The following is a 144,179-nucleotide window of genomic DNA, read 5'->3' as shown; positions in this document are numbered from 1 at the left end:
CTAGGTTTTTTAAGTGATTTTAGGATAGTTTCAAATTGACTAGTCTTTTAGGGTTATAGCACAAATGTGGCTAGTGTTTCTCCGGATGTGATTGACTGTGACCTTTTCTTCCACCTGTTGTTATGGGTGGAGCAAATCCCATTCAGTACAAAGACCATGGTATAAATCAAATTTATCTGTAAGTAGTGCACGCAATTCTCCGATGCCCCCATCGTGCACGCAATTCTCCGATGCCCCCATCTTGAACATGTTCATCAATAATCTTGATTTGATTTGCACACAGTATCAACCTCAAATGTCAACACATGCAATTGCCTTGCAAGTAATAGCCAAGCTGAAATTATCACATGCACAAAAATAACAGATGAGGATGTAAATGCCAAAAGTTCAACTTACAATTCAATTTCAATATCACCGTCAACTTCAGATAGTTCCAGTAACTGTTTGACAGGATCTTGATCATATAAAAACCTCAAAAATATTACAAGAAGTTCACTGCCAAAATCATAAATAAATAAAATGACCCCCAAAAAATGTGTCAATAACCTTAGGAAATCAGAAGGAAACCAGAGAGGTGTACCTATCATACGGTAGAAGCTGATCACTGGGTTCCGACATTAGTAGCTTTATACATTTTAAAAGCCAGTTGAAGAAATTTGAAAACTGAAAGAAAGAAAAAAGAACAAAGACATCAGAAATACATATTCACAAATCCTAGATGTTATCCTCTCATTTGTTTTGGCCAGTTTTTAGGACTTAATAATTAATGTACACGCTTTTTAGTCAGGTACAAGAAATCAGAAAACAACTACTATTTTAATTTTATAATTTCATATTACAATGTCGGTTAAAAAACGTTGATAATAAGAACAATGATTTCAAATAGAATATTGACACAAGCATTGAGAAAGAGAGAGCCAGATTGCTCATTGAAAAACAAAAACTGAAGGCTTCACTTATGTTAGTAATTTATTACTTTGGTAATATGATAATGAAGATAGAAGGGGGAAAAGGCTACACTACAGGCTGAAACCAATTCTATCACTACAAATTCATCTTATAATAGAATCTCTCCTCCATGCCCTCAAAGAAGAGACGATGAACAGCTATTTTTTACTCAACTAAAATTAATGCACTTAACCAATACTCATCAATAGCAGCATATTCTGTCAAAGATTTTGACAACAATTTTGTAAGAGATACATAAATGGGAACTTCAGAATAAAGAAAAGAGTGTTTCAATGTCAATAGTAGTAAGATACCTACAACACAATCATGCAGTTACACTTCCAAAAATACTTCTGTCCAAAGAAATTAAGTGTAAAAGTTAAAAAAAAAAAAAAGAAAAAAAAAAAAAGATCCTCAAACAACCATACCTGCTGCACCACAGATGAAAGCACTCTGATAAACCGTTCGACTTGTACAAGTAACATACCCGCTTTTTCTGTTGCATCATTGATGAGTGTCTCATCCAAACCAACACCCTTATAGCGTGCACGCCACCTTGAAAGGCCCCTCAACTCTCCCATCCTGAATCCAATTATTTCGGCAGCAGGCTGGGGAGTGGATATTTATCATTTAGCTTCTAATCAAGCTCATTGGTATAAGAACATGATAAACAAAACTATCACAGACACATACAACTCCACCAAATAGCAAGCAGCAACAAATATATAAAGAAGAAAAATGGCCAAACTTTGGTGAGATATAGCATCTATACATCCGAAGTATAGAGAAAGATATAAGAAATGCAAATTAACTACTTTACAAGCCTTGCTTAAGAAGATTGTAATGCAGTCAGCTTCAGCTCTTAGATATCAAGCATTACTTTGCAGTAATGCATTTGCATGTCAGCTTTTGATAATGGTGGACAGTCAAAGAGATTTATCCTGGTTTATGATGGTTATATTTCCATTAGCCAAGTATTATTTTCACGAGAAACTAGCTTTTACCTAGAACAGAATTTATTTCTTAAATGAAAATATGCTACACCCTTTATGGCCTGGTACTTTTGGCTTTTGAGATCCTAGTGTTGAAACTTTTGATTTTAATAGACTTTGTAATGACCCAATGAAGGCTCAAGCCACATTTGAGCTTATAATCAAGGACTAAGCAAGATTTTTTTTATAGGTAAAAGTAAAGGACTAATCAAGATCACAATTAGAGTCCCTTGAAATTCATTACAAAGGGCAAGAAACCTCACTTTCCCAAGCAATGTGGGATTTAATTCACCACCTTCCTTTCCCATACACAGTCTGGGGTATTAAAATCTTCCCCCCTTAAATCCCTTAAGTCCTCATTAGGCCATCATAGCAAGTAGCACAACTCAAGTCTCACACTTCTGGTTAGGATTGGTTCTACATGGCTTATAATGGGGGATTCCCATAGTGGCCTAGTGCAAGGGCTAGAACCAAGTGGGAAGACACCCAACCTGCTGCAAACTGATTTTTTTCCCGTTAAAAAATTTTAAAAGGCAATTAAAATTAAAGGTGATAAGAATGGAGTCTCAAATGCTCATTCTTTAAGAGTGTGGTCTCAAAAGCCAAAAGTGATGAATCATGGGATGCTGGACATATTTTCTCAGGAAAAAAAAATCAGATTGCATACCCATAAAGGTGATCGTAAATAGAAAGTACCAAGTCATTAACTGTCCAAAATAAGTAAATAATGCACCTGTAGATGATCAAGGACAATGAGCTGAAGTTCTTTTCCAGCACCACAAACAACCTTCGACACACGCTTGACACCCTATTAAATGATTAACTTGCTGTATCAAATGTAAAATCAGAATCTCCTTCACAAAGTTGACACAAGGTTGAGCATACCACTTCACCAAGAGAATTAACTAGAAATTGATGAACTGCTGGACTAGTCCGTGCACCACCTAAAAGGCTAAGAAACTCCTCTTGGGGAGATGAGTCAAGTCCTATATACAAAGGGTATAAATGATTAAACAAAAAAATAGCTATGAATTACATTAATGGACTGTACCTTTGTGTTACTAGTAGCAGTTACCATGGTCTATAATCAGTGTAGACAAAGAATCAAACTTCTCATGAAAATGGTGCATGGCATCAGACCACTGCTTACACATTACTGATAGTGATGCACGGATAACCTCAGTCAAATCCTCAATATTAGATGCTTGTTGAGCCACCTGATGAAGCTCATTTTTCCTGTAATGAGGGACAGAGAGAGTGAGGGATAGGGAGATGGGGATAGTTTGATACAGGGAGGACAAATATATATCATTATTAGATCAACTTCATGCCAGATAATCTTAAAGCCCAAAACTCTAAAGCACATTAGCAAGAAAGAAATTGAAAATGTGACCAAAAAACAAAAGAGAGAACCATAAACAAAATGAAAAAAGAAAACAATTCTAGGACCACACAATTTTGAAGAAATCCCATTTTCTACTGCAAAGTTACCTCTTCCAAAATATAGAAGTATCAAGGACGAAGCAATGCAAGCCATTCGTACCATGTCCAACCAATTTTCCATTTCGTGATTCATTGGTATCTTCAAAAAGTTCTCCAGAGCACATGACTATCAAATGACAAAGATCTTTTGATAAAGCAACCTAATAAAAAAATAGTGTAACAAGATCAGATTTTTGTGCACTATTAGGAGTTCACCTGCGAGCAACTTTAAAATAAGGAAGTATAAAAGGGTTTCTCTACAACATGTTCATGAAACTAAAAATTCTGTATGAATACTAATCAATAGAATATGGAAAAGGGGCCATAGGTGGACTTTCCAACTAAGGAGACTGATGATCCCTTTACCCGTGCTCATGAAGAAAAAACCGATCCAACTCATTTGATCACTTATTTCCCTTTTTTCTTGTTGCATAATCTTTTCATCTATTCAAGAGAACTGTGGCCAATCATAAAAGAGGTGAGGTGACAAATGAAAGAGAAACTCAAATAGCAATCAACTTGGATAGATTTCTTGGTATATGTTTATCGTTAATGTTGCTCGTGTGAAAACAATCTGGTCAAGAAAATTAATTAAACCATTCCATATGGATGTATAGAATGGTCGTGTAAACATCTTATTATCAAATGCACAGCGTAAAAATGTCAAGACCATCCACATGAAGTATAACATACCTTGTAAATGGAAGCATTAACAAGTCGGTAAGTAGCTTGAATATCCACAAGAGTAGGAAAACTGAACTTGTGTATGTTCTGAACATGAATGAGGCATAAACAATTAATATAAGATAAAACAGGTAATTAAGTGACAAGTCAAAACATTAAACTGAAAATATATTGGACTAACTTATTAGCAAAAATATGAAAATAAGAATAAAGAACCTGGAACAAGTTAGGTTAAAACCAAAGTACTGACTAAATTATAGGACTGTTCAAAAAAACAGTAAAACCGAACCGACCAACCGGTTTTGCACAGTTCAGTCCCCTTTTTGGCCTAGCACAATTGGTTTCGGTTTACATTTGACTTTGTTTTTTTGTTTTAGTTTTCAGTTTGGTCCTTGGGCATGCATTTTTCACCATGGACAAGACCGGACCTATTAGAATCCATGTATAATTAGTTATTTTTTAATATTTTTATATACTATAAATATTATACAATTGATGTTCCACTAAAAATAATATTTGGCTCAAGTGGTAAAGGCTTTGAGCTTGGGGGTATGTTCCCCTAGGTCTAAGGTTCAAATCTCCTCAGGTACAAACAATCTATAGGGGCCATCGGACTAGGGGATTTTCCTCTTGAATAAGCCGAGGTGCACTTGCGGGAAACTTCTTGCCAAGGGCCTGTGCACCCTTAGGATTAGTCAAGACGCTGTTCCCAGACACCCGGTGCCAATCAAAAAATAATAATAACATTTGGCCTCTACAATTGATATTTGGGCTAAACACTTGTACATTTGGGCCATAATACCAACCAAACCAAACCAAATCATCCTGGTAAACTGAACCGAAAACTAACTATAGACCAAACCAGTTGGTTTCAGGGTCCATAAATATAGAACGATCGGTTCAGTTTGGTCTAGAAAACTACTCAAAGACCAACCGAACCAAACCGATTTCATACTTACTGAATTTTTTATTTACACATATAATAAAACTTTATTAAAGCAAGTAACAAGGCATAGACCAAGTACACAAGGAGTATACAACTGAGAACACCAAGTTACAAATTAGGAGCTAGATGTGGAAACAAGAAAATCATAAAAACTAATCCCAAAGAAAACAATAGCAAAGGCTCAAAGAAATAAGGTATATAAAAGAAACATCTAAGTTCATCCACAGAAGCGCCATAGCCAATTCCCAAGAAGCACCTTCTTAAAAATCCCCAACCCTCCACAAGGAATCAGCAAGCAAACCTTATCCCATCTCACCAAATGAAGCTTGGCTTCCTCGCCAATTCCTCCCCACAAGAAAGCATGGAATCTCTTCTCAATCTAATTAGCCACACCAGTAGGCAAGGAAAATAATGATAGAAAATATGTAGGAAGTTTAGCAAGGGTGCTCCTGATTAGAGCACTCACATTGGATTAGCTAAAAGCTAAATTCAATGAGTATTTATCTATTAGAGAGCAAAATATGCTCACATTGGATTAGTTAAATTCCAAATATTTGGAATTTGGCTACAGTGACTTTCAAAAGTTTTTCCAAATTTGAAGGTTACTGTACATACATCAAATACATATTTTATTAATTATTTCTCTCTCCCTTTCTTTCTATCACATATTTTATCACAATTGATATATTAATTTGAGTTAGTGATATATTAATTTAATAAGAATATGATTATTAATTAATATATAATAGGTAGAATAATAAAATATGATAAAATAAAATAAATTAATAATTAAAAAAATTAAATATTTTTAAAATTATTAGTTATTCATTACTATATAATGAATAAATGTATAATCTAATGTAGAGATTTGATGTGAATAACTAAAACCAAATTCATCTTATATTATTTTATTATTATATAATGAAAAAATAGTTATTCCAATGTGGAGATTTATGTAAATGGAATAGCTAAAAGTCAAATTTCTCTTACATTCATAAAAAATGTCCTTTAACTTTGGCTAATCCAATGAGAGTGCTCTTAGAGTGAGTCTTCCCCTGTTTGACAAATCTATTCTTTTCCAGCTTGTAGCCTCCTCTCAAAATTTTCAATGACACCATCCCATCGCCTTTGACTTATAAGCAGCACCCAGGAGAAGACCAAGGTATTTCATACGAAGAGAAGATGCCTTGCATCCCATAATACAAGCCAATTCTATTTTATTATGCACATAACCCGCTGAGACCATCACTAATTTCATAAAATTCACCTTTAGACTAGAGACAACTTCAAAGCAAAGCATAAAGGCCCTCAACGATTGAATGTGGCATTGAGCCGGTTCACAAAACAATAATGTATCATATACAAAAAGAAGATCGGAGATATTGACAAAAGCAAGTCGAGTTCGAGCAAGTCGTGGGTAATCAAGCGATATTCATTTAATTTTTATTTGAATATGGATTAAGCTTGAGCTTATCATCGATGTATATTTTATGTTCACGTCACCAATGGTTTATTTATTTTCTGAACAAGTTCTTTACTTAGATGTGAAAAAATATATTATTTATATTATATCTTATAATTTTATTTATAAATTTTGACAAATCAACTTTTTTTGGATACCTTTATATACCCTTTCTATAGATTTATAGAAAGTTTTGAACCATCTTGCTCAATCGGTAGCATGTAATTACGGGGATGAACACAACTACAAGCAGTTTAGGTATTACCAAGTACTGAAACAGGTATCGATTTCCCAACATGTGGATGAACTGAAAAGGTCATCGGAGACTGGCTCTCCTCCGGATGGTGTAGCAACCAAGGCTCTGCTCAAGGATAGCATTATTTAGTTGATTGATGAAGATGTTCTGCATGGAAAGAGTGTTGGATTAATTGAGATGGATGAAAATCCATTTAGACATAGTAGGTTAGTGCCAAGAGGGCATCGAAAGAGCCAATGGATATAGATACAAGCTCTTCTAAGGTTGAGAGCTCCATAAGCCAAGCAATAATATTGTTATTGATTCTCCTTTCGATCTCTGTAATATGGAAAATCATGAGGTTTTACTAGAGACAGACCATAGGAGGGGTTGACAAGGTGAGTGAGTGGACTTTGACGCTAAAAAGGGGAAAGAATGTGTCACTGGGGTTGGTTCCACTACCTATGTTCAATATGAAGAGGGGGAGGTTGTTTATATATATGTTTTTGTTTTATAAGTAGGAGGTTGTTTATATATATGTTTTTTTTTTATAAGTAGGAGGTTGTTTATATATGTGCAAGAGAGTGAAATAATAATGGGGAATGGATTGAGGTGGGCAGTAGTAGTACAAGCAATGAGACCACATCTATTAAAAAAAAAAGCAGTGAGACCATCATGTCCACTTTGGACCTAGAAGCTTACACAAAGGTGGAGCCAGTCAAATGAGATCATGTCATCAGTTGATTATAAAATTAATGATGTGACCAATTCTTCAAATTGGGTGATACAAATTGAGAGGCATATGATCCTATTAACTGGGAGTTCCTTTTACATTTGTTTGAGGAGATGTGGTTTTGGGGAATATGGCAATCTTGGGTAGCTTATTGCATTACCACTATTTGTTTCTCTATTCTTTGTTATAGTCATGGAAGTACTAAGCAAAATGCTAACAAAGTTGGTCAAGGGTGTTTTATTTCAGGTTTCTCTATGGGGGCTGGAAACATTGTTGTAATTAATCTATCCCATCTTCTGTATATAAATGATACTTTGCCATTTTTTGAGGCTGACCCAAATCACCTTCAGTGTTAGCAAGCTTTACCCTAATGCTTTGAATCAGTCTTCGGATTAAAGATTAATTTGCTGAATCGAAATTGGGTCCAATGGGTCATTTTTCTGATGTGGACAGTTTGGCGAGTAATCCGGAATGTAACATGTCCTCGTTGCCAATGAAGTGTCCCTACCTTCCATAAGGGGCCACTTTTAAGGCAAAGACGATTTGGGATGAGATTATTGAGAAGATAGAGTGTTGATTGGCCGGTTGAAAGATGGTGTATTTGTCTAAAGATGGTAGGATCGATTTGATCAAGAGCAGCACTCTTTCTAACATTACCCACATATTTCAAGTCTATTTTCACCTCCTTTCGGGCGGTTTAGGGGAAGATGTAAAATTTTACTTGGCAAGTTGGGCCAACATTTACTCTCTGATCCTAAAGGTTGGTTGGGGGGTTCACAAGCTGCTCCTATTTAACTGTGCACTATTGGTTTAGTGGCTGTGGTGTGAATAAAATGATAAGAGATGCTCAATGGAGAGTAATAGTATATTTCAGGATGCTTGTGGGGTGGATGGAGTACAAATGAGGTCCAAGGGTAGCATGGGGTAGGTCTGTGGAAGAATATCAGGAAAGGTTGGGGTGCAGTTTTCTAACCATATCTAATTTGTTGAAGAAGCCAAATCCGAGATAAAATTTGGCAAGATTTGTGGTGTGGAGAGAGGGCCCTCAAGGAAGTTTCTTTGAATGTGTAGTGTTTGCTCATGACAAGATTGCTTCTGTGGCAAATAATTTGGAGATTTATGCTCCTGATTGGAGTGAGGTGCAAGATTGAGAGATGGATGTCATCAGTTAATCTATTAAATTCCACCAAAAGGAGAAGAGGTGAAGACGTTTGTTAGATCCCATCCAAGAGAGTACTGTTGAACGAATGTTCTTTCTACAACATACGCTATCCTCATATTAACAGCCTATTTCCATGGAAGAGCATGAAGCAAACAAAGATCACATTGAGAGTTGTGTTTTTTGCTTAGACAGCCTCTCTTGGGAAGATTCTGACATGGATAATTTAAAAGAGACCCAAGAACACACAAAACAAAGATATGAACTAGGTAAATAGAAATCAATATCCATGATCAATTGGTATTGCATGTGTAAGAAGGGTGAGGAGTCCGTCGATACTCTTCTACTCCATTGCGAGATTGCAAGTGCACTATAGAATGACCTATTCGGTCAAGTTCGATTGGCTTGCGTTATGCCCAGAAGAATTGTCAATCTTTTTATTGCTGGAGAAGACTAAGTGATGGCCCCGCTAATCACAGTAGTGTTGTAAATGGACACTCTTTGACTCATTTAGTGTAATTGGAAGGAAAGAAATTATAGAGCCTTCAAGGATCACAAATTATCAAAAAAGAATAGCTCAAGAATTTCTTTATTAATACTCTTTTCATTTTGACTACATCCATAGACTTGAATAGACTTAGGGCTTGTTTGGGAAGTGAGATGATCTCATCTCATCTCAAAATTTCTCATAATTTCCTTTCCAAACATCACTCAAACAAACATTTTTCAATTTCAAACCTTCAACTTTTTCATTTAATCATTACCTAATCATTCCAACTTTCCAAACTTCCAAACAAAACACACAAAAAAAAAAAAAAAAATTCAAATTTCAAAAAAAAAAATTATATTTAAACATTATATTCTTCTTTTTAAAAGTATTAAGAGATTAAAAAAAATTATATTCTAACAGTATTTTAACTTTATAATATTTTTATTCAATTTTTTCTCTCCTTTCCCAAAACCCAATAAAACATCTTAACTCAAACCCTATTCATAGAATTCTCTTCTCATCTCATTACCCAAGCATCCCCTAAGCATGCATGATTTTTTTATATCATTTTCTCCTTCTAGATGGGTGCCCTTGAATACTTCCTGTCTACTCAGGTTGCACCTTTTGCCATTAATAATAATAATAAGAAAAAAAAAAAGATTTCTTGCTTATCAAAACATAATAACAAATAAGAAGTTATATGAGCTTATGTGAGTCGAATCTAATTTATCAAGCGTTATAACATTAAAATCAATCATCATTTTACATCAACAGCAATTTACAAAACAAACCTAGCTGGATTCAAGTTTGGTTGAGTCAATCCTGAGCGGCCTATCAAATAGTCTTGTTTGTCTACATCTTCAAAGATAACACGAGGCTGTGACAAGAATAGGGACAGGTAGAATACATACTTGAATGGCCCAATAACTAAATAGTAAAGATATTTGTTCCCTTTCCTCTCTAGGCCTAATTCATAAATTACATCTTCCAAAAGTTGTCTTGTGTATCCTGCCACTTGGTAACAGGAATCTAAGTTCAAGCAAGTTTTGCACGAGAGAATCACAGCCCTTTCACAAGTAACAAGACACTCTTTTAGCAATTTGGATGACCAAATTTGGCATATAAATAGGATCCTGTATAAAAATGAAATATGCATTAACAAAGCAACTAATTATAGCAAAGCATAACGCACTTGTGGATTGTACAGCTAATTTATAGATTTCATGATACACACCTTGAAACAACAAGACATGGCTATTTAAGAGAGCCATTGACAATCAGAGTCACCAAGCCCATCACTTACGCACTATCATAAAGAAGTATTCAGAAGAAAATAGTAACTTACAATTTTGCCGATTGGAAAAATGCCAAATATGCTAAAGCAAATGATTCCATCCTTGTCTCCACTACACAAGATGTTAAAGCGTTGTTGTGAAGAATTTGAAAATTCTCGAAATGAATCTTCATTGTCATCCACGAAGCTAGCATCTCCAGATACCACTCCAGGCATTCGAGGAACCGTTGGAGCAGGAGGAAAGAAACATGAAGTACGATCTTCATATGCAGATAAGTTACCATTGCCATCCTATAACCCAATTCGAAAAATGAGATGGAAGTGAAAATATCAGCTGCAATCAAAAAACCCCTTCCACACACCCCACCCCTTCCCAAACACCAGAGAAAAAAAATGGTTCGACCAAAAAAGAGGACAAATGAAAGAGTTAGCAAATGTTTCAAATAAAATAATGGTGATGGTAAGGGCTTTGGTCTTGGGATATACTCCCCCAAGTCTAAGATTTGAACCCTTGGATGTAAACAATTTATAAGGGTCACTACCCATCAATGAAAAGCTGATGATTTATTTGATCCGTGTGATGTGGACCCATTACACAGATCAGAAGTTTAATAGGGTAAAAAGATATGGTTTGCACGGTCTACAAGATTCCTTGTCATAAAAGTTTAAAAAAATATGTGTACTTGGGCTATACCTATTTACTTGTCTGAATAAAATTTTCTTACCTATAAAAAAATTAAAAAAAAAAAGGATTTTAAAAAATTTCAAGAACACCCAAGATTAACTTTAATTTCAAACTTAATGGAGTTTATTCAAAACTTCTTAGTTCAAAACATATATTCAACTGAAGTAGAAAACAATACCAGCTTAGTAAGAATCCCAACAAAAGTTTCCGAAAAATCCCAGTCATAATTCTCACAAATGATGCTTTTTTAAAAGTAATAATTCCCATAAATGATACTTATTTCTTTTTTATCCATAAATCCATCAAGCTCAAAATGGTACATGGAATGCACATATACAGATTAAAAAGGAAAGGCATACTTTAATAAGATGATTATCCTCCTCCCAGTTAAGACACAAAACAGCAGCAGTATGGGACTTTAAACTTCTCAACAACCTTCCATTCTGCTTGACAAAAAGAATATCAATGATTAGAGAAGGCATAAACAATGAAAAGTTCATATTTTTATAACATGGATGCTCACCAAGGCAGATCCCTTTGGACTCAACCCTAAGAGTAAACCCCAGATACACAATCCCAACCATTCATAATAATGTATTAGCTAATTCCAAGTAACTCCTAGGGCAAATTGAATTTAGGATGTCCGAGTCTGCAGCTCACCCCAAGTCTTCCCATTGAGCATTAGGTTGCACCTTGACGGGTAACAAAAAATATAATTTGAAGTATACAACTCACAGTTTTCCACAATCAAACACATTTACAACGACAAGATGACATCACCAACAAGCAAGCAATATGCACTAGATTTTGATCAGCAATATGCACTAAATTAAGAGCTTCTACATTCGTCACGTTATCCAAATACACTTCAGATTTCTACATGTTGGTAAAAGGAATAGCCATGTTTATGTGATAAAAAATGAAATGAAAAATATTCAAATGAATGAGAAGATGTATTATTACCAAATTTTTATGCTAAGTTAAAAGATATGTAAGAGATGAAAAAAAATTATTACAAAACTGAAGCAACACAAACACCCAGCAAAAGAATCCAAATTAGGCAAACTTAAATCCTTATTTATAAAATCGCACCTTTAATCAAATGACTAGTCAAACGTAAAGAATATGATTTAGGAAAAAAGAAAGTAAATCTTCATCCTATCACAGTTGCCAACATAAACACAAAATTTGACATGGTGTAACAATGCAATAAATAGTCTCCAGAAACACTACCAGAGAAAACTTAAAATCATAATCTTGTATTTGATTTCAAAGCCACAGATATTTTAAAGACAAAACTCAGTAATATCAAAGCCCATATAATCGCTTTCTAGTCCGTATAAAGTATGACTGGTACAATGGCTAATTTATTTACGGGTCATCTTAGCGATTAATATGAACCCCTTTTATGTTTTTTATTGACAGTTGATAACCATGTTATGACCCATAATAAAAAGTTGACAACCACGTTATGTGTTTGGCTAAGTAATTCTTGAGCTAGGTCTATGTTACTCATAATGCAGTGACGACCAACCCAAGCTCAGTTCACACGCACCATAACAGACTTTCAAGATGATATGAAACTGGAAAAAGGGCCATAAGCTGCATTTCCGCAGACATTATATGCAACCAACATTAGTTCGATTATTATGTTGCTCGCGAAACTAAAGAAAAAAGAAATATTCATGAAAATGATATATTGTCTTCAGCATGGAGAATATGGGTCTCAAATATAGGTGTATAGCCAAAGTATAAATAGCAAATAAGAAAAATAAAGTAAGGCCATCAACTTCAACATCATGCAGTGTGACTGCTCCATCTTCAAGCCCAACAGCTATTGCCTTGCCGTCTGGTCTCCAACATAAGGATGTTATGCACCTTCCTGGACAAATTTTAGAAAATTAACCAAAACCAAAGAAATGGCGGGAAGGACGAGAAGATGAGAAAGATATTCACCAGGAGAAATCGTCCACAATCTCTGCCAATTGAAACGATGCAGCAAAATCTTTGAGTCCTCCGTGACCATGGCCAGCAAATCCTTCTCCGGATTCCACTCCGCAATTTTTATCTATAATTGTAAGAAAGAAATTAGAAAACGCACATGGACACATACAGATACCTTCGAAACCCGTCGATCACAAAGCCATGAAAGAAAAAAGAACCTGAGAAGCGACCGGCTTATCGAATTGAAGCTGGAAAGGAAGCACGCGCGGGGACTCGTCGGTTTCCATGGATAAAGCTTGGAAAAGCTGCCCGAAAAACGGTGAGTAGCTAAATCAGGGACACTAACTGCAAAGAAGGTAGAAAACCCTAGGCGACCGAGCCACGCTACAATGCCAGTCCGATTTGTGCGTTCTGTTGGCGGGAAATAATTAGGGCAAAATGATAAATGAACAGAAATGATACTTGTAGCGATAGATTATGTAAATGCGGTATATTATTTTAAAAAAAATGAGTAAATATGAGATTTATGTAAAAATAATAATTTTTTAATAATATACTTAACTCTTTTTCAAAATAAGTATGTGATGTTTGTACAATTCATAACTGTATTTAACATTATTTATAAATTTACAAAAGTGGAAAAATAGAGAGTATATGCAATGACTGCACACTCTAAGATTACAAATATCAATTTTCAATTTAAAATAATTATTCTATTGAAATTTCTCATAAATCCAATAGAGTAATGTTTTTATGTCTATTAATAAGAGTGTAACCGATCCGATTCGATCCTGTTTTAAAGAAATTCTGGAACCAAACCGATATATATTGGTTTTGAAAATTTAAAAACTAATACGGACCGATTTATCACCAAAATTAGAACTTTCGACTTTTTCGATTTCGGTCTGATCCGGTCCGATTTACCATTTACACGTGTGACACTATATATGTTTAATATTATAATTTTTTTTATACTAAACTTAATTGTGAGAATTTATTATTTATTATTAAAAATTACTGATTCTTTAATATTCAATTATAATAGTATAATATAAGTAGTGTCTAACTTATTAGTGAGATTAATAAACTTAAATAAGTTTATCAAAAATAAAAAATAAACATGATTAATAAAATTAAAATAGTATAATTAGTGTCTAATTATACTAGTATATTAATTTTATATTATAAGATTAATAGACTTGAGTAATAAAATTAGTTATATTAATTAGAAATGTACCATATAATATATATAATAATAATATATAAATTATATATAATTAAAAAATATATGTACCGGTCCGGTTCGGCTTGAAACTGTTTTCAAAATATAAAAACCAATACCGTACCGGTTTAGGACCGGTTTTCTTTTTAAGAATCGGTACCACACCAAACCGGTTACAAACCGAATCAACCCCCCAGTCTGGTTCGGTTCAACCGATTTTTCAATTTTTTCTTACACATCTGCCCCTTAATTTATACCATCCCCATAATAGTGGTGTCATGTTTTTTATTAAAAAAATTAAAAATTAAAAAATATATATATATATATTCAAGACAAAATGGCATAAAAAAAAAAAAAAGATTTAAACACAATATTCGATTGAGTAGTGCTATACGTACATTACAATTTTACACACAATATTATACATATTGAGTACTAGTCTCATTTTATCGATGTTTTCTTTTTTAATTTGAGTTTCAAATTTTAAATCTTAAAATTTTATTATTTTCATCAAGTCACGTATCAACACATGATTATGTAAATTATACGTATAAAAGCATTTTCAATAGAAAAACTCTTATAACCAAAGCATTGGTATTGGACTAGCCAAATGCCAATGCATCTTCATACTTTGGCCTTGAGTAAAATCTTCTACATTAGACTAGCCAAACCACTAAAACTCAACATATGAGCTACATTAAATTAAGCTCTCTAGTCATCTTTGACTAGACATTAATCACTCATTAAAGTAATATTTTAATCATTTCCAACAACTATTATATTTTAATCTTATATCAGGTGTAAGGGTTTTGAAGTTTTTGACTCATCATACATTATATGCATAAATGTTACTTTCAATGTCCTTTTATTTTGTAATATCTTACATCTATTTCAAAAATCTATAGGTTATTTTAATATTTATATTATCTAATTATTTTAAAGTCTATATTATTCATTTCAATTTTGATAAATAGTTCGTTATTTTCTACCTAGAATGTATGTAATATATTTTGTCTAGGTTTTGTGGCATCTGGTGGTTGAATCCAATTTGAAGAAATATATGAAGTGTATTTATAAAATATAAAAAAAATGTAAAATATTATTAAAATATATAAAATTATATTACTATTTTGACTTTAATGACTAGTCTAATATGGATTCATCTAGCCAAAAATTTTGACTACAGCCAAAATTTAGACGTGTCATTCATATTTGGGTCAATGAAGTCCGAGCATAAATTAATAAATTATGGTCTTTTTTGTCAAAGAATTAGGATTAATTATAAATTTAATATTTGAATTCTCATATTTTTACGAACCAAAACTTAAGTTTTCCAACTTTTATGAAATTGGCACGTGAATTTTAAAAAATTTACAATTATATACGTTGATCTCTTGTCAGAAAAACAATACACCAAGTGTCAATTTTTTATGAATTAATACATGAAATCAATATGACAGGTTAGACAATCAAAGATTGACACATTGCACACTAACTTCACGTAGCAATCTCTTGTTAGTTTTCTAACAAAGGATTTACAGAGATACCTAATTACAAAGGCTGATTGGGTGAAGAGGTGTGCAAAGCAATCCTGATTTTTCGGAGAGGGGGAGATATGAACCAATCTCTAAATCACACATTTATAGTGCTGATCCCAAAGGTGAAAGACCCTATGCTAGTCACTGATTATAGGCCAATCAATCTTTGTAATGTATTGTATAAAGTCATTGCTAAGACTTTGACTAATAGGCTGAAATTAATCATTGATGATATCATATCCAACGCTCAGAGTGCTTTCATCCCAAGAAGACTTACATTAGATAATATCTTAGTAGCATACGAAGCACTTCACTCCATAAAAAAGAGGAGGCATGGGAAGGTGGGTAGCATAGCTATAAAACTAGATATGTCTAAGGCATATGACAAGGTAGAATGTAAATATTTGGAGGGAGTGATGAAGAGGCTGGGGTTTGATGATAGATGGACTGTCCTAATAATGAAATGTGTCACCACTGTCTCTTATGAAGTTCTGATTAATGGTCAACCAGGTGGGATGATTAGGCCATCTAAGGGCTAAGACAGGGTGACCCCTTGTCTTTTTTTGTTGTGTGCTGAAAGTTTGAGCAATTTATTTAACTCTTATGAGTAGAAGGGAGCTATAAGGGGTGGTGCCATTGGTAAGGGGGAACTAGGCTTACACACATTTTATTTGCTAATGATTGTATCATTATTTGCAGGGCTAATATGGAAGAATGGGAGAAAATCGAGGGCTTACTTGATTTGTATAAGCATGCCTCGAGCCAATGTCTAAATAAGCAAAAAACTATTGTTTTCTTTAGCCAGAATACTAAGGCACAGGAGAGGAGATTGATCCAAGAGGATTTGGGAGCCAGTGTCAGTGGTAGCTATGAGAAGTATCTTGACTCCTAGCTATGATTGGTAGATCCAAATAGAACACCTTCTGAGATATTAAAGACAAAGTGTGGCAACGAATCAACAACTGGAAGAATCCATTTCTCTCCCCCTCAGGTAAGGAAATTCTTCTCAAAGCAATGATTCAAGCCATACCAAACTACCACATGAGTGTATTTAGACTGCCTGTGAAGTTGTGTAGAGAAATTTCTGAAATGATGGCAAGATTTTAGTGGGGTTTCAAGTAAAATGATAGGAAAATTCAATGGTGTAGCTCGGGTAAAATGGGGAAATCTAAAGCTGAAGGAGGGCTTGGGTTCAGAAGTCTAGAAAATTTTAACAAAGCTTTACTTGCCAAGTAGTGTTGGAGACTCTTGATTAATCCTACTTCTTTGGCAGCAAGGATCTTAAAGGAGAAGTATTTTAGAAATAGTGATTTGTTGCAAGCTAAGTTGGGCTCGGGGCCTTCTTTGATTTGGAGGATTTATGGGGAGCAATTGACTTACTCAAAGAGCGGCTTATGTGGAGGGTAGGCAATGACAGAGACATTAAGATATGAGGTGATAGGTGGATCCCAAAGCCATCTACTTTCTATCTACAATCTCCAGTGAAGAACTTTGAGAGCAATTCCAGAATTGAGGAGTACATAGATTTTGAAAGGGGTTGTTGGAAGGTTGAGGTGATCAAAGAGACCTTAGGGGAAGAGGAAGCTGAGATAGTGTGCAACATTCTAATTAGTTTGTCTGGTTAAAGGGATAAGTTGATCTGGGGGCACAAAAAAATGGGCTTTTTAATGTTAAAAGTGCTTATCACTTGGAGATGGGAAGGAGAGGAAGGGGGTTGGGAGAATCATTAGTTGGCTCAGTGAAGGATTATTGCAGGAAAGCAGTGTGGAATTCAAATTCACCAGCTGTGGTAAAGACTTTCTTATGGAAGGCTTTAAATGACTACTTACCCACAAGAGTGAACCTGACAAAGAAAAGAGTCATTGAGAATCCTTTGTGCCCTATATGTGAAAGGCAAGAGGAAACTATATGCCATACCCCATGGAGTTGCTCTGCTGCAACAGATGTGTGGGCTGAGCCTGCGAGTCCTGTTCATAAATGGCCTAGCTCAAAGAAAGATCTTGTGAAGGTATGTGAGATGATGTCTTAGAGTTTACAGCAAGAGGGGTTGAAAATGGTGGCATCGATTATGAGAGGGAAATGGAATAGGAGGAACAAGTTTATTTTTGAAAGATCTTTCTCTAGTCCTAAAGTGGTGGTGAAGCAAGCAAGGGACTGCCATGAGGAGTTTCATCTGGCTCAGAGCAGTTCAATGGGGGAAAATCTGAGGGAGGCACAACAAATAGGGTGGTAAGGTGGCAGCGACCAATGGGTAGTGGAGTTAAGGTAAATTGGGATGCGTACTTAAAGACAAACAAGATGGGAGCTGGGGTTATAATGAGGGATGCTCAATGACAGGTCTTGGTATCTTTGTGCATGAGTAGGGAGGGTGTTGCACACCCAGTGATAGCAGATTTGGAGAGCTATGCAGCTTTGTGTTGAATTGAATATCCCCTTGGTTGTGTTTGAAGGAGATACTTTACAACTTAATAAGGTGGAAGACTGTCGGAGCTAGTATGGGCAATTGGTTGAGGATGTAAAGCAGGCTATGCAGTGTAGACAAGGCTGGTCGATTCAATTTACAAAGAGATAGGAGAACAAGGTAGCTCATTGTTTGGCAAAACTAGGTCTGTCTAGTGAGGTAGAACAAGTGTGGATGGAGGAAGGTCCAAAGGGAGTGTATAGCACAATTATACATGATTTAGCTTGTATAGATAAACTTTGATATTGAATGAAATTTCAGATACTTTAAAAAAAAGTTTGTTAAAGTTAAAACCTAAGGTGTGGTTTGGATAGTGAGATAAGATGAGATGGTTTTAGATTAAAGTTGAATAAAATATTGTTAGAATATTATTTTTTAATATTATTATTGTTTTGGGATTTGAAAAAGTTGAATTATTTATTATATTTTGTGTAAGAATTTAGGAAAGTTGTAATGATGAGACGAAATCATATGAGATGAAACACTTTCACTATCCAAACGGGGCCGTCTTAAGTTTAACAATATGAAACTCTAAATACTAATTTTGTAATTAGCCGAAAAAAATATAACCCACCCTAAATAATTAAATAAATCAGTTGAGTTCATGTGATTCCAATACATGTATAGTTAATTAGGTCCATATCAAGTGATTCCAATACATGTATAGTTAATTAGTTCCATATTCTAAATACAGTTTTCAATGAATCTATTTATCTATACATTGATTTTGTCATAGTTGAAATTGATAAATTAAAGCGAATGCCTCGTGTTTTGCCAAACTTTTGTTGGGCTTTTAGAGCTTTAATTGGTTTGTTTTTTAGGCGTTCCATTCATTATTTCTGGCATCGTAAGTAATCGAAAAGATCGAGCTAGAGAGCCAGAGGAAGAAGAGGCAGAAAGTTAATGAGTATCAATAGAGAAATCAACATTCCATAACCAGAAAGCTTATGGTGATACATATGAGTATGGACTTATGAGATTTACACGTACGGGACAATGCATCTTTAATGCACAATGCATAATAAATTCATTTTTCCACGTAAATTTCTTGAGTCCGTACCTATGTGTATCACAATTCATTAATAGTGCATAAAAAAATACGTTGCCTGGCCACTCTAAATCTCATTAATTCATATTCATGTGCATTTTTTGCACTGCTATTTTAAATCTTGTATTGTCTTAATATTTTGCCATTTGGCTGAAACTCATGCACCCTACATGATCTTTTCATGTCATTTGTAGTTTGTTATTGGTTAAGAAAAATTACACATTTTGACTAAATAAAGATGAAATGCATTAATCACCCATGAGGAGATACCAAATATGAAAAAATGCTCATATGAAGAAATGCATTATATATGTTGAAAGTATATTTATAGTCATTTTATACATATGCAAATACACACATATATATGCATTTATTGTTTAACAAGAAACGCATTTGGTTGTTGGACATATGAGATTCGTATTCATTTTGTACATATAAGCAAGTAGCTGTGGGACAAATCTCATCATGATCAGATAATTTGTTGAAAGCATATTCATAATCATTTTATTCATATACAAATATATATATAAGTGTGTGTAAATCAATTTCTTATTTAAACACTAAATCTATTTGGTTGTTGGAAATATGAAGTTTGTCTTTATTTTGTGCACATAAGCAATTAGTTGTTGGATAATTTCATCAAGATAAAATAAATTTTTGATAATATATTCATAATCATTTTATATATATGCAAATATAAATATACACACACAATATATATATGTATAAAATGCATTTGGTCGGTGGACATATGAAGTTTGTCTCATTTTGTATATATGAGCAATCGTTTATTAGACAAATCTCCTTGTTAACGTCGTGTTTTGTACACTTTTGAACCAAATTCCAACAACTCGAGTCTTCAAAATTGGGCTTGCGAAAACGAAGAAGAAAGAAGCTGGGAGAGGGCTGCCTTGGGGTCGGGGAGTCTTCGATGCTCAAATCAGTAGACTATTTTGGAAGTTTGTAAATAATGAAAGAGTCTAGTGCTTTTTCATACCTGAAAATTGCTATTTATACCAGGAGACTGGGGGAGAAATCGTGTCTGCCCCTGTGGAGCCCATGTCATTTTATTTAATAGAGTTCTTTAAATGCGACGTACCTCTACGACAGAGCCATTAATGCGCCATGACTTCCTGATCGCTTTATTCTGTAGGCCCTGTTAGCTGTCCGTCAATGTTCCCTTGTCAGAAGATCAAAAGTTCTCCGTATTTCTCGTTCTGCCCTGTACAAGTCCCCATGAGCGGGATGCTGTCGAGCAGCTTCAGGCCTGTCCGATGAGAATTCTTCATTTCCTTCCTTGATTAATTAATTTTTGTAACTGCGGCTTCATGTTGTCAATAACATTATCTTTTTGCTTTATGTCTATCTTCTGTGGTCATTCGCTTTCGGGGTCTCTTTTTTTTTTTTAACGGTCGGCCTTGGGGTTCTGACGTAGGGAATTATGGGGTCCGTGTCAAGCGAGGGGATTGCCGTCATCCAGAACTTTACGGTTCACCTCGCCAGCGCTGAACCCATCCCCGACGACCCCACCGACCGACGGTGCCCCGCTTATATTGTCCTCATTTGCATTCGTTAGTAAGTTATCCTCTTGGTGCATTTAGCGATATCGTTGATGAGGTCAATGTCTCTCCACTTTTTCTTTGAGTCAATTTCCTTCATTTTTGTCGTCAATCTCTCGAATGCGCTTTACCTCGCCCAGTCCTTTAGTTCTTCAATTTTGTTTTGTCATGCTTTATTTTGATATGCAACTAGGCCATTTGGCCTATGACGCGATGTGCTTGCCTCTTTTTACCATGTTGCTGATGTCCGCGTTCCTTGGTGCATTATTCGAGCAGTCGAAAAACACAATCCGCACTCAATCGGGGAAGGGTCGGAATGCCTCAAGCCAAACCGTCCCTTTGTCCCCCGATGAGGTAATTCGAACAACGATGTGGCTAGTTTGCTCATTCTCTGTGATTGGGGTCGGGGCAAGTTTTTGAGCAACCTCGGGGCTGGACCCGCTTTCCGTTACAAGAGGGACAAGGTGGCCTCTAGCTCAACCCATCTCTTTGTTTCCCGCGGAGGTAGGTTGTTCGGGCAGTCTGCTATTGGACCCGCTCCCACCCTTTGACACTGTAGGGAAGGGTAAGTTTTGGATTAGACTGGCGTTGAACCCACTCTTCATAGTAGTTGAGGTTGGGATAAGTTATTCGGGTAGCCGTGGGGCTGGTCCCGCTTTCCACCATGGGGAGACAAGGCGGCCTCTGGATCGACATGTCTCCTTGGTCCGTGGGGAGGTAGGTTGTTTGGACAGTTTACTATTGGACCCGCTTCTGCCTATTAACGCTTACGAGGAAGGTAAGTTTTTGCCTTTGGGTAGTTGAGGACTGACCCGCACTCCGCCGCAGGAGGGATAAGACAACATTTTGGCCTACCTTTCCCTCTGGTATCATGCGGGAGAGGTAATTTGAACAGCGATGTGGCTAATCTGCTCCTTCACAGCGATGGGGGTCTAAGTAAGTTTTTCGGGCCACTGAGGGGGTGGTCCCACTCTCCCGGACAAGGAGGTTGAGCCTCCTACTCACCTATCATCCTTCGTGGGGAGGTAGGTTGTTCTAGCAGTTTGGGACAGGACCCGCTTCCCCCCATTGACATCGCATAAAATGGTAAGTTTGAGTCAGGCTGGCGTTGATCCAACACTTCGTCGTGGCGGATTTCGAGGTAAGTTTTTCGAGTAGCCTCAAGGCTGGACCCACTCTCCGTCATGGGAAGAACAAGGTGGCCTTTGGCTTAACCCGCCCTTTTGGCCCCGCTGGAGGTATGTTATTTGGGTAGTCTATAAGTGGACCCACTCCTATCTGTTGACACTCATGAGGAAGCTAATTTTTTTATCTTAGGGTGCCGATGGCTTACCCGCGCTCCTTTGTAAGAGGGATAGAGTAGTCTCTGGCATGACTCGTCCCTTTAGTGTCTGGCAGGAAGATAAACATTCGATGAAGACTTTGTTGATGGAGACTACGTTGATGGAAATTCTGTTGATAGAGATTATGTTGAGGAGATTCTGTTACGTTCTTGTAACTCGACATTGAAACACAACACCTCTTCCATTAGGATGTGTAGTGTATGCATGAAAACATAAATTTATAATAAATAAGCTAGCTTTAGCAATAAAATTTTTGTAAGTGTTTGGCATTCCAGGGGTGCAGCAGCACATTTCCTTGGGAGTCTGTAGGATCCCGAGCGATTGGTGGCGGTGACCACATAGGGACCTTCCCATCAGGGGCCCAGTTTTCCCTCGTCTAGCATTTTTTTTCTTGTTTCTTTGAGTACAATGCTATCGAACGCACTCGTTTGTTAAAACATCGCTCGGCCCTCCTTTTGTTGGCGGCGATTCTTACCTCTGCCTCTAGTCTGACTTCTTCCAGCAAATCAAGCTGTTCTTCTAGCCGCCTATCATTGGAGCCTTGCTTGAAATGTTGAACTCTATAGGTGGGGATCTCAATTTCCACTAGCGCCATCACCTCATGGTCGTAAGTGAGGGTGAAATAAGTTTTTCCTGTTGGTGTCATTACTGTGACCTAGTAGGCCCACAGTTAGGGTTGTAAATAAACCAATATGTTTGATAGCCCACTTGGTACTCGCTCAGTTAAACTTGAATCGAACTCGACTCGTGAAAGTAGATACCCACTTGATTTCTAAATGACACATACTCAACAAAACTCGACTCTACTCGGCTAAGGCTTGTTAAGTCCTGCTCGTTTATGCTCGAGTTAACTCGTTAACTCGACTAGATTAAAACTCATTCATATATTGATAAATATATACATACACTTATGTACATATAAATATATATACATATATATGTATAAGTTAATAATATAAGCATGCTACTTTTATAATTTAATATATAATATGTAATCTAATTACTTATGTATATATAATGAATAGACTTCATATGTATATTTTATAATTTGTATAATAATTAGTCAATAAAATTTAATAATTTCGTATACTAGTATGTGAGAACCATATATGAAATAGATATATGATATCATATTAAGTGTATGTATTAATAATATATAAGCATCTAATAAATTTTTATTTTGGATAAATATCAACTAGTTAGATATTAATTATTTATAAATTTTTTAAAATTTTATAATTCAATAGAAGTTCTACTTGTTAGTTGTATAAATTCAATATTAGATCTTTTTTATTTAATTTATTAATTATTAAATCTTATTCAAAAAATAAACAATTCGAGCTCGAGCTCGAGCTTGGCTCGACTCGAACTCGTTTGTGGGACGAGCTCGAGCTCGAGTATTTTGAGTCGAGCCGAATTCGGCAAGCCAAAGACCAACTCAGCTCGATTATAGTTTTACCCACAAGACACCGAGAAGTTCCTCTGCCCACGCGCCCTTCCTGTCTTCAAGTTGTTTCTTGAGTATTCTCATCAACGTCTTGTTGGTCGCTTCCACTTGCCCGTTAGACTGGGGGTGGCTTGGAGACTAGTACCGAAACTCAATCCCCACCTCTCGGCACCAGTGACGGTAGTGATTGGAATCAACCAATCTCCCATTGTCCAATATGATAGTGTTCGGGATGCCAAACCTGCTAACCACCGTCTTCTACAAGAGCCGTGTGATGTTGTTCGTCGTGATGGTTGCTAGGGCCTCAACCCCAACCCACTTGGTGAAGTAATCCACAGCTACTACCACGAATTTTACGCCTCTCTTGCCAGAAGGGAGTGGGCTGGCCAGGTCAATTCCCCACTAGGCGAAGGGCCAAGGTGAGGTGATCGACGTCAATTCTTCCGGCGGGCAGTGGGGCACTTTGGCGTACTCTTGGCACTTTCGGCATTTCCGCGCGTACTCCTTAGCATCTCGCAAGGCACAGGGCCAGTAATACCCTGCCCTGATCACTTTTCTGGCTAGCGCCTTTCCTCTTGAGTGACTGCCGCAAATCCTTTCATGTATTTTTGCCAACACATACTGGGCTTCTTCAGGAGAGATGCACCACAAGAGAGGCGTCGAGTGGCCCATTCGGTACAGAATTTCCTCGATTAGAGTTTAGTGTGCCGATTGGTTCCTAATCTTTCTGGCTTATTGCTTGTCATCAGACACCTCATTGGCGTCCAAGTACTTGAAGATGTCCCTCACCCAATTTGAGGCTCCAGGCATGTCCTTGTAGCTCCAAGCGAATACGTCCTGTGTTCGGCGAGGAGTTGCTGCATGGCGCTCCACACCTCAAGTGTCATCTTGCTACCGATCCTTGTATTGGTTTCTGGTCGATCTGAGTTTAAGGGAACAAACTCCAAGGGCTCGTTTGGTTCCACCTTTCTGAGTCTCTACTCATCTCGGATTTCACCTTCTATTGGGGCACAAACGGACGATGGTGGTAAGGTGCAGTCATCCACTGTAGGGTTGAGCCCCTTGCACACCCACCCAACATCTCAACAAAAAACAAAACATGTCACAAAATAGGTTATAAGGCACAACAATGTAAAAAGTTTTGCAGAGTTCTCAGTCAGTGTGATTTCATATCAAAATGGTCATTCCGGCCGGAATGACCTAAAACAACCGAAACGACTAAGATTGAATCCAGTATGAAATATTAAGCTAGACTATTCCGAAATGGCAAATTCCAGTTGAAATGGAACAACACTTACCAGTAGCAAGTAGGACGTGAAAAAAGAAGATACATAGAAGTAAGGAACCAAAATGAGGAAAGGGAATGTACAGTGACTCCCCAAATATGGGGATCCACTATAGCATCCCCAAATCCAAACCCTATTTTGGGAAGCTGGATGGAGAGTGCATTTGAGGTTTTTTCCAAATGTGAACCCTAATTTTTGGAGAAATGAGAGGAATAGAGAGCCCAATGTAGATGCTCTAATAAATAATTGTGGGTTTTTACACCTGGCCATTTCAAATTCCATTTCCATTTGCTTTTTTTACAATAGTTTGTTGAGTTTAAAAGAGTGTTACAACTTAGTATTGTAGTGTTCCATTTGTTAAAAGAGTGTTACAAATTTCTTTCTTTACAAGAAGTTGCGCCTCGGGCTTACATCCAGATGTAGGAAGCTATTTCTACTTTGCAGAAGTATTCAAAGGACTCCATTGTTGAGTTGACCAAGAAAATCAGGTCAATAACAAATGTTCGAGATCATCAAGCAACTCTTGGCAAGTTTTAATTTGAGGCTGAATCAAAGTGAGTCTTCAAGAAGAGTTGCCCATCTTACACCTAAAAAAGAAGCTTATAGTCAGGAAGGAGTAAGGGAAGAAAATGTTAGAACAATATTTTGACGTATTGAGTTGATGATCGAAGAACACAGAAGTATCTTTCCAAGAATTGTAAAGTTCGACTTCACAAACAAAAGTCAGCAATGAACCTTTTGACCTTCCACGAGGTTAGACATTATCCAATTCAATTGTTAATGGGGTCTTTTTCTTAAATTTAAAAGTTTTAAATTGTTCTTATTCCCTACTGCGTTTATATTTTTTTTATTAATATAAACTAAGAGCAACAATCTAGATCTCGATTATGTGTGGCCGACAATCAAATAAATTCAATAACTAAAGGTTGTTATGTTATTTGATTATTGGGAAGGAAGATGTTATGAAATATAATATGAGAGTGTCAAACAGGCTTTGGAGTGTAGAAAGAATGTCAATACTGGAGATGGTGAATGGTAAGAAGCCAAACCAAGAAGCAGACAACTAAGATTGACGAGATAAAATCAATAGGAGGGACGTTGTCCAAGTCTAAAACAAATGCAAAGCAAATATACAAGTTATTCATCGTTGTCCTCGAATAGAGTGAAGGAAAAGAGAGAATTCAAACCATATAATGATATAAGTAATGATATAAGCATATAATGAAAAATATGTTTCATTTATGAGAGACTACCACTTCTAGTTTTTTTTTTTTTTTTTTTTTATAATAATGGATCACATTTCATTTATTAATAGAGGACATTACAAAGTTGACTTAAAAACAAGCCAGTTACAATCGTTAATAGCTTCCCAGCACACTTCGATGACTGACATGGTCTAGTACAGATCTCTAAAGACATAAGTTTAAGAGATAGCACAACTCTGTCCATGACAGAGTTAACAGTAACCGGGCGACAAAATCCCATACCCCGACTAAGCAGAGTAGGGTGCACCAAACCTCACCATAAGCACCGCCTAAATGGTGGGGGAGACCACTCAATTCAGACTAAGGTCCGAATGCACTATTTTTTAAATTTTTATTTTTCTAAGAAAATAAAGACATGACACAAAATAAAATACATTGGAAAAACACTGCGAAAACTAGAAAAACAATGCCCAAAGAGGTTGTTGTGGCCCGTGCAGTACACACGCCACTCAGGGAGGAAAACTGACGGTCAATCTTGGAAGTCCCGAACTCACAGGCCCCAGAAACATCACGTGTGGTGTCGGCAGAGAGCTTCCTGGTGGTGCGTGAGAGCCACGCGCTAAACGTCTCCTAGAACTTCAACTCGCGCGTGCGGGCTACTCGCCACTCCTTTTGGCACCGCATTCGGTGGTATTGAAGATCGGCGACTGGACAACACCATAGAGGGGCGCATGTTGGAGTCTGTTTGCCAGAAGGTTCCATATCTGCAATTCTCCCTTATTTGGCCTCAAAAAACACAAATGTACACAACGAAACACTACACAGAGGAGGGGGGAGGGGGGGTGGGAACCGAACCTAGCTGGATCTGTGAAGAAAGTTTAGAGAGAATGGAGAGAGTTTTGGTCTAGAGAGAAGGGAGAGGTCGCTCGACTACCACATCCAGTTAGACTATAAGAACCTTGCTCACTATATGTGATTTAGATTAATTGAGCACTCTCCTCAACTAAAATAAAATAGATCAATTTATATTCTTAAATGAGCAAAGGTATATTGACTCGTCAATTAATAAAGATAATAAAGAACTTTTTTTTTTTTTCAGAAACCTGTGTAGAGCACATTGCATACTGATGATGTGGCATGATTTAAATTGTAGAAAAAAATTATAAATTTAAATTTTCCAAATCAAATCGTAGTACATCAATGGTGTGGATGATGTGTTATCCATACCAATCTGTAAATATAATGACTCATAATAAAATTGTATTACAATCTTATACTTGATGATATTGAAAAATTAAAAATGGTCAATTCTGATTAATTAGTAAAAGAAGCTCATCTAAAATATTGTTAGGTTTATTCCAAAACTGCAATCAATTGGGACAAAACCGGTCACAATTATAACTAAAGAAAAATATTATTTTTATGCAAAGGTCTAGCTCGAAATTTATACATTCAACCTACATTTACTTTGCATTCCAACCTCAAGCCTAATCTCTTTATTATATACTGTAATATCCACTTCCGTAGGTTAGGAATGTCACATTTTTTGTACATAAAAGTTAGGCAAGAGATTTATATAATTAATAAAATCTATTTATTCCATAAAAATTATTAAATGGGTCATGTCTAAAAAAAACATATTCAAAATTTTCAAATGAAAGAATTTGAAATAACTAATAGAAATAAAACTAAAATGAGTCGAAGACTCAATAAACAACCCACCATACTATAAACATAATAAAACCCAAGATTTTTTTTATTCTAAAAATGTTTGATTTAAATGAAAATCAGATTTCATTTACGTTCATGCTCATGACATGCATGACATATAAATTCTAATTTATATTATCTTATCTTAACTGGCCAACACACCTTGACTCTATGTGCATGGCTTTACATCGGTTCCACCGCCAGTGGCCACAAGGAGAATCGCTAATCGTATTACAACATAATATGGTGGACCACGCTTAGGTTCGTGGCTTGCATGTCCACCCATATTGCATTGGTACCATGCATCTCTATAGCCATCTTATAACTTATTAATCTTAAACTTTATCTTATACTTATCATATGAAGGCTTACTATGACACCCTCAACTCATGCTTGGGATTTGATAGTGATCGAAGCGTCGACATGTTACTAGCAATATGAATAGATCGCAACGAAAAAATAAGGGTTAATTACAATTTGCCGTAATGAACTTTCACTCAATTCACAATATGCCTCCGAAACTACTAATTGCATTAAAGTGGAACCTCGAGCTTTCAAAACTTCCTAATCCCCCATTTCGTCTACTAGCAGTGTTAAATCTAACGAAAATTCACTGCAAATATGTAATTTTTATCTAATTTATTATCATTGACCATATAAAATATAAAATAATATATGTTATCAATTAATAATAAATCAATAATCATTAACCATATATAAAATTATATCATACCTAAGTTGCAAGTAAGTATAAATAATCTATGTACACAATAAAATTATTTGATATTCATTAACCATATATAAATTAATAAAAAAAATTTAATGATTAATGATTTATTATTAATTGATAGCATATATTATTTTATATTTTATATGATCAATGATAATAAATTAGATGAAAATTACATCTTTGTAGTGAATGTTATGCATATGAGCAGCACGTGCAGTAAATTTCCATTAGATTTAACGCTGCTGGTAGACAGAAGGGGGATTGAGAAGTTTTGAAAGTTCGAGAGTCCACTTTGATGCAATTAGTAGTTTCAGAGGCACATTATGAATTTAGTGAAAATTTGAATGAGTAAAATGTAATTAACCCAAAAAATAGCAAGGGCTTGAGCAATACACCATAGTACCAAAACACAATCTTTTAATCCCAAATATATCATAGCTTAAACATCCTCACAAAAGTAGGGTCCCAAAACGTTGATCCTTCAGAACCATCAAAATATAATCTTGTGCTATATAGTAAAAAACATTATCATTTTTTTTTTTGTCTAAAATCTCTTGGATATATGTTATCAACTTCAAAATTGTCTCTATAAACTTATCAATCACCTCGAGGCGATTTTCCAACGTACAACTTTCTTCAAATCCTGGCAGCCGACAAGATTTATGTTTTCTCATCTTACTCATAGTCGTCTAAACCTGTCACAACTTCTACTATTCCGGGGAGAATGGTAGTAAAAACCACTATAGTGATATTTCCAAAAATCTTAACAAGTTACACCAAAAGCGTACACAAAGATAACATAAATATGCATAAGGTAAACATGAACAACATGGATGCATGAGCATGAATGTGCAATTTCATAAACTGTATTTTTCACACATTCAAACTTCATTTTCGAAAAATACTTGAACTTGTAACAATGTAACCTTTTGCACAAACTTACTATTTCTTATATCACATATATTCGTATTCAATATAAACAATTAAGGATACCTCACGGTTACCCCTATGAACCATGTGCACCTACTAATTATCAAATCATATTATAGGCCTTTCTACCATATGTGAATATGTCATAGAAGAGGTACCCAGACAGATTGACACATCTTCACCATGAGTCATCTTAAACTCTTGGAAGATCGACACGCATTCTTAAAAAACCCTTAGTCAATACGGTAATTTGTAATGCCTTTATCGTACTTACTATATTTTGCACCTACTAGTATTAGGCACTACAACTTCGCTCCGAAAAAGCTTGTGGTACCGTTTGAAGCCCTTTGGTTGTACTTCATCAACCTTGGAGATACCACTCTATCTTTAGTCACTCTAAAGTGAACAGAGAAGTTCTACTAGGATATTCCCACATTCTAGTATTGAGGTAATGTCAAAACGTATGATAATGCACAATCTGATAAACATGCATGCAATGAGATAATAACTTGTAATCATAGCATGGCATGTGGATTGCATGTAGCACGACAACATAATGATGATAACATATTATGCGATTATGGACTTTACATTGGGACGTACTATATGGGCACAACTTATAATGATAAAATATCACTTAAGCATGATTTGCAACAATCAAAACATGTTACATGAGCAAGATTCTAAGTATTCACAAAATTCGAACATAGCATAATAAAAATAATAAACTGAGCACACACTTGATTCAATCATGGCAGAAACCGAGCATGTGATATATCATAACAAGAATTAAACATTTATAGATAAACACAAATAGTACATATGTAGCATTTACATGAAAACATGAGCACATTGTCCAAGAATAAGTTAGAGACTAACTTACACACTTCTAATTTATTAACAATGCCGACGAACAAGCAAGCTGAAAAATATATGTTCTAAACATTAAAACTTGGATTCGAAAAGAAAGCCTTACACTATCATGCTAACCCATGTACTTACTTAGTGGATCTAGAAATCCATTTGCTAAAAGTTCCTAAATCCACTCTGCCTTGTGGCCATTAAACCCTTTCAACCCCAACCTTTAATCATATACTTGGCTTACTCATACATACACATGGGCAAGAACCCCAGTGAGACCGTATGACAATAGGTTTGTCACAAAACTTTACTTAATTTTTTTTTTGGGGGGGGGGGCGGAATTTCAATAGGTTTGTCACATTCTTCATCTAAATCCTTCATTGAAAGTCATTAAAACAAGAGATTACATAAAGAATCAAACCAAACAAATTTGCATGTCCTAACCACGACCTACATAGCACAGGTGTCTTCCTTCGCCATCTTTCTCGACTTCAAAACCAACAACTCAACACACTTAGAACTCTCTTTTATCGCCATTTGAAAACCTTTGATTAAAAGATTCGCACCCCACGAAAATGGAAAATAACATAGAAGAATGAAAGTTTCCTTACCAAGCTATAGTTCTTCACGATGCTTGACTTCTAAACTCCAAATTTCAAGCAACTTGGATGTGAATGAAGCACTTAGGGTTTTCTTAGAGTTGGGCGTGAGAAGGGGAGGATAAAGTGCAAGAAATAATCTTATGGAGACAAAGAGACCTTTCAGTTTCTTTTCTAGAGGTGTATCTGCATGGCATAAATGTCTCCCTTTAAATACACTCTCACCCACCGGTTCTCCCTCTTTCTCTATCTTCATGATTATTTGCCTTGAAAATACTAAGAGTCAACTAAACCTCAATGCATGTTTGTCACGTGTCTCCCCCCCCCCCCTTTCATCCTTCTTTTTGTCTGAAAATTTTGAAAAGGCTAAGAGACACCATTAGATAACGGTTCCCAAGTGTCATTTCCCTATCCTTCATCATTTCCGTCTCTTGAAATTCAAAGGAGTCAATGCATGGGTGCCAAGTGGCGAAGTCTGGCCAAAACTGAGCACTTCTCTCTTCCTTCCTCATGATTGCTCTCTTAAAACTCTAAGAAATACATTACATGGGTTCCAAGTGGTGAAATCTGACCAAAACCGAGCACTACTCTTCCCCTTTCTTCATGATTTCTCTCTTGGAATCCTAAGAGACACATTGCATGGATGCCAAGTGACATGACCAAACTCTCATCTTTTCTCTTCCTTATAATTATCTATCTTGGAACTCTGAAGATCCTCTACATGCATAAATGCCAAGATCTCCCTCTCTTCCTCATGATTACTTCTATTGAAACCCAAATGATTTCTTACACACAAGAATGCCAAGTGGCAATTGTTGAGCTCTGTCTCTCTTTGCTTCCTCATTCTTGCTTTTGATCCTAGCAAGTTAATAAAGATACCACACATTTGCTTAGCTAAAAGATGATTCCCCATTATGAGAACTCAAAACTGTAAACCATACAACCCTAAATAGCTTGGGCGGCTACTCATTCTAAGTTTTGATGAACACACCTTAAAAAATAAATAAAATCCTTACCAAGAATTCAATACCCTAATTTAGAACAATCACTTTCCATGGCCAAAGTTAAGAAACACTAACGGGTTGGACTAAAGATTTTTCTTTAAGTCTGAATGGTTTGAGAAGTGCGTTCTAAGTTGCCATGGGCCTAAAGTCCACTAATTCTATAATTACTCAGTCCCAAAATTGAAAGATGAGACTTCAAAACCCTAGCTTTTTACTCGGAGCATCACACTTACATATCTTATGCGACGTGAGATTTATGATATACATAATAATATGACTTGTAATAAAATATAAATATAAACATGATCATATGATATGATGAATGGCATGCTTACATGTCTACTCTACATGTCTTATATATTTCATATTATGTGAAGTACATAAAAACTAGCTTCCAAGGAAATGACTTTAATCATTAGATTAACTAATTAGCTAATATACGGTATTCCTAAATCAGTTCTTCTTACATGGAAGCCGGTGTGGAAAGTACATCATTCATTTAATTGACATGGAAATACTTGATTTGCTAAGGAAATTTAAAATTAAAATCTCTTACAAATCAAGTCCCACCATTTCAATTAACTAGAGGGTGTGCTTTGCATGCCGACGTCTAAATAGAATCTTTCTTCCTAAATGTATGCTTAACCTAGTTACTTCATAGCGTTAATGCATAAATTTCTCACATAATTCATCACCTATACAAGTAATGTGTTGTCACTAAATTTTCTAGTAAAGCGTGTATTAACATCCTATCTAATTAATTTATACTATCTTTAAGAAAATAATTTAATTTTATTATGATTAAAAATAATTATTTAATCTTGACAAAGAAATCAAATAAGTACTAATATTAAATATGTAAATGTAAAAGTGGTGGCTATGATTAGATGACTAGGACGATAGAAATTTATTTAAGTTGGGAGATTGTTGAGATTGGATGAATGTAAATATTTTATCTTTATTTAAGAACATCTAATTTGGATTAAACAATTATTAGATAATACCTTAGATAAGTCATAAGAGTGTGTATCCGAAATTCAAGGAGTCTTGTATTATCCAATTGAATGGAAACTATATCTAATGAGAAGACTTAGCGCTAGGGGTTAACAGACACGTCAGTAGACTAGTTCCCAGCAGAGTCATTCCGTTAGCAGATTCCTACTACAACTGAAATTCCTAACAGACTCAGTCCGTTATCAGAATCTTACTGTAGATCAAATATTGGGCATATTATTTAATTGAGGAATTCGGCTGAGGGTTGTGTCTTTTGATCAGTTAATTTTGAGAGAGCTTGGAGATCTAAGAGAGATCCAAGAGCTTGAGTGTGAGAAAATTCTTCACAAGAATTTTCAAGTATTTTTCTCTCTCTCTCTTTGAGTGCGTGCATACTCTGTGTCGGAGTTGAAGTGATCGAGTTCAGCCATTGGAGTTCCAGGAAGGAAGTCAATAGTTTCAAAATCGCTAGAGGTTTTGGCTGCTACTGCGGTAGAAGAAAAATGAGTCATTTTTCTGGTCAAGTAAGATAGTCAAGTTACAAAGGTTTTGTAATTGAGATTTACTTGTAATTGGTTTGCAAATAATAAAATTGATTTTCCTCGGTTTGGCTGTCCCGTAGGGTTTTACTTTTGATGAGTTCTTCAAAGGGTTTCCCTTTGTAACCAAAATTGGTGTTACGCACATTATTCATTCTATGTATTTGATTATTTATCAAATTATCATATAACGTACGACTAACCAAATTGTTGAGTGAATTTATATATATTTCCGCTGCGTTACAATACAGAGACATTTGGATAATTTTAATTGGTATCAGAGCATGGTTTTCTCATTCGATTGTGATCTGTATCTTCCTGTAGATAAAGTCGTCATCGTTATATGTCCCGCCACACTTTGATGGGAAAAACTATGCTTATTGGAAAGTTCGTATGATGGCTTTTCTCAAATCATTGGATGAGCATGCTTGGCATGCAGTTGAGCAAGGATGGACTAAGCCTGAGACTGCTATTGATGCATGGACAAGAGATGAGATTTACAACTGTAATTAGAATAGCAAAGACTTAATGTTATATTTATGGCAGTTTCTCTTGAAGAATTTAAAAGAATTTCCATGTATGAGGTGGTCAAAGAAACTTGGGATATCTTGGAGGTCACACATGGGGGAACTAAAATCGTAAAAAATTCTAAATTGCAATTACTAACCTAAAAGTTTGAGGAAATTATAATGCTGGAAGATGGAAATTTTAATGATTTTTATGCAAAACTTAACGATATTGTGAATTTCAGGTTCAATCTAGGCGAGAAGGTGGAAGATTCATGAGTTGTGAGGAAGATCCTAATATCTCTACCTGAAAGATTTCCCCCAAAGGTGACTGCTATAGAGGAAAGTAAGGACTTGGATGTAATCAAGGTTGAAGAATTAGTAGGTTCACGACATACCTATGGGTCATCTCTTCCTCAAATAAGAAAAGGTAAGTCCATTACTTTCAAAATTGTGGAAGAAAATCGAGATTATTTTTTTGATAAAGAAAATATGAACGATGAGGATATAGATCTCATTGGAAGAAAATTCTTGTTTAACAAGAGAACAAATGGAAAGAAAAAGAGAGGTAATGAATTTTCTGATAAAAAGAGTGATTCTAAAAAATGGAATAAAGATAAATCTGAGCAAAAGGATAAAGTTAAGTGCTATGAATGCTCTGGATATGGTCACATAAGAATAGAGTGTCCAAACATTAAAAGAAACTAAGGAAAAGCTCTTAACATCACACTTATTGACTGTTCTGATTCTGAAAATTTCAGTTCATCATTTGAGGATAAAACTTCATTTATAGCTTTTTCTGCTGTTGTTAGGGAATTTTCTAATGTTGATCTAACCAAATTTGAAAGTGACAAGGATGATAGTGATTCGGAGGTTGTTATAGTTGTGGCTGATCATGAGCTAAGTTTACAAGAAGTCTACAATGATCCATGTGAAGAGGTGGTGAAGTTGAAGAAATTAAATAAGAAGCTGTATAACAAGCTCACAGCTGTGGAAAATGAGAAGAGTAACCTGTCTGAAGCACTAAATATATCTGAAATTGAAGTATCAAAGTTACATGCTCAACGAGGAGTACTTGAGAATGAGTTGAAAAAGATTTAAGAATGCAGAGAAAAGAAATGCAACTCAGAAACTTGACGAGATGTTGGGTTGTCAAAAATCTAGTTGTGATCGTATGGGTTTGGGGTACATAACTTCCCAATGTATGGAACTTAAAGGCTCATCATCCGATGTCACTTCATCAAAAGGTATCATTTTTGTTAAAGAAAGTCAAGATGAGGAAGCTCCAAAGAAGGTCGTGCCTAAAACTCATGTTTCAAAAGGTTTACACAGTAAATCAATGATAAAAAAGCCCAACCAAGGTAAATCTGATGGTAAGTTTACTCCTACTTGTTATTTTTGTGGTATGTTTGGTCATTTAAGACCACACTATTTTAACTTAAGAAAAGTGCAAGAAAAAGAAGGAAAAAGAAAAGTTACAAGGAAGGTAAAGAATTTAGAAAATAATGTTGTAGAGTTGAGTCATCAAATAACCTTCATAAGCCTTAGACTTGGTGAACTAGCAGAATTTTATCTTCTCAACAAAAGAAAAAAAATGTGCAAAGTGATATGGATAAGTCAAAACTTAAAGCAAAATGGGTGGTTAAAAAAGATAGTGAATGGACCATGCCAAGAAATAAAGCTATTGATGTGTGTGATATCAAGTGAGAGACACCTTATGTTATTGCATTAGTCTAGGACATGCATTTTGGTTTATTTTGTTTTATGTTTATATTTTTTAGTTTAAAATACATTATTATTATTTTCTATTTTGTTTTAAGTTTAGTTTTTAAGGAAAGTGCATACTTAGTGTGTCAAGGTTTGAGCACTTGAGCTTTTACATAGTAAATTATTAACCTTAAGAATCTCTTTATTTTGTGCAGACAACTTTGAGCTTACTAGCCCTATGAGTCATCTTGACAAAGTTCATTTTCAAGCACTGTGAGGAACTTATAGTTATGTTTATTATAATTATGTTTCGTATTTATTATTAAGATGCTCACCATAAAAAGAGTTCATACTTTAAATTAACTAATACTAGTTGAGCTTAGTACTAAAAGTAAGAGATCTCCCCTTGCCGAATATAAATGATTGATTCATATAGAAAGAGTCGATGTTTAATTATTGTGGAAAAAGACAAATACCCTACACGGATCTGTCCCTTAAGTCCTTATAGAAAAAGTCATTGCTCTAATAATTGTGAAAAAAGATGAATAATAAAAATGGACATATCAAAGGGTTGTGCAAACATATGTTTGGAGGAGATACTTTTTCAAGTATTTAGGCCATAGCATAAAGTTTGACTTTTGAGGTGAGAAACAATCTCTTAGGAGTATCAATGGAAAGAGAGAGAGAGAGAGAGAGAGAGAGAGAGAGATGAAATATACATATATATATATATAGATGATTCCTTTAAGTAAGTATTATCACTCACACACTCACATGAACTTTGATATTGATGATCTTATGAGATTTGAATAACCATTGTGATCGTTACAAATATGATAGTGTATTTTATCTTTCTGTGCGAGTGGCACTATGCTTGAACTGAGATGCATTTAAGTATGTTCATTACCTATTTTTTTTAAAAAGGGAAAATATAAAATATATTTTATATTCTTTTTATGGTTTTATTTTTTATTTGTTGGTCTTACTCAGTTTTGAGTAGTTTAGTGTCGAGTGTATGAGTTTGGGAGTAATTGGTTCTATCTAACTCCTAGTGGGACTCTGTGACTTAATGGGTGAGTCGGTTAAGTCCCAATAAGGACTTGGCATGAAAAAGGGAGACTCGTGCTTAACATGTTGGTCACTTAAGTGACTTAAGTCACTATCTCTCCCCGATACTTTCTAGTACCCACTCACTCACGACATTGTTTCCTTGAGTCTTAGTTGCATCTCACCTCACTTCATATCATATTCGATTTTCTTGTGATTAAGAACCAGTTCAAACCATCCTGATCTACGATTCTCTATCACAGTAACTACTTTCTATCATCCATCATTCCATCTTAATCTATTTTTTAGTTCTAGGGTTCAGCACAGATGAAAATTGGAGATTGAGATTTTGGTTGTTGATTTGTGTTGTTGGGGTTTCAAATTGGATTTTGTTTATAGCTACATTGTCTATATTTGATCTAGTAGTGGGTATATCTTGATTTCCATGTATTGGGGATGGTTTTTGTGTGGGTTACAACATTGTTCATCTTGATTTTCAAGTAGTGCCCACCAAGTGTTTGGTTTTATGTCTCAACCAGGTTACCTCAATTATTTGCTCACTTTTTGACATGCATTCATACTTATACATTAGGTTTATCAAAATGCATGGTTGAGTTAAGATCAGAAAGAGTTTTAGTAGTGTCAAATCAAGATCTTTTTTAGTGTTCTCATCTCGGTACACATAGGCTTAGTATTTATTATTTTGATTCTGATAAGGAAGAGCTTTAAGTCTTGACATATTTGTGACAAAAAATGAGAGATTTAAGTGTGTTGTTGAGGGGGAGTTAAAAAATTTATTAGTTAAAAAGTCTTTTGTAAAGAGTGAGCAAAAAGTGAGGGGGAGTAGCAGTAGCAAGCAGGAGTTGAAGCTTACATTTGATATTTTAGTTCAGAAATTGTTTTGTTTATTTTGGAATGTAATTTAGTTAAACGATGTCTTTATTTCTTTCTTACTGAACACGGTTATTAATGATGACTAGAACAGAATTTTAATAGGATTAGATTACGTTTAACCTTTGGTTTGGTTGAGACTAATTTCAATTAATGTTCAATGTCATTTATTCTCATTACTGTATTAAAATTTTCTTCTTGAGATCTTGGTCTACTAGTTGATTTTGTTTTAGGTACACACTACATTCATCAACTGAGTATTTTGTCACCAATCCGCCAAAAGGAGAGATTGTAAATATAAAAGCGGTTGGCTAGGATTAAATGACTAGGACGATAGAGATTTATTTAAGTTGAGAGATTGTTGAATTGGATGAATGTAAATATTTTATCTTTATCTAAGAACATTTAATCTGGATTAAACGTTATCCAGATTAAATGTTCTTAGATATTATCTTAGATAAGTCATGAGAGTGTGTATTTGAAGTTCAATGAGTCTGAAATTATCCACTTGAATGGAAACTTTATCTGATGAGAAGACTCAGCGCCATATGTCAACAGACGCATCAGCAGACTCGTTCTCAGCAGAGTCCTCTCGTCAACAGATTTCTACTGCACCTGAAATTCCTAACAAACTTAGTTTGTCAGTAGAATCCCACTACAGATCAAATACTGGATAGATTATTCAATTGAAGAATTCGACTGAGGGTAATATCTTTTGATTACTTAATTTTGGAGATCTACGAGAAATCCAAGAGCTTGAGTGTGAAAAAAATTCTTGTGAAGAATTTTCTAGTATTTTTCTCGTTCTCTCTATGAGTGCGTTCTTATTCCCTATCGGAGTTGAAGTGATCGAGTTCAGTCACTGGAGTTCCATGAGGGAAGTTAATAGTTTGAAAATCGCTAGAGGTTCTGACTGTTACTGCGGTAGAAGACAAATGTGTCATTTGTCTGGTCAAATAAGAGAGTTAAGTTACAAAGATTTTATAATTGAGATTTACTTATAATTGATTTCAAATAATAAAATTGACTTTCTTGGATTTGGCTGCCCCAGTAGGGTTTTTTACCTTTGAGAAATTCTTCAAAGAATTTCCATTCGTAACCAAATATGGTGTTACGCACTTTATTCATTCTATGTATTTGATTATTTATCAAATTATCACATAACGTACGACTAATCAATTTGTTGAGTAAATTGATAAATATTTCTGCTACATTACAATACAGGGACATTTGGGTAATTTCAAAATAAGTACCCAAAACATATGTCTTCATTTTCAAATTATAACTATAACAGAATTTTAGGTTTTATCAAAATCTATCAGTGGAATTCGATACTTTTTTTTTTTAAGCAATGGAATTCGATACTTGATCATATTTAAAATGTTACTTCGGTACGTTAAATTCACTACAACTATTTTAGACGCAAGGGTACCTGAGTAACGAGTCTTTTGAATTGAGAAATACTCTCAATCTATCTCATTTCATTGTATCATTACACTTTTTTTAAATTTTCATATAAAATATAATAAACAATTTAACTTTTTTAAATCTCAAAATAATAATAATATTATAAAATAATATTATAAAAATATTTTATTCAATTTTAAACTTTTATCTAGAATCTATCTCATCTCACTATCTAAACATATCCTAATTTAACTCTATACAAAAACAAGGACCTCATTGTTGATACTTTACGGAGCAGACGTCATCATATCATGCAGACTTAAGGGTGTAATTTTGGATCGAAAAACCAGTCCGAACTGGACCGGATAGGATTAGTTGGGCCGGTTTCCTAGTTTTCTGATTCGGAACTGATTCTTTATAGAAAAATAATATTATACAAAAAATTATATATATATATATATATAATATAAAAAGAAAAAAAATAATAATACTTTAAAAAAAATATTATTTGCACACTTTTCGTGTTATTGAAAATGCTAGCATTTTTTGTTTCTGAGAAAAGATACCATATGAATCTTCGGCCATGGAAAACAGAAAATCACTCAAAAGAGAAAAGATGCGATGGATTGGAGTAGGTCGGGGCGACGACAGCAGATGATTTCCTACCCTTTTAGGTACCGTTAGGCAGAGGGCTGAAGAAGTAGAAAAGACACACGGCGTAGATACTTATTGTGGTGGGAGAGTTTCAATCGGCAGTTTTTGGGGTTCTCTTGGTGATTTCCGACTCCCTCTTTGGTGATCGACGACTGGATTGGCAGGTTTTTCTAATTGACTCATTAGAACTATTAGCATCGATTTGTACTTTTGGATAAGACCATGTTGAGTCCAGTTATGTGAGATCCTGGTCAAGAAAACACGGTTAAAGAAAGTCGAAATTTGCATCCCAGTATGAAATTTTGGTATTGGGTTCTGATTTCCTGCCGATGTATTGAGTTAGTGGTTTTTGTGTTACTTCCATATGGATTGCAGAAGTGAGAGCATATCTCTAACTGGGAAGTTTATCGATAAAATGTCGCTTGAAAAGCCGTTAAAGAAGTTAGCATCCTGTGTTATCCTTGATTTGGATGGAACCCTTCTTAACACAGGTCAGTATAATCTTAACGTCGTTTGTAATTTTATTTCATTTTTTAATTATTGTTATTTATCATCATGCTTATTGCTGTTATTTTTTTAAATGTGTATGGATTGCGAGGACGGGTAGGCAGAGTAAGATATTTGTTGCATGCTAACCCCTAGGAGTTGGCTCAAAGATATTTTTAGGGGTCATGTCTCATTGGTGAAAAGCGTATGATTTACCTGATTGTTGTCATGTGGGCACATTACACAGGTCCGGAGCTTAACCGTGTAAAAGACATGTTGTGATTGGATAGTGTCTGGGTTCCTTTTCATCAAAATAATATTTGTTGCATGCCCGAGCTTTGTCTGCCTCCGTAAAAGACTTATTGCTAGGCACTTTCAAATATGGGCTTCCTTAACAGAGGGTTGCTATCTCTTTGCGAATTTGATCCTCGTATTCATACTATAGACTGTTCCTGATTCTCACTCCCATGCTGATGCAACCATGGATTAAGAAAATAGCTGAATGCTTTTTGTTGATTCTAATGCCTGTTTTCTTCTTGGTCAATATATATGCTTTTTACGTAATTGACAGATGCGCTTGTAAGTGAGATTTTGAAAGGCTTTTTGGGAAAGTATGGAAAGCAATGGGACGGGAGAGAAGTTCATAAAATGGCAGGAACAACGCCATTTCAGGCTGCAGCTGCTGTTGTGGAAGATTATGAGCTTCCTTGCACTCCAAGTCAATTTCTTTCAGAAATTAACCCATTTTTCTCTGATAAGTAATTTCTATTACACTTTTAGCAAATGCTTAGATGCATAGTCATAAAAAGAAATCTGGTTAAGAAGCGCTTGAAAATCAAGTGCATGATAACTTAAGCCTATATGGTTGCGGATTCTAAGGACAAACATCCCTTATGGTGGATAGATATGCCCTTAGAAATGGTGGAAGCCTCTGAATTTCAGGCACAAATATTTAATTCAAATTCAATCTTTTTTTTCTTTATTTTTTTATAATAAATTTGTAAGTTGCAAAAGTACAGAGTTTTGAATCTACACCACACGTACACCCAGCTCTTATGGTATGGTATGAGATGCCTTCTATAGTATCAATTGCCCTTTTTGACTTTTTAAAGTAGTCTTCAACTGCAAAAGTACAGAATCACTAATTGGGATAATTGGGGGATTCCACTTGAAATAACTAGCTAAGAACCAGAATACTCCACACAGTTACTTTTCCAGTTTTCATCTTAAATATAAATACTTTTTCTATACAATCTGAAAAGAGTGTTGCTGTAGAGTTTGCATCATATCTTGTTTTTGTTTAAAATTGTCGATGGGAACTTATAGATGTGAGAAAAATCCACCAAACGTGAATTCTTGTCTCTTAAATAGTTATTTAAAGTGGTTTTCTTCTCAAAATTGGCAGTTTATTCATACAGAATAATGTCAAGTTTTTTGTTCATGCCTCTGGGCTCTTCTCTGTCGGCATTATGGCAGTTTTCATCCTGTAAATGATGACTTCTTGTTTCTTTTGTTTCTATTTTTTTGTAATCACTGGACTATTCTTGCCATGTGTAGTCTTAGTTCCTCGAGTGGAGCCTGACATTGAAGTCAGAGAAGAAGGCTCAAGCAAGTCTTAGCATTTTTTTTTTCAATAGGATTTGGTCAAAAGTGGGTGTTATAGATGTTATGATATAATGTCAAATCCATTTCACTCATATTTTTCCTATTTAGTGTATATTATTTTCCATGATTTTATACTGATAAAAAAAAATTATTTTCCATGATTTTGGAAATACTAGGAATCTTGACTTGTCTGGATTATTTTTTGGCTACTCATAATTTACATTGTGCCATTAATTTTTCTTATTATTTTTTATGTTTGGAATGTGTAATTTTGTTTTCACTAGGTTTCCTGATGATAAAAACCATAGCTACTAATTTTCTCACTGTTATGTGCACAAGCATTTAATCTTTCATGGAAAACTTTTAAGTGTCTTCTGCAACTGTCACTTTAGGTGGTCCAACATCAAAGCACTCCCTGGTGCCAATCGTTTAATTAAACATTTCAGCAGTCATGGGGTCCCATTGGCGTTAGCTTCAAACTCTACAAGGTCAAACATAGAAAGCAAAATATCTTCTCATCAAGGTATCTTTTTTTAGAAACACCTAAAAAACTTCATGCAACCTGATTGTGAACTTGCTTGCAACATGTATTAAGGGAATCTTGTTTTGTGTTTGTTAATTTTGAGCTTGTTTATCATAATTTTCCGAATATAGGGTGGAAGGAATCCTTCTCTGTCATCATTGGTGGTGACGAAGTGGCATCTGGGAAGCCATCTCCTGAAATGTGAGATGCAACTACTATTTTTTTTCTTTTTATCTTGACTTCTTTATTTAGTAGGATATTCTAACTTCATGGTTTCGCTCTCTAAGATTCCTTGAAGCAGCTAAAAGGCTAAATGTTGATCCTTCCAGCTGTCTAGTCATTGAAGATTCTATGTAAGTGGCCTGACTTATTATTTTAGAAGTTCTGAATTTGTCCTTTCATTGTATTATCCTGGCCTTAGCTGTTTGTTTCCTTTTAGTGATTTGCCCTTGGTTTACACGCAGTTTAAATCACCATATAGATTTATTCGTTGGATAGAAAAATTAAGTTGACACTGGGGTGCCCGACACAAAACCTTGAATGCTGCCTTTTTTATGCGATTGAATGTCAAACTTCCCTTTCATTTTTCCTTTTGCTAATATGGAAGGAAAGATATATTCACGAATAGTGTCTTCTCATGTCTTAATACTTGTATTTTTTTCTATTACTTAGATTGGTTATTTCAGCTTTTGACGTACAACACTAATTTGTACTTGTAAAAAAAAGTTCAACATTAATTTGTTACAAGTCACAGCCATTTTGGTTCTCAAAAGACTGCATCAGTTCATAATGTGAGAGATTTTCTCTTAAGCTTTTGATTTTTCCAAGGGGTTGTTTGGATGTTGAGATGGTTTCTCATCTCATCTCAACATCCAAACATCACTCAAAACATATACTTTTCAATTTCAAATGTTCAAATTTTTCATCTAATCATTACAACTTTTCCAAACTTCCAAACAAAACACAAAAAACAATTTAACTTTTTTTAATCCCAAAACAAAAATAATATTAAAAAAATTATATTCTAACAATATTTTAACTTTATAATATTTTTATTCAACATTTTCTCTCATTTCTGAAAACCCTGTAAAACATCACAACTCAAACATTTTCACTACTATTCACAGATTTATCATCTCATCTCATCTCATCTCATTTCCCAAGCATCCCCTAAGACGTAGGTTGCACACACTCAGCATGCATAGAAAAGCATTAATTTTACATGTACTTATGATCTCTCAAGATGTTGGCTTAGTTTATAATGTTTTTTTTTTATAAAGTAATAAGAATATTTTATTGACAAGTAAATAAGCATAGTCCAAGTACACAGGAAGTATACAAGAGAAAACACTTAAATACAAGTTAGGAACTAGAATAGGCTAAAAGCAAATCATGAAGATGTGATACCCCATATGATAAGAATAAGGGTAAATGGTATATGAGATTTCACATTGTTTGGGAAAGAGACTTTCTTGCTCTTTATAATGTTCCAATGGAGTTCCAATTGTATCATTGACTAGTCCTTTTGGAGTATAGGCCGTGTGGTTTAGGTTTTCCATTGGAGCGTTACAGAAGATTATCTCCATTCAATACAAGAGCCTTTGCCCAAATACTCAAAGTACTTAAGAAAACTTAGTTCATAATCTTAATAGTAAACCAATTTTAAGAGCACACCGGGGTGTTCCTTGATCTCTGTGGTAATTCCTTAACAATTCCTGGGCAAGCAGAATGTTTACCCCAGTTCTTCTTGTTAATTCATTTGATATCTTATAAAAAAAGTTTGTATCTATTCCACCAGTATTATTGTCTATTAAAAGTTTTCTCAGTGTATCCTATTTAACATCTTAGTGTTTGACATGCTTAGATTTGTGTACCTGCAATAAAAATCAGTACAATTGGTTGTCATAAGATTATCTCATCAAATGATTTCTAGGAAATCACTATTTAACTTCTTAGTGTTTGACATGTTTAGATCTGTGTACCTGCAACAAAAATCAGTACAATTGGTTGTCGTAAGATTATCTCATGATACGATTTCTAGGAAATCTTGCACTAGGAATAAAAAATGGTCAGCCCTCCAAAAAGTGAACAAAAGTTTGTTTCACATGTGTTGTATATTTTTCTTCTATATTTTCTTTTTTAATTCTTGTATATTTTGACCATCAGACCAGGCATTACGGCAGGTAAGGCTGCTGGAATGGAAGTGGTTGCTGTGCCGTCCATTCCTAAACAATCCCATCTTTACACGTTGGCAGATGTGGTGATCAATTCTCTGCTTGATTTGCAACCTGAAAATTGGGGCCTGCCTCCATTTCAAGACTGTATATACCTCTCTACCTCTGTTTCAACCAAGTTTAGTTAGTCCTATCTGTATCAACCATTCTTAACAGAAGTATTGATTTGCTGTTGCAGGGATAGAGGGTACCTTACCAATAGAACCTTGGTACATTGGTGGCCCTGTAATAAAGGGATATGGCCGTGGCTCAAAGGTACTAGGAATTCCTACAGGTGTGTAAGAACCCCAAAGATTACTTTCCTTCCGTCTCATTTAGCTAATATAATTATAAAAATTTTATTTGACTGACTGAATATTTTGTGCTTTGAACTCGGTATTAATTTTGGCCAATCAAGAAAAAAAAAAGCTATTAATTTTACTTTAGTTAACCTGAGGCCTTTTTTTGTTCTTCCTTCCAATGAATCCTTCTGATTGAGCTTGAGAGCATAGAGATTTTTTTTTTATCATGTCAATATATTCTATGTTCTCCTTTTACTTGATAATTTTGCTGATATTGTAAGTTCTTTATATTTTCAGCAAATCTATCCACTGAAGGTTATTCAGCCCTCCTTTCAGAACACCCCTCTGGGGTATACTTTGGTTGGGCTGGACTATCAACCAGAGGTGTTTTTAAAATGGTTATGAGTATCGGTTGGAACCCATACTTTGACAACACGGAAAAGACTATAGTGAGTGTAACTAGAATGGTAGCCTCTTAAATTCCCCCTGCTTTTTTTCTTTTGCCTGGTTAAATCTAGTTTATGATGCAGGAGCCATGGTTGCTGCATGATTTTGCTGAAGATTTCTACGGTGAGGAATTACATCTCGTCGTCATTGGTTACATACGACCTGAGGTACTATTGCATCTGATTACATTTTGTAATTCATTCCCTTCCCCCACCCCTTTCAAGTCCTGCTGTTCCTCCATTCTCATGCCAACAGTTGGTGCGTGGAATGTAATAGGCCAATTTTCCATCCCTCGAGGGCCTGATAGCTAAGATTCACGAGGACAGGAGGGTTGCAGAGGCAGCTCTTGATCTTCCACCGTATTCAGCTTATCGGGAGGATCCATATTTGAAAATATCAGTCAAGAAAGACAGTCATTTATAAATTTCATATCACCAACTTCAGTCATTGGCCAGGTTGGTAATGAAGTTGTTGTTTACCCTTTCATTTTAAGGAAATGCTTGTAACCGTGATATTCTTGCTTTCCGATGAGCTTGTAAGCAAGCTCACCAACACAAATGGGTCTGAGCCGTCAGATATAGTGCGGCGGGAAGACACAAACGTCCCAATATATTGTTTATTTCAACTCAAGCATGAGAAGCAATAAGGGAAAATAATCATTTAATATGAAGGCTAAGCATTGTCATTTTCTTTTTCGTTCTTTTAAACTAGTTAGTGTTCAAAGCTTTAACAATAAACGATTTTTTCCTCAATTCTTTAATTAATTTGCCACAAGCTTCGCTACCAAAGTTTGTAACACTCACTCTTGTACTTTCTTCCCCTGAGCCAATGCATAATACTCGTTACAAAAAAAATATATGAAAGAGGAAGGTGAGAGTATAAAATCCCAAAAATCCCACTTTCCCAAACAGACGCCAATTCGGAGCTTGACAAAATCATATGGATACCAAGCATCTCCAGGAAACTTATCGATTAAATCAGCCCACAAGCATTTACCGTGACTGACGGCCCCCCAACATGCAGGAATCACAAAGGTATGGAAAGTAGCCAATAATACCCTCCCCACCAAAAAAGAGAAAAAAAACGAGGCAACACATTCCTCAAGAAGAGCTGATATGCACCATATGTAGGAAGGAGAAAGATATCACTAGTGTAGTGAACCTCTTTCCTCAAGTGCCCACTCACAAGAATCCCCTGGAGACAATCAATGTGGCCGCTCGACTCTTTGGCAGCACAACCAATCCCTAGCTGGATACTAACCATCATTGACCCCAAACCCATTCATTCTGATACTGACAAGCAAGATATCACTGATCCTTCGAAATTTGTCAAGCTTGTCAACGTCATTTTCAGGGAGCATGAATCCTTATGGGCAGAAAAGAAAGGAGAACAAAAAGAACAAGAAGACTGAATCTCATAAGATGTGGTGGTGCGAGAAAAAGAGAGCACCTGTGCTGCCATTGAAGAAACCACAAAGGGGCCTTAATCTTTGCAAAAACAAGTACTGTCAATACATTTCACCCGAGCCAATGAGAAGCCTTTGCCGCCCTTTTAGCCATAAAAGCCATAAAAGAAGCACCCGAGTAATGCTACGTACAATTCTCAAAGAGTCGTTCTATATACAGTCCTCTTAAGAGGACTGTATTGCAGTCCTAGTGCCGAATTTACAATTTTATCCCCATTTTAATCCGTGAATTGACTAAATTACCCTTTTCTCTACAACCTAAATCTGAACCAAAAACCAAATTCAAATCACACGCCTCCACCTTGCTCCCACGTTTTTCCCTCTTCTGGGTTTTCTCCGTGCATGCCCGAACGAATCGCAGCCTCCACCATCGAGAAGAGCACCTTCAACCCACCATCGACGGACGCCAAGGCCTTCTCCACCATCGACTGCCGACGATTTCCTTGGTATCTTCTGAATTTTCTGCACTTTATTATTTACATAGTTTTAGCTAGTTTGTATTATAACAAATACAATACACACAAAATTAGAAATAAAAAGGCGGAAGAATCAAAACTTTGATCAGGTCTATGTTTCTCGACCGTGCATTTTGTTTGCTACATCGTTTTCAAGTTCCAATCGTGCAATAAATGGCTTCGTCTTGGAATCTGAATTATGAGTATTGATTCGATTTAAGCATTTTTCGTGTACTTAAGAAAGTATGTAATTGGTGAACTTAAGAAAGTATGGATTGTTTTACCGAGACTACAACTTTTTCTAGTATGTACAATTTGTATAAATATAGGGGTATAGTTACTGTGAGATTTTAGCTCAGTTGAGGTTCCTGCATATTTATTTATGCACTTGTTTATTTTAGCTCAATTGAGATTTTAGCTCAGTATAGGCTCGCATGCTTGTATAGTCTGGGGAAAGTACCAGACATCCCATTGTAGGCTGAGTCTACACTTTGTTTTATAGAAAAGCAAAAGAAAGACCATGGTTTGTGCATGTAAAAAAGGCTAAACAATGGGATGGTTTTACGGGTTGGGCTGGGCAAGGATAATTGATCAAAGAAAAATGGGAATAGACTACATGCCACAATTATCTACTCTCAATTTTTGTCAACTATATACATGCCACAATTATAAAAACAGACTATCTAATCCCCATTACTTCCACTATCTACATGCCATTTTTTGTCAACTATCTTGTTTATCTACTCTCATTCATAAATAGAGCCCAGTCCGAATGGGGGGTTGGATAATTGTGGCATGTAGATAGTGGAAGTAATGGGGGGTTGGATATGGGAGTGTTAATGATTTTACCTATTTCATTTGCTTCTACTAGATTTTAGTGGAAGTAAATGAGAGTAGATAAACAAGATTTAACTAGATTATTTCTAGAAACAGTATAAATGATTTTACCTATTTCATTTGCTTCTACTAACATATGGGAGTGTTAATTTGTTGTGCTTTAAATATATATATATATATATTTTTTTTTTACTCTCATGTTGTGCTTCAAAAATATATGAAGATTGTTCTTGATGGAGAAAGGGGAAGAATGCACATTTACTAGGCGACCACTGTTTTTTTTCAGAAAGCAGTAATTATATGGATACCCCAAATGTGAGAGATGATGAGGTAGTGATTGATAATCATGTTGTATTGATGGGAAATGATGATGATGATGTGGTTTTAGAGCCAACGCCGGGAAATGATGATAATGGGGTGCCGGGAAATGATGATGATGGGGTTTCAGATCCAACGTCGGGAAATGATGATGATGGGGTTTCAGAACCAACACCAGGAAATGATGCTGATGGGGTTTCAGAACCAACTCCTGGGATGTTTTTTAAAACTGAGAAAGAACTCATTTACTACTACAAGCAATATGGGAGATAGGCTGGATTCGACATAATGACCCAAAGAAGTAAAAGGGAAGATGATGAGAGTGTTAGATATGTAACACTTGGGTGTGCTCGTGGCGGTAAGGCAAGGAAACGTATTACCAACATTTCTAAACCACGCCCGACAACGAAGACTGATTGTAAGGCGAGAATTAATGCAATTTTGGCTGATGGTGTCTTACGTATAACTACTATCTGCAATGCACATAACCATGGGTTAAGTCCACAAAAGGCAAGATTTTTTAGATGTAATCGAGCAATTGATGATTCTGTGAAGAGGCAGTTAGATATTAACGACAAGGCAGACATAGGTATGGCCAAAAGTTTTAACGCATTGGTTGTCGAGGCTGGTGGTTTTGAGAAACTTCCATTTATTGAAAAAGATGCAAGGAATTATATAGATAAGGCTCGACACCTTAGACTTGGCAAAGGAGGTGCTGATGCACTTCGTGGTTATTTTGAGAGGATGCAGTATAAGAATGATGGGTTTTACTCATCAATGGATTTGGATGATGAGGGTCGATTAAAAAATATATTTTGGGCTGATGCACGCAGTAGAGCAGCATATGATTATTTTGGGGATATTGTGACATTTGATACAACATACCTAACAAATAGATATGGCATGCCATTTGCTCCGTTTGTTGGTGTTAACCACCATGGACAGTCAATACTGCTGGGAGCAGGTTTGATATCAAGTGAAAATACTGAAACATTTGTTTGGTTATTTGACACTTGGTTGAAATGTATGGATGAGAGGGCGCCAAAAGCTATTATCATTGATCAAGACAGGGCCATGAAAAATGCTATTGCAATAGTCTTTCCAAATACCCGGCATAGATACTGTTTGTGGCACATAATGAGAAAACTACCAGAGAAGTTGGGCTCACCTGCTGAATTTAAGTGTGGGTTGAAAAGTGCATTGCAGAGATGTGTTTATGATTCTCAAACTTCTGACGAGTTTGAGAAGTCTTGGGAGGTGTTTATTAATACTTACAATTTGAAGGAAAATGCATGGCTTCAAAGTCTCTATAGTGAGCGAATGTATTGGGTTCCCGTATACCTGAAAAATACATTTTGGGCTGGGATGAGCACAACTCAGAGGAGTGAGAGCATAAATGCCTTTTTTGATGGATATGTACATTCAGGGACTACGTTGAAAGAATTCGTTGATCAATTCGACAATGCATTGAGGAAGAAAGTAGAGAATGAGATGGCAGCGGATTTCCACTCATTCAATTGCACAGTCCCTTGTATATCTCATTTACCCGTGGAGAAAAAATTTCAAGCTGTGTACACGAATTCTAAATTTAAAGAAGTGTAGTCAGAAGTAATGGGGATTATCTACTCTCATTGTGTTGTCATAAAAACAGAAGGGGCAATTACCACGTATCAAGTTAATGACCAAAGGGTAGTTGAAGACGACATCAAGAAGTCAACTTTGCAGGCGTACTTCAATGAAGATGAGTGTAAGGCCAAGTGCATGTGTGGACTATTTGAGATGAGAGGGATTATATGTAGGCACATTCTTTCAATTTTTGCAGCAAGGGATGTCCAAGTGTTGCCGGAAAAGTACATTATGGAGAGGTGGAGGAAGGACATTTAACGTAGATATGGTCTCATTCGAAGCAGTTACGATGACTTGAGTGGTAAACCAGCTGCTAGTCGATACTCTGGTTTGATAAAATTATGTTACCAAGTAGCTACAAATGCATGTGAAAACGAAGATAATTCTCTGGACATGACACAGAAGTTGAAGGCAATGAATGACATTTACACTAAATCGAAGCCCCAGGCCACAGTTGCAAGCACTCATGCTTCCATTGATGCCGAAACTGGAAGTTCGAAGAAAGTGTTGAGCCCTCGTGTTGTTAGAGGCAAGGGCAGGCCCCCATCAAAGAGGAGACAACCTACAATAGAGAAGTTACAAACCAAAAATAAAAAAGCTGGTGGCAAGCGACAAAGAAAGAATGTACGGAATATTTAAATAATGTGATTTTGATATAGTTTTAACAAATTTATACATAAGTTATGTCATTTGTTTATGTATTCAAATGTAGCCCCAATCACGGATGGAAGACGTATTAAACCCCACAGAATCGGTAGTACTGCACGACACACCAGAAGCTGTTGTTTCGCAGTTGCCTGGTACACAACAAAGCGTTATTTCTCAGGTAAATGGTAAATAATATTCATTTTTGTCTATATTTTGAACAAATAATGTTGAGTATTGCATAATGTTTTACAAAATATTTCAAACTACTTGCAGGTGAACTTCGCATGCCCTGGCCCTCTCGATGATTTATGAAAGACATCGTAGACTGCTGCCCCCATCAAAGTATTTGAGAATTGAAAACGCTGTAGACTGTTATGTTGAGAAAAGATCATAACTTCATCTGTATAACTCTACTTTGTATTCTTGTAAACTTGGTGTATTTTTGTAACATTGGATATTTATACCATTTCACTTGGTTGAAATGTTATGGGTATGAGATATGTTATTATTGTTCGGAATGAGGATTGATCAAAGTGTTGAATGCTTATATTAAAGTGTTAGTTCAAAGTAATAATCTCATTGGTTTTATTCAATGTAGAACAAAATACATGAAATATAGTGCAAGGAAAATACTTCTCATAACCATTCATAATGTTCACAAGGCTGATGGGTTTGAATAATACAATATTGATAAAGGTTGTAAACCTATCTATTACAACCTACTTAACAACATTACACAGTTTGATATACACTTATACTAATTTTACACTGTTCTTGATCCTATCCAACAACAAAATATTAGAATTGCAAGTCCCCAATACACGCAGGGTCGCATGCTTGTATGGTTAATATCTTTCATTACACCCTGAAGCTCATCCCGATCATTTCGGATGTCATCTTCCGATTTATGCATTTGTACCCTTGCACGTTGAAGCTCTTTCTCCCTCGCTTGGAGTTCTTCCTCCCATTTTTTGAGTTATTCCTCTCTTTTTTGGAGTCGACATTCTCTTTCGCACACAACTTTTCCTTCATTTTCTACTTCAATATCTGCCCATAAAAAGTACTTGCAGTATGGCATTCCCTGCAACAAACATCTAATTAGTGTGATAAATTATAAATAATACAACAATATATGAAATCACAAATTATTTTAATGTTACCTCTCTATTGTAATTTGGACAAGAATAAAAAGGTCGGCTTGGATTTTTTGTTGTTCTCGATAATTTTAAACGTGCCATCTCTCCGCATAGACATTTTGGAGTATGATTCGAAGAAGATGAAGAATGCGATGAAGACATTGCGTATCAAATATATTAGATGCGCAAAAGTCTAGATTCTAAACATCAGATAAAAAATTAGATATATTAAAACACATGATATATAGAATAATGAAGAGTGCTTGAATAATGACCCATGGTTGAATGAAAAGAGTGAATCTTTATGCACACCAGCACTGAGTGCTTTGACAAAAAGGGAAAAAAAACCATAGTCTGGGCATTTTGTATATAGTTGTAGCAGACTAGCAGTGATATAAACTAAGTGTGGAAGAGAAAAAAAATGTAGCCACAAAGGAAAGTTAAATATGAATCAATTTGGGGTTCAAGTTAAATACAACTAACCATTTCTTCCTCTCTATTCCTTAGTTCTCTTTCTTTTTGACCTTTTTTGACATTTCTTCCTCCCATTTTTTGAGTTCTTCCTCTCTTTTTTAGAGTCGACATTTTCTTTCGCACACAACTTTTCCTTCATTTTCTACTTCAATATCTGCCCATAAAAAGTACTTGCAGTATGACCTTCCCTGCAACAAACATCTAATTAGTGTGATAAATTATAAATAATACAACAATATATGAAATCACAAATTATTTTAATGTTACCTCTCTATTGTAATTTGGACAAGAATAAAAAGGTCGGCTTGGATTTTTTGTTGTTCTCGATAATTTTAAACGTGCCATCTCTCCGCATAGACATTTTGGAGTATGATTCGAAGAAGATGAAGAATGCGATGAAGACATTGCGTATCAAATATATTAGATGCGCAAAAGTCTAGATTCTAAACATCAGATAAAAAATTAGATATATTAAAACACATGATATATAGAAGAATGAAGAGTGCTTGAATAATGACCCATGGTTGAATGAAAAGAGTGTGAATCTTTATGCACACCAGCACTGAGTGTTTTGACAAAAAGAGAAAAAAAAACCATAGTCTGGGCATTTTGTATATAGTTGTAGCAGACTAGCAGTGATATAAACTAAGTGTGGAAGAGAAAAAAAATGTAGCCACAAAGGAAAGTTAAATATGAATCAATTTGGGGTTCAAGTTAAATACAACTAACCATTTCTTCCTCTCTATTCCTTAGTTCTCTTTCTTTTTGACCTTTTTTTTTTTTTAATTCCATGAGGAAGTTAGAAAGGCATATATAGGGAAAATAATCTGACCATGATGATGTTTTACTTATCTGAGCTTTGATTGTTAATTAGAGTGAAATGCAACTAAAGTTGATACAATTCATCTAAAAGTTTATTTCTTTAATTGTTCCTGAAATGGCTTTTCACCAGTATAGCAGATGCTTAATATTGAGGTACGAGTGCATGGATGGCTGGGCTGGAATCAGGAAACTGATCCTCAACACGTTTTCACGTTTTGGAATCAGGAAACTGATCCTTAACACGTTTTCAAGAAACTGATCCTTAGCACCACTGGAAATAAGCCTTCATAATCCAATAGTTTTATATACACTTACACTTCAACAAGTCTGAAAGTGAAAAACACATACACTTCAAGCATAAATTATCATATGGAACCCGTTCACAAATTTTAACAAACACGTAGAGTGCATTTCTAGAAGTAGAAATATTTTATACAACCAAGTAAAGATCTTAACACAAATTTATAAACAAGCTATATCAATTCAAGATTCACGCTCAAGCGAATCACAAACCAAAAAATAGCTTAAATCACAGAGAAAATCGATCACTATTTTACCGCTGAAATTGAGAGATAGAAATCCCTCACCAAGATGGAGATGCTCGCGGCAGATGGAGATGACCACGGCGACGGCACTCGGCGATGGCGATGGCGATGGCGTCGCGATGGGCTTGGGCACGGCGACGACGCTCTTTACGATGGGCTTGGTGTGCTCGATCAGTCCTAGTGCGATGAAGGGACTCTAACCAGCAGGGGTGAAGGGGCGATGGGTCTGGGGCGACGCAGCGTTTCATTTCGTCTGGAACAGACGCAGCGCCTCAAATTCGTATGGGTTTGAGGATTGTATGAAACGCAGTGTTTCATTTCCTTTAATGAAACGCTGCGTTTCATTAAAGGACTGTATTGCAGTCCCCCATTCGGGGACTGCAATAAGAATTTCTCATTCTCAAATAGACAAATTTTATGTCTTTTATAAAAAAAAATAGGTCCCACGATTTTTTTACACTTTTTAATATGGAATAATTCACTTTTTAACATAGAAATTGTGTGTAACTTGTTTGGAGCTTGTACAAATTAATTTCCCTCGTAGTGATCATATCCATTTACAAAATTCAAGAATATCTAAAGAGTTGTGCATCATCCAAGATATCTCAACCATCCTTGGAACTTTCAAAAACTGGAAAGCCCTAAAAATCAATCAGCTCCAAGACCGTCTGGCGTTGGGCAGCTACCAAACTCAAATTTGGTAAAATACCCCTTAATGAACTACCCCTTGCTTCTTCTCATTTCATAGTAGAACAGATCTACCTCCATGATTTTATTATCAAAGACATGTGATAATGATGCTTCTAACTTTTTTCTTCTTACTATTAATGTTAATGCTCTTGATTAGAAAAAAAAAATGTGCTTTTTTAATCCGATTTCAATTTGATTGTTTGAGGTCGGGTTGAAAGAATCGAAATTGTGATTGAGTTGGACTTCTTTGAAATATTCAATATATATTGCTGCATTATAACTAATATACTATATACATATGATACTTTATTGTTGCATTATATCTAATATATATGGACTTCGAGTTTTATACTAGTTATGTTCTTAATAGTTAATAGTCAATCATAATTTCCCATTTACAAATTGCTCACCTAAAAAATAACCAAGTGAGAGTAGAATTTAATCGAGTCGAACTTGAGTTGCTCGTGGAATTAAATTGTTAAGGTTACACCCTTAAATCCCCCAAAAGAAGGTAATTACTAAGACTAGAATTGCGATTTTTATATCTCTAAATAACGTATTTTGTATTAGGAACATGATTGACTCTTATCTTTTTAAAGGAAAATACTAAATGTACTTAAGAAAAACTTATTTCTACACATGTCAATTTTTAATATGCTGAAAAGTATGAAATTTGAAATTCAAAATCTGAATTTCGAAAGAAAACTAATAAAATGAGTCTTGTAAGTAAAACTGTAAGTAGATGTAGCACTACTCATTTTTAAATATTTAAAATGATTCTATTGTGAAATTAAAAATTATCATAAAAATTCTATAAAAAATTATAATAAAAATAATCAATGTGAAGTTATACAAATTATACAAGTTTGAATCATTTGATAAACAAGCTTGAAACGTTGTTCATGCTTGGTTTGTTTATTTAATGAATCAAACTAGAGACAATCTGTTTACAACCCTAATAATTCTCAAAGTATTGTATGTTGCAATGGGCTAGGGAAGATATCCACCCATTGAATATCACCACAGTACCACCGGCCTTAGTACGGGCGGATGGGTATCCAATTTAACTTTAATTGGGCCTCCGAGAACTAGAGAAAAAATTGTGAAATTTAAATTAAATTAAAGAGGGGAAAAAACTAGAGAGAGAGAGAGAGAGAGAGAGAGTATATTGAGTTTTATGATAAAAGGGAAAACGAACCTCTAAATCTAGAGAAAATGTGGTAAGAAGCACTATCGCATGTGGCTACTAAAAGTAAAGTCTAGAACCATCAAAAGGAAATGTCACAAACATCATGGCAATATTTTTTTAACAGTGGTGGGTGGTTCGAACCTTTTTTTTTTTTTTTTAAAACAGAAAAATTTCCTTTCTGTATTACCTCATAACTGGAACGTTGTAGAGTTTGTCTTGCAAAACAAAGGAATTAATTCCTGAAGGACCCCCTTCCATCCAAACAACCTCTTCCGACACATCAAGACCCAGCTTAGCTAAAGTATTCAGCTCCTCACAAAGCTTTACAGCTCTCCATAAAGCTTGTAACTCTGCAACTGCTGGTGTACATATACCTGCAATAGAACGACAAAGTGACAACAAAACCTCTCCTTCTTCATCCCTCACCACAATCCCTACCCCTCTTTTATTCTTTTTAGTATCCAAACTAGCATCCCAATTCACCTTCACAAAACCCCTAACTGGTTTCTTCCATTCGTCTACAACTTTCTGCATTTCCCCTCCTCTCCTAACCCCAACCAATTCCCTTTTAACCTCAACAAAAACCTTTTGACTCTCTTCAGCTTGTCGAAACAACTCCCCCGGTCCTTTGAATTTATTTTCGAAAACAAAGGCAGTTCTCCTCCACCACAAGTTCCTCATCATAGTTGCTAATAAATCAAGTTTTTGCCGTGGAAGTTTCTTTATCAGCAGCAACCATACATCTATAAATACCCCATCCATTCGATGCCATTTTTGCACTGGGCTCTTATTGTCAGCCCACACATCACCCGTAGCTATGCAACTCCACAGCACATGTCCCACTGATTCATTCTCTCTTCCACACACAGGACATAGAGGATTTTCCACTACTTTCCTTCTAAACAGATACTGTTCACAACAGATTTCCATATAAACACTTTTATCACTTCAGGTGTATTCAGCTGCCAAATACTATTCCGTACCTTTTTATCACATTTAGCCACTGAAGAACACCCTTTATCTTTGCCTTTCCTGGATCTCTCCAAGTGGTAACCACTTTTGACACTATATAAACCATCCTTAGAAAAAACCCAAATCCTCTTATCGGGGGTGCATTAGAATTACTAACTGGTATGCCACGAATAAGGTCAGTCTCCTCTTTTAAGAAAGTATCATAAACCAGCCTATGATTCCATCCACCATTAAGTATGAGTTCTTTCACTTTTGCCTCTTCACACATGTTCCTTCGAGGGGATTGAATGCTAAATTGGATGGGTTTTGGGATTCACTTGTCCTCCCAAATCTTCACCTGTTCACCATTCCCCACCCTCCAAACCAATCATTCCTTTAACAAACCAATAGAACCCCACAAACTCCTCCATATTTTTGAAGGCCCACATCCCAATTTAGCTTTCAGCAGGTCAGAGTGTTTAAAAATACTTATCTTTCAGAACCCTTGCAGTAACAGATTGTGGCATGGTCATGATCCTCCAACATTGCTTTGCCAAAAGTGCAGAGTTGAAACTTTGAAGCTCTCTGAAACCCATAACCCCTTCTGTTTTAGTAGTCCCCATTTTTGTCCAACTCTTCCATTGGATTCTATTTTCATTTTGCTGGGAACCCCACTAGAATTTAGCCATTAATGTAGAAATTTCCTTACAAAGCTTCACAGAGAGTTTAAAAACATTCATGTGATAAGTTGGGACAGCTTGTACCACTGCCTTCAACAATACTTCTTTGCCCGAGGGTGAGAGGAACTGGTTTTTCCATTTACTAATTTTATTCCACACCCTGTCTTTTATCCCTCTAAATGTATTATATTGAGATTTCCCCACCATCACAGGTAACCCCAAGTATTTTTCACAACTATTTTGGATCCCAGCCCCCACATCCACTCTAATCCTCTCCCTAACATCTGCCTTAATGTTTGAGCTAAAGAACAAAGCTGTTTTCTGCCTAGTTAAACATTGACCTGAAGCTTCCTCATATATCTACAACAATTCTTTTATCTTAAACCATTCTTGCCAAGAAGCTTACCCAAACACCAAACAGTCATTTGCAAAAAGCAGATGTGTAACTCGAATCCCACCTCTAGCCACTGAAACTCCACTCAAAACCCCATTCCTTTCAGCTTGGTTTATGAGAGTACTCAACCCTTCTGCACATAGGAGAAAAAGGTAGGGAGATAATGGGTCTCCTTGCCTGAGACCCCGACATGGTGCAAAAGAATTTCCAGGTTTTCCATTCACTACTATGGCATAGGAAACTGTTTGAACACACTGCATTATGAGACTCACCCATTTTTCACCAAAACCTAGTTTTACCATTACTGCCCTTAGAAAACTCCACTCTACTCTATCATACGCTTTTGAAATGTCAAGCTTTAAAGCCATACTCCCCTTATTTCCTCTCTTCTTATTCTTCATGGAATGGAGAATTTCATAGGCTGCAATTATTTTATCAGTAATAAGTCTCCCCGGTATAAAGGCACTTTGATTCAATGATATCACATTGTTAAGCACTTTCTTAAGTCTATTGGCCAGAGTCTTTGCAATGATTTTATAAAAAACATTGTAAAGACTAATTGGTCTAAAATCTCCAATATTTTTTGGTTCCTTTATCTTAGGGATCAGAACCACATGTGTATGATTTCAACAATTTGAGCTGCCCTTCCCCCTAAGAAAGCTTAACACTGCCTCTGTCACCTCATCCCCCACCATCTCCCAATAGTTTTGATAGAAAGACGCACCAAAACCATCTGGGCCTGGTGATTTCAAAGGCCCAATTTGTTGCATAGCTGCTACCACCTCTTCTCTGCTGTACTCACTTTGCAAATCATCATTCATCTCAGTAGTTATGCATTTCTCCATTGCACAAAGACAAGAATCAATAGCCTCCTTAGATGGGGAAGTCGATTGGTAAACTTGTCTATAGTGGGAATAAAATGCCTCTTCAATATCCTCTTGCTCCTCCCAAAGCCTACCACTAGGATCTACTAACCTGTTTAATCTGGTTTCATTTTCCTTCTTTGAGAGGCACATGCATGAAAAAACTTGGTATTTCTATCACCAAGTTTATACCAGTTTTTCTTCGCTCTTTGCTTCCATTTTAAATCCTCTTGTTCCAATAAAATCTCCACCTATTTTTGGAGCTCTTTAATAGCCTCTATGTTGTCTGGCCTCTCATTATCTTGCAGCTGTTTTATTTCCTTAGAAAGCCTATTAATTTCCTTCTCACGATTCCTTTCCTTACCCCTAGCCCATTCTTTTAAATTCCCACAGCATACTTTTAACAGCCCTTGGACTTTGCTAATAGGTTTTTCAATCTGATTCTGACCTTTCCATCCCACTCTCACCACCTCCTTACAATCTTCCTCTTTCACCCATGAGGCTTCAAAAAAGAATCTTCTCTCTCTTCTTCCAGCTACAAAGGATGTATCCTTTGCTTCAAGCAAGATGGGTATGTGATCAGAACATATTGCTACTAAATTAGTCACCTTCACCCTTTTAAACATCTCCCTCCATTCATGATTTGCCACAAATCTATCTAGTCTTTCCTTGGTGAAAGTGTGATCCTCATGCTTATTACTCCAAGTAAAAAGGCTGCCTACATACCCCAAATCAGTGAGATTTTTTCTGTTAACACCTCCCTGAATTGTCCCATCCCTTTTTCATCTCTCAATTTACCCCTTCTTTTCTCCTCTTGCACTAGTATTTCATTAAAGTCCCCTCCAATACACCAGGCCTCCCCTTTTTTTGGTTCCAAGGAAGCTAATAATTTCCAAGACAACTTCCTCTTCGAGGCCTCAGGATGCCCATAAAAGTCAGTGAAATTCCAGCCTTTCTTACTTCCCTCTCCCCTAATAAAATTGCTTATATGCCTTTGAGAATAGTGAAGAATCTCAAGATTTATGTCTTTTCCCAAAAATAATGCTAACCCACCTTTTTTCCCCACTGGTTCCACCACTAAACAACCCCCATCTCCAATCTATTTTTTAAAGCTTCTACCCTTCCTCCCTTGATCATAACTTCCATAAGAAATAAAATATTGGGTTTATTCACCTTTACTAAACTGCGAAGGGTCTGAACTGTCCGAGGGTTGCCCAACCCGCAGCAGTTCTAGCTTAAGCAATTCCTAATAATTGGCGGGGCTGGGGCTGTGTAATAGCCTATGCCATAATTTCAATGTCAATCAATTCCAAGCTCTCTCCCCTTTTTAATTTTTTAATGCTACCCTCCACAGTATTCTTGTCCTCCCTTCCTTCATTCAATCTTTTAGAAATGATTGTTTTACTGACTCCCCTTACCCCCTCCCCTCTAGCTCTCCTCTTCCATCCCCTCCCCTTTCCTTTCCCCCTTTACCCCTGCCCTCTCCCAAGCTCCATTGTATCCCTTACCACTAGAATTTCATCATCAACCCCCTCATAACTAAGTGTATTGTCTGCAACTATGAAGGTGTTAACCAAATCCTGTGTCTCAAGTCCCTCATTAACCAAAAAACTTCCCCCCTCCCCCACGCCATGACCCTTACCTTTTCCCTCTTTTACCACCCCTTCCACCTCATTCTGAATTCTCTCTAGCCCTTCAATATTGACTCTCTCGCTCTCTTCACTATTCTCAGGGGTCGCATTCTTCTCCTCCTCTTCCTCCACCACTTCTCTAACTTTCTCAATTCGACCCTGTCCCCACATTTTAGCTCTCAACCATGGACCATATTGGTCTGACCCCCCATTTTCACTTAAACATCCCTTTGACCCATGTATTATGCACCCGCACTTAAGGCAAATCCGTGGCAACTTCTCGTATTGGAAAGGGATCCACAACTTCTTCCCTTCCATATTTATTGTTCTCTCTATGCCTAGACTTCTTCTAATATCCAGAATAACCTTTACCCTCAAACACTTCCCCCACGCTACAACCCCATCTTGGATTTCTACCTCTAATACTTTACCCATGGATTCCCCCAATTTCTCTCCCATACTTCGGTTCATACAATCCAGAGGTAGGTTAAACATCTGTACCCAGAAACTCTGTTTAAAAAAATCCATCGAGTGGATTTGGGCCTTCCCCTCGTATGGTATTAACACAAACAAGTGGTTGTCAAACAACCATGGGCATCCACTCATCACCTTCTCCTTATCGAACCGATTTGCAAAGGAAATAGTAAAACAATTATTACCAAGTTCTCGGAAGGTCGGGAGTGAACGTACCTTCCAGATCTTCTCCATGGTGTTCCTAATAACCTCCTTCCTGATCCTACGGTTAGCGAATACCTTCCCCAGCAAGCTCCTTTCCCTCAAAATCTTCAGTTCATCGCTATCACTGGATGAAATTTCAATGGGTTCGCTCTCCTCCTCTCCTAAATTTAGCTTTTCTCAAATATCCTCTAACCCTTCCATGGCACTTCCCTCTGTTTACCTCAGTAAACATAGACTCTCGCAGTACCCCCACCAGAGTGAGGAATGCACTGACCACCTCCAGTGGGTGGTTCGAACCTAATTCTCCAGTTTGGAGACCAAACTTTATGCCATCTAGTTCAAAAGACTTTGGCCAATCATGATAGTGTTGAATGGCATAAAGTGTTCAGAAAGAACAACGATCTAAAATAAAAGATTTATATTAGACGTGCATGGATAAAAGTTTTGGTCTAGTGACTATCTAAATCCAAAATTCAAATCTTGAGTTTAAATAAATTCTATGAGTTATCAAATTGGCAAAATTCTATTTTCTTAAATTTGTAAGGGCTTGTTTAGCCCCTTTTAAAATTGAATGAAAATCACAAGAAAAAGAAAAGCTTCACATGGGCATCTATGATTTTTTTTGGGGAAATAAAAACCAACTTTCATTAATAGGCCTTTATGATATTTATGTCTAGTAAATGGTCCCCCTTGAGCAATATCAAATATACAATAGGAGAATTGCCATATTGTCGTTGTAATTATACAGTTCATTTTGTCTCATTAACGATATTTCATATAGTTTATAAAAAATATTAAAAATATAAACATATAAGAAATAGAGGAAAGTTAAAATTTCAATTTCCTTTTCTTTATATTTTTTAACACAATATTTATTTTAAATATCTACTTGATTATAATATAAAAATTCTATTCATAAGCCTCATACATCACACGTCACATTTTTTGTTATTTTTTAAATTTTTTCTCTTATCAAATGTATGGTATATGGATGATGAGTAGAAGAATTCAATTGTTTTAAGAAAAATAAAACCAAATAATAAAAAAAATAATAAACATTTAAAAAAATAAAAAATAAAAAATAAAAAAATTGTGATATGTATTGTGTGAGGCTTATGAATAGCAATGCTCTAATAATAAGTGGCTATCTAACTGTGAATAATATTTTTTGTTATTTTTCCGTTAATTTTCTTATTTTTCCGTTAAGTTCGTTAAATACTGTTTTACCAAAAAAACCATTAAAACTCTTAACCATTTGACGTGTAGCTCTCTTGTAGAATTTAATAAAGGATTCTATTTTACCAAAAGTTCCTTAATTTTTTGTCTTTTTTTAATATTATATTTTCTTTTTTCAGACAAATAATCTACTGACTTTTTCATTTTTTTTTATTTAAATCATTATGTCAAGTGTACCTCGAAACTAACGCACCCAGAGCCATTTTCTAATATGTGTGTGTGTGTGTATATATATATATATATATATATATTAATAAATCAAGTCAATGTAATGATAACAAAATAATAGTATAACTGAAGTGGATAAATATATGAGTGATACATAGTGCGGGACGGGGCGGACCCTTCCTTACACCCCGCCCCGCATCATGCGGAGTATGGGTTTTCAACCCCGCCTCCTGCCCCAGTATTGAGGGGTGGGATCGAAACTGTACCCCGTTCAAGCCACACGATCTATTGGATCTAAAAATTATTTTTTGGTCTAAAAAATTTTTTTTGTCCCAAATTATAATATAATTTAAATTAAAAATATAAAAAAATTTAAACTCATTAAAGTTATATTTTGTATTGCATTGACTTCTTAGACTAACCTTTATATAAGAAATTAAGATAATACAATAGTCATACTTAAATAATATGAGATTTAATATAAATATTTATATAAATATTTAAATTTAATTTTTTATATATGGAAAGGATGGAGCGAGAGCAATAGCGAGACTTCGTTGGAATCAGCCCGCCCCCGCATGAGATAGCCCGCCCGCTCAAGCGGGAATGCCCCGCTGTCCAGTCCTCAGGAAATATTTGAAGATATAAAAAAAATACATAAAAGTAAAAATAAAAAACGACTCATTCACCCATTAAACGTCAGTCAGTGTCGACCGCAGGCGCAGCTCCGACTTCCATTTTACCGCCCAATACCAAAAATCTCAGACGGAGACGAAGGCTCGAAGTCCGAGGCCAAAGAGACGCTGCGTTTTGGTCGACAATGTCTGTAACGGAAGCAGTGGGAGAAGAAGCGGAGAATCACCCGTCCGATTCCCCATCGGGAGTCGCAGAAATGACTCAACCTACACAGGAAGAGTACTCGTGGCCTGTGATTCGGTTCGATGTTCCGCCACATAGAACCTACCATTTCTACCACCAGTACAGAACTGCTACAAACCCTAACAATTTTCTTAAAGGCGTAAAATGGTACATATAATAATCTCCCTAGTGCACTCCGACCAATTTTTTTCTTTTTTAAATTTATTTTAATTTTTTTTTTAGCATTTTGGACTTTTGAGTTTATTTATGAGGTTGAAGGTCACCAGATGGGTCGCGTTTCCTTACAAGCTCTGAGGACAATACACTTCGCACGTTCACATTGTGAGTTTTTTATACTGTTTATTTGCCCTTTTCCTTTCCTTCTTCTTTTTATGATTTACAGAGATTCCAAGGTTCGATAGAGCAATGCAACTTGTATTTTGAAGAAATGAGGGCTGCTTGGGTATCATTGTGGAATCAATTTTCTTGCTTTTAAGTCTGAATTTAATGCTTTAAAGAAAAGAGACCAAAGAAAATATTATCTGAGAATGCTAGAAGTGGACTCCTAAGAAGCATGTTAAGAACGCGTCCAATGAATTATCACCCGTGTTGCATTACACCATATCAGCCTTTTTTGCTCATGCTTCTATGTGCACTACTATGTCATTTGTTCGTGTGTCATTTGTTCGTGTGTCATGAGCTAATGGTAATTTTTTCAAAGGACCAAAAACAAAGGATAAGATGCTGCTATGATAGTATTTTGGAAAAAAATTCTCTTGATTTTATTTTTAAAGGCAAAAAGCTATTCCGAGAATGCTATAGAGAGAGAACTTGTAAGACTATGGTTAGGAAGACTGGTTTTTTCTCCCAATTCTTTAGTGTCATTTTGATGCATTATATGAGATAATGGATAATTTTTTAAATTACTGAGTATTTCTTTTCTTTAATAGACCGGATTATGGAAGTGATGGTGATGTTAGCAATTGTTATACAGCTTCTGATGAAGGTAAGTTTACACTTAGGCAATACATGAATGTTATAATTTAGAGAAATGATATTTGCAGTTATGGAGTACGCAGTGCTGCACAATCTCTTTGAAAAAAATGAGTAAATACGGGACCCGCATGAAAAAAAAACTAATTTTTTAATAGTAGGTCCCACTCTTTTTCAAAACGATTGTATGACGCTTGCGCACTCTACGACTATATGTAGCATTACTCTATAATTTGTTACCCTATTCCATTAGCTCCCTTTGAGGATGGTGTCAAGTAACACATAATAAGGGGTACTACCGTCCAAGTTTATTGCTGAAGTTTCACTTCACTGAGAATGATTTAACAAGAATCCTGACTTTTTCAAACTGATGTATAAAAGCTAATTTTGGGTTCTTTTTCACCTAAGTTTGTTGTGATCACATGCTTTACTTTTTCTTTGTACATATGAATTTATTTTGCAACTCTAAGATGCAGATTCCTATGCTGCAAACCTTGTCATGAATGAGGGAGAGTCTGTGTACGACTTCTGTTGGTATCCATATATGTCTACTTTAGGTGCTTCTATAATCTCTCTTCTTTTTCTATGACTTATATATTTGTGGTTACATAGATTGCTTTTGCAATTGACTGATGATATTATAAATGGAAGTTTGATATGAGTATTGATTTACATTTCAGACCCAGTTAGCTGCGTTTTTGCAAGTACTGCTCGTGACCATCCCATTCATCTTTGGGATGTTACTTCAGGCAAGGTGCTTAGTTATTATTGCTTATATGTAAATGAGATTAGTGTTTTAGCAAGATAACAAGCTCTAAGACTTGAAAAGGGGCTCTAAGGCAAGGCAAAGCTCAAGTACATTGGTTATATACAAGTGAAAAACCTAGTTAGAATTATAAGCTGATAAAGAGAAAATCATGGACATTTAGTACATTAAAGTCTATCGTGTAAGCCCAAAGAAATGCTAAAGAAGAAAATTTTAATTTCATCCTTACTTCGCTCAAGGTTCTCAAAGATTCTATTGTTTCGTTCGCTCTAAATGCACCATGGTAAGCATATGGGAGCCATCTTCCCTATTGTTGCTATTTGTGGACTGCCACACAGACCTCACCAAGATGCAAGCAAGTCAACCACCCTTCTTGGCATGACCCATGCTAACCCCTCCCTACCAAAGAAATTGTTCCAGAGAGCCCGAGCAACATCACAGAGAAGTGACAAATGATCTACTTCTGCACCGTTCTTTTTACACATACAACATCAATCGACCACAATGATCCAATGTTCCCTTAGGTTATCTACAACAAGGATCTTTCCTAAAGAAGTTTTCCAGACAAAAGCTGCTGCATTACAGAGCCCCATAGTCCTCCAAATACTTCTCTAAGGAAAATGTTCTCTCTCTTGTATAGCAAGAACCTTATGGAATGACCAGATGGTAAACTTCAATTTCTTAGAAGGGCTTCAAAGGGCCATGTCTCCACCTCCGATCCTTGGCCTAGAAGAGTACAATAGGTTAAAACATTCTATGATAAAATCAATTTCTTAATTGTGGGCTGCTCTTAATAAATTGACCTTCCATTGGTGAAAAAGGGTTTCTAGCATAACACTATTCACGCTATTCTATGGGTTCTCCCTCCTTTCCTGCATCATAAAGGCATTGTGGGTCCAACCCTTAACATTCACAACATGTATATTCAGATCACCATTTTTGAAGTCTGCATGCTCTTTTGATTATTTATGGTTTCTATATAAATATATCTGGTTAATGACCATTGCCTTTGACTGAAATTTCAGCTGCGTTGCACATACCGGGCTTATGATTCCATGGACGAAATAACGGCTGCATTTTCAATTGCATTCAATCCCACTGGGACGAAGTAAGCAAGATTTTTAGGATGGTACATGATTTGAAGTGCTTCATTTCAGCTTTTATATCAGAATTAAAATGGCATTGACTCTTGGACTGCGGTGCATGAAATTATCACTTTCGAATCCAATGAGATGCTAATATTTTATAATGGAATTGTGGTTGGTGCATCATTTAAAATTTCTGTTTATAATTGGACTTTAAAATTTCCCCATAGTTCTTGTTTCATATAAACCAGCAGTCTAACTAGGGTGTATACATGCCATGGACATTGTCATTGGGTGCCAATTAACGGATGATCCAATGATTTTTGGTCACATAGGATATTTGCTGGATACAACAAAGCTGTTAGGGTGTTTGACCTACATCGCCCTGGTAGGGATTTTAAACAACATTCAACACTTCAAGGGAATAAAGAAGGCCTCACAGGTACATGCTCTTAGCAACCTAAGGCCTTGTTTGGATGTTGAGATGAGATGGGAAATCTGTGAATAGTAGTGAAATAGTATGTGAATAGTAGTGAAATGGTTTGAGTTAAGATGTTTTATGGGGTTTTGGGAAAGGAGAGAGAAAAAGTTGAATAAAAAAATTAGAAAGTTAAAATATTATTATAATTTTTTTTTTTTTTTTTGAATTTGAAAAAGTTGAATTATTTTTTGTGTTTTGTTTGGAAGTTTGGGAAAAGTGAAATGATTAGATGAAAAAGTTAAAAATTTGAAATTGAAAAGTGTTGGTGTTTGGATGAGATGAGATGGGTTGAGACCATCTTAACATCCAAATGGGGCCTAAGTGAAATTTTCTATTGACAAATCTAATGATGAATGATGTATCCTGGTTCTTTTTTTTTTTTTTTATATATACTATTTACAGGCATTATATCTGCACTGGCTTTTTGCCCAACTCAGAGTGGATTGCTAGCTATGGGTTCTTACAGTCAGACTACTGCAATATATAGAGAAGATAATATGGAACTTTTATATGTTTTGCATGGTCAAGAAGGTGGGATTACACATGTAAGTCAGTGTTCCCATTATTTACTTCATTATAATTTTTCTAACTAGAAGAAAGTCAAAAATAATTTTCCATCACAGGTCCAGTTCTCAAAAGATGGAAACTATTTATATACAGGAGGCCGCAAGGTAAATATTGTAAATGTTCCATCTCTCAGTTCAAGTTGTTAGACTCAACTCAATACAAAAAAAAAAAAAAAAAAAACTACTGTTTATTTTTATGGGTTAAATTATTAACTTTTCCCTTTGAGCCCATAAATAGCATCTTTTGATCAAATGTGATTGGTTTATCCGTCCATTTTTCATCCAAGCAATGTTAAATTTAGATTTTCTGACATTCAATCTCCTTGAAGATCTCTTTCCATGATTTCCTTGTATCACTAGACACTCATGCTTAGTTGTCACTCTTGTATGTGTCAAATACTTGGGCTATGCCTATCTATATCATCAATAAAATTTTTGTTTACTTGTAAAAAATATTTTCCTTGAAGGATCCTTATATACTGTGCTGGGATATACGCAAAGCTGTTGATGTTGTGTACAAGTAAGTAGTTTCATTTAACCTGGAGAAGCTCTCTTATTTTTCCTTCTCTCTTTTAAGATTTTAGCATATGGTGTATATATATAAACAACTAAAGAACAGTCACAGCCAACCCCCTAACAAAGTTGTTTCTTAGAGCTTTGGAACATCCCCACACTTAAGTTCAAAATTCATGGAAGAAAATGAAACCTTGATCTTAAATTTTAAATTTTGATTATAATAGGACATGTTCTCCTGCTTCTGCATTAAAAAAGAGCAAGTAGGTGCTTATCCAAATAATAAAGAGAAAAAAAGGGGGGGGGGGGGGGTGTTTAAAATCATTGATCTTATGGGCAGGGGCCAATGTTTGTAATGGAAATGTCCATGACTTTCTTTCTTTTTTTTTTTTTTTTGATCGATAAAAGATAGATGATATCTTTTATACCTAGGATTTCCCTTGTATACTCCCTCTGTACTTGTGGGCTGTGCCTATTTCTATGAATAAAACTTCTTGATTACCTATCAACAAAAATAAAAAAGGGGAGGGGAGGGGGGGGGGGGGGGGGAATTGGTGCCTGGCTCTCTTATCTGCTTTAACCTGCTTTCCCTAAGGAGTTTTTATATCTTTTTATGTCATTAAATGCCATCTGAGGCAAAACATTAGATTTATTATTGATATATGAAACCAAGAGTTTGTAATTTCCCAAATGACTTCCCAATATTACTGCTCATATTGTGAATTATGATACAGCATTGTGTAATTTTTGTATGCTTAGGCCTGTCTTTTCAGTTGCAATTGATACAAGATTGTTGTTACTAACAAATGACATTAAAGTACTCTTTTTTTCTTATGCACCTTGTGATTAGGTTGTATAGATCATCGGAGTATACCAACCAGCGGATATTGTTTGATATTGAGCCCTTGGGTAGATACCTCGGTACAGGTGGTCAGGTACTCTTGTAACCTCTATTCATTTTCTCTGTGCCAAATATCATGATATTACCTAATTCGCATCCCATTTTTATAAACTCGCTGCTTATTTATTATTGCATTTTGGCTTCAGGATGGTTTCGTTCATATATATGATCTTCAAACCGGGCATTGGGTATCAAGTTTTCAAGCTGCATCAGGTTTGATTTTTCATCTCCTGTAAAATGTGGCTGCTTTAATTTTTGCATATACCATTATTTTGTTCTAGAACTGATTAGTTTTGATCTGTCCTCTTCACTATACAGACACTATAAGTGGGTTCTCTTTCCATCCATATCTGCCGATGGCTGCCTCCTCATCAGGCCACCGAAGATACGTAGTTCCTGATGATGTCCACGAGGATGTGCCTTTGAGTGGTACCTTAGTAACTCTAATGCTTCAAATTATGTTATTTTGGAGATGTTTCTAAGATTTGCAATGTCTTTCCTTGCACTATCGAGCTTGTTTGTGTTTTATTTTCTCAAAAATACCTTTGGAGTTTTAGTGCATCTTTTTATGACTATTTGAGAGTGCTGGTGTTAATTTGCCACTTAGAATATTATTGTTTTGATTCGAATGGTAATGGAATATACATATGATTTATTGAAGTCAAAAGTCAATTTCTTTGTTTTAATGTCTAGCAGCATTTTGAGTTGTAAGACAGTAGGGTTAAAAGCATGGTAAAATTGGTGGTCGACACATTTGTTTTAAGCCTCTTAAAGTTTTAGATTGGCTTTGATGTATTCTGAACTTCATTTGCTCTGATGGAATGACAGAATTGAAGATTGGTTCATTAGAATGGAATATTGTATGTGTTTTTGGTATTTTATTGATTACTTTTGTTCTGGTCTCACTGAGGAGTCTATTTCCCTTTAAAAATTTGTTACCTTTTTTCATGTAGGCAATGAAAATTGTGCTTCTGTGTGGAGTTTCACAACTGCTTCAATTGTGGAGAATGATGCTGATACGAATGACCATGATTTTAACAGTCTGTCAGAACATGAAAACCTGCACCAGGATCCTTGAGTCGTCGTTTGTGACAATCTTGTGTTTACTCAAGTTTCTGAACTTCATATAAGCTCATGTTACAAGTACTGATTGAAAAAGCTAGCAAGTGGAGGCTTTGCTAATTTAACTTATGTTTTAGTTTATGTCAAATGTAGTTTTAAGCATATTATTTGTACTCTCTCTCTCTCTCTCTCTCTCTCTCGTGTTGGGATTGAACTGTAACTTTTGGCTGTTTTTCCTTTTCTGGGAATGTTCGATGAATGTACCATAAACAGCATTCCATCAAGGCCTATTGAACTCTGACTAATGCCACAGACAAACAGCCATGATAATCGTGCTTTACCTATTCATGGAGTAGGATCACATAAAGCATATTTTAATTGAAACATGATTTTAAAGCAACAAGGAATGGAATACCGACTTTCCTTGTTGAATTGGTCTTGGATATGATTACTTCCCCTCTTAAAACTTTTTCAAGTTTGCTTTAAAAAGCCTGAGATTGGGGCTGAATAGCTTTTAATCTACAATGTACGTTTTACTTTTCCCCCGTGTGGTAGTATCCGAAACAGACGAGGGTTGCGGCTATAGGAAACTGATCAATTACCCTTTTTTTTTTATTTCTTTTTTATAATCATGTTTTAAATGGAAGATATTTATTAAAAACAATTACAAAAGTATTGTAATTTTATCAAAAGATATAGAGCTAAACAGTAAACACTATCAAATTAACAACAAAAGAGAACTTTGGAGACCTCATAATCATCTGTTACCCATAAAATTTTCAGTGCAACATATTTTGCTTCTATCGTGCCACCTAAACATTTTTTAAATATTTTTTTTTATAATTATTCGAATAATTTTAATTTTCCTCGGGCTTTTTTTATTTTTCATTTAGTTTTATTTATACAACCCTCATAACACACAAAAGACTCTTCGGTACATGAGATTTTATAGGCCAGAAACACTCCTACTTTCATTTATAACATTTTTGTCATCTTTTCATTAAGATAAATATTTTAACCACAAATAAATTACACAAAAATAATCCTACAAATGAACGTGGCTTGATGTGGCTAAATCACGTCATCCATTTATGTGTTGAATGATCATAAATTTAATATAATTTGAAATGTTATGGAATTTTAAAAGTCGAAAGCACAAAGTCCGTTTTGATAGTGAAAATGTTTCATCTCATCTCATCATTGTGCGTATTGGTAAAATGTGATAACTACTAGCTAATAACTATAAAATGCTTAACTGCCCAAATTAAGACCATTCTATTTAAAACTTAACTTGTGATTTCAATTCCTTCACAAGATGGAGTACTTTAAGAAATTTGAATATCTATTGTACTCCATCCTATTTTCTAGGTTTCAGTGTCTTTGGCAAGTAATTTTAGAGCTAGGTCGACAGCACCAAGAACACTCGTCCATAAATCGATGACTAGCACAAATAAAATAAAAAAAATATAACCAATGTTTTTTAGAGCGGGAGTCAGAATCCTGGATACCGACTCCCACAAAGTCGATGCTCAACCCTACTCATATGGTAAATACTATTCCAACATTAACCAAGAAGAAAACCGGATAGGATCCTCCAAAGGTTTAAGTCGTCTATCCTTGTGGAGTTTAAATCACAACTATTTATTTTAAATTAAATGAGTGAGATTAGGTTGTTCAACCATAAAAATATTCACATTGAGTTGGTAAAATGTGCTAACTAATTAGAGTAAATGTTGAACGGTCCAATTTTGACCATTTTAATTAAAATTAACCCTAGTAATTCAATTTCTTTACAAGGTGGAGTATGTTAAAAAATATGAACATCTCAATCCATTGTACTCTATCCCGATTTCTATTTAGGTTTACTGGTCTTTAGCAGGTAGGTCTAAAGCTAAATCAACTACTCCAAGAGTACTCCTCCATAAACTGGTTACTAGTACAAATAAAATAAAGAAATGTAACCAACGTTTATTAGAAAATAATATCCAATATTATATTCCATAGTCACAACTCTTCATCCCTCTCATTGGTTAGAATGATGTGCAATGTTATGTTTTATTCCATCTAACATCTCAAAAGGTTCACCAGAAACCCGAAAGAGTGTTTAACACATTGAACACAATAAAAGAGAAAGAGAAAAATATAAGGGCAGTTTAAATTTAAAGAGTCAAAATATGTTAGTTTTCCACTTGTTAAACCGTGTACAACTGGAATGACAACTAGTTTTATGTTACCAAGTCCTGGAAATATGTCCTTTATCAAATTTCTAAATAAAGAAAAAAGAAAGTCCAAGTCCAACTACGATCCGGCTTTCAACCCATTTCAATAGAGTCGGATCGGATTATTGGTAATTCAAAGGTGGAGTTGAAGTTCAGATAAAGAGTCAAACTAAATCGGAGTCGGAGTCAGGTTCCTTGATACCAACTCGGAAAAAGTTGATTCTCAACCCTACTCATACAATAAATAATATCCCAAAATTAATCAAGAGGAAAATCGAATAGGATCCACCAAGGATTCAAGTAGTCTATCGTTGTGGAGTTTAAATCACAACTATTGATTATGAATTAAATGTATGAAATTAGGTGATTCAACATTTACTACCTTAAAAATGTACACATTGTACGTGTTGGTAAAATGTGGTAACTAATAACTAATAACTATAAAATGTTGAACTGCCCAAATAAAGACCATTCTATTTTTATTTTTTGACCATTCTATTTAAAACTTAAACCTTGTGATTTGAATTCTTTCACAAGATGGAGTATGTTAAGAAGTTGGAACATCTATTGTACTCCATCCCATTTTCTATCTAGGTTTACTGGTCTTTGACAGGTAGTTTTAGAGCTAGATCAACAGCATTAAATAACACTCATCCATAAATCGATTACTAGCACGAATAAAATAAAGAAATATAACTAACATTTTTTAGAGTCGGAGTCGGAATCCTGGATACTGACTCCCACAAAGTCAACGCTCAACCCTACTCATATGGTAAATACCATTCCAAAATTAACCAAGAAGAAAACCGAATAGGATCCTCCAGAGGTTCAATTAGTCTATTCTTGTGGAGTTTAAATCATAACTATTGATTTTGAATCAAATGAATGAGATTATGTTGTTCAACCATAAAAAGTATACACATTGAGTTGGTAAAATGACTTTACTGAATAGAGTAAATGTTGAACGACCCACATTATGACTATTCTATTTAAAAATTGACCCTTGTGATTTCAATTTTATTCACAAGGTGGAGTACGTTAAGAAATTTGAATATCTCAATCCATTGTACTCTATTCCGAATTCTATCTAGGTTTATTGGTTTTTAGCAGATAGGTCTAGAGCTAGATCAACTACTCCAAGAGCACTCCTCCATAAACCAGTTAATAGTACAAATAAAATAAAGAAATGTAACCAATGTTTATTAGAAAATAATGTGCAATATTATACTCTACAGTCACAACTCTTCATCCTTCTCATTGGTTAGAATGATGTGCAATGTTATGCTTTGTTCCATTTAACATCTCAAAAGGTTAACCAGAAATCAGAAATAGTGTTTAACATATTGAACACTATAAAAGATAGAGAAATGTAAGGAGAGTTTAAATATAACGAGAAAAAAATATGTTAGTTTTCCTCTTGTTAAACCGTGTACAACTAGAATGACAACTAGTTTTCTCTTACCAAGTCTTGGAAAGATTTAGGGTTCTAAATCCGAACACTCAGAAATAGTAAAATACAAACTACAAAAAAAAAAAAAAAAAAAAAAAAAAAACAAATAGAGAGAAGAGATAATTTCAAACACATGCACAAATCAATCCACAGCACATAAATTCACAATCATTCTCATCCTCTATCTCCGATTCAACCCATCCTTCCTCCAATCTCCAATCCAAAACTCAAAAAATAAAATCTAGGGTTTCGAATGTCTTACCTTTGAGTGGCGGCAAATGCGAAGTTGCAAAATGTAAAGTTCAAATGACGGTGGAGTCCCGGTGGTGCTCGTGCAGTCATGCGAGAGGGGGAAGAAGAGAGATTGAGAGAGCGCGAGAGAGTGAGAGACAAAGAGAGAGTGAGTTTGAGAGAGAAGAGAGTTCGAGAAGGACGCGAGAGGAGGGGGAACTTAACTAAATTTGAAACGACGCCGTTTCAATTACTTATGAGTTTTTTTATTTTTATTTATTTATTTATATATATATAATTTTAATTATACATATATATTTAAGCAGGGCGGGGATTAGCCCCCTCCGTCCCCCGTCTCTGCAAGCCTCCAGGGGTGCTAGCGGGCCCCCCTCACCCTGCTCGAGTGGGTCGGAACCCCAGCCCCGCATGGGTGGGGTGGGGCAAATGGGGCAGGGTAGCAAGGTGCGGGGCCTCGTTGCCCACCCCTAACACTAGCCAAGCCATCATCATTAACATACAATTTCTTATCATATTCAAGTTTCAATAACTTTGCATCTAAAATGATGACAAGGACATACCTTCTTGCTAAAGCATCAACCACAAAATTTTTTCTTACCTTGTGTGTACTTAATTACATGAGGAAATATCTCAATGAATTGCACCCACTTGGCATGCATTCTATTCAACTTACCTTGTCTCTTCAAGTGCGTCAGTGACTCATGTTCTTCAAAGAAAGGTCAGGTAGGGATTGTCGCACTTGGCACAAAATCAATATAATGCTCTATCTCTCTAATAGGTGGCAATCTACTAAACACACCACTAGGATTCATGATCTTATATCCCTATAACAAATAAACAACAACACTAGGCAAAGAGTCGTTAAATTCGTTAGTATAAAAGCTTGCCTTAGCAAAAAAACTCACTTTTGTTTTTCTGTTTCTGTTTATTTTTCCTCTCGTGGCTCCACTCTTTTTTCTTAACTCTCAGCCACCTCTCTATTTTCCTTTTCACTCTATCTTTCTCCTTATGTTTCGGCCTCATTATTTTTTTTACTCACTCTCTTTTTCCTTTTCACTCTCCTTTTTTCTTTCACTCTCCTCTTTTTTTGAACTCTCAGCCTCACAATTGTTTTTCAACTCATTCTTTTTTTTTCTTGAGGTTTCAGCCTCACCCTCATTTTTTTTCTCTCTCTCTCTCCTCTTTGATCTCACTATTTCTTTTTTCCTCAATCTCATCCTCACTTTTACTCCCTTTTTTTTTTTTTTTTTTATCAATCTCACTTTTCAGCTTTGATTGGTCCTCATGGACATGTGTTGGAGTTAAATGAGCAAGTTTGACTATTTTTCCAACTTTTCAAAGCTGTATATGTTCCTTAACCCGTCATGGATCACCTTCCTATCATACTTCCACGGCTTTCCCAACAAAATATGGCCAGCATGCATAAACACTACATCACAAAGCACCACATCCTGGTATTTCCTAATTTAAAAAGAAACTAGAATTTGCTTGTTTACCCTAACCTCCCTACAATCACTCAACCACTGCAACTTGTATGGTCTAGGGTGTTTCAAGATTAGTAAATTCAATTTCTCAACTAAAGTAGTGCTAGCTAAATTAATACAACTCCTCCCATCAATGATAATACTACATACCTTGTTGTTGATGTGGCATCTAGTATGAAAAATGTTCTCGCTCTGCTGCTCTGTATCATCTATCTTAATTTATGTATTGAGAGCACGCCTGGCAACAAGAGACTCACCATACTTTTCATTCTTACACTTATGTTCAATACTAGGCTCACGCCTCCTCCTATCTCTCCCACCTTGCAGTTTTCTACACACTGTATCTCGTTGATCCATCCTATCCCTCACTTCACCCAACACCAAGTTCAATCGCTCAAACTGTTATTGCATGGCTTGCAACACAAATGATGAGTTATTTGCCATCCCCTTTGGTGATGAGTCACTCCTATGAGATATCGTAATGTGCTGTATAAAAAGAATGTTAGTGAAAAACCCCACACACTCCCTTACGTGTTTACACTCGAATAATGGCACGGCACTCGTGTTTCACTCTTAATTGGCTTTTTTTCGATAATAGTCTCACACTCTCTTACATTTTACTTCAATAGTTTTTTCCGCTCAAGTTCTTTAAGAACTAGTTGAACTAATCAAGACAATACAATCTTGTATTATTCCAATTAGCAATAGGTTCAAGAAACAAGAACAAGAAATAAGGAAGGAATAAAATGACACGAGACTCAAGGAATTTATACGAGGGAAAGAGTAATTATAAAACGAGATACCAACTAGAAAGATGTATTTTACCCCTTTGATGATAAAACTCAATCAACAAATATATTTCTTTCTCTTTGTTGTAACTATGTAGCAACTTTTGAATACTACATTTTCTTTTCTGAATACCAAATGATATGAACATGTAAGAATGAAATCTCTTGAACCCACAATCAATTTGAAAACTCACCCAAGAAAGCCAAAATCAAGCCAATGAAAAATTTAGACCCGTTGAGGAACTCATTTCAAGAACCTAGATTTTATGAAAATCTAGATCCGTTGAAGAACTTGTCTCAAGAACCTAAATTATAAGGAAGAACGCCACAAATGTTGTAATTTGCTTTTAATAAGTTCAAAATTTTATTCAAGAACAAGAGGAGATAAACTCAACTCACAATGAATAAATTCATCAAATTTCATAAACTAATTAAAATGAGGCTACAAAGAGTATTTAAAGCAAAACCTAATTAAAACCCTATCCAAAATAAATCCACATCTTCCAAAAATGCCCATGAGTGAATAGTGCCACAACTATAGTAACGCAGCTATAGTAACTTCTTGAAACCTTAATTCAACAAAATAAAACATATGTGGGCCAAGCATCCTGAAGCCCTATTATTCTAGACTAATTTCTATAACTAATAAAATAAGCCTCTTTAATGAAATAAATAAGTCCAATGCCTTCAATCACATAAACATAATAATAGGATCTAATTTATGTTGCACTCTTCCATAGCATGTATCACGTGGATTATCACTAGATTTCCTTCTCTCAAGCCCATCTTAAATATTCGGTTGTTGCTAGACTCGTCCCAAGTGGATTGCACCAATCCTTGCATTGCTTCCTTGCACTTAGCTCTCAATCTTGTGATTACTCCATCTGAAACATGCAAATGATCTTTAAGACTTGGTCCACCTTGGTGTCCATAAAAAACGACTAGCTTTCGGCCCATTTTACTAGACTTGGATCGGATTATGGGTAATTCAAAGTTGGAGTTGAAGCTCAGATTCAGAGTAAGACTAAATCGAAGTCAGAGTTAGATTCCTTAATACCAACTCCGAAAAAGTTGATTATCAGCCCTATTATATGATAAATAATATCCCAAAATTAATCAAGAAGAAAATCGGATAGGATCCACCAAGTGTTCAAGTAGTCTATTGTTGTGGAGTTTAAATCACAACTATTGATTATGAATTAAATGTATGAAATTAGGCGATTCAACATTTACTACCTTAAAAATGTACACAATGTATGTGTTGGTAAAATGTTGTAACTACTAACTAATAACTATAAAATGTTGAACTGCCCAAATTAAGACTATTCTATTTAAAACTTAACCCTTGTGATTTCAATTCCTTCACAAGATGGAGGACGTTAAGAAGATCGAACATCTATTGTACACCATCCCATTTTTTATTTAGGTTTACTAGTCTCTGACAAGTAGTTTGAGAGCTAGATTGACAGCACCAAGAACACTCGTCCATAAATCAATTACAAGTACAAATAAAATAAAGAAATATAACCAACAGTTTTTAGAGTCGAAGTCAGAATCCTAGATATTGACTCCTACAAAGTCGATGCTAAACCTTACTCATATGGTAAATACCATCCCAAAATTAAGCAAGAAACAAACTGGATAGGATCCTCAAGAGATTCAAGTAGTCTATCCATGTGGAGTTGAAAACACAACTATTTATTTTGAATTAAATAAGTGAGATTAGGTTGTTCAACCATAAAAATATACACATTGATTTGGTAAATAATTAGAGTAAATGTTGAACAGCCAAAATTATGACCATTCTATTTTAAAATTAACCCTTGTGATTTCAATTTCTTCACAAGGTTGAGTATGTTAAGAAATTTGAACATCTCAAACTACTTTACTGTATCCAGATTTCTATCTAGAATTACTGGTCTTTAGCAGGTTGGTCTAGAGCTAGATTGACTACTCCAAGAGCACTCAACAATAAACCAGTTGCTAACACAAATAAAATAAATAAATGTAACCAACATTTATTGGAAAATAATATGCAATATTATACTCCACAATCACAATTCTTCATCCCTCTTATTGGTTAGAATAATGTGCAATGTTATGCTTTTTTCCATCTAACATCTCAAAAGGTTTACCAGAAACCCAAAATGGTGTTTAACATATTGAACACAATAAAAAAGAAAGAAATATAAGGGGAGTTGAAATTTAAATAGTCAAAATTTGTTAGTTTTCCTTCTGTTAAACCATGTACAGCTTGAATGACAACTAGTTTTATGTTACAAGGTCTTGAAAAGATGTCATTTATCAATTTTTTTTTTTAAAAAGTCCAAGTTCAACTACGATCTGACTTTTGGCCCATTTTAATAGAGTCGGATCGGATTATAGGTATTTAAAGTTGGAGTTGAAGTTTAGATTTTGAGTAAAACAAAATCGGAGACAGAGTCGGATTCCTTGATACCGACTCTGAAAAGTCGATTCTCAGCCCTACTCATATGATAAATAATATCCCAAAATTAAATGAGAAGAAAATTGGATAGGATCCACCAATGGTTCAAGTAGTCTATCGTTGTTGAGTTCATATTAAAACTATTGATTTTGAATTAAATGAATGAAATTAGGCGATTCAACATTACTCATATGATAAAAAGTATCCTAATATTAAACAAGAAGAAAATCGGATAGGATCCACCAAGAGTTGAAAGAGTATATCGTTGTGGAGTTTAAATCACAACTATTGATTTTGAATTAAATGAATGAAATTAGGCAATTCAACATTTACTACCTTAAAAATGTACACATTGTACGTGTTGGTAAAATGTGGTAACTACTAACTAATAACTATAGAATGTTGAACTGTCCAAATTGAGACAATTCTATTTAAAACTTAACCCTTGTGATTTCAATTCCTTGAAAAGGTGGAGGACGCTAAGAAGTTCGAACGTCTATTGTACACCATCCCATTTTCTATTTGGGTTTACTCATCTTTTACAGGTAGTTTGAGAGCTAGATCGACAGCACCAAGAACACTCGTCCATAAATTGATTACTAGCAACAATAAAATAAAGAAATATAACCAACATTTTTTAGAGTCGGAGTTGGAATCCTGGATACCGACTCCCACAAAGTCGATGTTGAACCTTACTCATATGGTAAATACCATCCCAAAATTAACCAAGAAGAAAACCGGATTGGATCCTTAAGAGATTTTAGTCTATCCTTGTGGAGTTTAAATCATAACTATTTATTCTGAGTTAAATTAGGTTGTTCAACCATAAAAATATACACATTGAATTAGTAAAATGTGCTTACTAATTAGAGTAAATGTTGAACTGCCAAAATTATGACAATTCTATTTGAAAATTAACCCTTATCATAAGATGGAGTACATTAAGAAATTTGAACATCTCAAACCACTGTACAGTATCCCGATTTCTATCTAGGTTTACTGGTCTTTAGTAGGTTGGTCTAGAGTTAATTCGACTACTATAAGAGCACTCATCGATAAACTAGTTATTAGTACAAATAAAATAAAGAAATGTAATCAACGTTTATTGGAAAATAATATGCAATATTATACTCCATAGTCACAACTCTCTATCCCTCTCATTGGTTAGAATGATGTGTAGTATTATGCTTTTTTTTTTTTTTTTTTTTATCTAACATCTCAAAAAGTTCTTCATAAATCCGAAAGAGTGTTTAACATATTGAACGCAATAAAAGAGAGAGAAATATAAGGGGAGTTGAAATTTAAAGAGTTAAAATATGTTAGTTTCCCTCCTGTTAAACCGTGTACAGCTTGAATGACAACTAGTTTTTTCTTACAAGGTCTCGGAAAGATGTCATTTATCAAATTTCTAAAAAAAAAAAAAAAGTCCAAGTCCAACTACGATCCGGCTTTCGGCCCATTTCAATAGAGTTGTATCGGATTATGGGTAATTCAAAGTTAGAGTTGAAGTTTAGATTCAGAGTATAACTAAATCGGAGACAAAGTCGGATTCCTTGATACCGACTCCTAAAAAGTCGATTCTCAGCCCTACTTATATGATAAATAATATCCCAAAATTAATCAAGAAGAAAATCGAATAGGATCCACCAAGAGTTCAAGTAATCTATCATAGTGAAGTTTAAATCACAACTATTGATTTTGAATTAAATGAATGATATTAGGCGACTCAACATTTACTACCTTAAAAATGTACACATTGTACGTGCTGGTAAAATGTGGTAAAGAGGTTCAAGTAGTCTATCATTATGGAGTTTAAATCACAACTGTTTATTTTGAATTAAATGAGTGAGAAGATATAATTATTTTCTTTTTGAAAGTTCAAATAGATTGTTTTATCATCTTAAGTGTTAAAAGGATATAATTATTTTCTATTTTTAAAATTCCTATCTTGGAATGATAACTAGCTTTCATTCATTTAATTCAAAATCAATAGTTGTGATTTAAACTCTATAATGATATACTACTTGAACCCTTGGTGGATCCCATCTGGTTTTCTTCTTGATTAATTTTGCGATATTATTTATCATATGAGTAGGGCTGACAATCGACTTTGTCAGAGCCGGTATCAAGGAATCCAAATTTGACTCTAATTTAGCTGAACTCTGAATCTGGGCTCCAACTTCGACTCTGAATAACCAATAATCCAATACGATCAGACTCTGTTAAAATAGGTCAGAAGCTGGAGTAGAGTTGGACTTGGAACTTTTTTTTTTTTTTTTTGAAAATTTGATAAAGGACATCATTTCACGACATGGTAACAGAAAACTAGTTGTCATTCCAGCTGTACACAGTTTAACAAGAGGAAAACTAACATATTTTGATTATTTAAATTTAAACTCCCTTTATATTTCTCTATCTTTTATTGTGTTCAATATATCAAACACTCTTTCGAATTTATGGTGAACCTTTTGAGATGTTAGTTGGAATAAAGCATAAATTGCACATCATTTTAACCGATGAGAGAGATGAAGAGTTGTGACTATGGAGTATAATATTGCATATTATTTTTCAATAAACGTTGGTTACATTTCTTTATTTTAATTGTACTAGTAACTGGTTTATGGATAAATGCTTCTGGAATAGTAGATCAAACTCTAGACCTACAAGCTAAAAACCAGTAAACTAAGATAGAAATGGGGATAAAGTACAATGGATTGAGATGTTCAAATTTCTTAACATACTTCACCTTGTGAAGAAATTGAAATCGCAACAGTTAATTTTTAAATGCAATGGTCATAATTTAGGCCGTTCAATATTAACTCTAATTAGTATGCACATTTTACCAACTTAATGTGTATATTTTTATTAAATTTCACTTGTTTAATTCAAAATTAAATTGAGATTCAAAATAAATGTTTACTTTTCTCACTATTCTTAATTGAGATTCAAATTATTAAATTTCAGAAAAAAGTTAAAAAATCAAATTTTGGTCATTTCGGAATTTTAAAAATAGAAAATAATTATATATTCTTAACACCTGAGATGATAATGCAATCTATTTGAATTTTAAATTAAAAGTTTAATTTTTTTTGAAAAGTAGTTCATTGATTTAGGCAAATTTTAGCAAATAGGACATTTTTCCAAGACCTTGTAACAGAAAACTAGTTATCATTCTAGCTATATAGTTTAATAGGCAGAAAACTAACAAATTGTGACTCTTTAAATTTAAACTCACCTTATATTTCTCTCACTTTTATTGTGTTCAATATGTTAAATACTCTTTTGGATTTATGGTGAACCTTTAGAGATGTTAGATGGAACAAAGGATAAATTGCACATCATTTTAACTGATGAGAGGGATGAAGAGTTGAGAGTGTGGAGTATAATATTGATTTTATTTTTTAATAAACATTGGTTACATTTCTTTATTTTAATTGTTCTATTAACTGGTTTATAGATGAATGTTTTTGGAGTAGTCGATCTAACTCTAGACCTACCTGCGAAAGGCCAATAAACCAAGATAGAAGTCGAGATAAAGTACAGTGGATTGAGATGTTCAAATTTCTTAACATACTCCAACTTGTGAAGAAATTGAAATTGCAATGGTTAATTTTTAAATGCAATGGTCATAATTTAGGCCGTTCAAAATTAACTCTAATTAGTATGCACATTTTACCAACTCAATGTGTATATTTTTGTTAAATTTCACTCATTTAATTCAGAATTAAGTTGAGATTCAAAATAAATGTTTATTTATCTAACTATTCTTAATTGAGATTCAAATTATTAAATTTCAGAAAAAAGTTTAAAAATAAAATTGTGGTCATTTCAGGATAGCAATTTTAAAAATAGAAAATTATTATATCTTCTTAACACTTGATAATACGACATTTTTCAAAGACCTTGTAACAGAAAACTAATTATCATTCCAGCTGTACATAGTTAAACAGGAGGAAAATAAATATATTGTGACTCTTTAAATTTAAATCCAACTTATATTTCTCTCTCTTTTATTGTGTTCAATATGTCAAACACTCTTTGAGATTTATAGTGAACCTGTTGAGATGTTAGATAGAACAAAACATAAATTGCACATCATTTTAACTGAGAGGGATGAAGAGTTATGACTATGGAGTATAATATTACATATTATTTTTCAATAAACATTGGTTACATTTCTTTATTTTAAATGTGCTAGTAACTGATTTATGGATGAATACTTTTGGAGTAGTCGATCTAATTCTATACTTACCTGCAAAAGACCAGCAAACCAAGATAAAAATAGAATTGGTGGCGGGGCTAAAGGCTGTCACAAGTTTTACACAAGGTTAATCGAATTGGTAGCAAGTATATATTAAAGGATATCTAAATTGAATTTCAAATTATTAAATTTCGGATTTAAAAATCAAATTTTAGTTATTTAAGGATAGGAATTTTAAAAATAGAAAATAATTATATCTTCTTGACACTTGAGATGATAATGTAATCTATTTGAATTTTAAATTAAAAGTTTAATAGTCTTTGAAAAATAGTATATTAATTTAGGCAAAGTTTAGCTAATAGGACATTTTTCCAAGACCTTGTAACAGAAAACTAATTATCAACCAAGCTGTACGTAGTTTAACAAGAGGAAAACTAACATATTGTTACTCTTTAAATTTAAACTCAACATATATTTCTCTCTCTTTTATTGTGTTCAATTTGTCAAACACTCTTTCGGATTTATGGTGAACCTTTTGAGATGTTAGATGAAAGAAAGTATAAATTACATGTTATTTTAATCGATGAGGGGGAAGAAGAGTTGTGACTATGGTGTATAATATTGCATATATTTTTTTTTTAATAAAAGTTAGTTACATTTCTTTATTTTAATTGTGCTAGTAACTGGTTTATAGATGAATACTTTTGGAGTAGTCGATCTAACTCTAGACCCTTCCTGCTAATGACCAGTAAACCATGATAGAAACCGGGATAAAGTACAGTGGATTGAGATGTTCAAATTTCTTAATGTACTCCACCTTATGAAGAAATTGAAATTAAAATTGAAATCGTAATTGTTAATTTTTAATTGCAATGTTCATAATTTAGGCCGTTCAATATTAACTCTAATTAGTATGGACATTTTACCAACTCAATGTGTATATTTTTAATTTCACTCATTTAATTCAAAATAAAATTGAGATTCAAATTATTAAATTTCAGAAAAAAGTTTAAAAATCAAATTTTGGTCATTTCAGGATAGGAATTTTAAAAATAGAAAATAATTATGTATTCTTAACAATTGAGATAATAATACAATCTATTTGAAATTTAAACTAAAAGTTTAACTGTCTTTGAAAAATAGTTCATAGATTTAGCCAAAGTTTAGCTAATAGGACATTTTTCCAAGACCTTGTAACAGAAAACTAATTATGAATCCAGCTGTACACAGTTTAACAGGAGGAAAACGAACATATTGTGACTCTTTAAATTTAAACTCAACTTATATTTCTCTCTTTTATTGTGTTCAATATGTCAAACACTCTTTCAGATTTATGTTGAACCTTTTGAGATGTTAGATGAAACAAAGCATAATTGCACATCATTATAACCGATTGGAGGGATGAAGAGTTGTGACTGTGAAGTATAATATTGCATATTATTTTTCAATACACGTTGGTTACATTTCTATATTTTAATTGTGCTAGTAACATGTTTATGGATTAATGCTTTTCGAGTAGTCGATCTAACTCTAAACCTACCTGCTAAAAACTAGTAAACCAAGAAAGAAATCGGGATAAATTATAGTGATTGAGATGTTCAAATTTCTTAACGTAGTCCACCTTGTGAAGAAATTGAAATCGTAACGGTTAATTTTTAATTGCAATGTTCATAATTTTGGCTGTTCAACATTAACTCTAATTAGTATGCACATTTTACCAACTCAATGTGTATATTTTTATTAAATTTCACTCATTTAATTCAAAATAAAATTAAGTTTCAAAATAAATATTTATTTCTCCCTTTATTCAAAATTGAGACTCAAATTATTAAATTTGAAAAAATTGTTTAAAAATCAATTTTTGGTCATTTCAGGATAGGAATTTTAAAAATAGAAATTAATTATTTCTTCTAAACATATGAGATGATGCAAGCTATTTGAACTTTAAATTAAAAGTTTAACTGTCTTTGAAAACTGGTTCATTGATTTAGGCAAAGTTTAGTAAATAGGACATTTTTTCAAGATCTTGTAACAGAGAACTAGTTATCATTCCAGCTGTACACAGTTTAACAGGAGGAAAACTAACATATTGTGACTCATTAAATTTAAACTTAACTTATATTTCTCTCTCTTTTATTGTGTTCAATATATAAAACACTCTTTCGGATTTACGGTCAACAGTTTGAGATGTTAGATGGAACAAAGTGAAAATTGCACATCATTTTAACCGATGAGGGGGATCAAGAGTTGTGACTGTGGAGTATAATATTGCATATTATTTGTCAATAAACGTTGGTTATTGAAAAATCAAATTGGCGGCAGGGCTGACGGCTGTCATAAGTTTTATAACAAGGTTAATTTAATTGGCTACAAGTATATATTAAAAGATATCTAAATTGAAATTGAAATTATTACATTTCAGATTTAAAAATCAAATTTTAGTTATTTCAGGATAGAAATTTAAAAAATAGAAAATAATTATATCTTCTCAACACTTGAGATGATAATGCAATCTAATTCAACTTTAAATTAAAAGTTTAATTGTTTTTCAAAAGTAGTTCATTGATTTAGGCAAAGTTTATCAAATAGGACATTTTTCCAAGACCTTGTAATAGAAAACTAATAATCGTCACAGCAGTACACAGTTTAACAGGAGAAAAACTAACATATTATGACTCTTTTAATTTAAACTCACCTTATATTTCTCTCTCTTTTATTGTGTTCAATTTGTCAAACACTCTTTCGAATTTATGGTGAACCTTTTGAGATGTTAGATGGAACAAAATATAAATTGTACATCATTTTAACCGATGAGAGGAATGAAAAGTTGTGACTATGGATTATAATATTGCATAATATTTTTCAATAAACGTTAGTTACATTTCTTTATTTTAATTGTGCTTGTGACTGGTTTATGGAAGAACACTTTTGGAGTAGTCTAGCTAACTCTAGACCTACCTGTTAAAGACCAGTAAACTAAGATAGAAATCGAATTGGTGGCGGGTCTGACGATTGTCACAGGTTTTACAAAGGTTAATTGAATTGGCTGCAAGTATATATTAAAATACATCTAAATTGAAATTCAAATTATTAACTTTCAGATTTAAAAATCAAATTTTAGTTATTTCAAGATAGGAATTTTAAAAATAGAAAATAACTATATCTTCATAACACTTGAGATGATAATGCAATATGTTTGAAATTTAAATTAAAAGTTTAACTGTACTTGAATAGTAGTTCATTGATTTAGGCAAAGTTTAGCTAATAAGATATTTTTCCAAAACCTGGTAATAGAAAACTAATTATCAATCCAGCTGTACACAGTTTAACCGGAGGAAAACTAACATTTTGTGACTCTTTAAATTTAAACTCAACTTATAATTCTCTCTCTTTTTTGTGTTCAATATGTCAAACACTTTTTTGGAATTATGGTGAACCTTTTGAGAGTTAGATGGAACAAAGCATAAATTGCACATCATTTTAACCGATGGGAGGGATGAAGAGTTGTGAATGTGGTGTATAATATTGCATATTATTTTTCATTAAACGTTGGTTACATTTCTTTATTTTGATTGTGCTAGTAACTACTTTATAGATTAATGCTTTGCGAGTAGTTGATATAACTCTAGGCCTACCTGCTAAAGACTAGTAAACCAAGAAAGAAATCGGGATAAAGTACAGTGGATTGAGAAGTTCAAATTTCTTAACGTACTCCACCTTGTGAAGAAACTGAAATTGTAATGGTTAATTTTTAATTGCAATGTTTGTAATTTAGGCTGTTCAACATTAACACTAATTAGTATGCACATTTTACCAACTCAATGTGTATATTTTTATTAAATTTCACACATTTAATTCAAAATAAAATTAAGATTCAAGATAAATGTTTATTTCTCTCTCTATCGAGAATTGAGACTCAAATTATTAAATTTGCGAAAAGAGTTTAAAAATCAATTTTTGGTCATTAGAGGATATGTGCAGTGTAATATTGCATATGATTTTTCAATAAACGTTAGTCACATTTCTTTATTTTAATTGTACTAGTAACTGGTTTATGGATTAATACTTTCTGAGTAGTCGATCTAACTCTAGACTACCTGCTTAAGACCAGTAAACCAATAAAGACATCGGGATAAAGTACAGTGGATTGAGATGTTCATATTTCTTAACGTACTCCACCTTGTGAAGAAATTGAAATCGTAACGGTTAATTTTTAATTGCAATGTTCATAATTTAGGCCAGTCAACATTAACTCTAATTAGTATGCACATTTTACCAACTCTATGTGTATATTTTTATTAAATTTCACTCATTTATTCAAAATAAAATTGAGATTCAAAATTATTTCTCTTTCCATTCAGAATTGAGACTCAAATTATTAAATTTGAGAAAAGAGTTTAAAAATCAATTTTTGGTCATTAAAGAATTCAAATTTTAAAAATAGAAAATAATTATTTCTTCTAAACACTTGAGATGATAATGCAATCTATTTGAACTTTAAATTATCAGTTTCACTGTAATTGAAAAGTAGGTCATTGATTTAGATAAAGTTTTGCTAATTGGACATTTTTTCAAGACCTTGTAACAGAAAACTAGTTATCATTCCAGCTGTACACAGTTTAACAATAAGAAAACTAACATATTGTGACTCTTTAAATTTAAACTCAACTTATATTTCTCTCTTTTATTGTGTTCAATTTGTCAAACACTCTTTCAGATTTATGGTAAATCTTTTGAGATGTTTTTGGAACAAAGCATAAATTGCACTTCATTTTAACCGATGGGAGGGATGAAGGGTTGTGACTATGGATTATAATATTGCAAATTATTTTTCAATAGACATAGGTTACATTTCTTTATTTTAATTGTGCTAGTAACTGGTTTAAGGATGAATGCTTTTGGAGTAGTCGATCAAACTCTAGACATACTTGCTAAAGACCAGTAAACCAATATAGAAATCGAATTGGCGGCGGGACTGACGTCTGTCACGGGTATTACACAAGGTTAATCGAATTGGCTACAAGTATATATTAAAAGATATCTAAATTGAAATTGAAATTATTAAATTTCAGATTTTAAAATCAAGTTTTAGTCATTTCAGGATAAGAATTTTAAAAAAAGAAAATAATTATATCTTCTTAAGACTTGAGATAATAATGCAATCTATTTAAACGTTAAATTAAAAGTATAACTGTCTTTGAAAAGTAGTTCATTGATTTAGGCAAAGTTTAGCTAATAGGACATTTTTCCAAGATCTTGTAACAGAAAACTAATTATCATCCAGCTGTACACAGTTTAACAGGAGGAAAATGAACATGTTACGACTCTTTAAATTTAAACTCAACTTATATGTCTCTCTCTTTTATTTTGTTCAATAAGTCAAACACACTTTCAAATTTAAGTTGAAACTTTTGAGATGTTAGATGGAACAATGCTTAAATTGCACATCATTTTAACCGATGAGAGGGTTGAAGAGTTATGACTGTGGAATATAATATTGCATATTATTTTTCAATAAACGTTGGTTACACTTCTTTATTTCAATTGTGCTCGTAACTGGTTTATGGATGAATGTTTTTTGAGTAGTCGATCTAAGTCTAGACTACCTGCTAAAGACCAGTAAACCAAGATAGAAATTGAGATAAAGTACATCGGATTGAGATGTTCAATTTTCTCAACATACTCCACCTAGTGAAGAAATTGAAATCGTAATGGTTAATTTTTAATTGCAATGTTCATAATTTAGGCCGTTCAACATTAACTCTAATAAGTATGCACATTTTACCAACCCAATGTGTAAATTTTTACTAAATTTCACCCATTTATTTCAAAATAAAATTGAGATTCAAAATAAATTTTTATTTATCTCTCTATTCTTAATTGAGATTCAAATTATTAAATTTCAGAAAAAAGTTTAAAAATCAATTTTTGGTTATTTCAGGATAAGAATTGTAAAAATAGAAAAAAATTATTTCTTCTAATCACTTGAGATGATAATGCAATCTATTTGAACTTTAAATTAAAATTTTAAATGTCTTTGAAATGTTGTTCATTGATTTAGGCAAAGTTGGACATTTTTCCAAGACCTTGTAGTATAAAACTTGTTATCATTCAGCTGTACACAGTTTAACAGGAGGAAAATTAACATATTGTGACTCTTTAAATTTAAACTCACCTTATATTTCTCTCTCTTTTATTGTGTTCAATATATGGAACACCCTTTCGGATTTATTGTGAACCTTTTGAGATGTTAGATGGAACAAAGCAAAAATTGCATATCATTTTTATTTATGAGAGGGATGAAGAGTTGTGACTGTGCAATGTAATATTGCATATGATTTTTCAATAAATGTTGGTCACATTTCTTTATTTTAATTGTACTAGTAACTGGTTTATGAATGGATACTTTTTGAGTAGTCGATCTAACTCTAGACCTACCTGCTAAAGACCAGTAAACCAAGATAGAAATCGGGATAAAGTACAGTGGATTGAGATGTTCATATTTCTTAACGTACTCCACCTTGTGAAGAAATTGAAATCGTAACGGTTAATTTTTAATTGCAATGTTCATAATTTAGGCCGTTCAACATTAACTCTAATTTGTATGCACATTTTACCAACTCTATGTATATATTTTTATTAAATTTCACTCATTTATTTCAAAATAAAATTGATATTCAAAATAAATGTTTATTTCTCTCTCCATTCAGAATTGAGATTCAAATTATTAAATTTCAAAAAAGAGTTTAAAAATCAGTTTTTGGTCATTTCAGGATATGAATTTTAAAAATAGAAAATAATTATTTCTTCTAAACACATGAGATGATAATGCAAGCTATTTGAACTTTAAATTAAAAGTTTAACTGTCGTTGAAAAGTTGTTTATTGATTTAGGCAAAATTTAGTTAATGAGACATTTTCCAAGACCTTGTAACAGAAAACTATTTATCATTTCTATTGTACACAGTTTAACAAGAGGAAAACTAATATATTGTGACTCTTTAAATTTAAACTCAACTTATATTTCTCTTTCCTTTATTGTGTTCAATATGTCAAACACGCTTTTGGATTTATGGTAAACCTTTTGAAATGTTAGATAGAACAAAACATAAATTGCAAATCATTTTAACCGATGAGAGGGATGAAGAGTTGTGACTCTGGAGTATAATATTGCATATTACTTTTCAATAAACGTTGTTTACATTTCTTTATTTTAATTGTGCTAGTAACTGCTTTATGGATGAATGCTTTTGGAGTAGTCGATCTAACTCTAGACCTACCTGATAAAAGGCAGTAAACAAAGATAGAAATCGAATTGGCGGTGGGGCTGACGCCTGTCACAGGTTTTACACAAGGTTAATCGAATTGGCTGCAAGTATATATTAAAAGATATCTAAATTGAAATTCAAATTATTAAATTTAGATTTAAAAATCAAGTTATAGTTATTTCAAGATAGGAATTTTAAAAATAGAAAACAATTATATCTTCTTAACACTTGAAATAATAATGCAATATATTTGAATGATAAATTAAAAGTTTAATTGTCCTTGAAAAGTAGTTCATTGATTTTGGCAAAGTTTCGCTAATAGGACATTTTTCCAAGACCTTGTAATAGAAAACTAATTATCAATCCAGCTGTACACAGTTTAAAAGGAGGAAAACTAACATATTGCGACTGTTTAAATTTAAACTCAACTTATATTTCTCTCTTTTATTGTGTTCAATAAGTCAAACAATTTTACAGATTTATGGTGAACCCTTTGAGATGTTGGATGGAACAAAGCATAAATTGCACATCATTTTAACTGATGAGAGGGATGAAGAGTTGTGACTATGGAGTATAATATTGCATATTATTTTTCAATAAATGTTGCTTACATTTCTTTATTTTAATTGTGCTAGTAACTGATTTATGGATGAAAGCTTTTGGAGTAGTCGATCTAACTTTAGACCTACCTGTTAAAGACCAATAAACCAAGATAGAAATCGGGATAAAGTACAATGGATTGAGATGTTTAAATTTGTTAGTGTACTCCACCTTGTGACGAATTTGAAATCGCAATGGTTAAGTTTTAAATGTAATGTCATAATTTAGGCTGTTCAACATTAACTTTAATTGGTATGCACATTTTACCAACTCAATGTGTATATTTTTGTTAAATTTCTCTCATATAATTCAAAATAAAATTTGGATTCAAAATAAATATTTATTTCTCTCTCTACTCTGAATTGAGATTCAAATTATTAAATTTCAGAAAAAAGTTTAAAAATCAATAATCAATTTTTCATCATTTCAGTGTCGGAATTTTAAAAATAGAAAATAATTATTTCTTCTATTTGAACTTTAAATTAAAAGTTTAACTGTCCTTGAAAAGCTTTTCATTGATTTATGCAAAATTTAGCTAATTGGACATTTTTCCAAGACCTTGTAACAGAAAAATATTTATCATTCTAGCTGAACACCGTTTAACAGAAGGAAAACTAACATATTGTGACTCTTTAAATTTAAACCCAACTTTTATTGTGTTCAATATGTCAAACACTCTTTCCAATTATGGTGAACCTTTTGAGTTGTTAGATAAAAAAAAGAATAAATTGCACATCATTTTAACCGATGAGAGGGATGAAGAGTTCTGACTGTGGAGTATAATATTGCATATTATTTTTCAATAAACGTTGTTTACATTTCTTTATTTTAATTGTGCAAGTAACTAGTTTGAGCATGAATGCTTTTGAAGTAATCGATCTAACTCTAGACCTACCTGCTAAAGACCTGTAAACCAAGATAGAAATCGAATTGGCGGCGGGGATGACTGCTATCACAGGTTTTACACAAGGTTAATTGAATTGGTTGCATGTATATATTAAAAGAAATTTAAATTTAAATTGAAATTATTAAATTTTAGATTTAAAAATAAAATTTTAGTTATTTCAGGATATGAATTCTAAAAATAGAAAATAATTATATCTTCATAACACTTGAGATGATAATGCAATCTATTTGAAATTTAAATTAAAAGTTTAACTGTCCTTGAATAGTAGTTCATTGATTTAGGCAAAGTTTAACTAAAAGGACATTTTTCCAAGACTTTGTAACGGAAAACTAATTATAAATCTAGGTGTACACAGTTTAATAGGAGGAAAACTAACATATTGTGACTCTTTAAATTTAAACTCAACTTATATTTCACTTTCTTTTATTGTGTGCAATATGTCAAACACTCTTTCAGATTTATGGTGAACCTTTTGAAATGTTTGATGGAACAAAGTATAAATTGCACATCATTTTAACCAATGGGAGTGATGAAGAGTTGTGATTGTGGAGTATAATATTGCATATTATTTTTCAATAGACGTATGTTACATTTCTTTATTTTAATTGTGCTAGTAACTGGTTTATGGATGAATGCTTTTGGAGTAGTCGATTTAAATCTAAATCTACCTGCTAAAGACTAGTAAACCAAGATAGAAATCGGGATAAAGTAGAGTGGATTGAGACGTTCAAATTTCTTAACATACTCCACCTTCTGAAGAAATTGAAATTGTAATTGTTAATTTTTAATCGTAATGTTTATAATTTAGGTCGTTCAACATTAACTCTAATTAGTATGCACATTTTACCAACTCAATGTGTATATTTTTATTAAATTTTACTCATTTAATTCAAAATAAAATTGAGATTCAAAATAAATGTTTATTTCTCTCTCTATTTTTGAGATTCAAATTATTAAATTTCAGAAAAAAGTTTAAAAATCAAATTTTGGTCAGGATAGGAATTTTAGAAATATAAAATAATTATTTATTCTAAACTCATGAGATGATAATGCAAGCTATTTAAACTTTAAATTAAAAGTTTAACTGTCTTTGAAAAGTAGTTCATTGATTTTGGCAAAGTTTAGCTAATAGGACATTTTTCCAAGACCTTGTAACAGAAAACTAATTCTTTTTCCAGCTGTACACAATTTTACTGGAGGAAAACTAACATATTGTGACTCTTTAAATTTAAACTCAACTTATATTTCTCTCTCTTTTATTGTATTCAATATGTCAAACACTCTTTCAAATTTATGGTGAACTTTTTGAGATGCTAGATGGATCAAAACATAAATTACACATCATTTTAACCGATGAGAGGGTTGAAGAGTTCTGACAATAGAGTATAATATTGCATATTATTTTTCAATAAACGTTGGTTACATTTCTTTATTTTAATTGTGCTAGTAACTGGTTTATGGATGAAAGCTTTTGGTGTAGTCGATCTAACTCTAGACCTACCTGCTAAAGACCAGTAAACCAAGATAGAAATCGGGATAAAGTACAACGGATTGAGATGTTCAAATTTGTTAGCGTACTCCACCTTGTGACGAATTTGAAATTGCAATGGTTAATTTTTAAATGCAATGTCATAATTTAGGCCGTTCAACATTGACTCTAATTGGAATGCACATTTTACCAACTCAATATGTATATTTTTGTTAAATTTAACTCATTTAAATCAAAATAAAATTTGGATTCAAAATAAATGTTTATTTCTCTCTCTACTCTGAAATGAGATTCAAGTGCTTAAATTTTAGAAAAAAAGTTTAAAATCAATTTTTCATCATTTCAGGGTAGGAATTTTAAAAATAGAAAATAATTATTTCTTCTAAACACATGAGATGATAATGCAGGCTATTTGAACTTTAAATTAAAAGTTTAACTGTCTTGAAAAGTTGTTCATTGATTTATGCAAAATTTAGCTAATTGGACATTTTTCCAAGACCTTGTAACGGAAAAGTATTTATCATTCCAGCTGTACACCGTTTAACAGAAGGACAACTAACATATTGTGACTCTTTAAATTTAAACTGAACTTATATTTCTCAATCATTTATTGTGTTCAATATGTCAAATACTCTTGCCAATTATGGTGAACTTTTTGAGTTGTTAGATGGAAAAAAGTATAAATTGCACATCATTTTAACCGATGAGAGGGATGAAGAGTTCTGACTGTGGAGTATAATATTGCATATTATTTTTCAATAAACATTGGTTACATTTCTTTATTTTAATTGTGCAAGTAACTAGTTTGTGCATGAATGCTTTAGAAGTAGTCGATCTAACTCTAGACCTACCTGCTAAAGACTAGTAAACCAAGATAGAAATCGAATTGGCGGTGGGGCTGACTGCTGTCATAGGTTTTACACAAGGTTAATCGAATTGGCTGCAAATATATATTAAAATATATTTAAATTGAAATTCAAATTATTAAATTTTAGATTTAAAAATAATATTTTAGTTATTTAAGGATATGAATTTTAAAAATAGAAAATAATTATATCTTCATAACACTTGAGATGATAATGCAATCTATTTGAAATTTAAATTAAAAGTTTAACTGTCCTTGAATAGTAGTTCATTGATTTAGGCAAAGTTTAGCTAATAGGACATTTTTCCAAGACTTTGTAACGGAAAACTAATTATGAATTCAGCTATACATAGTTTAACGGGAGGAAAACTAACATATTGTGACTCTCTAAATTTAAACTCAACGTAAATTTCACTCTCTTTTATTGTGTTCAATTTGTCAAACACTCTTTCGGATTTATGGTGAACCTTTTGAGATGTTTGATGGAACAAAGAATAAGTTGCACATCATTTTAACCGATGGGAGTGATGAAGAGTTCTGACTGTGGAGTATAATATTGCATATTATTTTTCAATAAACATTGGTTACATTTATTTATTTTAATTGTGCAAGTGACTAGTTTGTGCATGAATGCTTTAGAAGTAGTCGATCTAACTCTAGACCTACCTGCTAAAGACCAGTAAACCAAGATAGAAATCGAATTGGCGGTGGGGCTGACGGCTGTCACAGGTTTTACACAAGGTTAATCGAATTGGCTGCAAGTATATATTAAAATATATTTAAATTGAAATTGAAATTATTAAATTTTAGATTTAAAAATAATATTTTAGTTATTTTAGGATATGAATTTTAAAAATAGAAAATAATTATATCTTCATAACACTTGAGATGATAATGCAATCTATTTGAAATTTAAATTAAAAGTTTAACTGTCCTTGAATAGTAGTTCATTGATTTAGGCAAAGTTTAGCTAATAGGACATTTTTCCAAGACTTTGTAACGGAAAACTAATTATGAATTCAGCTGTACACAGTTTAACAGGAGGAAAACTAACATATTGTGACTCTCTAAATTTAAACTCAACGTATATTTCACTCTCTTTTATTGTGTTCAATATGTCAAACACTCTTTCGGATTTATGGTGAACCTTTTGAGATGTTTGATGAAACAAAGCATAAGTTGCACATCATTTTAACCGATGGGAGTGATGAAGAGTTGTGAATGTGCATTATAATATTGCATATTATTTTTCAATAGACGTAGGTTACATTTCTTTATTTTAATTGTGCTAGTAACTGGTTTATGGATGAATGTTTTTAGAGTAGTCGATTTAACTCTAAACCTACCTGCTAAAGATCAGTAAACCAAAATAGAAATCGAGATAAAGTACAGTGGATTGAGACGTTCAAATTTCTTAACGTACTCCACCTTCTGAAGAAATTGAAATTGAAATTATTAATTTTTAATTGTAATGTTTATAATTTAGGCCGTTCAACATTAACTTTAATTAGTATGCACATTTTACCAACTCAATGTGTATGTTTTTATTAAATTTCACTCATTTAATTCAAAATAAAATTGAGATTCAAAATAAATGTTTATTTCTCTCTCTATTCAGAATTGAGATACAAATTATTAAATTTCAGAAAAAAAGTTTAAAAATCAATTTTTGGTCATTTTAGGATAGGAATGTTAAAAATATAAAATAATTATTTATTCTAAACACATGAGATGGTAATGCAAGCTATTTGAACTTCAAATTAAAAGTTTAACTGTCCTTGAAAAGTAGTTCATTGATTTGGGCAAAGTTTAGCTAATAGGACATTTTTCCAAGACTTTGTAACAGAAAAATAATTCTCATTCCAGTTGTTCACGGTTTTACTGGAGGAAAACTAACATATTGTGACTCTTTAAATTTAAATTCAACTTCTATTTCTCGCTCTTTTAATGTGTTCAGTATGTCAAACACTCTTTTAGATTTATGGTGAACTTTTTGAGATGTTAGATGGAACAAAATATAAATTGCACATCATTTTAACTGATGAGAGGGATGAAAAGTTCTGACTATAGAGTATAATATTGCATATTATTTTTCAATAAACGTTGGTTACATTTGTTTATTTTAATTGTGCCTGTAATTGGTTTATAGATGAATGCTTTTGGAGTAGTCGATCTAACTCTGGACCTACATGCTAAAGACCAGTAAACCAAGATAGAGATCGGGATAAAGTACAGTGGATTGAGATGTTCAAATTTCTTATCGTACTCCACCTTGTGAAGAAATTGAAATCGCAATGTGGAGTACGTTAAGAAATTTGAACATCTCAATCCACTGTACTTTATCTTAATTTCTATCTTGGTTTACTGGTCTTTAGCACGTAGGTCTAGAGTTAGATCGACTACTCCGAAAGTATTCATCTATAAATCAGTTACTGTCACAATTAAAATAAACAAATGTAACCAATGTTTATTGAAAAATAATATGCAATATTATACTACACATTCACAACTCTTCATCCCTCTGATCAGTTAAAATGATGTGCAATTTATGCTTTGTTCCATCTAACATCTTAAAAGGTTCACCATAAATCTGAAAGAGTGTTTAACATATTGAACACAAAAAAAGACAGAGAAATATAAGGTGGGTTTAAATTTAAAGAGTCACAGTATGTTAGTTTTCCTCCTGTTAAACTGTGTACAACTGGAATGATAACTAGTTTTCTGTTACAAGTTCTTGGAAAAATATCTTATTAGCTAAACTTCGCCAAAATCAATGAACTACTTTTAAAGACAATTAAACTTTTAATTTAAATTTCAAATAGATTGCATTATCATCTCAAGTGTTAAGAAGATATAATTATTTTCTATTTTTAAAATTCCTATCCTGAAATGACTAAAATTTAATTTTTAAACTTTTTCTGAAATTTAATAATTTGAAAATTTGGAATAGAGAGAGAAATAAACATTTATTTTGAATCTCAATTTTATTTTGAATTAAATGAGTGAAATTTAATAAAAATATACACATTGAGTTGGTAAAATGTGCATACTAATTAGAGTTAATGTTGAACGGCGTAAATTATGACCATTGCATTTAAAAATTAACCATTGTGATTTCAATTTCTTCACAACATGGTGTACGTTAAGAAATTTGAACATCTCAATTCACTATACTCTATCGAGGTTTACTGGTCTTCAGCAGGTAGGTCTTGAGCTAGATCGACTACTCCAAGAGCACTCATCTACAAACCAGTTACTAGCACAAATAAAATAAAGAAATGTAACGAACGTTTATTTGAAAATAATATGCAATATTATACTCCACAGTCACAACTCTTCATCCCTCTCATTGATTAGAATTATGTGCAATGTTTTGCTTTGTTCCGTCTAACATCTCAAAAGGTTCACCAATATTCCGAAAGAGTGTTTAACATATTGAACACAATAAAAGAGAGAGAAGTATAATGGGGGTGTAAATTTAAATAATCAAGATATGCTAGTTTTCCTCCTATTAAACTGTGTACAGCTAGAATGACAACTAGTTTTCTGTTACCAACTACTTTTCCTCAAATTCAAAGCTAGATCGACAACACGAAGAATATTCGTCCTTAAACCTGCTATTAGCGCAAATAAAATAAATAAATATAACCATCTGAAGTCGGATTCCTAGGTACCGACTCTGACAAAGTCGGTGCTCAGCTCTATTTATATGGTAAATATTATCCCAAAATTAACCAAAAGGAAAATCGGATAGGTTCCTCCAGGGGGTCAAGTAGCCTATCCTTGATGGGCACTAACATGAATCTAGTCTTAAAGATCTTTTGCAAGTTCCAGATGGGCTAATTACAAAATCTAGAGCTAAGAAGATCAAGGAAGCAATGCAATGATTGGTGCAATCCACTTGGGATGAAGCTAGTAAGAGCTCAACACACAAGATGAGTTTTAAAGAAGAAGAATCAGTTTTGATTCACGTGGTACAAGCTATGGAAGAGTGCAACATAAACTAGGGCCAATTATTATATTTATTTGATTGAAGGCCTTGGACTTGTTTATTTTATTAAATGGACTTATTTTATTAGTTATAGGAATTAGTCTAGAATAATTGGGCTTGAGGATGCTTGGCCCATATATGTCTTATTTCTTATGAACTAGGGTTTTGGGAAGGCCTTGTATTGTAGCCAATGGCTTATTTGGAAAGTTACTTTTTAAGAACTAGGGTTTCAAAAAGTTACTGTAGCAGAATTACTGTAGTCGAATTATTGTAGCACGGTACTATTCATTCAGGGGTATTTTTGAGAAAAATGGTGTTATTTTGGCTAGGATTTTAATTAGGTTTTGGTTTAAATTCTCATTGTAGCCTCATTTTAAGGTTTAGACAATATTGAATTTTCATTGTGAGTTGAGTTTACTCCTCTTATTCTTGATTGAACTTTTGAACTTATCAAAGGAAAATTATAACATTTATGGCGTTTCTCCTTGTAATCTGGGTTCTTGAGACATGTTCTTCAACAGGTCTAGATTTTAATATAATCTAAGTTCCTAAAACGAGTTCTCAACGGGTCTAGATTCTCCATTCATTGACTTGATTTTAGCTTTCTTGGGTGAGTTTTCAAATTGATTGTGGGTTCAAATGATTTCATTCCTACAGGTTCATATCATTTGGTATCAGAGCCAGGTTTCTAATCAGGTCTGATTCTATCTTTTAATTCTTGTATTGTTTAAAAATAACAAAGAAAAAAAGAAAAGAAACAAAAAGCAGGTTGCCGAAATTCTTAGGGTTTTTGGTTTGGCTGGAATTTGCATCACCTAGGTTCAAAATTCTAGGGTTTCTTGCATCTTTGAGTTTGTCAATTGCTTGGAGTGACATTCCATTGATTCTCTTCTATTTCATTGTCAATTCTTGTGTGTTTAAATTCAATTACTTGATTTTTACAATTGAATATTGCTGTTTGTGATTGAATTAGAGAAAAAAAGAGAAAAGAAAAGAAAATTAAAAAAAGGGGGAAAATAAGAGAAAATTCAAAAAAAAGGAACATAAAAGAAAATGTAGCATATTCAAAGGTTGCTACATAGTTACAACAAAGAGAAATAAAAATATTTATTGATTGAGCTTTATCATCAAATGGGCTGAAGACATTTTTCTCGTTGGCATCTTGTTTTATAATTACTTTTTTCCTTGTGTCTCGTGTCATCTTATTCCTTCCTTGTTTGTTGTTTTCGTTTCTTGAACCTATTACTGGTTGGAATAAAACAAAGTTATATTGTCTTGATTTAGTTCAACTAGTTCCTAAAGAACTTGAACGAGAAAACTATTGAGGTAAAAGGCAAGAGAGTGTGAGACTATTATCAGGAAAAAGCCAATTAAGAGTGAAACACGAGTGTAGTGCCATTATTCGAGTGTAAACACTTAAAGGAGTGTGTGGGGTTTTCCACTGACATTCTTTTTGTGTAGTACATTACGATATCTCATAGAAGTGACTCATCACTAAAGGGGATGGCATATAACTCATCATTTGTATTGCATGCCATGCAACAACAATTTGAGCGGTTGAACTTGGTGTTGGAGGAAGTGAGGGATAGGATGGATCATCAAGGAGCAGTGACTAGAAATCTGCAAGGTGGGAGAGATAGGAGGAGGCGTGAGCCTAGTATTGAACATAAGTGTAAGAATGAAAAGTATGGTGAGTCTCTTGTTGCCAGGCGTGCTCTTGATGCACAAATTAGGATGGATGATACAGAGTAGTGGAGAGAGAACATTTTTCATACTAGATGCCACATCAACAACAAGGTATGTAGTATGATCATTTATGGGAAGAGTTATATTAATTTGGCTAGCACTACTTTAGTTGAGAAATTGAGTTTACCTAACTTTAAACACCCTAGACCATACAAGTTGTAGTGGTTGAGTGATTGTTGGGGAGGTTAGGGTAAATAAGCAAGTGCTAGTTTCTTTTTCAATTGAAAAATACCAGGATGTGTTGTTTTGTGATGTAATGCCTATGCATGCTGGCTATATTTTATTAGGGAAGCTGTGGTGGTATGATAGGAAAGTGGTCCATGATTGGTTGAGGAACATTTATTGTTTTGAAAAGGATGGAAAAATAATCAAATTTGCTCCTTTAACTTCAACACATGTCCATGAGGATCAACAAGAGCTGAAAAGTGAGATTGATAAAAAAAAGGGAGTAAAAGTGAGGATGAGATTGAGGAAAAAAGAAATAGTGAGACCGAAAGGGAGAGAGAAAAAAAAAAGATAAGGGTGAGCTGAAACTTCAAGAAAAAGAGAGAATGAGTTGAAAAACAATTGTGAGGCTGAGAGTTCAAAAAAAAAGGAGAGTGAAAGAAAAAAAAGTGAGTGGAAAGGAAAAAGTGAGTGAGAGGAAAAAAGAGCATGAGGCCAAAACATCAAGAGAAAGAAAGAGTGAAAAAGAAAATAAAGAGGCAGCTGAGAGTTAAGAAAAAAGAGTGGAGCCATGAGAGGAAAAAGAAAGAGAGATTGCAAAGAGAAACAGAAAGACAAAAGTGAGTTTTTATGCTAAGGTAAGCTTTTATACTAACGAATTTAATGACTCTTTGCCTAGTGTTGTTGTTTCTTTGCCTAGCGGTGTGTTTAGTGGGTTGCCACCTATTAGAGAGATAGAGCGTGACATTGATTTTGTACCAGGTGTGACAATCCCTACCCGAAATTTTTTTGAATAACATGAGTCATTGACGCACTTGAAGGAACAATGTAAATTGAATAGAATGCATGTCAAGTGGGTGCAATTCATTGAGACATTTCCTCATATAATCAAGTATACACAAGGTAAGGAAAATTTTGTGGTTGATGCTTTAGCAAGACGGTATGTCCTTGTCATCATTTTAGATGCAAAGTTATTGAGACTTGAATATGATAAGAAATTGTATGTTAATAATGATGGCTTGGTTAGTGTGTATGGGTGCCTGATAAAGTATCATTTGGTCAGTTTTATAAACTAGATTGGTATTTGTTTAAAGAGAATAGACTTTAGCCTTATACGTGAGATGCTAGTGCATGGATGTGAGTTTTTGGGTCATTATGGTGTAAAAAGGATTTTAAACGTGTTGCGTGATCATGGGTGGGAGTATTGTTTGTCATTCATTGAGTTTGCATATAATTGGAGTGAGCATTTTGGTGCAAGGAAGACTTTAAATGTGTTTCATGAACGTTTGTGGGAGTATCATTTGCCATTCATTGACTTATTGCATGAACGTTTGTGGGAGTATCATTTGCCCTTTCCATATGTAATCTGTTACAAGCAAGGTAAGGAGAATATTGTTGCTGATGTGTTATCTCGGAGGTATGTCCTTATTTCTTTGAATGCCAAAATGTTTGGGTTTGAATATGTGAAAGACATGTATGCCGATGACGTTGACTTTTCTGATATATATGGCATGTGATAAGGTGAAATTTGGTAAGTTTTACAAGTATGATGGTTATTTGCTTAAAGAAATCAAACTTTGTATGCCAAGTTGTTCTATGCGTGAGTTATTGGTGCGTGAGGCATATGGTGGGGGATTAATGGGATACTTTGGTGTTAAGAAAACTTTAAACATTTTGTATGAACATTTCTTTTGGCCTAAGATGAAGAGAGATGTCAGTCGCATTTGTGGCAGATGCATTACATGTAGAAAGGGAAAATCTCAGGTTTTGCCACATGGGTTGTATACACCCTTACCCGTTCCTAGTGAGTCATGAGTAGACATATCTATGGACTTTGTTTTAGGGCTACCTAGGACAAAAAGGGGTAGTGATTCTATTTTTGTGGTTGTGGATAGATTTAGTAAGATGACACATTTCATTCTATACCATAAAACAGATGATGCCACAAACATAACTGACTTGTTTTTCAAGGAGATAATGCGACTCCATGGTGTGCCTATGAGTATTGTTTCTGATAGGGATGTTAAATTCCTTAACTATTTTTGGAAGATGTTGTGGGGGAAATTGGGTACTAAGCTCTTATTTTTCACTACTTGTCATCCACAGACTGACTGCCAGACTGAAGTAGTTAATAGGACTTTAACTCAGCTTTTACGCACTGTTGTTCATAAGAATTTAAAAACTTGGGAGAATTGTTTTCCATTTATAGAGTTTGAATATAATAGGACCATGCATACAACTATTTCATAGTCTCCTTTTGAAATTCTTTATGGTTTTAATCCATTTACTCCTTTAAATCTGACGCCTTTACTGGTTGATGGCAGGAGTAGCTTGGACAGACAAACTAAGGCGGAGTTAGTGAAGTCACTTCATGAGAGGGTACAACTTCAAATTGCCCAAAAGAATGAGAGGTTTGCTTCCCAAGCCAATAAAGGGTGAAAACGTGTCATTTTTGAATCAGGAGATTCGGTTTGGGTTCACATGCACAAGGAAAGATTCCCAACCCATTGACGGACTAAGTTGCATCCTCGAGGATATGGACCACTCCAAATTCATGAGAAAATGAATGACAATGCATATGAAGTGAATTTTCCAAGTGAGTACAATGTGTCTGCTACTTTCAATGTTTCTGACCTTTCTCCTTTTGATGTAGGTGAAGATTCGAGGTCGAATCCTTTTGAGGAGAGGGGGAATGATGGCACCAACATGGACCTAGTCTTAAAGATCTTTTACAAGTTCCAGATAAACCAATTACAAGATCCAGAGCCAAGAAGATCAAGAAAGCAATACAAGGATTGCTACAATTCACTTGAGATGAAGCTAGCAAGAGCCCAACACACAAGATGAGCTTTAAAGAATAAGAACCAGTTTTGATCCACGTGATACAAGTTATGGAAGAGTGCAACATAAATTATGGCCTATTATTATGTTTATGTGATTGAAGGCCTTGGACTTGTTTATTTCATTAAAAGGGATTATTTTATTAGTTATAAGAATTAGTTTAGAATAATTGGGCTTGAGGATGCTTGGCTCACATATGTCTTATTTCTTATGAACTAAGATTTTGGGAAGGCCATGTATTGTGGCCAATGACTTATTTGGAAAGTTACTTTTTAGGAACTAGGGTTTCAAGAAGTTACTGTAGCGTAATTATTGTAGCCGAATTACTGTAGAGCAGTACTATTCATTCAGGAGTATTTTTGGGAGAAATGGCTTTTTAATTAGGTTTTTGTTTAAATACTCTTTGTAGCCACATTTTAAGGTTTAGACAATATTGAATTTTCATTATGAGTTGAGTTTACTCTTCTTGTTCTTGATTGGATTTTTCAACTTATCAAAGGTAAATCATAACCTTTGTGGTGTTCCTCCTTGTAATTTGGGTTCTTGAGATAGAATGATGGGAACCAAAGTGGGCATAGACTTAAAGATCTTTTGGAAGTTCCAGATAAGCCAATTACAAGGTCAAGAGCCAAGAAAATCAATAAGGCAATGCAAGGATTAATGCAATCCACTTGGAACGAGTTTAGCAAGAGCCCAACATTCAAGATGGGCTTGAGGGATGAAGATCCAGTTTTGATTCATTTGATAAGCTATGGAAGAGGGCAACGACAAGACTTAAAGGCTTTGGGCTCTTGAAGGGTGTCAACTTGTTTAATTAATTTAAATGACTTATTTTATTAGTTTAGAATTATTGGGTTTAGTTATGAGAAGGACTTAAAGGGGGTTTATTCAAGTGCATGTTGGAAAATTTATTATTTTGTTAAACTAGGGTTTTAAGAATTACTGTAGCGAACTAGGGTTTCAAAAGTACTGTAGCCGAGTTTCTATAACGCCGTACTGTAACCGCAGCACTATTCACTCAGGGGTATTTTTGGAAGTTGAGGGTTTATTTTGGTTAGGGTTTTAATTAGGTTTTGGTTTAAATACTCTTTGTTGCCTCATTTTAAGAAGTTTATGAAATTTGATAAATTTATTCATTGTGAGTTGAGTTTTACTACTCTTGTTCTTGATTGAACTTTTGAACTTATTAAAGGTAAATCACAACTTTTATCGCATTCCTCCCTTGTAATCTGGGTTCTTGAGACGGGTTCTTCAACGGGTCTAGATTTTAATATAATCTGGGTTCTTGAAACGAGTTCTCATCGGGTCTAGATTTTCCATCCATTGACTTGATTTTGGCTTTCTTGGGTGAGTTTTCAATTTGATTGTGGGTTCAAGGGATATTATTCCCGTGGGTTTATATCATTTGGTATTCAGAGCAAGGTTTCCAATCAGGTCTAATTCTATCTTTTAATTATTGTATCTTTAAATTTAATTCTAGGGCTTCATTGTTCTAGGGTTGCAAAAAAAAAAAACAAGAAGTATGCTGCCGAAATTCTTAGGGTTTTTGGGTTTGACTGAAATTTGCATCACCTAGGGTTTCAAAATTCTAGAGTTTCCTGCATCTCTAAGTTTTTCAATTGCTTGGAGTGCCGTTCCATTGATTCTCTTCTATTTCATTGTCAATTCTTGTGTGCTTGAATTCAATTGCTTGATTTTCACAATTGAGTATTGTTGTTTGTGATTTAATTAGAGAAAAGAAAAGAAAAGAAAAGAAAAGAAAAGAAAAGAAAGGAAAAGAAAATAAAAGAAAAGAAAATTCAAAAAAAAAAAAGAAAAAAAAAAGAAGAAAATGTAGAATATTCAAAGGTTGCTACATAGTTACAATAAAGAAGAGGAAATACATTTATTGATTGAGATTTTTCATAAAAGGGGCTGAATACATCTTTATAGTTGGTATTTTATTTTATAACTACTTTCCCTCGTATAAACTCCTTGAGTCTCGTGTCATTTTATTTCTTCCTTGTTACTTGGATCTATATTACTGGTTGGAATAATACAAGGTTGTATTGTCTTGATTTAGTTCAACTAGTTCTTAAATAACTTGAGCGGGAAAACTATTGAGATAAAAGGCAACAGAGTGTGAGACTATTATCGGGAAAAAACCAATTAAGAGTAAAACACGAGTAGAGTGTCATTATTCGGGTGTAAACACGTAAGGGAGTGTATAAGGTTTCTCCACTAACATTCTTTTGTGCAGCACTTTACAATGTCTCACCGGAGTGGCTCTTCACCAAAGGGGATGGTAGATAACTCACCCTTTGTGTTGCAATCTATGCAACAACAGTTTGAGCGGTTGAACTTGGTGTTGGGTGAAGTGAGGGATAGGATAGATTATCAAGAAGTGGTAATTAGAAATCTACAAGGCATGAGAGATAGGAGTCTTGTATTGAACATAAGTGTAAGAATGAAGAATATGGTGAGTCTCTTGTTGCCAGAGTGCTCTCAATACACAAATTAAGATGAATGATACAAAGCAGCAGAGCGAAAACGTTTTTCATACTAGATGCCACATCAACAACAAGGTATGTAGTATAATCATTGATTTAAGGAGTTGTATTAATTTGACTAGCACTACTTTAGTTAAGAAATTGAATTTACCTACTTTGAAACATCCTAGACCATACATGTTGCAGTAGTTGAGTGATTGTTGGGAGGTTAGGGTAAATAAGCAAGTGCTAGTTTTTTTTTTTCAATTGAGAAATACCAGGATATGGTCCTTTGTGATGTAGTGCCTATGCATGCTGGTCATATTTTGTTGGGGAAACTGTAGCAGTTTGATAAGAAGGTGATACGTGATGGGTTAAGGAACATGTACAGTTTTGAAAAGGATGGAAAAATAATCAAACTTGCTCCTTTAACTCCAACACAGGTCCATGGAGACCAATTGAAACTCAAAAGTGAGGTTTCTCAAAAAAGAAAGAGTGAAAATGTGAGTGATCTAAAAAGAAAGAGTGAGAGTGATCAAAAAAGAAAAAGTAAAAATGAGAGTGATAAAAAAAGAAATAGTGAAAAAGAGATTGAGCTAAAAAGCAAGCGTGAAAGTGAGATTGAGCAAAAAAGTGAAGGCGAGACTGAGAAAAAAAAATAGTGAGGCCGAAAAGAAGAGTGAGAGAAAAATGAAAGAGAAAAAATATAAGGGTGAGGCCAAGACCTTAAGAAAAAGAGAGAGTGAATTGAAAAATAATTGTGAGGTCGAGAGTACAAAAAAAGATGAAGAAAAAGAAAGTGACAAAAACAAAGAGAATGAAAAGAAAAAGGAGTGTGAAAGGGAAAAAGAGAGTGAAAAATGAAAAGAGAGTGGAAAGAAAATAGAGAGTGAATGAAGTAAGAAAAAAATAAAGAAAAAATTGAGTTTTTACGCTAAGGTGAGTCTTAATACTAATGAACTTGATCTATCTTTACCTAGTATTGTTGTCTCTTTTTTGCAGGGATATGAGGTTGTGTTTCTTAGCATCATGTTTAGTAGATTGCCACCTATTAGGGAGATAGAGCACTACATTGATTTTGTGTCAGGTGCGACAATTCCTAACCGACCTTTCTTTCAAGAACATGAGTCCTTGACACACTTGAAGGGATAACAAGGTAAGTTGTTGACTAGAATGCATGCTAAGTAGGAGAATTGTATTGAGACTTTTCCTCATGTATTCAAATACATACAATGTATGGAAAATTCGGAGGTTGATGCTTTAGCAAGAAGGTATGTCTTTGTCTTTATTTTAGATGCAAAATTGTTAAGACTTGAGTATAATAAGGAATTGCATGCTAATGGTGATGACTTTGCTAGTGAGTATGGAACATGTGAGAAAGCATCGTTTGGTAAGTTCTATAAACTAGATTGGTACTTGTTTAGAAAGAATAAATTTTGTGTGCCTATTAGTTTTATGTGTAAGTTGTTTGTGAATGATAGACATGGTGGTTTGTTGGGTAACCTTGGTGTAAGGAAGACTTTTGTTGTGTTGCTTGAATGTTTGTGGGAATATCATTTGGCATTCAATGACGTGTTGCATGAACATTTGTGGAAATATCATTTGTCATTCATTGATGTGTTGCATGAACGTTTGTGGGAGTATCATTTGCCATTCATTGACATGTTGCATGAATATTTGTGGAAGTATCATTTGTCATTGATTAACGTGTTGCATGAACCTTTTTGAGAGTATTGCTTGTCATTCATTGAGTTTGCATATAACTGGAGTGATCATTTTGGGGTAACAAAATCTTTAGATGTGCTTCACGAATATTTGTGGAAGTATCATTTGCCATTCATTGAATTGTTACATGGATGTTTGCGGGAGTATCATTTGCCCTTATTAGAGTGTGCATATGATAAACCTTGCATGCTACTATTTCTTATTCTCTATTTGACATTGTTTATAGTTCTAATCCACTTATTGTTTTAGGTTTGAAGCTTTTGCTTTTTTATGACAGGAATAACTTGGATGAACCTTTTCAAATACTAGAGAAAATAAAAGAAAATGCATATAAAGTGGATCTTCCAGGTAAGCATCATGTTTTTGCAATTTTCAATGTCACTAACCTTTTTCCCTTTGATCTAGGTGGAGATTCGAGGTCGAATCTTTTTGAGGAGAGGGGAATGATAGGAACCAAAGTGGGCCTAGACTTAAAGATCTTTTGGAAGTTCCAGATAAGCCAATTACAAGGTCAAGAGCCAAGAAAATCAAGGAGGCAATGCAATGATTGATTCAATCTACTTGGGACGAGTTTAGCAAGAGCCCAACATTCAAGATGGGCTTGAAGGATGAAGATCCAGTTTTGATTCATTTGATAAATTATGGAAGAGAGCAACGACAAGACTTAAATGCTTTGTGCTCTGAAAGGTGTCAACTTGTTTAATTCATTTAAATGACTTATTTTATCAGTTTAGAATTATTGGTTTTAGTTATGAGAATGACTTAAGGGGGGTCTATTCAATGACATGTTGGAAAATTTATTATTTTGTTGAACTAGGGTTTTAAGAATTACTGTAGCGCACTAGGGTTTCAAAAGCACTATAGCCGAGTTACTGTAGCGTCGTACTGTAGCCATGACACTATTCACTCAGGGGTATTTTTGGAAGCTGAGGGTTTGTTTTGGCTAGGATTTTAATTAGGTTTTAGTTTAAATACTCTTTGCTGCCTCATTTTAAGAAGTTTATGAAATTTGATGAATTTATTCATTGTGAGTTGAGTTTTACTCCTCTTGTTCTTGATTGAACTTCTGAACTTATTAAAGGTAAATTACAACCTTTGTGGCGTTTCTCCCTTGTAGTCTGGGTTCCTGAGATAGATTCTTCAACGGGTCTAGATTTTAATATAATCATAGTTCTTGAAACGAGTTCTCATCGGGTCTAGATTTTCCATCCATTGACTTGATTTTGGCTTTCTTGGTTGAGTTTTCAATTTGACTGTGGGTTCAAGGGATTTCATTCCCACGGGTTCATATTAGTTCTTCAACGAGTCTAGATTTTAATATAATCTAATTTCTTAAAATGAGTTCTCAACGGGTCTAGATTCTCCATCTATTGACTTGATTTTAGCTTTCTTGGGTGAGTTTTCAAATTGATTTTGGGTTTGAGGGATTCCTTTCCTGCAGGTTCATATCATTTGGGAATGATGGGCACCAACATGGATCTAGACTTAAAGATCTTTTTCAAGTTCCAGATGGGCCAATTATAAGATCCAGAGTCAAGAAGATCAAAGAAGCAATGCAAGAATTGATGCAATCCACTTGGGATGAAGATAGAAAGAGCCCAACACATAAGATGAGCTTTAAAGAAGAAGAACTAGTTTTGATCCATGTGATACAAGCTATGGAAGAGTGCAATATAAATTAAGGCTTATTATTATGTTTATGTGATTGAAGGCCTTGGACTTATTTATTTTATTAAAATGGCTTGTTTTATTAGTTATAGGAATTAGTCTAGAATAATATGGCTTGAGGATGATAGGCCCACATGTCTTATTTCTTTTTAACTAGGGTTTTGGGAAGGCCTTGTATTGTGGCCAATGGATTATTTGGAAAGTTACTTTTTATGAACTATAGTTTCAAGAAGTTACTGCAGCAAAATTACTGTGGCCAAATTACTATACCACAATACTATTCATTCAAGGGTATATATATATATATATATATATATATATATATATATATTTTATATAGTATATATCATAGTATTATGCTATCATAGTGTGTGTATATATATATAAATATAGTATATGCTATATTATTATTAAATGAAAACATAATAATATAGTATATATACTATACTATATATATGAATCAATAATATATAATTAATAAAACTAACAACAAAATTATATATATATATATACTACATTATATATATAGTACTATATAATATATATAGTAGATATATAGTACTAGTAATTCAGAATATCACTCAGAAACTAAATCTCTTGATTCTACTGGTGCAAAGCTTGGTTGCAATTGCAATAGTACTTGTTCTAAGCCTTCTAGTAAAACAATCAATATTTTAACCAAGGCTGAAGAACAAGAGAATCTTTTGCTAACCTTGATTTCTCAAATTACGAATCCTGAGCTTAAAGAAGAATATTTTCTTAAACTCAAGAAGACAATGGTTCGCCAAGAACCTGAGACTTCCAAACAAATGATTGGTTTTTAAGAAACCTTGGAGAGATTTCAAAAGAAAAAATCTAAGGATATTTTTACCTCTGATTTACAACACGAAATAAATTATGTTAAAAAATAAATCCTTGAACTCAAATATGGGATTAACAATTTTAAATCTGAAAATGAGATTTTAAAAAAAGAATTTTTGATGTTTAAAATTGATAAACAACTTGATCAGGATGTTCCTTCTGATAATGAGCAAACAAATAATTCTGGTTCAAGCTAACATGAGTTGGCTGTTGACAACTAGATATATTTGATCCGTCAAACTATTCCTCCTAAATGGTTTTCTCGTGTCACTATTGTTGTTTCTCAAGATTTTCAATTTTCTGTTGTTGCCATAATTGATTCTGGATCATACTTGAATTGCATTCAAGAAGGATTAATCCCTAGCAAATATTTTGAAAAATCCACTGAAATGTTATTTTCGGCAAATGAATCTCAGATGAAAATCAATTATGAGCTCAACAATACTCATGTTTGTCAAGATAATATTTGTTTTAAAATCTCTTCTGTTTTAGTTAGAAACATGTCTGACAAAGTGATTTTAGGGATTCCTTTTATTTCGTCTTTATATTCTTTTTTGACTGAAAATGATGGTATCACTACCGACCCTTTTGGCCAAAAAGTTAAATTTAAATTTGCTTCGCGTTTAGAGATTAATCAGGATAAAAGTTTAAAATCTTTGATTCTTGCAAAAAAAAAAAAAAAAAAAAAAAACAAACATTAGAATTTCCTCCAACAGGAAATTAGATATAAAAAGATTTCTGAATAATTATCCTCTCCTTTACTTCTTTCTAAAATTGATGATTTCAACAAACGCTTACTTTTTTTATGTTTGTTCTTATTTACCCAATTTTTTTGGTATAGGAAGAAACACATCATTTCCCTTCCATATATCAAAATTTTGATGAAAAAACTATTCCATCTAAAGCCAGTGCTATTCAAATGAATAGCAAGACTTTAGAATTTTGCCAAATTGAAATTGCTGATCTTCTTCAAAAAGGAATAATTAGACATATTGAAATTGCTGATCTTCTTCAAAAAGGAATAATTAGACATAGTAAGTCCTCTTGATTTTGTCCTACCTTCTATGTCCAGAAGAATGCTGAATTAGAAAAAAGAACCCCTCGACTGGTCATCAATTACAAACCTTTAAACAAAGTCTTAGAGTAGATTATGTATTCTATTCCCAACAAAAATAACTTAATTCAAAAGTTAAGTGATGTTGTAGTCTTCTCTAAGTTTGACTTAAAATCAGGATTTTGGCAAATCTAGATAGCCGAGCCAGATACGTATAAGACTGCCTTTGTTACCCCTTTTGGTCATTATGAGTGGAATGTAATACCTTTTGCTCTAAAAAAATGCTCCTAGTGAATTCCAAGATATCATGAACGACATTTTCAATTTGTTCACCCAATTCACCATTATCTATATAGATGATGTACTTGTTTTCTCTAAATCTATTGATGAACATTAGAAACATCTGAATTCGTTTCTTAACATCATTAGACTCAATGGTCTTGTTGTTTCTGCAAAAAAGATCAAATTATTCCAAACCAAAATTAGATTCCTTGGTTATGATATTTCTGAAGGCAAAATCAGGCTCATCCAAATAGCCATTGAATTTGCCAACAAATTCCTAGATGTCATCACTGACAAAAAACAACTACAGAGATTCTTAGGATCTCTCAACTGTATTGCTGATTTCTATAAGGATATGAGGAAACAATGTCGTCCTTTGTTTGAACGACTCATTTCTAATCCTCCTCCTTGGACAGAAACACATACCAATCTAGTAAGGAAAATTAAGGCACATGTCAAGACTCTTCCGTGCCTTGGTATCCCTACTTCTGATCCTTCAAAATTGTTGAAACAAATGCCTCTAACATTGGTTATGGTGGCATTCTAAAACAATCTGTTTCACAGACTCTTTTGAACAAATTGTTCACTTTCACTCTGGAGTCTAGAATCCTGCACAAGAGAAATATATTACTATTAAAGAAGAAATTTTATCTATAATACTATGTATTTCTAAATTTCAATCTGATCTACTTAATAAGAAATTCCTATTAAGGATTGATTAAATGAGTGCTAAATTTGTTTTAGAAAAAGATGTTGAAAACATTGCATCAAAACATATTTTTGCACGATGGCAAGCTATTTTAAGTGTTTTTTATTTTAATATTGAATTTATCAAAGGCACCAATAATTCCATTCCTGATTTTCTTACCCGTGAATTCTTGTAGACACCCAACCATGAGCAAGAAAAACAGACAAATGTCCCTCCCCAATTCACAGCCTCAAGCTGATAAAAAATGAGCAGGCACAAACCCCTATGTCAACTTGTCTAGATATTGTCAATAGGTTCACACCTCTTGGAAAGATTATTCAACCTACGACCTTTGCGTCCACGATTTCTATGCCCTTTGATCCTTGTGCCAAGACAATTGCATCAAACGTTAAAACCCCTGCTTTTTCTCAGTATTTCCTCCCAAAAGGAAAATCTGAGTATTTGAAGAAACCTTTTGTCTCCTATCTGTTTCACGTAGAACCAAACCGGTCTGCGTATACAGATAATTTCAAAATTATTTCTTCTTATTTTCCTCCTATTTTTCACTGGATATCAGAAGATTCCTCCATGAATCTCTAATTTTATTCCAGTATTTTGCTTCTAACCAATTCCTTTGTAATAAAACCCATTTATGAAAAAAAATAATCCAAATAAATTGATTTATCATAGTGCCTATATCCTTCGAGTCATTATAGAAAACGAATGGGGTACCAACCCCTTCACTCCTAAACGACTCTCTAATACAGACACTTCATTTAATTATCATGATTACATCACTGCTTAGAACCGTTTCATGTTCTTTCAAGTACCTGATATGAGCCACTCCTAGTTTATTAATTTGATGCTAAATTCAAAGGAAGCTTTCCTTTTTGGTTTCTCCAATGGTGAAACCAATTTGGTTTAATTTTAGACAATTTTCCTGATGAGCTCTTCAGAGCTTTTAAACATTATACCATGATTGTTGGTGCCAAATTAGACCGACACTTAGCCAAATTTCCTTACTCTCTCCATTTTTGCAAATCCTCCAAATTGCCATGGATTTTTAAATGGAGTTATGAAAGGAACGCCGATGTTTTAACCCGCTCTTACTTCACTAAGTGGTGGGATAAGTTTTCATATGTACAAAAAACTATTGACCGAATGATCAAGGATTTTCCTCAAGCTGCGCCTGACTTGCAGAATAAAGAAGAATTTCCTGCCATTATATCCGGTTCAACTACTCTTGGATATCCATTAATCCATGCTCCTAATTCACCAACAACATCACAACGAGGAAAAGTCACCAACTCATCCTCAAGAAAATCCTCAAAGTCTAAAAAGAATACTGATATTCTTGACAGACTTAATAAAAAGGATTTAATTAAAATATTAGAAAAACAATTGACAAAGTCCCTGAGTAATGATTCTGAAGAAAAGAATAATTCAGAAGCTTCATCAGTGGCTTCATACATCAATGTGTTTGGTTACGATTCAGAAGATACCCCAAAATTATCTGATGACTGACTACTGCTTGAGTTCAAAAGAAGACTAACTAGTGTCTCTTTTGATATTTTGATATTTGTCGCCTTATGCCGAAAGCAGCAGCCCACAGAGACAACTGAAAGACATAAAGACGACCATTATGCTATCTTGTCATCATATGCCGAAAGCAGCAGCCCACAAAGACAGCTGGAAGACATAATGATGATATTTATACCCGTGCCTAAACAGTCCCCACTGTTCACTCACGGATTTACTTTTATTTCTTTACTTTAATAATTGTAAACAGGAACTCATTGTGCTATAAAAGGAGAACCTCGCTTCATATTCAGGCAGAACTCATCCTATCCTTCTAATTATGAATATCTCCTGCTTTCTATCCCTGATTGTAAGTGCAAACCAGCACTACCTGATTTCCCTATTGTTAAGCTTTGTAATTTTAATAAAGCTTATATGTTCATTATCTTTGCATTTATTTATTTTGTTTATGCATACATGCATATGGTCGGTTATACCACCTATATATAATTGTGCATATACTCTATTTCCTTCTCTTCTTCTTCGGCCTTTCTCTACTTTGTATATACTATACTATATATAGTATTATATATATATATATATTATAGTATATATCTATAATACTATATATATAATACACTATATATATATCCTAAACTTATAATTATATATATATATATACACTATATATATAATGCACTATATATATACTATATAGTAATGATTTTCTGGAATCACGTCATCTGAGGGTCATAATTTATATGACTTTCAACTTCATCCAAATATATGACTTTCAATGGACACCTATATCGATGAACACCTATATCGATGCCTGAAGATATGTACGGCCCACTTCATAGCCACAAACACAACAGTTGAAAGTACACAACTACAACGTGATCACCGAGCTAGCTATCTAGTCAGTCCTCTATATATTTATTACTTGTAACACAATCATAGAGGATGTTTGAACATTACTTTGCAAACAAAAGGGATCAATCATCCAACTAAAGCTACCTTGCTATTTACTGATCCAATGGCCAGTCCCCTTTTTGATCTCACTCCATAGTATTATACTTTATATATAGTTAAGTTATATAATTTTTTTTCTTTTTTTTTAAAGATTAAGTTTTATACTATACTTATAATTTGAATAATAATCATATTCTAACTAAATTAGTATGAATATATTATATATATTTACTCCATGTTAATATTAAAACAAGAATATTAGTTGTATATTAAATGTTTTTAATGTTTACTTAAATTAAGATCTTAAACTTATAATTTTCTTGTTAAACATATTCAATAAAAATTCAAAATCAATAATCATAATATTTCAAATTCATATGACAACAACAACAATATTTCCACAACAATATTTCTACACATATTAATTCATTAATGAACACCATAAACTCACAAACTATTCACAATATTCACAAACAATAATCACAATTATTTCAAGAGTAAGCATAAAATCACAACAACATGTATAAACATATTGCTAAACTTGAAGAAATATAACTAGCACTTACAAATTCAAAAAACCAATTAATCTAATTGTCATTCATTAGAGAGAGTAATTTGATTCCAATAAATCTATTTAGGAATTTATACACTAGTTGTAATAAATAAAGTATATCATTTTGGACTAGTAATAAGAGTTTGTGATTCTAATGTTGTTTTCATTAGTTTATAATAGATCGTATATATATAATATATAATATATTATATTATAATATATAATATAATATTAGATATATATTATACTATATATATAGTACAGTATATATAGAATATACTATAGAATACATTATATATATATATAAATACACAGTATATATAGATACTATAATATACTATATATTATAATATAATATAATAAATAGTATGCTATATGTTATAGTATACATTATAATATATTATAGTCAATATTTTGAAAAATAAATCGAAAAACGTTCAAACGTACTAAGAATTACGTTCGAACGTTTCGTGTATATAAGCCCAAAACAGAATGGCGAAATGTCATTTTCACCATTACTAACTTCGTTCCCGTTTACACGCCCCCACTCCTCCGTCGCCGTCGCCGTCAAACTCTGCCACAACCGTCACTAAAAGGTAGGTATTCATATTTTAAGCAAATAACATGTATTTTATTTGAGATTTGAGTTTGGTTTTGTTTAAAACAAGTCAAGTGGTGGCCGGATGTTTAACTCAATTTTTCGACCACCACAGCTTGCCATTGGCCAAATAGTCACCGTAGAAAAATTTTTTGAAGTGTATACTTCATTTCTAAAGTGACATTTCGGCATTTAGAACCTTATAGATTGATTTTGGAGATTTCAATAATGGCTGAGTCGAATGTTTCACCAAGACGTTTGAACATACGACGTTTCAATTACATAGCCGTTAAGGCTTTTACGTTTGAATGTGTATTGTTTTACATTTGGATGTTATTTTTTTGTAAAATTTATGTTCGGACGTCGAACGTACTATTTTTTAAATTTATTTATGTCTCAACGTTCGGACGTTCATCCTTTACGTTCGCAAGTAAAACCCATACGTTCGAACATATAACATAAACGTCCGAACGTACGTTAGTTAAATTTATTTACTATTTACGTTCAAACTTGTATGTTATACATTCGCACGTATGTGTTTTACGTGCGAACACATAGGATACACGTCCGAATGTAAATTTATTAACATTGTTTTATGTGCGAACATAAATGATACACATCTTAACATTTTATCTGAACGTTCGAATGTTTCTTTTGCTATGTTCGAACATTATTGCAGAGCAGTTTAAAATTAATACAAAAAATGCATCAATGTAAATAATTTTTTTTCATTTTCTATTTTCAGGATATGGTTCATCCTCTGCATACTAGGAAACGAGAAAGGGAATGAGCCACTCAAGACACTGCTCGTATCGGGGCTCGTACTATTATGGTAGAGCGAGAGGTCCTGATTAATGAGTTCGACGAACTTATATAGGAGCAGACGAATCTGAAAGATGTTTTCATCAATAGAGGCTGGAAAAATATCTGCACATTGAGGGGGAAGGTATACCCCTCAATGGTTCAGGAGTTCTATATGGGGATGTGTGACAAGCCTCAGGACACATCCTCTCACACCGTGACTGTACGCGGTGTTTCCATTGAGATTTCACCAGATTTCATCGCCAAGCACCTCGGGATTCATTGAGCAGTTGAGACATCTGCACACGCTACATCCCGTGAGGATGTAGCCACTTCTACATCATCTACTAGTCGCTCATTTGAGCCAACATCAGCCAGAGATGTAGACCGATCAGAGGCCAGGGATACTGGCCTCGAGGCTCGGGTTGATGACCGAGACGAGGATTTGTACATCCTCACCGGGAGGGACTGCATGCAGATCGAGAGGAAGAACGTATTCAACCAGAACCATCTGCTACCTTTCTTCCTCATGTTACACCTTATTGTTGCTACAAACATGGATTCTGTGGCACATAAAACTACATTTAGTCAGTTTCGGGTACAGTTTTTTATACGAGTGGCACGTGGAGATCCCATAGATTTGCCACTTCACATCTTTGAGAGGATCTGTTACGAGGCAAGCATCGTCTCTGCGGATAATTTCTCATACGGTGTTCTGATCAGCAGGCTATTACTTGCACGGGGAGTGCCAACTCAACCAGAGAAGCGGGTGAAAGATCAGATGAGCCCCCTTGACATAACCACGCATCGACGTAGCATTGGACAGGCTAGGGGACATCAGCCACCCCTGTAGGAGATCTAATTCCTCCAAAGCAGCCTGAGCCAGGTCATGTGGGGAGTAGTAGTCAACAGCCGTCGAGTACATCTGCGGGAGATGCGCGGCCTGCTTGGTTGATACGGTGATCTCACAACTGACTCCGCATATCGATCATAAGATCGATCGATCGCTCGCGACTATAGAGGCGTCTATATCTGAGATCGCCCATCGTGTAGTTATCCTCAACGACAAGGTTGATACCTTGACTGAGGAGGTACAGAGTTCAAATTTCGCCAACAACGCTATCATCTTAGAGTTGCTTAAGAAATTCGATCATATTTTGTATTTTGCTTTTATTATTTGTAAAGAAAAATATTATTTAATATTTTTATGGTTTTTCACCATTCAATTCTCAATCTTATATAATGTTATATTTTCCATCTTTAATTCTAAATCACTGCACTTCAAATATATATAAACATAAATATATATTTATATATTACAAATTTTGTATATATAAATATATACAAGTCAATTATATAGATTTGTTCACAAATTATGCACTATAAAAACTACATAATTTTTAAATTAGAGTAATATTTAATTAAAATTGGCGCCAACATTCGAACGTTAGTAATTAACGTTCGCATGTTGGCGCAAAACATTTTACATTCGAACGTTAATTACTAACGTTCAAACGTTGGCGCCAATTCATTTCACGTTCGCACGTAAGTAGCCACAATGTTCGAACGTATATGTGACGTTCAAAAGTAAAATTTCCATATGTTAGAACGTAAAAAAAATCTCATCTGTCTTTAGTGACGGTTTCCAGAAATCGTCACAGAAAAGGATTTTTAGTGACGATTTGGGGACTGTCACAATTTTTCAACCATCACTAAAAAACAATTGTGTTGTAGTGATGCAGACATTCACTTGGCAGTATGAATTGAATCAATATGTAGTATCTATCTAAATGTTAGTAATAACGTATTTTGTACTGATAAACCCCATCAACATCTGAATCTGGATTCTAAGTCCTTGTTCTGAGATAAGACCCATCAACATAGACATAGTTGTTGATGTTGTATTTGTTTTGGGGTTGTAGCCTATGCTATTTTGTGATTTTTTGTAATCTTGGATTACAACTATGAGTGTTTGAGAATGTGGGCAGCAACTATATATAAATGTTGTACTATGGGCAGTGATAAAACTTCTATATTTAGATATTGATATGGTATAAATTGTTTATTGGATGGAACTTTGTTTATTGTTTTTGGATATTGATATCGTATGATGAAACTTTGTTTATTGGATTGTGAAAATGAAAATGAATATGATTGTTAGAGATTATAGGAGATTATGAAAAAAGAAATTAATTAAAAAATATAAAAATAAAAAATAATAATATTTTATTATTATAGAGAGTGTGATAGCCAATTCAATATAGATTTAAGTTTTGAATAATTAGCTAAAAATGAAAAAACTATATATTAGTCAATTTAAAGATTAGAATTGCCAATCCAATGTTCTAAACATCTCAAAAGGATCTCTAGAAACCTTAACAAGAGATATAGATTGGGAGAGTTTTAAATCTAAGAGCAAAAATATGTTAGTTGTTTAAGAGCGAAAATATTTCCGGTTAAAACGTGTGTACAGCTGGAATATGACAACTAGTTTTGAAAGCTGTCTTTTATGAGATCCATTAGATACTTTCTCCTCTATTTCCTCAGAGCCACATTTGTCTCCTCTGATCGCAGATGTTTTTTCTCTCCATTTTCTCTCCCCTTCCTATCTTATCTTCCATAGAATAATGGCTTTTGCGAACTGTGAATACCACATGCAGTAATTTAGACATTTCAGTTGGCATGTAAAAGGCGTAAACATCTCAAATTCCAGGGAATAAGAAATTATACCTATCAAACAAAATCAAGAGTATGCAGACAACACATGAAACAAAATTAGAAGGGAAAATTGCTTGCACATAAACAGGTGCGTGGAAACATTCATCATTTTATTAAGATCAATCAATGAGCGTGCAGAATCGAACTCTACACTACCAAATTTATGACACTAGAAGGGCGCCTGGCATTGCCCTTCAAACTAGAATCCTGGAATCTCTCTCCTTCATTTCTGTCTCCTTTCTGTTATACGTGTAAAAAACAAAGATACAAAACAAGCCAAACCCATCTTCAATGAAGGCTTTTGAAGAACTGGCTTGCAAAGATTTCTTTACATGAACAATATCACCCGAAATCTGATAAACAAATCTCGCCAATCTTTCTAAGCCCTAAAGAACCAAATCTACAACAACCACAGATACCGAGTGTATTTACAAAAACCTTCTGAGAATCAATCATATCTCTGTTTCCATAAATAGCGATTTCCTTGGCCACTGCTCCTCGTCCATCGAAGAGAACAATGCCACAGATATGTCGGCAAGCTTCTTCTTGCTCAGCCGCGGCTTACATCGCCTGGAAAGTTTGGGAGCATTCGGAGCTTCTTTGTCGTCGAACTCATTTGAATCCTCCAAATCTATTGTCGTGCGAAAAGCGCGAGTCTTCGATGGCGTGCTATATGCAAAGTGAGATTGCTTTGCAATTAGAGTCTGCAATTGCAAACACAAATCAAAATCAATGTCTAAGTACATCAAACAAGCAGAAATGAAATACTTAATTTGCTCACGATTAATGGATACTGCAGTATATAACACTTACAGCTTCTCTGATCACTTTCGATACGTGGAAAAGATGTTTCAAATCCTCGTGATTCACACCGCACAATACCCTAATCTGGAAAGCGAAACCGAGATTTTCAGTCACGACTGATCAAACCGATTCAGGAATGCAAAGACATGCATAGATTCACATAAGAAATCGGAAATTTTAGAATATGGTACTAACCAGAATGTCCTGAGGCAAGGCTTCGAGAGATGACCTTTCAGCGTCCAGAACCATTCTCTCAGCACACTGCTTCTTTGGGGGAGTCCTGGGAGCGGAATCAATGGGTGAATCCTCTAAATCATTCGAAACGAGAACCCTCTTCCTCCCCAATCCTCCCGTAAACCTCAGAAACCCTAACCCTAGAGCCTCCTCAGCAATCAGACCACCGCGCTTGGATCTCAAAGAAGTGCTGCATCTCTTTCCCAATGCCATTTTCTAAATCAAGAGATTTAATTATTTCAGATAATCCCCCTTTTCCACAATACCCTGCACCAAAAAGCAATTTTCCACAATCAGATTGATTCAAAAAAAGCAACTAAAATCAGGTTCTGTTAGAAAGAAGAAAAAATACGAAATCGATTGAGCAAGAGACGGAAACGAAGACGAACCTCCTCCGGATAGTAAATAAGGCTCGAGACTCTTAAATCAGTTTATTATGTTTCGGTTTCCCAAACTTCGGACTTGCTTTGTAGATTCACACACAGGTCCCGATCATGTCTCTCTCTTATATATATATAGGAGGAAAAAATAATCAATGAAAGATAGCGTTTTCTGCTTTTTGAATTAAAAGGAAAAAGCAAAAAGTTGTAACAAAAAAATAATAAATAAATAAATAAAAAGAATTCAACGCGTTTTAAGGAATGTACTGGAATTTTCTTCGAGGAAAAAATCTTGGTTCCTTCGCGGTGGGTCACCGACTTACCGTCGCCCTTGGCGGTTAAAAATGCAAAACTAGCCGTTACATATGGACACGTGGCGCCATGTGTGTCGAGGTGCGAGGATAGTTGTGTTTTGCTGGGGTGCCAACGTGGCGAAATGGTCGGTTTGGGTAGGCAGTATTGGGGAGTGTCGTATAGAACACGTTGCGAGATGATCAGATTTAGACGTGTCTGGGAAGTTTGGTTACCGTGACAGCCAATGTGGCTTTGACAAAGTCACAAGGGCGTTTAAGGTCTCGACACGTATAGGGCAAGCTGAGTTTAGGGTTGGTGTTCAATGGCGGCCGATGCCTTGAACTTTCGTTGACTAATGTTCTAAATAGGCGGCGGGGCTGACGGCTGCCACAGATTTTACACAAAGTTAATTGAATTGATTGTAAATATATATTAAAAAATATTTAAATTAAAATTATTAAATTTCAGATTTAAAAATTAAATTTTAGTTATTTTAGGATAGGAATTTTAAAAATAAAAAATAATTATATCTTCTTAATACTTGAGATGATAATACAATCTATTTAAACTTTAAATTAAAAGTTTAATTATCTTTAAAAAGTAGTTCATTGATTTAGACAAAGTTTAGTTAATATGATGTTTTTATTTTATATTTTTACTAACCACTCAAGATTTGGACATCATATTAGATTTACTATCACTTTCTATAATAATAAAATATTCTTATTATTATTTTATATTTAATTTATTTTATCTATTTTTATGCTTATTTTTTTTATTTTTAAATATTTTTTATTTTTATTTTCATAATTTTCAAGAAAATGGAAGAGAAGTTACGTTCGAATACTCAGGAGACAAAGTAGAGAGAAAATGAGATGGTTGTGTAACACCTTTATCCAAAGATGTAGGTCTTGTTTGAATTCAAAACCCAACCCAATTCATCTCAACTTATCTCATATCATAATTATAATTTTTTTTAAATTTTTACAGAAAATATAATAAACAATTCAACTTTTTCAAATTCTAAAATAACTTTTCTAAATTTTCACACAAAATATAATAAATAATTCAATTTTTATTCTATTATTCACAAACCATTCCAATTCATCTTAACTCATCTTTGAAACCAAACCACTCCGAAGTAAAACTAATGGCCAAAATGTCTTTGTAATGGCTAACTCAATACACCCAAATTTTACCTCATAATAACTTAACTTAACCATGCACAGGCAATGCTAGTGCTAAGTAAAATTTAGCTAATCAGATGTAAAAACTTCGAGTAATGTTACGTAAAGTTACAGAGTGTAAGACTGTTCATCCGGATCAGATTTTTTCCAGATCCAGTCTAATCGGGTTCCGGTTACAAACTCGGGCCCATCTAGCCCGGATGCAATTTTTAACACCCGGATACTAGTTTTAAACCCAGTACCCGAGTTTAGGTATAAAAGCATTGTAAACTAGTTTAGGTGATGCCCTACCACGCCTCCTCCTCCCGAGAATCACACTCAACTCTCTCTCTCTCTCTCTCCTCTACGAAGTGTGATACCCTACACCTCCCTCCCCCCCATTCATTTCTCTCATTTGTTCTCTCCTGCTCTGCTCTGCGCCTGTGCCTACGTCTGTGTCTACGTCTGCGATGCCCTAGCCCCTCCCAAAATCACTCTCTCATCTGCTTTATCTCTTTCTCTACCATCTGTGATGCCGAACGGTGGAAGTACTTGAGCTTGGGATCCAAGAGATTAGAACGGATTTTCGTTTGGGTATGTTTTCTTTCTTTCCTCTGTTTTGTTCTCTCTTTGTTGATTTTGGGTTTTTTTTTTTTTTTTTTTGAGAACGTTTGAATGTTTGAAGAGTATTTTTATGGATTAGATTTGTTTGAATGTTTGAGGAGTATCTGTTTAGATCTATTTAGCTGCAAAATGCTAGAGCCATGGGTTATTATTATTTGAAAGATTTGTTTAGATTTGTTATATCCGATAACACACACACACACATATATATATATATATATATATAATGAAGATTTGTCATTATTTGGAAGAAATGGTTTCTAGGATGTTGTATCTTTGATTTTTCTAGATTTTTCCTTTTAAATTAGTTGTGTTTTTGGGTGGAGTTTGGAAAAAAAAAATTGGGGCCTTTGGGTTCCAAAATATTTTTAGGAAAATCAAAGACTTTAGAGAGTTAAGACTTTAGATATTTTCCTTGTTAAATATCTAAAGCTTTTAAGTTTATGAATTGGAGTAGTCATCGTCTTTGCTAGAGAAACTATATATACATTAATGTTGATGAGATTTGCATGGCCTTTCAGTTTTATATTGGCATGCACTGTAAGTGGTTAATGCTTAATATATACAAAGTCACCATGCACTATGTTATTATTAGGTTAATTAAGATAGTTATTAGGTACATATATGTTTTCTCAAAAATAAAAAACTAGAAAGTTGGGCAAGATTTTTATCTTCTTTTATGTGGGAGCATGATCTGTTCACCTATGATTAGTCATTTCCTATATGACATGTGGTGGTGCTTTCTCCACTTTGAGGCCAACTTTGGGGATCAGCAACAATTTCATGTTTAGCTCCATATTAACAATTGGTGCAATGCCTGGTGCTATTACAAGTGGTAGGATTGCAGACTTCATCGGTCGAAAAGGGGTATGTTGAATTTAAAATTGTGATTTGGTAGTGCTCAACCTTGGTCATCTCTATTCTTACTAAACCATGTATTTTAACCTTTTAGAGTTTTAATGGAGGCAGACAATGAGGATGTCAGCTGGTTTCTGCATTGCAGGATGGTTTGCTGTATATTTCTCTAGAGTATGCGCTATTTGCACATTTCAATTCTTTGTGTAAGAGATTAAATCTTCTCATCTTGCTGAAACTTCTTGCTATTATGGTTTTTTTTTTTTTTGTATGACTTTAATGTAGGGAGCTTTTCCCCTTGACATGGGAAGGTTATTCACAGGATATGGAATTGGAGTTTTTTCCTATGTGGTAATTATTATTGTTCAGCGAGTAAGGACAAAGAGAATGTGTAGCTTTTTGATAGTTGACTACTACTCTATTTTATGTTCTTATTTATTAATTTTGCTAAGAGAAGTGGTTGTCTAGGGATATCTATTTGAATGAAAACTCTACAAACTATTTGTTAGTGTGGGTGTATTTTGAAAAAAAAAAAAAAAATAAGAATCCATTCTCATTTTAATCTTTAATTTATTAAGTGGAATTTGCCTTAATCCTTGTATATAATTATTGTTCAAAACTTTGTGTGTTTTGTAGGATCTCTCAGTCTAATTACTTGAAATTGCTATTTGGTGTGGAGATTAAATCATTGATGGACATGTTATTGATTTTGCAATTCATATATTGTAATTTTGTATATTGTAATGTAATGTATAAATAACAAATAATGTAATATGTAATGAATTGCATTGTTATGCATGCATGGATGAATTTATGCATTTAGTATTTAGAACACATTATGCGATCCAACTTGACTTCTTTAAAAAAAAATTTAAAAAAATAAAGGCTTTTGTATAAAAAATAATTATGGTTTGAAATTTTGTGTGTTTTGCTAAATGAGCTTAATTGAGCTTTTAGAACACAAATATTATGCTTTACATGAACTTGACTTCTTAGAAAAAAAAATTAATAAAAAAAAAAGAAAAATCCGGGTACAACCCGAAATTTCGGGTTTCAAAAATCCGGATCCACCTGGGTTCCGGCCCGAGTCTAGACCGGACCAACCCGGTTCGGGTTCTGGCCCGGGTTTGAAACCCGGGTTATGGTCCGGGTATACCCGGGTTCCCGGGTCGGAACCCGGATGAACACCCTAACAGAGTGCGCAAGTGCGGCGCAATCGCTTTGAAAAAAATAGAATCCAATATTAAAAAATTAATTTTTTCGTGTGGGTAAATATTCACTTTTTTTCAAAATGATTACGCAGTGCTTGCGCACTCTATGTTTGCAAATATTATTTCTCAAAAATCTCTGTATTGGATGAGAAAAGATATTTACAACTGTAAGAATTGTACAATTGCCGCGTAATCGTTTTGGAAAAAAGTGAATAAAACAGAAGACCCACATGAAAAAAATTAATTTTTTAATAGTGGACCCACTCTTTTCAAAGTAATTAAGCGGTATTTACGCACTTCACGGTTGAATGTAAAATTACTCGTATTGGAGTAGACATAATAATCTAATTTTGGTTATGAGCTACAGTACTTCAACAAATTTATTTATATACAATAACTTAGTTGTCCATTTATTTATATTATTTCCTTCTTTTTTACATTGTTTGCTTCATATAATTTGAAGAGGGTGTGAATGTTATTTAATTTGATGTATTTTGATATATAGGTTACTGTTTTTATAAATTACGAAAATAAAAATGAAGCTCATTTGATGAATTTAATATATGCATTAAAAAATATATATTTAAATAAATAAATAAATAACAATAATATTTTATTATTATGGAGAGAATGATGACTAATCCAATGGGTGTTCAATCTTGAATAGATTAACTAACATGCAAAAAAAAGTGGCATCTTTAACCAAAAATTACCTAGACCAATGCCAATATTCTCATGTATACTTGTACGGAAACATTAGGGTATAAGTTTATTTGGAGATAGATTATAGGGTTGAGCATTTTTTTTTTACAATTAATTTATTACTCATTTTATAATCAATTAATACAATTGTACCGCTACATTAAGATTAATTTTAATTTTATGTAACTACTATTTATTTAATATAGTTTTGTAAAATACTCTAAAATAATTATAAATTTATCATTTTTTCTTTTTCCTTCTAAAGTAAGCATGGCCTAATTTTATCGAAGGCGTCTTTATTTTATTTTATTTTATTTTGAAGTAGGTGGAATTGGAGCCTTCTGCACCCTGCTCCATGAATTGTGAAGATTAGGATTAGGAAAAGAAAAAATATATTCATCATTTATTTTTTTATTATTCTCTTATCATTCTATGATATGACATTAGATGATAGGCTTACAAGTGAAATATAATAAATAATCTTTAATCATCTAATGCCATATTATAAGATGATCAGAATTAAGATGATGAGTACAAGTACTTTTAGAGAAAATCTATTTAGCATCCGCTTCAGAGAATTTATAAAATAAAATAAAATAAAAATGTTGAGGAGATGAAAATAGCATTTTTCTCAAAAATAAAAACCCTGAAAAAGAACTTATAATGTTGCCGTCAACCTATTAATATTTGGGTTTGTATAAGGAAGCATGTTGATTCAGGCTTGAGGTTGGCCCACGCTAGTACAGAAACTCATTTTCTTGCAGACCATAACTGGGCCTAAAGTGTGTTTCCAATCTTTTAACCGAAGCGACCCAACAAGCCCATATCCTTGAGTCGGTTTCTCAGAAATTGATCCAACGGTTACCCCTTTATTCCCATGACGCCATCAATATGCTCCCCAACATCACCCCCACTCTTGTCGTCCATTTCGCGCTCTCTCGCTCTCTCTGTCTCTGTCTCTGTCTCTGTCTCTCTAGCTCTCCGATCGTTCCCATGGCGTTGACGAAGAAACGCGGACTTCCCGTAGAAGATGGACAGGAGGCGAAGAAGGCGAAAATTGAAGACATAACAGAGTCTTCGGAATCAAAGCTCACACAGCGCGTGGTGCTCAACCCTGCTGACTGCAACTTAGGTATTTTTCCTTCATCTTGCCACTTCATTCTACTATTGTAACTGTTCTTGGTCGATCGGTATAATCATATATAATCTTCCTTTTCTTGCAAAGAATTATAAAGAAATTACTTTTTAATTCGTAACTGGGACACTGTACGCGCGTATTCATGTAAATTCGTGCGTAGTGGGTATTAAAAACCGTACTCAGATTCAGAGGCTTCCAGTCTGTTTGATATAGTTTAGAAATCTTATAATGATTCTTTTAATTTTTTTTTTAACAAATTAGTTGCTGAAGAAATGATGGGAAAATTGAAATTTTTGAATCGTTTCTGATGAATATGTCCTTCCTCTCAGATGAAATTATCCAGGGTGATTTTTTTATAGTAAAAGTAAAACTTTATGATAATAAAAGGCAGCCCAAGCACACAGTATATATAGAATACACCTAATAACCACTAAGCACTTGGGATGGATACAAGCAAATTATGAAAGCTGTCCTCATTACAAAGAATGACTGAAGCCCAGGAAAATAGTGTGTTAAAAAAGATTCTCTTCAACTCATCCAAGGAACGCTCCCAGTCTTCAAAGCACCTATCATTTCTCTCCATCCACAAACAAGACCTAATACAATGAGGGTTCATTTTCCACAGCAGCGATGTGGACATTATCCCTAAGACCTGTCAAACACTTAAAAATATCCACTATTCCCGGCATAACCCATGCCACACCAGTCTGGTTAAAGATGGCACCCCAAAGAATCCTAGCCACCTCACAATATAAAAGTAGCTGATCCACAGATTCCCTGTTTTTCTTACACAAGAAATACCAATCCGTAATGATGAGACCCCCATTTCCTCAAATTTTCAATGGTGAGGATTTTCCCAAGAGACGCAATTCAAGCAACGAAAGCAATCTTGGGAGGTACCATACATGTCCAAATATTCTTCCAAAGCCTCTTTTTCACTTGCAATCCAGTAGAGAGTGGGAAAACACACTGAAGAGCCCTTGCACCACACCAAACATCATGCCAAAAATAAACACCATAGCCCCCACCAACATTATCCAAGTTGATTCACTTGGTTGAGTTGGATTTTTTCAATTTACGGAAACAGAAAGAATTTGGATTAAACGAGGTTTCTTGTAATAAATCTCCCAGTTACTAATTGGGAATGCGGGTGTAAATGGTTCAGAATTACTCATCAGGAATGGATGAAATTACAGTTATTTAAATTCCCTTGTTGAAAAGTTTATGGGAAACTTGAAATGCTTATAGATTGCAATATAACGATGGTTGAACTCAATCTAGTCGTTCTCTCAATGTTTTAGAACAGGAATGTGTTTTTGAAACTTTAATTACATAAATGCTAAACCGGCTCACCTGAATAGGTAAATTGATAAATTGCTTTTAGGACAGGATTGTGTTTTCGAACCATTGATTACAAATATGGAAATCTTGTTTTCTGACACCTAAGAATGCAAAGGATTAGTGGAGCTTGTTAATTTATAACCTTTTCTTCCAAATGAGGAATGTATACCATCTGTGCAAACTCAGAGATGGCCTTTTCTTTTGTTTCTATGTGTTTGTAGATGCATGTTTTTGCATGGATATACCTAACCCAAAATAAACACATTCCAGTATTGTCTGATAGCTGATTTGAATTGTTACCCTGTCTCCAGATTTCAATATTTTAGGCAATGGTCTTCAAGGATCTGCACTCCATGAGCAGGGGTTTGCTTATTGCTGGTCTGGTGCTCGTGGTAATGTTGGAATAACTCGTGGGAAATACTGTTTTGGTTGCAAAATTATTGCAATGCAGCCAGTTGATATTGAGGACACTGCGCAGCATGTTTGCCGTGTAGGAATTTCTAGAGGGGATGATAATGTGGGTAACCTAGGGGAAACTGAACACAGCTTTGGGTTTGGGGGCACAGGAAAAATTTCAAGTGCAGGTGAGTTTTTAGATTATGGTGAAAAGTTTGGGATTGGAGATTCAATTGTCTGTGCAGTTGATCTTGAAAATAAACCGTTGGCTTTCATTGGTTTCTCCAAGAATGGTAAATGGCTGGGTACTGCAAAGCAATTTGATGCTCGTCCAAAGGGTCTTGGAGTGCTGGACTCTCCGACAAGAAAGTTACAATGGGAATCAGCTCTCTTTCCCCATGTCTTATTGAAAAATGTTGTGGTCCAGTTGCAGTTCAGTGTTGAAGAGGGACTTGTTCCTGAAAAAGATTTTAAGCCTTGGGCTTCTGCTCTCGAAGATGGAAATGCAATGATGGGCCCCACTTCTTCTAAGCCAGATGATTGTGAAGTGATGATGATGGTTGGTTTACCTGCCTCGGGGAAGACTACATGGGCAGAAAAATGGATAAAGGAGCACCCTGAGAAGCGATACATTTTGCTTGGGACAAACCTAATTCTAGATCAAATGAAGGTTTATGTCCTGTTTTTTGTTTTTATTTTTTTGGTTCTTGTGGTATTAATGGCTCTGAATAGATATTCTAGCACTTCTGTTCATACAGGTGCCGGGATTAATGCGAAAGCACAATTATAGTGAACGATTTGATCGTCTAATGGACAAAGCAACTGGGATTTTTAATACCCTTTTATCTCGTGCTGCCAAAACACCTCGCAACTACATAATTGATCAGACAAATGTTTACAAGAATGCACGTAAACGTAAACTGAAGCCATTTGCCTTCTTTCAGAAGGTAACTACCAATTGATATGTTTGTGCCAGATTTTTTTAATGGGAGGATGCTTTATATATTTTTTAATCTTCATCAATGACTTGTGTTTTTCCCCAGGTTGCTGTAGTGGTATTTCCAAGGCCCGAAGAGCTGAAATTTCGTGCTGCTAAAAGAGTCAAAGAAATGGGAAAGGAGGTACCAGCCGACGCAGTAAAGGAAATGTTAGGTATTTTCCTATGACGACATCTTGTTCTTGTCGTTATCTAGTTATATTACTCCACTTTGTTTCCACCAGTGCTTGGTTCTTTCCCTCATAATTTATTACTTCATGTTCTCCTGAATAATGTTTTGGCAGTGAATTATGTTTTGCCGAGCAGCAAGGATATGCCTGGGTCAGATGAGTATTTTGATCAGGTAATTATCTACCAACTTGGATTCAGGTATCTGTTCGTTGAAATGTTGCTAATGATTTAGTCTCCTTTGTAAGGTCATCTTTGTAGAACTCAATCCAGCAGAGTCCCAGAGACATTTGGATGAGATGAAGCACACTCTTGCTTCTGCTACCAATCTGAACTCAAATAACTCTTCACCTTATTATCGGGAAAGTTCTGTCAAGTCAGTTACTGGATTCTTGCCTCAAGATCAGGTGGCTTTAGCAGGTTTTTGTCTGACCTTATCTAAGTTTGAATTTGGGAACTTGCTCTGTGTTAATATCTTTATATGGATATGATATGAGTGATGTTTCTTCAGTCTCTGGAAGACATTGGCATAATTCACCTCTCCATGCATCTAATTCTCAAGGACCCAACCAAGTAAGTAGAAGTTGTCCATTCATCATCTTTGAGTTTGTAACCATGGTCAATAATCATCTATCAGTAGCTGGAGTTTTAATTGCCTTTTGAAAGTTTTTTTTTTTTTTTTGATAAGTTGACCATTTAATACAAGTTCCAATAAAATAACCTGTCTTGGAAGTCACATAATGTATATGCGTAAATTCCTAGGTGAATACAGCATATCAACAGGGTGGACCACATGCAAGTAGAGGATCAAATGTTCCAGCATATCGAGGCAATCAATATCCTGCTGTAGTTAGGGTAGCTGCTGCTCCTGGGAGTTATGAAAGTTCTTTTCCTAGAGATGATGCTGGTTGCTCTGGCAGTTACGGTGGCATTCCTAGTTGTGGTACTGCCCCTTATCCCTACAGGAGTAGTATGATTGAACCCTTCCCAGTTGGAAGTGCAAGTCCAATGCCACTCTCATACAGCACTCTTGGTGAGCATTTTAACGACAATGGAGGTCCTGGAGCTAGTCTGCAAGCAACAAGAACTTTGGGTTATGGAATGGGTGGCCCCTACAGCAGATCTAACATTGAAGCCAATAATAACATTCCTGGTGCTGATGCTTACCCCTACAGGAGTAGTATGATTGAACCCTCTCCAGTTGGAAGTGCAAGTACAATGCCGTACTCTTACAGCGGTCATGGTGGGCATTATAATCACATTGGAGGACCTGGAGCCGATCTGCAGGCACCAAGAGCCCCCACATTTGTTCCCAGGCCTCTGCCAACCGCATTAGGTAGGTACTTCAATCAATTATTTATAAGTGTATGAATGTGTTTTGTGTATGTTCTTGGAGAGACAGAATGATGGAAAGATTTTTGAATACCATTGTTGTTGTTGAGGGTAACTGCACGCAACCATGCTAATAATAATAAACTCTCAGCCACATTATTTGCTTCTGCCTTTCACAGGTTCAGCTTATGGAACTCCAAGTCCAAGACCTCCATATGGCAATATTCCTAATGAATTGCGGTATTCTGAGGGTTGTGCCCCTCCCCGTCCCCGATACTACTAGCGGCTGTACATAGGTTTGCTGGCTTTTCCTAGTTTTTTGGCCATAATTAAAGGTGAATAAGTCGCTACGTCAGTTTAAGGATTGCCTACTTTTAAACGTCAGCTTTATCGCAGCAACTGAAGGAAAATGCTTTTGTAAATAACTTTTGTAAATAATTTTTGTTAAAAGGTGTGTACATGATAAGATAACACTAACAAAACCGGTTTTTTTTTTAATGTGTCATTTTTAAATCCCGGGAGTTATGGGTACCCTTTCTTTTTGTTGCAATGATAATTCCTCAATCAAATCGTTAAAGAAATAATTGATTTGGTTCGACGCAAAGAGAGATTTGCTACTGATCCAGGCTTGAGGCTTCGTTTTTCCTTCGAAATTTCTTCCACTAGGTTGTATGGAAGTGTCCGCTTAATCTTTATGGCAATGTGCTATCGTATCCTTGAACTACTACTTGATAAAAAAGAAAAAAAAAGAATCTTCGTTTGTGGGCAAGTACAGAACATGTGTGGGATATATTGGTTTAGGTGAACGAAGTGTAGATAGAGATGACGTGCATGAATAATAAATAGATTGATCCAGTGAAGATATGGTGCGAAGATAGATAGTTTATGTTGCTTTCTAGACACGACAGGCTGGTTACTTCTTAAGCCTTGCTAGCATGTGGCTTATATGTCGCGACCTACACTGAAATTGTCAAAGAGCCTGCATTTTCTTGAAGTCCTGGTACAACATTTATAGTTTGTAAAGAGTCAAGACCAAGATACGTATCTGGAAAAAAAAAAAAAAAAAGTTTGCAAATGCCTCATTTGGTTACACGAGATGAGATGAAAAGAAAGTTGAAAGTTGAATAAAATATTATTAGAATATAATTTTTTAATCTTATTTTTATTTTGATATTTGAAAAAATTGAATTGTTTATTATATTTTTTGTGAGAATTTAAAAAAATTGTGATGATTAGATGAAATGAAATTGTTTGTATAACCAAACGAGGGCGTAGGCTCTAGGTTCTCTTTTTTCTTTCATCTTTCTCCTTTGGTGTTGATCTAATTTTCCCATTGCACAGTTCTGTGTTGATATGTGTTGAATTTTAAATAATTATCTCAGGAGCTAATTGATATATATTGATGTGGTATGTTAAATTATAAAACTCTTATAATTTTAGAATATAATATAGCATTACTCACTTTTTAATATCAAAATAGATCGTTTAATATCAAAATAGATCAACATTGTTTTTTCTTTCCAAATGATAGGAACTGATGAAGCTTTAAACCAGCTGGCTAACTTCATAATCTCTCTCTCTCTTCAAAGGGTTAAACCTCTCTTGTGATGGACCTAGAGAGACATCCAGGGGTCCCAAACCATGTGAGATGCTTCTCTCGAACTAAAGGCTCTGTGGTCTTTCTTCGACTCCGCTTTATGCCCCTTTGAAACTGAATTGATGGCCTAGATTCTTTGTCTGCCACAACTCAACTAACTACTGCTATCAATTCTTGTCTTTAAATCGTGCCTTGAAGCCACCTCATGTCTCTCCTTCCTCATAACTACTGCTCTCTGCATTAATCAAATTACAGAATGTTGGAACATAATATGGAGTTACAGACATTAAATGAACATAATATGGCAATCAAGTATTGTTGTAATCTGAAGGTTGAGAGTTGCTGATTTGGATATCCTTTTGTGGGGGTGGGGAGCCTGGATACATGTAAAAATGGAATACAAAGGATATGGTTTTAGTTGTAACGTGCAAAAAAGAACTGCACTGCTCAGTATGTTCTCTCTCCTTTTCTCTATGGGAACTCAATAACAACATTATTTACGTTATCAAGATGAAATGTTCTGCTTTAACCCATTATACATGTTAAAAGGTTTGTGGAGGTTCAGGTCCCCCATGGTTGAATTCATTGTTCTTTCATATCCAATCATAACTCTGCATTATTTACTTGAAAGTGAAGCTAGATTTTAGTGGTAGTCCCAAAAGTTGCAACTTATTATGAATGTGTGTGTGTGTGTGTGTGTGTGAGAGAGAGAGAGAGAGAGAGAGAGAGAGAGAGAGAGCTCTTGCTTTCAATACCAAACCCAAAGCTGGACGTGCTATTGCATATTTTTTCTTGGTTCAGCTCTTTTATATATGGAAAAGTTTTTTCGACGAAAAGCCTTCCCGATGACGCTAAACTTTACGCGAAGCGTGTGAATGGCAAGCACAAAATAGAACGTCATATCAAACACCCACCAAGAACCCTTGTAATGAAAAATTAGGCTGCTTTCGGTTTGTTTAGCACGTCTATATATATAATAAAAAATTCTATTTTTAAGTTAGTGTATAAAATAAATTTAATAAAATATTTTTATGATATAATTTGATTTGAAAGATAAATTTTAAATTTTAAATTTTTTACGAATAAAATTTTACTATATAAATGATGTAAATGGTATACATGCTTTACACCTTTAACTTGAGAATAAAATATCTCATAATCTATAATATTTTGGTAGCGTTTTACTTTTATTAATCTTCTGTGTCCAATCTTCTACTAAATAATCATAATCAAGTAATTTAAATTTACAAGAATTTATATTATCAATAAATAGTAGATAATTTAAAATCTTAAGAGGATGAAACGCTTTTGTACTTTTCCCTACATTTTTTCTTCTACGTCTAATTTTTTTATGAGTAATGTTAGATACACTTCTAGAGTATACAAGCTTCGTACTCTATTTAAAAAAAAAATGAGATTCACCATTAAAAGAATTATTTTTCATGTACATCCTAAACTTATCTATTTTTTTTTCAAAAAGAACTCTAAGACTGTAAATATTATTTCTTATTTTTTATATCTAATAATTGAAGAATATCACGTTTAAAGACTTTGCATGGAATAAAAAATAAGAGTTTACTTAATAAATAATAATACTGTTAATCTTGAACTTATCTTCCTTATTCACACATGAAGTTTATATGATGAATTTTAAGTGATTCCTATATAACCCACTTCAAGTGCGACATTTTAATTAGTGTAATTAAGAATGACACTATATAGAATAAATAACATTATTTTTCTTAAAGCATCAACCAAATATGGGAAACCTAAACATTTTTTCTTGTAAGCTAATTAATGAGGTACACTTTGTCCTTTGATGGATGAATGGAAGTTATGTCAACGTCAAAGTCGCACCAACAAAGATGGCTTCCCAACGAACCCATGTCATGTGGTCCACTCATATACTTTTGGAGCAGTCAATAATGTGGTCTAGGAATAGCTTCTTCTAATGGCAAAAATAAGGCGGCTTTTACTTTTCATGCCTTTCACTGTTGATCAAGTCAATCTTTCCAAGTGTTTTTTAAACTTTGGAAAATAATGTTGTTAGTTTAGGATTTTACTATTTTCAATTATACATCAAACTAATGTAAACATTCACTTAAATAACATCACATCAATAATTTGACTAAAAATAACAAATTCGAAAAACTTTATAGATCACTGCATTACATTAATATAAGATTTAGGATATGTTTGAATAGTGAAATAAGACGAGATGAAATAGTGTTAGATGAGTTGAATAAAATATTGTTAGAATATTATTATTATTTTAAGATTTGAAAATGTTGAATTGTTTATTATATTTTGTGTGAGAATTTAAAAAAATTGTAATAATGAGATGAGATGATTTTTGAATCTAAACCAACCCTTATTTTGTCATTTGAGGTTTGAGCTATACAAGATAATTGATGATACATACAGAGAGATATGCAGTTGGCTCATATAGATTACTAGCCATGACATGATATTAGCAGGTTACCATATGAGTGATTGTGCAGTGGCCAGCGTTGGGTGAGTGGATGTTTTCCTAGGAGGTGAGTTTTCATTTGGTAAGTGACCCGAGATTGTGGTTGTAGCTGTTGATGGGTGATATGTGTTATTATTACAAATCATGCCATATTGATCTCCTAATATGATTAGAAAATCATTACTAGGCACGAGGCATAATCAGCAAACGCATGCATGGTTGTTGAAAGAAGATGATTACTTCAATGATCTGGTTTATTAGTCTAATGAAAACATGAGAGGGGTATTCACGAAAGATCATTTCCCATATCATGTAAAGTGCTCCAATTCAAGGTAGGATCGATCGATGTCCCCACGTTACAAGACAAGTTCCATTTGACAAAAAAAGAAGATTGATACCTGTGAGTGTAAGCAAGAAGAAAGGCAGCCCAAAAGGCTCTTTTGTGAATGAGAGAGAGAAGAAAAATGCAATCGTAAGAGAAATTCATGGTTAGACTGATTGTGCCGAGCGAACTAATTAATATATATCCTTTTGACTCTTCCTCCAAACTACTGCATGGCTCATCACCATTTTAAATGAATCTGCTTCTTTATGCCTCAAATTTAATTCCCATATAAAGAGCATCAAATCATTATTTTCTTTGAGGCTTTACGATATTGATCATTAATTGTACATTCTGAATTATTATAAAATAACTCGAGATATAAAAAATATTTTTCATCGCTAGATTGTAGAGTTTGAAAAGAAACTTTAGAAGATTAGAAAATAATATATATATATATATATATATATATGATAAAAAGAAGAAAAAAAAAAGACAAATAAAAGAGAAAATAATATAAGGAATTATTATTTGATTTTATAAAGTCAAAAAGGAGAAAATGTTAATTAAGCATCTGGATACCCAATCAACATAGTTACTATTACCTAGGTAGTATTAGAGAATAAACATATAATACTCCATCTTATTGTAAAATATAATTAAGTGCCATTCAAAATTAATATTGATACCAACAATTTTAATAACATTACAATATGTAACCGGAGGCGAGTCTCACGGGCTTATGATAATTTTGCCAAGTACGTAGTGCTATATATATATATATATATATATATATATATATGTATATACAATTTTACGCATATTATTATACGTATTGAGTAACAATCTCATTTTATCATTGTTTTCTTTTTTAATTTAAATTTTAAAATTTAAAATTTTTACAATTTTCAATAGCTGACACATCATAGCACGTATGATTACGTAAATAAAATTATAAGTTTAGAAGCATTCTCCAATTTTGCCGGTTTTCTAAGACTCTTAGGCATCAAATTCTCTAAAACATATAGGAATGTATAATTTAAATGAGAATTAGGATAGATAAAAGGATTGGATAAATCAGCTAAGCATTTTAAACCTTGTTTATTTTTGTAGATAAGATGAGATGAGATAAAAGTTGAAAGTAAAATATTATTAGAATATATATTTTTAATATTATTTTTGTTTTAAAATTTGAAAAAGTTGAATTATTTATTTTATTTTGTATGAGAATTTGAAAAAATTTATAGTGATTAAATGAGATGAGATGAGATGAAAAATTTTATAAAAGTGAACGAGACCAAATATATTGTTTTTCTGCTAACTAGAGTTCAGTTATGGATATTAATTTTCCTTATTGTATTGAGTGCTGTACAACCCCCTTTTCATCTCATTTCCGTGTCCCATTTCCCCTATTTTTCCCCTTGTTACTGCTAGAGCGCACGTACATTTGCATTGCTTGCTGGAGTGTTGTGATTGGGGAACATATAACATATCATCACTTCAAGTAATCGACATTACTGGGAATTTAGAAGTGTTAGCCGAGGAAGGCAAGTTTTTTCACCATATACGTGTTTGGCATCATGTCCTTTTCTACTTTGGTAGTGATGATACCTTGAGTTCTAGTGTAATCAGTATGACAGGATTGTAAGAATTATTGATAGTCACTTAATAAAAATTATCTTACATTTTAATAAATATAAAAAATTAAAGAGAGAGAGAGAGAGAGAGAAATGCCTACAAAACCCACGAACCAGGACGGGTTTGCAACTTCGTAATGGGGTTGGTTGCAACTTGCGGTTGTACCTTTCAGTTGATTAAATTCGTGATCTCTCTCTCTCTACTCAATCAAACAAACAAACAAACCATCTTTTAAGACTGATTTGTGAATTTTATGGGACAAAACAAAAGGGTCATCTCCGTAATTGTACCCACCTCCCCCTCACGCCCACCACCATCTCATTTATTCCATGCCTCTCCCCACACGCACTTCTAAAGCCCCCCTCTTAAAAAAGTTAAAACCCCCCCGGTCTTCTAAACCCCTCTCTCTCTCTCTCTCCTCTTTATGTCCCGTCCCGTCCCATTCTGATTCCTTTCCCTCTCCCACTTCCTCGCACTTTCTTGTCCCTAATCGGTTTCATTCGTTTCCCACTCTCAATTTTCTCTCCCGATCATGGTTTTCTGGGCGAGACTTTTTTTTCCTTCATGCAAGGAAACGAGAATTCTCTATGAATCTTGAATTCCCTTTTTTTCTGCCGTCACCATGAAGTCCTTTTCCCATTTCTTATCGTCTTTCTTCTCAAGCCCTATTTTCTCGTGCATTGTTAGTCTTTACGCTCTGATTCTCCTCTATCTCCCCCACCTTTTCCTGAAAATCATTTTCTCCCCGGTGCTTAACGCAACTGGAATTCTGTTCTTCGCTTTACTCCGACTCGGTGCAATTCAGAGATTGGATGATGAGATCACTGATAACTCTTGCCAGTTCCAAACAAGCCGGAAGGCCGGCGAAAACGCGGAAAGCAAAGAGAACGGGGAAAGCGATTCCTTTGAGCCAGAAAAAACCAAGTTTCCAGAAGAAGACATTGGTGTCGCATCCCAATCGGAAACCGACTCCGACTCCGATTCCAGTTTCAATCCCACCCCATGCTTCGAGGACGACTTCGTCGAATGGGATGTGAAGGCACCGTTGGAGGTCATATACGAAGAATACGAAGGTGATGAAGCAGAAGAGGATCCGAATCCGAGCGAAAAGTATCCAAACCCGAACGAGGGGGAAGGGACCAAAAATGTGAGCCATGAGAGGCACCCTTCACTTTCAATGTATTACCCGGAATCAGACTCGGATGACTCATCCGACGGCGATTTTGGCAATTTTCCGCCTATCGGAGAGTGGTACTCCCCGGAGAACCGGTGCCTCACTTGGAACGAGGAGGACAAAGAAGGTCTAATAGAGATTGCCTTGGATGGGAATAAGAGAGGGCATGATTTTCATGTCGAGGAAGAGAACTTGATTGAGATTGATATTTCTCCGATGAGAAACGAGGAATTTCCCGGCAAGAAATTGAAGTTTCCCAGAGAGGTTAGGTTCAGTTGATGTGGATGTTTTGGATTTGTTAATACTTGGGTTTACCGTTGTGTAATAGCCAATGAGGAAGTTTAATTTAGGCTTTAGCACTAAATCCAAAGATTTAAATGCTTTGGTCGGAATGACTAATTTACCCTCGTTTTCTTTTTTCTGCGCAACACGTGGCAGATGCTTACGAAAATATTGATGAGCCGAAGGTCCGAACGGGCATGTTTAATGAACAATGGAGCGATGGAGACTTGACTGACTTTGCCAAAAAGAAAGTGAAGAAATAGTGTAAAGATTGGACTCCGAGTCCTTTGTCCTTGTTCAGATGCTTGTTTCCAAGTTCCAACCGGTTGCCTTTCTTTCTTGGACTTTACTTGATTTCTTTATCTTCATTTCTAATCAACTTAAAATACAGTTATTTTATTTTTAAGTCGACTATATAATATTTATATAATTTAAATAATAAAGTCTGATTTTTAAAATTTAAATTTTAAAATTTATCTATAAATTAAATTATACTATATAAATATTTTAGATATATTTTATACATTGATTTGAAAATATAATTTTTTTATTGAAATAATAATATTGATATTCTTTTAAAAAGAAATTTGAATAAAAAAATATTATTTTAAGAAAAAAAATCTATTTATCATCAATTTTCTCATCATCTCATGATGTGGCATTAGATAATTAATTCACAAGTGAAATATAATAAATAGTCTCCAATCATCTAATGTCACATCATGATATGATGATAATTGAGATGATGAATAACATTATTATTCTTTTAAATTCTTATCCGAATCAGAGAGGTTCAAGTAGATGTCTACATCTCTCTCACTTAAGACCATTGTATTCAAATGAAAACCTAAAAATATTTTGATGTACAATCATTTTGTTACACATCCTTTTTCTATGGCCCCAGTAGATTTCCATTCACTCTTTTACCAAAGATTTTTTGGATTAAAAATTTCATTTTCTAGCAACTTTTTTTTTTTTTTTTTGAAATAAACCATCACCATTCATTAAAAAACTAGTCATTACAACATTTATCTTGTAAGACAACATCAAAAATCCCCTTCGGCCCATCATTTATCCACACCAGTTCCTCACTAATATTAATAGTAAAATGTACTAAAAAGTGAACTACTCTATTTCCTTCTTTGTATGTGTGTTGAACCACTCAGTTTGGGTGTTTATATGGTATACCTTTAATATCTTCAATGAGTTGTCCATGCCATTTCCAGCTTAGATTACTCCCAAAGCCTATTATTCACAGGGCTCACAAGCTCTCGACAGTTCCAGCTTAGAATATTCATAATACTTGGCAGGGCTGTATAACAGCCTCCGCCACAAAATCATCTTCCACACTTTTGATCTTTTTCTTACTTAGAACATTGCTCATCAGTCACCATGCTAGCAACATCTCTCTAATGCATAGTCACAGATGCATGGGCCTCACCTGCAGGAGGTCTCCCTCGAGCTCTCCTCTTCCAGCTACCTCCACTTCCTTCCTTAGACTTTCTACTCACTGTTTGGCCACTGCAAGAGTAGATTTTGCCCATCCCCATCTACTTTACTTCCTCTTACAATATGTTCAGTGGTCACCTGTTCTTCACTTATTGAAGCTAGGTTCCTCACCACAACTTCCCCCTTCAGCCTTTCATCTATCCCTTCCCCACCACTCACTTCTACTCGCCCTTCCTCCCTTGGCTTCTCATTACCCTTAGTAGTTTCACCACTCTTTTTCCCTCCCCTCTCCACTCTTTTTTTATTCACTGGCAGAGTTTTTAACCATGATCCAAATTGGGCCACACTCCCATCATCCCCCTTTTACAACCTTGTTTGCTATGTAAGATACAACCACAAAAAAAAAAAAAAAACACATTTTAGGAAGTTTTTCATATTTGAAAGGTATCCACATACCTGTCCCATTAAGCATCATCATTCTTCCCATTGCTACAACTTTCAACAGATCACACTTCACTCTAACCCTTAGGCACCGACCCTAGGCTACATTATCTTCTTGCATATCCACTTCAATGACATTCCCAATCGATCCACCCAGTAACTCCCCCATCTATTTGTTCATCGCACCCAATGGAAGATGGTGCTTCTGAATCCAGAATGCCTCTCTAGTAAAATCCATTTTATGGATCTGAGTAGATCCATCAAAGGATTTCAGCTGGAACAAATAGTTGTTGAACAACCATCGGCAGCCATCAAGCACTCGATCCTTGTCCTCCTTATCCACAAACGTAATAACAAAACAGTTAGCCCCAACTTCATGAAAAATCATCGGCTTATCCACTCTCCAAATTTTTTCCATGGTCGATCGCACCACTTCCTTTCCCACATTTCTCTCGAAACAGACTTTCCCCACCAAACTTCTTTCCCTCTTATTTTTCCACTCCTCTTGCTCACTCGAGGAAAATCCTATTTTTTTAGTCTATTTTTATTCATCTTCAATCAGTCCCAAATCTCCTCCAGATCATCCATCAAGTCTTCCTTCCAACCACTGTCGCAGACAGAGACGATGCCTTCCTACTTCCTCGAAATAGAAGGAGTAATGAACTCCTCCTCCGTTGCTTTCTAAAAAGCGCTAAAGAGACGACTCAGGTGATATAGGTTCCTTCTTCAACAACTTGGTTTTTCTTATTCTATCAATGTTGTCAAATAGGTTATTCCCATAGATGGGGTGGTATAAAATGACGAAAATATTTATTTTTAAGTATGTGTATTGATACAATAAACACACCATTGATATATAAAAATATCACATACATTAGTATACAAAATATTAATATTTTAACCATTCTTTATAGCTGAAATAAGTTTTTTAGTGAGTTGTGTAAACTTTACACACTTTGAACAACAAAACTTTAAAATAAACTATTTTCTCAAATTGGCAAAATTCTTGTTAAACAGTATAATTGGTTCTTTCGTAGTACACATCTTCAGTTCTTCTAGTTCTATTTTCACCCTTACAATCCTTCTGATTAAACATTTGGTCTAATAATTTTGCTGGCAATATATAGAATGTTGGGTTATAGAGCTTGTTTTTTAGTTGAAAAGACGTCAAACTAAGAGTTCACTCAACTCTTGCTGATAAGGCACTTGAGCGAAGATCAGATAGTGAATTTGCTTGAGGATTGCTAGACAGTTGGCACAAGCGAAGCTTAGAGAGAGAGTTTGCTCGAGGTTTGCTCAATGGTTGGCTTGAGCAAATTACCCAATTTTGTCACAATAGGGTTTTCTGACGTCGTTCGCTATATATATGTAATGTTATGTCATAGAAACGTGAGAGATTGAACAAAAAGAGGCAAGAGACGTATAGAGCATTATTGTGAGAGAGAAAAGAGAGAGAGAGAGTTGAGATTTGTGTAAGTAGAGTGAAGCTCTTGTAACTCATTGTGTGTTTGTAATCTTCTCTGGAATAAAATTTCCTAAAACTTTATGGACGTAGACTCGTTGCTGAACTACGTTAAATTTTGTGTGTCATCTGTGCGTGGTTGATTCTTGTGTTTCTATATTTATTTCATTGTTTGTCTCATTATCGTTGTGTGTGGGTGTAGTGTTTTTCACAATAGCTGGTATTAGAGCTCCAAGGTTCTTGGGGTTTCGTTTTGAATGATGATTAGAGAAGATGTGAAGGTTGGAATCGAGAAGTTCAATGGCACATATTTTTTTTATTGGAGGATGAAGATCGATGATTATCTTTATTGAAAGAGGACTCACGTTTCTCTGTTGGTATAGAAGCTGGAGAGCATGTACAATGTTGATTGGAATTTGTTGGATCGATAGGTTCTAAGGGTTATTTGGCTCACCATGTCTAGATTAGTGGTGCACAATGTTATAAATGAGAGAACCACCACGGATCTCATCGCGGCTTTGTATGGTATGTACGAAAAGTTGTCGACAAATAACAAGGTGCATCCAATAAAAAAATTATTCAATTTGAGAATGACAGAAGATATATTTGTAGCCCAACATTTGAATGAATTTAATACGATTACAAATCAATTGTCATCTGTAGAAATTGAGTTTGGTGATGAGATTAGAGTTTAGATTCTTTGGCATTGTTGCCCAATAGTTGGGAGGCCATGAGAATCACAGTAAGTAATTCAACTGGCAAGATGAAATTGAATTACGATGACGTATGTGATATGATTCTCGCTAAGGAGGTGTGCAGAAAAGACTTTAGGGAGTTTTGAGTTTTCTAGTACTAATTTTGCCCTGAGTGTTGACGATAGGGGCAGGGGACATGATAGGTCCAGGAATAGGGGTAGGAGCAAGTCAAGATCTGGGTAGCAGATCACTTGTTAGAATTATGGCAAGCCAAACCACATCAAAAGAGATTATCAAAATCAGAAACAAACTGAGGATGACGATGTGAACGCGGTACCTATAGAAGTACATGACGCTCTATTTCTTATAGTGCACATTTCGGTTGATGATTGTGATTGGGTGTTGGATTCAGGGGCTTCGTTTCATAGCACCTCACATCAAGCGATCATGTAGAACTATGGTCTAAGTGCTTTTGGGATGATCTACATTACTGATGGAGAGGCACTGGATATAGTGGGAATGAGCGATGTGCACATCATACTCCTAAATAGGAGCATGTGGACTTTGTAGCAAGTCAGACACGCTCCAAATCTAAAGAAAAGCTTGATTTTTGTGGGACGCCTTGACGACAGCAATCATACAGTAGGTTTTTGGGAGGAACGTGGAAGGTCATGAAGAGTGTGCTGGTCTTGGAGCGTGGTAAGAGGACTGAAATTTTGTATTTGATATTAGGGTCTAGTGATGTGTAGGAAAATACAAGGTTGCTGTAGAGCAAGCTTGATCATGCAAGCTTGATCATGCAAATCAGATGATGAAACAAAATGGAGTCAGTTTTGTAGTTCCCTGTGTAAGCCTAGGGAAATCTCCCAAAACCACGGTGCAGAGCTTTGGTGTGAGAGACGGGGGGGACAAATAGTTTGTTGTTCCAGGAACGTCTCCACCTACAGTTGATGTTCACAGAGTTGCCAGGAAGATCTGACCTCCACAATGGTCACCTACCTTGAACTATGTCCTACTGACTGAAGGTGGTGAGCCATAACACAAAGGTAAAATCTTGCGAGATGGTGGATTGAGCAAGTGGGAGTTAGCTGAGAGGAAGTTGACTGGACTTCCATGGAGGAAGCAGAAACTGCACAACAAATGGACATGCCAATTGAAGATAGAACTGGTTAGCAGTAGGAAGTGGAATCAATTGCCCAGATCAGAGAAGGGGATGTCGAAAATAGATTGTCTGATGTTGTCAGGGTTGGTTCAAGACTGGATACTCCTAATGCAATGAGAGTTGTGAGCCTCCTAGTAGATATGCTGACTGAGCGCGATGTATATGAGAGATTGAAGTCAGGCTTGACTTCAGTGCATCTTTTGGCATGGAGATGGGTGTTTTGAGCTGCAGAGGTGATAGGGCTTGTGCTGGAGATAGTGGCTAACATGTGGATAACCAGTCTCCAAGTGGGAGATTGTTGGGTTTTGGAGCCTGGTTTTTTATGTTGAGAAGATGTCAAGCCGAGAGTTCACTCGACTCTCACTCAACAAGGTGCTCGAGTCAAGATTAGACAATGAGTTCGCTTGAGGTGTGTTTGACAGTTGGGTCTAGCGAAATCAGGTAGAGAGTTGGCTTGAGGCTTGCTCACTGGATAAAAACTAAGTGACGTGTCATAATCTTGATGATAGAGTAGCTTAGGTTTGTTAGGTTTGCATGCAAAGTGCAGAATCTTGATATTTTTGAGCTCGCTCACTCTTGCACATTAGGAGCAATTTCCGTACTAAATGTTCTGAAAGCATGTTGTGTTGGGATAAATATATTTTTCCTTCTAATTATTTGTCTTAATTAGATAGTCAAATTAAGAGAATAAGTACGAGAAAAGCAAAGAAAGAGAGACACACAGATTTACGTGGTTTGGCATAATGCCTACATTTACAGGTCGTTTAAAGGCGAGAATCCACTATAATGTACTTGTTTTATAGTCTCTCTTCCTCACTGTAGAATTGACATCAGAGGCCTATCTCCAAGTGGAGATATCGTTGTTGGAGCTTCTGTCGTGAGGCTGAAAAAGCCATAAGTCATTGAAGTCATCTGGTTCCCTCATTTTTATCTTCTATCCCTTGTTCTTTCATGTCTCATCCCCTCTCATTTATGTCACATTCCCCTTTTCCTCCTGACACCCCGTCTTCCTTCGACTTTTTATCCCCTCATTCTTTCTCTCTTTCTTCCCTCTTGATGAGTCCCATCTACCTTGGGCTGGGCCTAGAAAACACGATGGGCCTATTATATTTTATTTCTTCCAGTTGCTCGCGATTCTTAAGGGCAATTTGCTCCAACAAAGACCTTGATAATCTTTAAAGATAAAATATGCAATCAAACTAATCCGCCCAATTTCGTAGAGAAATAAATTCCGGGAACGGGTTCCTCATTATCAATTTCACTTCATTAAGTGATATGCGATCGAACTGATCCACCCAAGTCCATAGAGGAATAAATTGTGGGAGCTGATCCCTAGTTATCCGTTTCACTTTATTAAGCGATAAAGATATCATAGCACGAGTTAGGCGGAATATGGGCTCAACCGCGTAAAGTGCGAACATGGAGTTTGACTTTCACGGGAGATGGGCTAGACTACATTAAGTGAGAGCGCCTGGCTTGGCTTAGAGAGATAAGCAGGAGATAGGCTTGAATACATAGAGTGCAAGCATGGGGCTCGACTTGGCCAGATAAGTGGGAGGCTTAGTGGGGAAATAGGCTCGACCGTGTAAGGTGTGAGCATGGAGTTCGGATTTTGGTGGGAGATGTACTCGACCGCGTAAGATCTGAGTGCGGAGCTTGCCTTAGCTAGATATGCGGGAGATAGGCTTGACCCCATTAAGTCCGAGCGTAGAGCTTGGCTTAGCGAGATATGCAGGAGATAGGCTTGACCGCATTAAGTGCAAGCGCATGGCTCGGCTTAGAGAGATAGGCGGGAGATAGGCTCGACCGTATAGAGTGCAAGCGTGGGGCTTGTCTTGGTGAGATAAGAGGGAGATAGGCTCGATTGCATAGGGCATGAGTCA

At 34.4% G+C, this 144,179-nt stretch overlaps 8 protein-coding genes across 11 annotated transcripts in view; 6 read left to right on the top strand and 2 right to left on the bottom strand.

Annotated features, from left to right (window-relative positions):
• LOC121266024 (anaphase-promoting complex subunit 4) overlaps window positions 1-13,491 on the bottom strand; it is a 19,117-nt gene extending 5,626 nt beyond the window's left edge. The window contains exons 1-13 of one of the 2 annotated variants that reach the window (XM_041169714.1): window positions 13,273-13,491; window positions 13,067-13,178; window positions 12,901-12,992; window positions 11,470-11,553; window positions 10,477-10,716; window positions 4,116-4,193; window positions 3,432-3,583; window positions 3,016-3,176; window positions 2,826-2,926; window positions 2,674-2,748; window positions 1,377-1,556; window positions 581-663; window positions 397-495 (exon numbers count right to left, since the gene is read on the bottom strand). In XM_041169714.1, the coding sequence (XP_041025648.1) occupies window positions 397-495; window positions 581-663; window positions 1,377-1,556; window positions 2,674-2,748; window positions 2,826-2,926; window positions 3,016-3,176; window positions 3,432-3,583; window positions 4,116-4,193; window positions 10,477-10,716; window positions 11,470-11,553; window positions 12,901-12,992; window positions 13,067-13,178; window positions 13,273-13,341 (1,526 nt within the window). In that variant the 5' untranslated portion in view covers window positions 13,342-13,491. The remainder of the gene's footprint in view (window positions 1-396; window positions 496-580; window positions 664-1,376; window positions 1,557-2,673; window positions 2,749-2,825; window positions 2,927-3,015; window positions 3,177-3,431; window positions 3,584-4,115; window positions 4,194-10,476; window positions 10,717-11,469; window positions 11,554-12,900; window positions 12,993-13,066; window positions 13,179-13,272) is intronic. The other variant, XM_041169715.1, reaches the window with a different exon arrangement.
• A 26,171-nt stretch (window positions 13,492-39,662) lies between these two features.
• LOC121266019 (bifunctional riboflavin kinase/FMN phosphatase) lies at window positions 39,663-45,983 on the top strand. The gene is made up of 11 exons (XM_041169707.1): window positions 39,663-39,860; window positions 40,117-40,232; window positions 40,799-40,985; window positions 42,225-42,355; window positions 42,487-42,556; window positions 42,643-42,708; window positions 44,522-44,676; window positions 44,768-44,863; window positions 45,168-45,319; window positions 45,401-45,484; window positions 45,594-45,983. The coding sequence occupies exons 2-11, from the start codon at window positions 40,157-40,159 to the stop codon at window positions 45,738-45,740; spliced, it is 1,164 nt and encodes a 387-aa protein (XP_041025641.1). The 5' UTR covers window positions 39,663-39,860; window positions 40,117-40,156; the 3' UTR covers window positions 45,741-45,983.
• A 2,697-nt stretch (window positions 45,984-48,680) lies between these two features.
• Window positions 48,681-49,994, top strand: LOC121265788 (protein FAR1-RELATED SEQUENCE 5-like). Its single transcript, XM_041169456.1, has one exon. The coding sequence runs from the start codon at window positions 48,681-48,683 to the stop codon at window positions 49,992-49,994; it is 1,314 nt and encodes a 437-aa protein (XP_041025390.1).
• Window positions 49,995-50,003: 9 nt separating this feature from the next.
• LOC121265787 (protein FAR1-RELATED SEQUENCE 9-like) lies at window positions 50,004-50,978 on the top strand. Its single transcript, XM_041169455.1, has 4 exons — window positions 50,004-50,242; window positions 50,303-50,642; window positions 50,731-50,844; window positions 50,940-50,978. Exons 1-4 carry the CDS (start codon window positions 50,004-50,006, stop codon window positions 50,976-50,978), a joined length of 732 nt encoding a protein of 243 aa, XP_041025389.1.
• An 11,806-nt stretch (window positions 50,979-62,784) lies between these two features.
• On the top strand, window positions 62,785-69,510 carry LOC121266418 (telomerase Cajal body protein 1). 3 transcript variants are annotated; one of them, XM_041170231.1, is made up of 14 exons: window positions 62,785-63,149; window positions 63,261-63,323; window positions 63,932-63,987; window positions 64,445-64,531; window positions 64,655-64,728; window positions 65,766-65,848; window positions 66,161-66,267; window positions 66,709-66,851; window positions 66,930-66,977; window positions 67,340-67,392; window positions 68,236-68,320; window positions 68,433-68,499; window positions 68,605-68,715; window positions 69,240-69,510. In XM_041170231.1, the coding sequence occupies exons 1-14, from the start codon at window positions 62,944-62,946 to the stop codon at window positions 69,362-69,364; spliced, it is 1,308 nt and encodes a 435-aa protein (XP_041026165.1). In that variant the 5' UTR covers window positions 62,785-62,943; the 3' UTR covers window positions 69,365-69,510. The 3 variants fall into 3 exon arrangements, with proteins under 3 accessions (XP_041026165.1, XP_041026166.1, XP_041026168.1); XM_041170232.1 differs by having other exon boundaries at window positions 62,786-63,149; window positions 64,451-64,531; XM_041170234.1 differs by lacking the exon at window positions 64,445-64,531 and having other exon boundaries at window positions 62,786-63,149.
• A 48,541-nt stretch (window positions 69,511-118,051) lies between these two features.
• Window positions 118,052-119,696, bottom strand: LOC121266433 (F-box protein SKIP27). Its single transcript, XM_041170247.1, has 4 exons — window positions 119,390-119,696; window positions 118,962-119,267; window positions 118,776-118,850; window positions 118,052-118,666 (listed from the first exon to the last, which is right to left on the bottom strand). Exons 2-4 carry the CDS (start codon window positions 119,211-119,213, stop codon window positions 118,415-118,417), a joined length of 579 nt encoding a protein of 192 aa, XP_041026181.1. The 5' UTR covers window positions 119,214-119,267; window positions 119,390-119,696; the 3' UTR covers window positions 118,052-118,414.
• Window positions 119,697-125,094: 5,398 nt separating this feature from the next.
• LOC121265552 (heterogeneous nuclear ribonucleoprotein U-like protein 1) lies at window positions 125,095-130,100 on the top strand. Its single transcript, XM_041169216.1, has 9 exons — window positions 125,095-125,364; window positions 127,023-127,777; window positions 127,866-128,054; window positions 128,151-128,259; window positions 128,389-128,447; window positions 128,521-128,692; window positions 128,784-128,845; window positions 129,035-129,608; window positions 129,784-130,100. Exons 1-9 carry the CDS (start codon window positions 125,124-125,126, stop codon window positions 129,885-129,887), a joined length of 2,265 nt encoding a protein of 754 aa, XP_041025150.1. The 5' UTR covers window positions 125,095-125,123; the 3' UTR covers window positions 129,888-130,100.
• Window positions 130,101-135,990: 5,890 nt separating this feature from the next.
• LOC121266527 lies at window positions 135,991-137,427 on the top strand. Its single transcript, XM_041170379.1, has 2 exons — window positions 135,991-137,069; window positions 137,244-137,427. The coding sequence occupies exons 1-2, from the start codon at window positions 136,254-136,256 to the stop codon at window positions 137,316-137,318; spliced, it is 891 nt and encodes a 296-aa protein (XP_041026313.1). The 5' UTR covers window positions 135,991-136,253; the 3' UTR covers window positions 137,319-137,427.
• Window positions 137,428-144,179: the final 6,752 nt, after the last annotated feature.

Source organism: Juglans microcarpa x Juglans regia, chromosome 5D (assembly GCF_004785595.1).
Source record: "Juglans microcarpa x Juglans regia isolate MS1-56 chromosome 5D, Jm3101_v1.0, whole genome shotgun sequence".
In the NCBI taxonomy this organism is placed as follows: Eukaryota; Viridiplantae; Streptophyta; class Magnoliopsida; order Fagales; family Juglandaceae; genus Juglans; species Juglans microcarpa x Juglans regia.
Note: the sequence above shows the minus strand (reverse complement) of the source record. Positions and strands in the feature narration are given on the sequence as shown.

Coding starts and splice junctions, on each gene's coding strand:
- LOC121266019 (XM_041169707.1), top strand. CDS start 40,157: ATGTCGCTTGAAAAGCCGTTAAAGAAGTTAGCATCCTGTGTTATCCTT. Junction 40,986..42,224: donor AACCCATTTTTCTCTGATAA/GTAATTTCTATT, acceptor CTGTCACTTTAG/GTGGTCCAACATCAAAGCAC. Junction 42,709..44,521: donor CTAGTCATTGAAGATTCTAT/GTAAGTGGCCTG, acceptor TTTGACCATCAG/ACCAGGCATTACGGCAGGTA.
- LOC121265788 (XM_041169456.1), top strand. CDS start 48,681: ATGACCCAAAGAAGTAAAAGGGAAGATGATGAGAGTGTTAGATATGTA.
- LOC121265787 (XM_041169455.1), top strand. CDS start 50,004: ATGGGGATTATCTACTCTCATTGTGTTGTCATAAAAACAGAAGGGGCA. Junction 50,243..50,302: donor GTCCAAGTGTTGCCGGAAAA/GTACATTATGGA, acceptor CATTCGAAGCAG/TTACGATGACTTGAGTGGTA. Junction 50,643..50,730: donor GCAAGCGACAAAGAAAGAAT/GTACGGAATATT, acceptor ATTCAAATGTAG/CCCCAATCACGGATGGAAGA.
- LOC121266418 (XM_041170231.1), top strand. CDS start 62,944: ATGTCTGTAACGGAAGCAGTGGGAGAAGAAGCGGAGAATCACCCGTCC. Junction 64,532..64,654: donor TCCATATATGTCTACTTTAG/GTGCTTCTATAA, acceptor TTTACATTTCAG/ACCCAGTTAGCTGCGTTTTT. Junction 66,978..67,339: donor TATATACAGGAGGCCGCAAG/GTAAATATTGTA, acceptor TTTTCCTTGAAG/GATCCTTATATACTGTGCTG.
- LOC121266433 (XM_041170247.1), bottom strand. CDS start 119,213: ATGGCATTGGGAAAGAGATGCAGCACTTCTTTGAGATCCAAGCGCGGT. Junction 118,851..118,961: donor CCTTGCCTCAGGACATTCTG/GTTAGTACCATA, acceptor TTCGCTTTCCAG/ATTAGGGTATTGTGCGGTGT. Junction 118,667..118,775: donor CGAAAGTGATCAGAGAAGCT/GTAAGTGTTATA, acceptor TTGCAATTGCAG/ACTCTAATTGCAAAGCAATC.
- LOC121265552 (XM_041169216.1), top strand. CDS start 125,124: ATGCTCCCCAACATCACCCCCACTCTTGTCGTCCATTTCGCGCTCTCT. Junction 128,260..128,388: donor CGCAGTAAAGGAAATGTTAG/GTATTTTCCTAT, acceptor ATGTTTTGGCAG/TGAATTATGTTTTGCCGAGC. Junction 128,693..128,783: donor AGATCAGGTGGCTTTAGCAG/GTTTTTGTCTGA, acceptor ATGTTTCTTCAG/TCTCTGGAAGACATTGGCAT.
- LOC121266527 (XM_041170379.1), top strand. CDS start 136,254: ATGAAGTCCTTTTCCCATTTCTTATCGTCTTTCTTCTCAAGCCCTATT. Junction 137,070..137,243: donor AATTGAAGTTTCCCAGAGAG/GTTAGGTTCAGT, acceptor AACACGTGGCAG/ATGCTTACGAAAATATTGAT.